Source organism: Dermacentor variabilis, chromosome 4, assembly GCF_050947875.1.
Source record: "Dermacentor variabilis isolate Ectoservices chromosome 4, ASM5094787v1, whole genome shotgun sequence".
NCBI classification, from domain to species: domain Eukaryota; kingdom Metazoa; phylum Arthropoda; class Arachnida; order Ixodida; family Ixodidae; genus Dermacentor; species Dermacentor variabilis.
In genome coordinates, this window is record NC_134571.1 from 33,843,541 (window position 1) to 33,966,326 (window position 122,786).

Consider the following 122,786-nt stretch of genomic DNA (forward strand, 5'->3'; position numbering starts at 1 on the left):
TGTCTACTCGGCAAGACAACTACTCTGCAAGACTACGGGTGCTCTACAAGATAGCTCTACATAAGCTAGCTCACTTGCATAGGCTGGCATGGAGCTTGTGTGCAGTAAGTTCAAGTGAAATGTGCCTATGAAGACAGCTACAGGTGTAGTATTAATGTACACAATCTTATGGCTGTTGTACAGTGTTGCTGAACTTCTACCGACATCAGCCACTTGGTAGGGTGTCCATTGTCCTTGTGGAAAGTAACAAAAACTGCTCACTGCCTTCGGGAATAGCCCTGTCCATGGCCTGCATCAACTCAAGCCCAACCAGAGGCAGTATTTTATGCTTATACCTGTCTAAAGAAAAAAATAATTGAAAATGCTTGTCAGATCTTTCCATGATCTGCACAGTGCCATTACACCAGCTTTCTATTCACTTCATTCACCGTGAGATCCAGAAGATATCACATACACTTTTTAGCAAGAACAAACATTTAGTTGAAGTAATGACACACACTCGACTGTCTCTTGCAAGCAATTTTATTGTTTCATAGAAAAACAGCAGTTATATATATATACACAATGCATTTGTCAACACTGTAGCAGCTGCATGGATACAGTGCAAGCATACAGCACCCAAGCTGAGACAAATGTTGTTCCCAGCTTCCACAACAAACCCTGCAACGTTAATGTACAAGCGAGCAATAACAGCAGTCGGCAATGACTGCTGCTTCGGGTTGTACTTGTGAGGAGACATTCACACCAGTCTTGATAGACGCGACATCTCTTGAACAGGGAAGTTACAACCTCTCCAGATTTTTTTCACTTAGGCGAAAAAAAGAGAAGTGGAAGCGTTTATGAAATAAAAAAAGGTCTTGCATGGGCCAGCTCTATAAATATATCACAGTAATATTGCTCTAAATGCAGAGAATCCCCCACCCCCTTCTCAGCACAGCCGAGCTCCGATGACCCACTAGTTTCCAGAGCCTCCAAAATCAAAACACAACGGAGTATCTCCACTTATAGGCAGCACTACTGCCTCGTACTGAAAAGTACTGAATGTTAGAGGCAATGGGGTTTAAAATGTGAGCAATAACATGCCAGAATGGATGGGCTTCTAAGAAATTATTTTGTTTTGCTTGTCCCGACTGTGCAACACAAGAAGCAGAAGACAAGATGACACAGTAAGCTGAACAAGAGGCCTGCAAGCACACTGCCAGGGCTTTGGTTTGGGGCACTGACAGGTGTGGCAGGAACAGCTCGGGGAAAGCTATTCGGTTAAGTCACAAGGTTATATATGGATAACTTGGCATCTGCAATATGTAGGTTTAGCCAAAACAATGCTCTGAAGTGCAACCGCATGTGCAAATGTTGCTCTGGAACCACAAAAACCTAACACCTTTTGCAGCAATCCCTTGGAGTTTTCTTTAAGATGAACGCTCCTCCATTATGTTGTTTGCTTATGGCGACAAACTTGTTGGCTCAGCCCTATGGCACCAGACTTGAAACTTATTCCAAGGAACCATAGCTGACCAAACAACGGTTTCTGGCTAAGGCCCGACTGAAGGAAATGTTGCTCTTTAATTGTAGTGCTGCCTTGCAGCTACTACACTCTTAAGCAAAATTACACCCTTTGAGTTGTACCTTGTCATACAACAATAATCTTCATCTGTCTTGTCTGCATTTCCTTTATTTAACTCTGCGAGCCCGGTACTTCCAAGTAACAAATGGCATGCGCATTATCAGCATGACAGCATTCTCAACAGGAAACTAGCGAGCACAGCGTTTTCAAGAAAGGAAACGCGAGCAAGACAGATGACGATTACTGTTGTGTGGCAAATATACATCCCAAAGGGTGTACATTTGTGTAGAAGTGCATTGTAGATGTTCTCCGGGGTCGCTGCCTCTTGGCATCTTGCAACACATTACAATACAAAGCTGTGCTGTAATTTTTCCCGATGGAACAAACAACTCAGACAAGTCATGGACAGTCGATAACACGGAACATCCCTCTACCGAAGGCAGCAGAGCACACAACGATGTGCTTTCCTCTTCGCTAAAAACCAGGAGTACACACAAGTGCTCACCAGAAAAATAATGAAAAAGAACCCATTCTAAAATGCAGATATGAAAAAATATAAGATGTGCAGGGGCACGGCTGCCTATGGCGTGGCATTTTCAGTAACAACCGTCACTCCAGTCGTCATCCGGCTCTGTAAACCTTGATGGCATTGCAGCATTCCTGCTGAAGGCAGGAATCCCAGACCTAAAGGTGAAGTGCAATCGTAAGAGACAATGGCCTTGATTTTCACCAAGTAAAGCAACAACTAATAAAGGCGTTGGCTGTGCTTTTAATGCACTGTGCCACTAATGTCACGCAAAAATGAATAAGCATATGTCATTTAATATTAACCCCTTGATAACCCTTTAATATTAACCCCTTGTACAAATTTTCCAGAACTGTATTCTGCCATATTTTTGCACATTACATGTGCAGTTTGCCTATAATTAACATTTCATGAAACAATTCCCTGAAAGAAGAAAAAAACAACAACAAATATATGTTTTTAAGATATGATTTGTCTTAGCAGTGAATAAAGCATCTGAGAAAGTTTATTACTCTGAAACTCATCCGAAGGACACGAAATAAGATTAGTATAGCTCAATTATGGCAAGCAAAGGAACAACAGTTACGCCACGGACAATTAAAACTAATCTTTGGCAAAAATTCATGTGAACTGCAAGGATGAGCAGAGCATGGACTCGGGAGCCAACAGGGTAAGGAGAACACCATCAGTTTCAGCTTTTACACTGTTAAACCAAACAAAAAAAGATATTAGGTACTTTTTGGTGCAATGGCCTTCAGAAAAACATAGCAAAACACACATTTGCACAGCAACTACCAGATTATCAACATGTTGCACCAGTTATTCTAAAGCTAGCACACTGAAACAAAAGTACAGTTATCTATATCCTGTCCTAGCTTGTGCTACATGGCTGCAGAGTTTAGTAACCAAGCCTAAACTTCATTTTACTTAACCCTTGATTCAGCGAAGCTAGATGAACATTAGAATAAGATAAATTATAACTGCACACTTAACCACTAGAAAATCCTAAAATAGTGTTTTTTTACTGTAATCTTCCCAAAATAAAGCAGCAAGCACATGGAATGCATTTTTGATGTATTTTTGCATGTGTCCACATTAATTTCAGGAAATAATTCAGCGATTGCAAATAGTGATCCAGCACTAATGCAGTCATTTTACACTGCACTGGGATGGTGCTGAAAATACAACTGAAATGCACTTTATGCTATATTTTATTAATGCGGATAACCCATGCCACCACACACTTTTGCTATGATAACAAAGCATTCTCGCATGAGTTAAAAACACATCACACCTCAAATTTGCCAGAAATGTGTTCGATTTAAGCTGCCACTTAAGGAATACAAACACCACATAAAAATGTTAAATGACAAATTTATATATCAAACAGACTTGAGCTTCCACCGACTATTTGGTTATGTCATCACAAGGTGCAGTATTGCGAGAGTATTTTGCCAATTTCCATCTCAATTTTTGGTAAATGCATTATCAAAAGCAAACATCTGCTGCCATCTTACAGGCAGCAGCAACTTACAACAAACCTCGTTCTCTTTACAGCGACACATTCCATGCATCTACATTCTGCATGAAAGAAAAATAAAGAGAAATGTTAATGTGACTGCAATCAAACAGCACATGCAGCTAATAAAGCACACATAAAAGAAATAATCAAGAAGCTACTTCATTGCAAGCTACACCAATGTAGCACTCCATGCAACCCCACCAGATTCAATACAAGTAACCAAGTACATAAAAAAAAAGATTACAGTAGTTTCAGAAACAACCAACAGAGCATATTATTTCAACATGCCTCAATCTAAAAGCTTCAGAAGAGCATACAACACCATCCCTAAATATTCTATGAAATTGCATGCCTCCCCCAAAGCACACTCTTACACGTGTTACTCAATAAACAAGCACCCATCACTGTTTCACCAGAAAAAACAAATGAGAATTTTTCTTAATGACTAGCAGCACACCCACAAAGCTAAATGTACTTTGCATTCGCAGTAACTTGTACAACATAAATATTTATAACCTTAATCTGGCACGGTGGGATCATCCACAATAGCTCAGACCAGCCTTTTAAGCGGCAGACGACTACAGAGGTAAACACACACTAACCAATTACATCTGTCAGGCAAGTTTGTTTAGAAAAACTTTTTGAAAGCACCCATTTGGCCTGTTTCACTCAATTAATTTAGCGAGAACAGTTGTTCCTGTTTAGCCCGTTACAAAAATTTGGTAACACCCACTATTCTGCTTTCCTGTTTGCAGCATGGACAGTTTAGCATGAACAGATAGTGGCTGAACAAACTCTGCACTTAAGACATAAAATTGTCCACTGTCTTGAGGAAATGGGCATTAACAAGCACTGGAATTGTAACGACACCCAAGTTTAACATGCCATATGCTTCACTACAAGAAGGAATAAGTTATTTCAGCAGGCATTTTTAGAGTGACGTTGAAAGCAATTCTATTAAGCCAAGCTAAAGTGAGAGATTAGCATTCCAGGGGTCCCAAGTGTCACTTTTCCAGAGAATAGAGCTTTTGCGAGCGGATGACAAAAACAGAAGACAGGGTATGCTGAAAATATGGTACCAACTACCACGATGTAACATGTGCCATTCATGCATTGAATAAATCCTAGTCAACCACTGACATAAAAAAAAAAAAACTGATTACATCGCATCCCAAAGAGAAAGAAAATGCAGATTGGTACCTTTTATTAAATTTCCCTGCTAAAGAACTCGCTGGCACTACCTCTATGTGCTGCTGCGTTGGTGCAGTTCGTTTTTTATAACAGTATGGTGCCCTCTCCGATAAGGCTTCTCGGCGCTCAGCAAAGCATGACCTACAAAATAGATGGAGCAGCTACAAAAGAAATCAGACCCCATTTGTCACGGGCAATATGAAATTGAGGAAAATTGTGCAGCCACTGCTTTGCAACTCCCTCCACAGGTAAACTGTTTTGGCAAAAACAGTAAAAATGTTGCTAGGTATGTAGAGGTGTTTAGCAGTCTAGATGTAAATATATTATGAGGCTTTAAACCGTTGGAATGTGGCTACTGCAACCAGGAATCAAACCTAAGACCTCATGCTCAAGAGCTGAATGCCATAGCCACTGAAGCAGGAAGCCCTTTAATGAAGTGCCAGATCGCATCCATTAAAAGCTGAGTGGCATTTTCTAGCTGTACTACTCGGTGCACTGCGTTGATATCAATGTACAAGTGCCAGCAGACAGAGCAGACCATATATATTAACATTATCTTGCATAATGCTCTATCTTGGCATTATCGCTACACATCAAGACTACTCTTGAAACTATTGCGAGGAATATTGCCATCTATACATGCTTGCCATCTTGTCAGGGCATGGTACAAAAAACAGCAAAAACTGTTTTTAGCAGCTAGGGAGACAAAACCATCCAAATAACCAAGAGCCTTGTTTGAATAAAGCAGCTTGAAAATGCACTGAAAACAAAGTGGTACGCCTATAATATGGAGATCTGTTTGAACTATCTGAAATTTAGGTCACAAATCGACTGTAATTTCATTGTTATGTGCAGTTTCGTTTTTGGACAGACTCTGCAAAATTTGAGAATACGTGCTAATAGAGTTGCTCATTTTTATATATTACAATACATTGTTATATGTGGGGTATCATACTGTTGTGCTTGGTATCAGAAGTGTACTTACTCATAAGTATGCTGCACAGCTACAATAGAGTCAAACTAAAGATGTTCAGATTGGGGATCTAGTTGGTACAGAATTACCTAAGTAAAGCATTAGTTAGCACATGGGAAATAACACAGGAAACAGTGCTACTAACAATTCAAACATACTGCACATGTATCAATGCAAAAATTATCATGGAATGGAGGAAGAAGAGTAACATAAAAAGCCCTACACCAAATTCCATCAAACCAGAGAGGGACAGAATTTCTTGTTAAAAAACATTACAGATAGGCAACTTCCAATTTTAGGACTTCTGTTAAGTTCTACTGCTTCAACAACCTTTTATTTGTTTGCAGAACAGCTCAAACAGCATTACAGCCACTCACCCGATCTACAGTGGTTATGTCCCTATGTATGCTAGGGAGCAACTTTCGGTCAAGGACAACAAGAATCACAAGAGGTTATCGAAGCCTTACAGGTTAACCGAAGTGATAAAAGTGCAAGTTGGCTGTCAGTCACTTTGTCAAAAACAAGAAATTATGTTCTTTCCTGGGTAGTGTAATGCAGTGTTGCACGTTTTCCCAAATAAGACCTTTTCATATGATCCAGAGTGGCATTCAGGATAAGTGGTTTATATGTCTACAGCACGAATGCCAAGAAACTCAGGTCCGCACAGAGGGATCATTGGTTTGGTTATGCTTCCTTAGGTCACATGGCGACATAGACCAAGTCTGGTTGTCTTAGTTGCAATATTTTTACCTGAATTCTTGCTTAACGCCAAGTCATTTGTAAGATGTCAACAAAAACGACTTGTTTACTTTTCAGCAGTGAAAAGTGAAGTCCTTGATTTAACTACGTTTCTCGCTTCAAGCACGATTTAGTTAAGCCAAGGTTCCACCGTATTCAGAGCAACTGCAACCTACGAAGAGTGGCATCCTGCAGGATGTTAATACTTGACAATAAACTGTATTAATATAAAAAAACTTACTTTATGCTAAAAATGTCACGTCCTGTGAGTCACGAGCCCAAGTAGAGAGCTCTTGAATAGGTACGCTGAATAATTTGTAAAATATAAAATACATTAAAAGCCCTGTAACACAGTAACCAGAAATCAATGCAGTAACGTCACTCAAACTTCAATGGAATCTCTCACAAGAAAGAAAAAAATTCATTGCATGTGTAAAACAATGGTTAAAAAATACTTTTATGTTGAATTACATCAGAACTAGAACAGATAATGCAGCAGGAAAATGCACATTCTGAAGTTGCAGGCAGATGCCTGCCTTATGTGCAAAAATGTGTGAATTTGCATAAATATACATATACGTCACAGTTGAGCAGTGCTTTTGAGCTCTAACAGATGACACTATATGACGTCTGCTGTGTACATATATAATTGGTGCCATACCGTTGGACGGTATCAGTGATGTTAGTTTAACAGCTGCCAAGGCTATGTATTTTACATTTTAAGTACAAGTAGTATTTGAAGGAGAAGGAAAACAAGAAAAAGAAACAGATTGCTAAATAATGCAATGCTTACAAAGTTTCACATCTACTAGCAAAACAGAAATATACAGGCGTAATAGTTTTCATTTTAGATATTCAAACAAGACAGAAGTTTGCAGAAAGGTGAGGTTTGAAGTGATGATCAACAGTGTTCGAATAAGTTGCTGGCGCCAATGTTATGACAGGAGTGCCTGTCTCGAACAATTCCCTTGTCGAAACGTTGGCTCTAGCGAAATTCCTTGTTCAGCAGCTGTCGAGCACTCATTTTAAATGCCTTTCCTGTTTACAATGCCTTTTCAGAGTCGTTGAACACCATGCAAAATTAAAATTAGAACCAACACCCATAAAACTGCACATTAATGACTTCACCGAACAAGTGTAGCTCTACCCGGAAACTTTCCACATGCAGGAGCACCAAAAACACAATGTCATGCATGTAAATAAAAAAAAAACACAAGGGAAGAAGCAAGCTTATTCCACGCTGCCGTAACAGAGAAGAGGTTAAAACAGTAGCAGAGTCATGATGCACACACACTGGCAGCACCGCACAGACCAGAGGCTGCCATATAACCACAGATTTTAACAAACACGACCCAAAGCAAATGTGGTGCTTCAACTTTCACCAGACAACAAAATGGCAAGAAGGAAAACCCCCTGGAAATTTACTGAGCATTAATTGCACAGATCCATGTGCCATTGATATTTCACCAATCTCACTGACCTGCAAATTACGTAGTGTCGTCGTTGACACCTCGTCACCAGGAACACACAGTCAGAAAAGTAACATTGGTTGACATATGCCAAGAGGAAACCGGTGGCAAAGAACCATGTTTTGCGACTAAAAGCACCCCTTGGTCCATGTCGAGCCAAGTTCTCGGAGAATTTCTTGCCTTCGCACCATTTTTGTTGCTAGCACCAGCAGTGGCTGTTGAGCACACATCAACACCAGCACCAAACATCTCCACAAGCGCAGGCGGGGAAAAGCAACAAGCCAGTCACATTCCTAGGCACAGTGGGGCAGTTCTTGCATGGCGCTCACCTCTTCTGCGAACGTGGTGGCGGGATCCGGGAGGGCCGTGGCAGCCCTGACCTCTGTGGAACAGAAGTGGTTGCCACGGCTGTTGGTGCTGGCGGTGCAGCTGGAGGAGGTGCAGGCATGTACCGCACTGGTGGTGGCATACGAGAAGGGGGTGATGCATGAGATGCCCTCTGTGGCACGCCTAGAGAGCGCCTGCTTGTTTGGGACATCCTGGCTGAGGAAGGCCCAGATGGGGCTGCCTGTGCACCTGCTGCCACAGAGGACGAGCGGGCACGTGCTGACATGGGCAATGCGGAGCGGCCTGTGATCTGCGAGTACAACGGGCCATTATGCTTTAACATATCTGCCATATAAAGGTGTTTATAATAACTGGTGCACCATGACGCTGGCCATTTATTGGTGGCCTTGTCGAACAGCGATGGGCCTGTATAGTTGGCCATTCCGTTTTCCTGGTGGCGTTCATCCGATCATCCCATCCTCACCGCCACTGAAGTGACCAGACGTCAGCACTGCTAATGCCAACAAGGAAAAAGCCAGCTTTTTTGTCTTTGGGCGTTGTTTTTATGCCCCCAGACCACAGGGTAAGGAGAAGGGAACACGGGGAAGGGGAAGTGGTAGCTGCCAGATACTCCGCCATAGCCGCCGCGCACTGTGTGCGCACCGATGTCAGAACACCAAAGGTGACACATGCCTATTTGATGACTAAAAACGAATCTTGAGAAAGTTATCTCCTCCATTTGTTCTCTTGGAAGCTGGTGCGTCTATGCAACAATCATGGTTCTCCTGCAGCAGAATCATTTGGAGGAGTCTCCACTTGCATTAGTCTTTCTCTCTGTAGGCTGCAACAACTGCTGTTACCTCTTATATTATGGAGGTATAGCATAGAAAACTTATATATATCCAGTAAGATCTATTGCTTGCCAAGTTGGTTCTCCCTTTTGTCAGTTACCGTGCTGCATTAACATAAATCTCTTATATGTACAGTATGTCAAATTATCTAAACAGTAACAGGTAGCATTTGACAACTTCAAACAGTGAATATTCAAACTAAATATGAACGAAATAGCAAACACTCTTAAATTTGTATTCGAAATTAAAAGATATTCGTTTAATTCAAAAAATAATAAATAACTACAACAGTTGTTTAAATTACTGCACACTATGGATGAGGTGATCTAAAACTTTCCCAGAGGAACACTGAACACCTAGTCAAAACTTAAAAAGTTAGATATTCAATTATTAATTGGCTAATAAGGCAGACCTGGAAAATGCTGGCAGTTCTCTACATGGCTGCAGACAAGATACATACAGTTCGTGTTATGCCCACAGAAAACAATTTTTTACTTTGCGGATGCTAGCAATAATCTCGAGTACCCCAGACATGCAGCACCAAGTGTTTGACAGATCTGCCTCATAATGACTGTACGAAGCAAGAAACTTAACAAACGACTCATTCCCTTATTCTCTCAATGACCATCAGACATACTTTGTCTATGTGTACTTCTGGCAAATCAGTTCTGCAGAATCCTGAAAGGTAGTTGAAGTGTTATGAAAGAGAAAATTGTAGCTTCGTGCTACATTTGTAGCTTTATGCTACCTTAGTAGCTTTGTGCTACATTCATGTGGATGACAATTTTCCCCTTTTATGTATACTTATGTGCCTGAAAGAGCTAACAGTGGTAAAACCAAGAATGTTGAAATGACAAAATCAGGGTGTCTACCAAGTTGAGATTCCCAAATTCCCTGAGTTTTCCAGGTTCTCCCTGAGTGCCTTTGCAATATTCCCTGAGTGACACATAACTGTTTTATGTCAACACTGGCTCTCTACATCATGTCGCCCAATGGCGTCACTCTCTAGTAAGCATGTTAGAAAATAAAAAACAACTTAATCCAATTTGAATAATAATGGGTATGTTTATTTTATTCAAAAAGAAAACAGAAGGGAGCAGCTAGTAAAATGCACAGCAATTAAATATCTCCGAAAGAAATAGTAAAACCAATTGAAAATTGAGTCAAACACACTCAAATACGAATAAAAAAGAGATGCATACAGAATATTTTCGAATATGAGCTATTTGTATCAACTGATAGCAAGCTAATTCATTTGAGGCCTGAACTTTATCACAAGTGAGATTCTCTCGTAACAGCTGGAAAGTCAACCTCAACTGTCCCGACATACTCTCAGCCTGCGTACAACGCCTCAGTGTTGCGTTTCACTGTTTTAAAGAGACTTTTTTGCTTGGATAAGGGACACCTGCATCTTGGTGCCAGCCAACACTTTGCTTTTAGAGTGCAAGCTCCTTCGAAAAAGCGGCGACATGCTTCCTTTCCTGTTCATTTCTGAATGCATAGGTCCTTGTCTTCTTCTTCTCCTTTGGCTGCACGTTTGCCACACGGACTATTTGAAGCATCCTCTTGGGCAGTTGTGCAGCTAGCGTTCGATTTTTCGGACTCCCTAGGAGCCACGAAAACATCAGAAAAAATGACTGCATGTCTTTTAGAGCCCTTAAGGGCTCAAATCGTGACAGGCACGCCCGAAAAAGCTCTGAAGGCCTGCCAGTACACTTATTAGGCATATTGGTGCTCTTACTATGACAGAAGATGGCGGGTGCACGCGTGTATAATTAAGGAATACATACTGTGTCCCGTGACAGTTGCCCTTTCCCACACTTGTTATGCTTCACAGCTTAACATTACTGTAATGACGTGAAGCTGACTTTTGGGAATCTGCAATATGCAACGAGTCATGCTTTCCGAACTTCGAAGTCAATTGCAATGACCACAAAGGCGGTGTCGGTGCCACTGCTGACAGCGGCGAATTCTTTCAATGAAAAACACGGTACAGAACACAAGAAGCTTGATGCCGAACCTCGAAGCAGCTAGGCCTAGCACTGCCACGGTGGTGGCTACGGCTGCCAGTGGATCTGCGTGCGAGTGTGCCGGTTCGAGGTGGCGAGGTTATCAAAATGGCGGCGGTTGTGGCTTTTATTAATGCTGTTTCAGACCTGCAGTCAGTGCAAACAAGTCCGGAAAATCGGACGGCAAAGGGTTCTTGCGTCCGAAAGTTCCGACATTCTTATACATTGACCCTATGGGGTACGTAGTGGTGCCGCGAAGCCATCCGAATTATTTGGCGTCCAGAAAATCGCTCGTTGACTGTACTCTGGCAACTCCTCCAGCTAACTATGCGGCGTCAAAGACAATTAGTTACAATTCCTCTCTGTTACTCGGGACAGCGTTACGGCGACTTTGGGTACCATTTCAATAAAATTACAGCTAATTTCCCTGATAGAAGCATAAATTCCCTCAGTTTTCCCTGAGTTTTTCCAGACTACTCAAAATCCCTGAGAATTCCCGGTTTTCCCGGTTGGTAGACACCCTGAAAATGTTGGCTGAGCAACATTCCTTGTCCTACCACTGTTCATCACCCTTTAAAGCCTGCATCTTTCAGTGAACTTTCATCTAGTTTTAGAGAGGAGAAGAAAAAACATTTATTGAAAAAAAAAATAGACAAGCAGGTGTCGTTTTGCTTGGCCCTTTTTTGGCTCTTGCTGTCTCCCGGGCCCGTTGCACAAGTCGCTGCTGGTCACAAGGGTTCGAGCTAGTCGGCACAGCCTCCCACTGCTCGGGTGTGGGGTTGGGTATTTGCAGGGCTGCCTTTACGTTGGGGCACGCCAATGTGGTGCGATATAGGCAGGCGTAGTCATTACAAACGGGACATTTGTACGAGTATAGTGTATGGTCTATTGCGTGCAGTCTGCTTAAATGGGGGTGTGTGTTTGTTTGTAATTGCCGCCATGCTACGGCATCTTTGCGCGAGAGAGTCTTGTGTGGAGGTGGGTATTGTCACCTGTTCAACCTGTGGTGTTGTAGTATGGTGTTGTATTGTAAAAGTACGGGCTCCATAGATGCGGCTGTATCCCTCTCTTGAGGTGCCCGGGAGACATGAGCTCGGGCTACAGCATGCGCATGCTGATTTCCAGCTAAGGCACACTTCTATATAGAAAAGTAAATTATGCAAGCAGATTTGTCACAAAGATCCTAAATGTGAGAATGTAAAAATAGAGATGGACTTCTGCTTTGCACAATGGCCTGTTGTCGTTTTTGACTCACCACTGCCTCAGCAACTGCTGTGTAGAATGGCTGGGCTGAGCATGTCAGTTTTCAGACATTATCTCTCACTCAGCAATGCCACACATAGCACTCACCTCGGGCTGAGGGAGCTGGCTAAGATTGTTTCGATGGCTTAGCGACGGTTGTTGTTGCTTGGACTGGTGGCCAGTTGCGCTGGGACTGCGAGTGCCCAGTCCATTTAGCACCCTGCTCAAGTTAGGCAGGCTCCTTCGCGTTGCACCTACAACACAAAGAGTTAAGGATGACTCAAAAATTATCTGCACCCTCGCTGTAGCATTATTTTAATCTTAAGAAAAAAAAATGATGTACCTGCTGTAAACAACTTAACAGCCCAGCTTTTTAACACACTTCGTCGGCCAACAAACAGAACTCAGCAGAATCATTTCACAAGCACATTCAATGTTATCAGTCGTGAATGCTTGGCTGGCACAAAATTTCAAATATATTCAAGGGGGCTTCTTAATGGAAAATGCCTACACCACTATGTCTAATGTCTTGAATAAATAGGGAGCTTTAGTTTTTTAACACCCAAAGGCAAGGGACTCAGACTGATGGGCATACAAAAGAGCGTAAAAAGGTATACAAATGCAAGTAGGGCATGGAGCTTTAGGCATGCAAAGATGCTTGGGTGTGCTATTTCTAAAACTGCCTAATATTTCGATCAGACATGATATCTAACAAAAATTACACGGTTCTTAAGATTTCTCTTAAGAGGTGAACGGCGAAAGCCTACTCTTTCTCCCCTTCTCTTTCTCTTTGCCTCTTCTCTTTGACTTCTTTCGTTTAGTCATTACTGCTCACAACTAAGAATTGTTAGTCATTTGTAATCAATTGTGGCCATTACAGGTTGTCATTAGACATGTTGGTCATATAATAGTCATTAGCAGTCATTACAAGTCATTTCAGTCATTACTGGTCATTACTAAGCATTGTTCGTCATTTCTAATGAATTGTAGTCATTACAAGTTGTTAGATATACTGGTCATGTTGTAGTCATTTCAGTCATTATTAGTCATTTGTAATCAATTGTGGTCATTACAAGCTGTTAGACATGTTGGTCATATAGTCATCAGTAGTCATTACAAGTCATTATTAGTCATTACTGGTCATTACTAAGCATTTTTAGTGATTTCTAATCAACTGTAGTCGTTACAATTCATCGTTAGACATATTGGTAATTTCAGTCACTATTAATCATTACTGCTCACTACTAAGTATTTTTAGTCATTTGCAATCAATAGTGGTCATTACAAGCTGTCGTTAGACATGGTCATATCATAGTCATTACAATTCATTTTAGTCATTACTACTCATTACTAGACATTTCTAGTCATTTCTAATCAATTGTGGTCGTTAGAAGCCATCGTTAGACATATTGGTCATTTTGGAGTCATTAGTAGTCATAGACACACACACAGACAATTACCGACCACTATCTCTTACATCTACATCATGCCAAATTTTAGAGCATATAATTCATAAACATATATTAGGTATCTTAGAAGAGCACAAGGTACTTACAGATATCCAACATGGTTTCAGGCATAGGTTTTTCTACGTGTACTCAATTAGTTGAGACTGTTCACGATCTCGCACAGGCAATTAATGAAGGGAAGCAAACAGATATTGAGTTCATGGATTTTCGTAAAGCATTTGACAAGGTATCACATAACAAATTATACCATAAATTAGGGTATTATATAAAAAATGAACAGATACTTACATGGATCGGAGCCTATCTTACTAACAGACACATATTTGTCACCTTAAACAATACTTCTTCTAACAATACAGAGGTTGCGTCTGGAGTCCCCCAGGGATCATTTTTGGGACCACTTTTATTTCTATTATTTATAAATGACATAGTCGCAGAACTTTCAGTTTCCGTGAAACTTTACGCAGATGACTGCATTTTGTATGAAAAGATATCTTCTGTTGATGATCAGGTGCGTCTAAATAATGACCTGGCGAAGGTCACTGCTTGGTGCGAACAATGGCAAAGGTCTATTAATTTTGAAAAAACTGTTTTTATGAGAATCACACATAAGAAAGAACCGCATCAATTTGCATATAATGTTGACAACGTATCTCTATCAGAGGTAAGAGAGTACAAATATTTGGGCCTATGGATAGTCAATGAGCTTTCCTGGACAAAGCACATAGATACTGTTGTTGCGAATTCTTTGCGTAAACTGTTTTTCTTGAGGCACTCACTGAAATCATCTACGTCTGGTGTTCGTTTACTGGCGTACAATTCCTACGTTCGTCTGTTGTTGGAATATGCCGTAATTATTTGGGACCCATTCACTTTAACCAATATTAAAAAACTGGAATGTGTACAACATAAGGTAGTTAGGTTTGCTTTTAATTCATACAGCCGCGCGTCTGTTGGTGAGCTCGTAAGGCACAGTGGATTACCCCCGGTGACTGTGCGCAACCGTATCTGTCGATTAAAGTTCCTCTTTCAACTTGTAAACGGCCATTATAAGGTTAACACTTCCAAGTTCTTTACCTACTCATCAGGTTATAACATGAGATGAAGGCATGCTTTATCGATAACCCTCATCAACGCATGGAACAACTGTTTCAAATATTCTTTTTTTCCTAGGACAATAACAGACTGGAATAATCTTAATTGATATTGTTACCCAGAATTCCTTATCAATGTTTGAAAAATGCTTGCAAATTCGTGTGCGTTATCTGCTTGTATGTTTTTTTTTCTTGTATGTTATGTATTCTTTACCAATGTCTGAAAATGCCTGCATATGTGATGAATTATGTATGTGTTTACATGCTTGTATATTTCTATGTACACCCACCCTGCTATGATCCGATTACAGATCGCAGTATCTATAAATAAATAAATAAATAAATAAATAAATAAATAAATAAATAAATTAACCTCTACCAATCTCTATTATAACGTTATCATTCACTAAACGTCACTATCAATCATTTTTCGTTCTTTAATCTGTCTTTAACCTGTCTCCATATGGCGCGATGATGCTTCGGCGGACACTCCGGCGGTCAGGTCTGCTGACACAAACTTCACCATGAGCCTAGAAAGGCTTTTGCCTTAAATGAAATTTTATTGCAGGCTGCTTTTCTATTAGGCAAGTAACAAGTGGGGCAGTCACTCTTTCTCACTGCAGCTCAACTGGGATAGGATGTCAATAACTGCATGGCTGGGATTAGAGATAGCAACTGCGTACCAAAAAAATTAAAAAATAAATAAAACCACTTTTAAGACAGTGTGACCAAAATTATGTTTAGAGCAACCTGAGCGTAGACAATTTTAGACTCCACTTTACATTTGTGACAGTAAAAGCAGCTGCACAGTCGAGTCTTTTACTCAAGCATAAGAGTGCAGATCACCTTGGCCTGACAGATCTTGATTATCAGGCTAGCATGCAGATGGCATGCTTAAGGCTGTTTTTTAAGTCAATATTTCCTGCGCACTGATAGGGAATAGACCCGACAGCACGGAGCCTTCGAAAGTTTCCATAGTTTTCCAGAGCATCTCTATGCAATAGCAGTTGGCTGTCCTGTAGACTGGAGTAAGAAATAAGAGAGGCGACTACTTTATGAATATCTGATCAAGTCCTGCCCTGTTCAACCTCAGCTACATGTAAAAGGACTTCAGGCCTTGTACCATTCTACAAGTTTTTATGCATAGAGAAGCAATATTTTACTATATTTTCTTGCTTCAATGGCTACAGGCACATCCTCCAAGGTAGCTTAAGCCAACATTAGTTAATTTAACTAGATTATTTGGTCAGATGAGTTCTGCCTAAGCACAGCAAAAACATAACCCTTTTTCATCACTTTATGTGTCTGGCAGGCATATTCCGTCGTGTGTTCCACCATGCAGCAGATAACCGAGTGGTCATTTACAGCTTGACTTCAGCGATAGGGATCATGTGTCTCAGAGGTCATGTTAAATACGAGCCTTTCTGTAATGTGCCACAAAACAGCACATACTTGGATTTTGCTGGGTAGGCACAACAGAAATGAACTGCACGCGATGCAGCAGTAAAGCAACTGACCCAGTATCTAGCAGTGCTGCATAAAGACTGCCTTGAAGCACACGTTTCTGGTTCCCATTACAACAGCAAATTTACAAGTTGCAATCAATGAACAAATAGATGTAGCACATCTCGCTGTCAAGGATCCATTAAAACCAGCAGGCGTGCAATTACACTGTTCATACCTTTGCTTGGAATTTGAGATATTTGATGAAGGGACGAGTTAGAGCCATATGGACTGCTTCCAGGCGATGGGCTCTGGCTCTCCTGAGTCCGTGCCAAGGTCAAAGGGGGTGTGCGAAGTCGCTGCCTCGCATCACCTGTGCATTGCAGTTTACCATGTTAACCAATCCCCAAGGCAATTATCACGAGTAAGATGGAACAGACCTTCCAAATTCTGTACTCTGCTTTGATGAACTTCGTGCTGGTCATCGGAGCAGGAATCTTCAGGCCTTGATTCATTGAGCCTAGCACTAACCACTGCATGGAAAATTTACATTGAAGAGAAGTCTAAAATAAGCTCCACTTTAAGGCATAATTTTTTTCAGTTTTATAGCTCCATACAAGCTGGCTGTATCTTTGTACACAAAAGGATTGCTGTGATACATAGTATATAGAAGCCTGTAGTTAAGGCACTAACACCAATGGAAGTAGGTCTATTAGATTCACCTCCATCACCTGAACCAGTTCACAAGGTGCTGCACACTACCATTCATTTCAGTGATGCAGCAATGGCACCTGCTTAACCGCACCATTCATTTAGAAAGGTGCAGACCTGGTTGATGATTTTGCTGCACTCTCTCCACTGTCACTGCCGACTTGGTGCAGGCGTACACGTGTGAAGCAGCAGCGCAGCACACAATGCAGCACATGAGCGCAAGCACCAATAAAACCCCACTTACACGCATCTGATGTGTCTACACAAGTGTGGAGTGAATTTACGCCTCAGAAGCCAATCATACCTGCAGTTCGAGACCGCTAAACTTACGCACACGATGCATGTTAGTCAGCTAAAACATTACGCCTGCACTGCGTCTGCATCTGGGCATTCGATTCAAGTGTCGTGTTGTGCCAGCACCATAGAAATCAAGCCGCACAATTTCCAAACTTCTCGTGAACTACTGTGAACAGGCAAATCGAACGGACCTAACATCACTGCATCATCATAGCATTACATTTTCTAACTTTTCTGCACAACGAACAAGTAACTGGTGAATTGTTAGCTAATAAGATTTAGTACAGAAGCGGAGCTATGCAACACATTTGTGCAGCAACAGTAGTACAGTTAAACATTGATATAATGAACTTCAATATAACGAAGTATTTAGCTTTTCACAACCTCCTTCCCATAGAACACCATGTAATTAAAACCTCAATATAACTAAGTGTGTTTGCATGCAATTTCAGTATAACGAAATTTCGCTTCTGCAGCAAAGGAATGCCGAGACAATAGACAGTTTTAGTTGACCATCTGCAGCAGCTCCGCATACGCAGAAAACCCGTAGAGACGACAGCACGCATGCACAGTACGCAGCAGCATGCACGGTTTCTTGTGTGCGGCCGCAGCTTCTCAAAAGCTGCGGGCTCTGCGGGACGTTCTCGCGTGTCCACAAGAGTGCATTTTTTAATATCGCTTTTGCCGAAGATATGACTCCGGCTTGCGGTTTGACTTCGTGGCAGCTGATATTGGCTACACAGTTTCAGAAGCTGGCATATGGCGGCACTAAGTAGCACACTACCGGCTCCTGCGTGTGCGAGTTGGCAATCCCATACTCAACTTTTGCAGTTTCTTGTACATGTGCTTCCCTCTGCGCGCTGCTTACATGGGTGATTGCAGATGCCCAACTAAAATTTGGACGACGCTTAAGCTCCACCTTTAAGAGTGGAATGTGATAGCATTCAAAGATCCCCGACTGCTTCTCACGCTTCCCGGCAAGTGGAGCTTATATATTTGTAATGTTTGCCGGGAAATGCTGGCGGCGAACGGTATGCACAAAGGCGGGCTTTCTGGTAGAAATGCGGCCTCTTGCATGGGCCATGAAGCGGCGGAGGCGAGTACCATCTGGAGGTGTTGCAATGAACTGGGCGTGCCGCTCCATGGCCTCCAAGATATCCGCGTGTGAGGACGAGCAAATGGCGGATGCTGTGGCCAGACTATGAATTATAGAAACGCTGCCAAGGGGTTTCCGAGTTTTTGCATAACAGAATTATGCTTTCACGTATATTCAAATTACAATCTGATGCTATGATGTCCACAGGTTGTGTGTAAGTCGTACTTTATGATTTTTCTATGTATTTTAGCTTGAGAAATTCAATTATTTCAATAACTTTCTCGCGCCACATGGGGGGCTTAATATAGGTGGTTTGAAAATTTTTGCTGAAACTATATCCGACACGGGGCACTTAACGCTATCGCGTTAAAACTGTGATAAATGGAGTGGCAAGGCATCATTGGCAAGTATTGGACAATGGTCGAGTGGGCCGAATGGTGCTCTCCCGCTGAGGCGCCGCGTGTGGAAGAATTGTGCGAGGGCGCTGCAAGCGAACTGGATGGGGGTGGAGACTCTCTTTGCAGCTTAGGGAAGAGATATTGCCTATGTACTCAGACTGAATCAGGGAGACCGAGGACTCTTTACCAATGTAATCTTAATCTCCCTGGCTTGTCTGGCGATCTCCTTCAACGTGCCAGCAGGCGAAATGAAGTAGAAAGATATAGCCTAAACGAATGGTATCTGCTGTTCAGATCGTATTCAACTTCAGAATACACTATTAAACATTATCAAATAGCTGCTTCTGTTTAAATATAATGCATAACAGCACATTTGAAGTCTCGAAGGTGAGGGGCCAACAAAAGCGAGTACTTTTATTCCCAATTATTGTGCTGCTGGAGAGTTGTGGCTGTTGCGCAGAGATGCATCAGTTCCAGAGAAAATTAATGCATGGGTGCTAATCAGTTCTTGTGAACAATTTCCTAGCTGTCATTCAATATAAACACACCATTTTGTGGCAGCCTGCACATTTGCTAACTTGATTTGGGCAAGTAAAGCATTTTCTTTTACAGTCACACCATGTTTGCAACCTATTTAATATGGGTGCCGAATGTGGTACAACACTTATCTTCTTTAATGAATACAGCAGATCTACAAATATCTCTACGTGCATGCGAGGCATGCTGTTCCTTCAATTACTTCATTATTGTCCTTATGATAGTGCACCAGACAATTTAAAGCAGCCATTTATATTACAGAAGCTGGTTAGTTAAGCGGACGTACAGTTGGAAACAGCACTACATTTAGGCATGAAATATAAGTGTAACACGTTTTTCTCAAAAATCAGACTCGAGAATAATTTCTTTCGTTTACGCCCCTAGAAAAAAGTCAAAGGACACCGCTACCTTCCTTTTTTTTTAATTTTCTAATTAAACAAATTTTAGTGTTTAATGTCTGGCAATATAATTATGAGGCACCCTGTTCAGTTCCCACCATCTGGGATTCTTTAAAGTGCACCTAAACAGAAGTACACGAGTGTTTTTTCATTTCGTTCCCATCGAATTCCGTGACCTGGTTTGAACCTGTGAGCTAGGGTTTAGCAGCGCAACGCCATATCCACTATGTAGCTATTAATTAATCTACCGTGCCACTTGCTTTTTCCTCTCTTTCTCTCTTAAGCACTGACTGGACAAAAAAATTCACACGGCTTACAGGCCAAACATTAGCATGTATATTGGCTACCTAACGCTGTTTTCAATGCCAGAGGTCCGGCCACAATAAAAGAACCTGTACCAATTACTCTACATTCTGTTACACAAGAAAGACAGAAACATGAGTGGAATGTTGCACTGTAGGTTTTTTTTATTATTTAAGAATGCTTCCCGTAAATCTGAGCAGAGGGCGCCGGATAGGGCAGATATATTATATTTGTTTGAAGCGGCAAGTAGGATGTTTACGTATGTTTTTCCGAATGCGTTTTGCAAGACCTACTGATGGGAAACTATGCGCGAAAATACACAGGAGAGATACATGCTGCTTGAAGAAAAAAAAAATGCTTGTTCTCCAAAGGGAACTGTTCAATAATATAGAAATGAAAGCCAACCCTGCGCCTGCAATGCACGTGCTATCACCGACCGATATTAAAAAAAATTAACAATAAAACGAAATAAAAGAAAGAAAGGCATCTATTCCTAAGGCATAAATACATCTCATATGCAATTATAAACACTGTTTGAGCAGTCTGAACGCATATAGGAGCCAGCCGGATGACCCTTTCAAGAAGTATCACCGGCAGTTTCCAAAGCGCAACCTCGATGTCACCCAATCGCCTTCGATTGCAGCGCTGCCACGGTATTTTTTGTCGTCATGCGCCTCATTGCAAAGCATGCGCTGCCCCAGCAGCTTGTCTAACTCAACCGTATTCTAGTACACTCTAGCATCATATAAGCTGTTTTTCCACGCATTTAGTATTGAACGTTGCATAATCTCAAGTTTAGGTGACCCGTTGGAGCGAGAGGCAGATGAAGCATTTGCTCCCCGCTGCCGGCACTTTTCATGATAGCGTCGTCCCAGTGCAGACGATGCTATCAGCCATGGGGGCGGAGTTCACGCAAAAGTGTGGCTGGCTTCGCTTAATTCATACCGCCTACATGAAGATATCATTGACATGGCAAGAAACCGCATTATTCGTCGCCAATTCTCAAATTCATCAGAATGAATTGTTTTCTCATTAAATTCTGCTTTTTTCGATTGCCAGATAATTAGAAAAATTCTGCGGCCCCTTTCCGTGCAAGAAAATTAGATCGGTGACCGTACTTATTTGCATAGAAGGTAGAATTTCAATACAACAAAATTTAAATGTGACAAAGCAAACTGCCATTTTACCTACTTCGTTATATAGAAGTTTAACTGCATTTAGCAAGTCCTTTGTGTTACAAAGAAATTTTGTTGAGCAACAGCTGAGTAACAGATTGTGGTGTTCAGAATGATCTTGCAGTAAGCAGAGCAGCAGTCTAAAAAAAAAAAAGTGCATTTAGAGGTTATGAAAACAGCAGAAAGAAAATGGCTGGATGAACAACTTCAGGTTTAACAATTCACATCTCCACAGCCCAAGAACTTTGGAGGCATCGAAAAAGTGCCAGGTACATTGTTCTGAAGGGTGGCATGGAATCTTCATGTATACAGTTGTAGATGCGCCCATTCTTTTAACGATAGCATTTTGGAGTAGAATACAGCTACCAAACACCATGCAGACAAGGAGGCCATGTATAATTGGCTCTTGTAGAAAGAGCACAGGCTCACTCCTGCTCAAAACTTTCACAAGTACGATTTTCAAGTTAATTTTGTGTTTCTACACAAGATTTGTTTTGTCCAGAATAAACCAGAAGTATTTTTCGCCTGCAGCTGGATGAAATGCTGGAGGAAAAAAATGCCCATAGACTCATCAAAGCAAACAGTAGCACCGTACCAGGAAAACGGCTTCATTCAATCTTTTCAGCAGTAAGTGTTTTGCCTTAATAACGCCACCATTCCTTTCACTGGCAAAATATATGCATTTGTCATACATGCTAATTCACTCAGGACGAAACAGGCAACCACTGCATCCAAGTGCAGTATTAAACAATACGCACTGGGATGTGCCATCTCTGTACAAAATCTAAGTGAATGAGGCTACAATTTGGCTAAAAGAACAACTTATAACTAACTCAGTGACAACATGTGGTGCACTGCATTGCTCAATTATATGGCCCACATGACAACAACAAACAAAATCAAATTGTTAAGCCCGAAATACATGGAGCGTACTTTCCTGGCGAACTTCGCCTGGCACAAATAGATGCAGCGGGACGACGCCAAGGGTTCGCTGGCACTGCTTACATTCAGGGAAAAGCAGCCGAACACCACCGCGCGCTCACCATGCATGTGTCAGTGTGGCCAGACTCTAAGAATATGTTTTTGGATAAGAAAAAAAATTAGTAAATACGCTTTTTATTGTATTTGTTATTAATGACTTTGTGTTAAAGCACATCGTGGTTATTCATGTTTGCTTCAGTTTCAGTTCCTGTTTTAAAGGCTCCTCCAACAACAAGCGTTTAGTACTGCAGCCGGAGAGGATAGAATTGTCAATATAGGGCATGAAATGGGCCTGCCAGCGGCTCTCATTCTCAATGCCCTAGGCATTCCACGTGCCGCCTGGGCCCACAAAGATGCAAACAGCCCAAAGACCAGGCATGGGCGGCTTCTAACTATAATATGTCATCGCTCTTTTCCCTCAAGGCACTCGAGCAGAAGGGACTTATGGTTGTAGTAGAACAGGGGCGATTTCTGTCCTAAGAAGCAGAAAACCAAACTTTGTGAGCACGCGTGCCGACAGCGAAAAAAAAAAAAAAAAAAGCTTCAGGTGCCGCAAACGAGAAACCATTTTGTCCCCCATACCCAAACCCATATAGGCAGCACCACACAGACGAAAAGGACAATAATAAGAAAAGCAATACAATGCACACACTATTTTGTGCCATGGAACCTTCGATCGGGTTGGTAAGAAAACTGCACCGCACTTATAATTATCTGTTTCGCGAGCAGCTCACTTAAGTTTGTAGACGAAAAATAAGTTTATACAAATTTGTACTCTTAAACATTCAATATCCGGCTGTAATGATCAATGGTGTCCCTTTCACATGCAGAGAGCCCGAAAGTGTGCGGCCATACTAGCCCAAACGCCCGCATTCTGTTGCTTCAGCGCGGCCGCGTGATAGATGCTCCGATGCAAAAGCAAAAATACACAAAAACCAACTTGATGCCAGAAGTCGGAGGGAGAACGATCGTCGCGATGCCTGATGAGAGCGCAAGGCGCTCCAACCACTTCCGACAGCGGTTTTCGCTGGGCGGCATTTCTCAAATCGGACCGGGTAGCCGGCGGGAGTAAAATTTTTGGACGCCGTGGGGCGAGCGTTCGCTGCCGGGCGTATTTCGTCGCCTGAATGCCGCTTTTCCGCTCCATGTATTCCGGGCTTTACCCTGTCATCCACTTATGCAACTTGTTCACTTACTGGATGTTCGCTTCGGAGAAGATATGGGAGAGCTCAGTCTTAAACCTGGAGCAAAGAAGAAGGGTTAAAAGGAAACATTAACTGCACGGCAGCATTTTTAACACATTGTCTTCACGACATGCATAACATGTAGAAAAGCACTTAATCGGCAGGTTAGCAAATTATTGACTAGAAGAATGCAGTAGGCAGTGCATTGCAACACAAAAAGTAGTTAGTTCAGAAAAGACTCTACCCTCTGTGATACAGCCTTAAGTAAACATTTTTCTCCTGCTGAGCAATATTGCAATGAGGCTGACAGATAACAGCTCTGATTAGTTACAAGTCCACACAGTGGACCCTTCAAAATAGGTCAAGAAAGTAAGGTCTAGATGCTGTGAAGTATTTTGATTAGCCTACAAGGCAAGCAAAATGAGGAGAGCAAGATAGGTTATTCCCTTTTCACAACTAGTAGTGTCAGGTTTTTCATCACTAGAGCTGCGAGATAAGAATGCCTCCAGACACGAAGGCAATGATAAGAAGTCTATATGCAGAACAAACGGCAACATGAGAACAGGTGCCCCAAAAAGAAGAAAAAAAGAAGGGTTTTGTAATGCAACATAAGTAGGGCTCCATGTTTTCAGATAAATAAACAAAAATCCAATAAACACTCACATGCGATAAAGGGCATGTTCTAAGCGGTCACTGATACATTGGCCGGTTTTGCCGATATAAACTTGACCTCACATAAACAGTATCTCATAGACCGCACCTATCGCACATTTAACAAAGGGCTTGTCGACCCCGGGAGCATGAGACATCTTGATATACGGTCCCCTGGCGGCACTAGAGCACCAGGGGACCGAATCGAGTGCGAAAAGCCTGCTGGCGGAAAGCATGGCATGCTCACATGATGTATTTATGTATTTATGTAGTGCATGAACAGATATTTTGGGCAAGCGAAATGGGAAGGAAACGAAACCCTTCCAGCGACTACATAAAGGAGTTTAGTGATGCTGAAGAGTCAACGTCATTTGAAGGAGTCATTGTTTGCAAGTTTTGTCGCGTGACAGCATTGCCAATGGCAAGGGCACCTTGAGAATTGCGGAGTACCTACAATCACAGTGCCACGTCCAGCAGAAAAAGCCATGCTTAGACACAGGATAGTCTTTCTTTTAACTGTTCGTGCTCTGAATTTAGGGCTGTGTAAGAGTATGTTGCATGCTTTGTGTTTCTCTGTTTATCATACACGCTTCCATCTGTGGCAGGTGTCCGAGCAGACTTCACCTAGTCGCAATCCAATTTGTTCAAATCGTCTTGCTACTCCTACCCTTAGGTAACTCATCGCAGCAAAGCTTGCTGGAAGGATGCATCACACAGGCCCAATCAAACAGACAAGATGTGGATGACATCCTGCACCAGTTTTGCCGTACGCTCTGTCATGCTGGGATTCCACTGCACCAGGCTGATGGACCTCTTGGTAGCCTCTTTGTAAGCAAGTGTCCGGCAGCACGCATGATGCCAGGTAGTGATCAACTGTATCGGAAATACCTACATGAGGTCAGTGTGACGTTAAGCTCTTCAATGGAAGACCACCCCATTTCCATCACCATCGACAAGTCACCAGAACTCCACAGACATCCGGCAGTGGCGGTGCTTGCATCATTCTATGACAACGAACTTCCTGGACATAGGACCCTCATGACAGACTTGCAAGTAGCTCAGCAGTTTAAGGCAGTATCAATTGGCATGTTCGCAGATCGCAGCAGACATAGATCGCAGCCGACATAGCTGTGTTGTGCTCCGTTTCAGCTTCCTACATGCAGAAGCTTCACAAGGACTTGCAACTCTCCAGCCCCAATTTCAAGGCACTTCACTTCAAAGATCTGTGCCACCTACCTAACAATATTCACCATATTGCTGTGCACTTTCCTGCCCTGTTGAAGTCGTTGCAGGAGCTGCGCCGGAACTTTGCTTTTGTGTGCGTGACCATGGACACGAACACCAAGTCGCCGAAGACTATGTCCGTTTAGGTGGTTTTCTTTTTATGAATCCCTAGAAAATGCTCTGGACTATTGGCGTGCCATTTTGTTTTTCTTGAGAAACGATGATGCCAAGGAAAAAAAGTGTGAGAAGCTCAAAAATCTTCTTTTATTGCCTGAAGTTGTACACGACTTGCCGATTAAGCTGAGGTTTCTTAGGACGAATTCGTGTGCTGTGCTCTCAATCATTAAGGAACTTGAGGCAGAGAGTACCCTGGTGCAGCAGGTTTACCCCATACTGGGGTATTGTTTACACGCAATCATCAGTCGATGGCATGACCCACCTGAGGTCTTCACATCAGATATTGCAAGTCTGTTAGATCTCCTTGACGAGAATGACCACTCAATGACTGTCACAGACCGTCATGAATACTATGCTATTGTCGCTTAAAACTGGAGGGAGACAGTTGAGAGGAACCTTTGCGATGCACTCCAGTGCACCAGTGAATCGTTTTGGTACAGTATTCAAATTGTGAATCCAAATGTGAAGCACGAATTACCCCGCAAGTTCTAAACCTATGCGCCAATTTCTAAGTTAGTGTTTCTTGAAACTGACAACATGAGCCGGCTCATGAGTGATTTTGTGAACTATCAGAGCTATGAAATCAGTAACATTGTTGAGCCCCTGTTGTTTTGGAGGCTTCACACTGTTCAGTGGCCAGTGCTTTCTTGCTGCATGCTGAGTCTTCTGGCTCTCCCCGTTTCTATAGCACAAATGTTCAAAGGGCATTTTCAAAGTTGAGAATCATCAATCGAAAGGAGTGCACTTCCATTAGTGTCAGCAACCTCATAAAGTATGCTTGGGTCTATTACAACAAGTTTTAAGGTTGTAATACACACAGACGTAGATGTGTACTCGAGTATCTGTGCTTATGTGTATATGTGTTTGTGCATTCAAACCTTCCAGACAACTAAAGTATGCTTCGTGTGTTCTAATGTTTTCGTCTTCAGATCTCATTTCGTCAAAGATGTTGGAGTATTTAGAATATTGCAAACTTAAACTCTGAATTTCAGAGAATTGGGGACTTAAGAGAAATCAACTCCAACAAACACCAAATTTCTGCCAGAAAATAAACTACGAAAAACACCCTCCAAATTTCAAGAAAAATAAACTCCGAAAACACGGAACCCTAAACATAAGTAAACCAAAAACCACAGATTCTCATGTGAATACAGCTGACTGTAGCTGGAAGACAGGGAAAAGGATGCTGAAGCAAAATTCATAAAGTGTATACCAGACAAGACCTAGATTAGCATAGCACTAGATTAGCAAGGCCCTAGAATAATCACAGCACCCCTATGATTCTAGCATGGAAGATACATACACGGGTCATTTTGCAAAGCAGACATTTCTTTGCAAGCCCTCCTGGAGTTTCCTGACTATGGCTGGGTGCTACTGTCTTGCCGAATGGCTCCCACTTAAATAAAAGATAGAATTGCATGCCTAATCATGGGACTGAACTTCAGCCCCCAGCGCAGCAGCCTGATGCTCTAACCATTAGGCCACAATCATACGTATAGTTCTATCGTGCCAACACTAACTAGTTGTTTGAGATGATCACCAAGTATGTCGCATTGCGTAGAACGAGCGCATGAGAGCATGTGCTTGCAGACCAGTTTCCTTTATGCCAAAGACATAGGAAAGAAATGGGAAAATTTATAGCATTTGATTAACCACTACATTGGTTCCAAGATATGCGCTGAATCTGCATAGTCTTTGTTTCTTTACTGGAATTGCTTCAGCCAATGAGGTGATCTTTATGTGCATTGAAATGCTGATTACTAGTTGCATCACTGGCAAAACTAATGGTCCTAGCACCACTATTACAATTTCCTTTAACAAACAAGTGCCCCATACAGATGTGTGTACAGACATTTCTACAACTTACAAATCCAGAGAGATCTTTTGACGAAAACAAGCATCCGTGTTCTGTATATAGTACTTTAGAACATGTTGGGTTAAGTGTAAGCCTGTACCGAGTGGAGCTTTAGCACGATCGACACTCACTCTCTTCCTGAAGCCGAGCAATCTCATGAACATTGACAGGTGCACGTAGTAACGTCTGTGTCGGTACTACTGGTGGCACGGGGCTACTTGGCGAGACTGCTTCCTTGCTGGGTGACATGACCCCTGGGCTAGTCGTTGGTAGCACAGCAGGCTGAACAGGCAACTCCCTTGCTGATCCTGTTTCCACAGCAGCAATTGTTGGCATTGCCTCCAGGTCGAGTGCTGGCCGCCTCCGCCGAGGACGCGTGAATGTGCGCGAATCGAACGTTCTGTTTGGCCCTGGAAAAAAATGTTGCAAGACATTGGTGTCAAAACTAAGTGGGTCCAAACAGTATTCGCTATTTTATGAAAACGAGAGGGGAGGGGAGGGCTACGAACTTAAGCATTGAGACCAAATGTGAAAGCAGGCCAAACAAATTTTCTTAAATAGCCACTAGTCGGTTTGTAATGCACTGGCTCACTAAACATGGCTGCTGTCATTCATGCTTCAGCTCGTATTCAGTGTACAACATAACTAAGATATTCACAGCACAATATGCATAAAAGCTTAGAAGACAAGAGTCAATTAAACATGTAACGATGGATGCAGGTAAGTTATAGCAGAGCAGTTATAGCATTTCACTATGGTCTTTATTTAACATGGTTAGAGCAACCATTAGTGTAGATAGTAGATTTCTCTGTAATATTTGAGTGCCGGGCACATAAAGTAAGGCCCCTATAACAGCATGAGCAAGGGGCTTCTGAACTGCCAAGGGGCAGTTCAGAAGACTTATTTCCGTTACAAACATGCAACTTCGAGACACAGCACAGATTTTCACAAGGCACAAATTACATTTTATTTTTTATTTAAAAATCGAAGTTTAAATTTTTTTTTCTGTACATGCAAGCTGGAATATGTAATAAACAATTTCCTAAATAAAACCTACATCATTACAATATGTGATAACCTGTTGTCACAAGCTTGCGATAATGGGTTTAACAGGCATTGTTAAGCCTACACCCAAGGGCACAGGATCATATCCCAGCCTCAACGGTCACATTTCGATGTGGGGCGAAATGCAAAATACCCGTGTACCGTGCATTGGGTGCACGTTTAAGAACCCCCAGGTGGTCAAAATTGATTGGGAGTTCATAATCATATTGTAGTCTTGGCACATAAAAACCTAGAGAGGTAGATCCTATCTTCATCTCAACTGTCATTAAGTGCTGTTGCCGGAGGAAGCTTGTCTCTGCTGTTGATTTCCTTTACGTTTGGTGGCAAAGTGTGCTTGCTTAAGTGCAGGACGCCGCAGTCCTGCGCTTAAGCACTCGCCACGGGTGACATGTGCAGCCCGGGTTGGCCGAAGCCAAGGTCCAGGCTCGAGCGTTGCTGATCGCTGATGCAGACATAAAAAACCTAGAAAAAAATTTTAAGATTGAATGAACAGACGCGGACACTCAATGACACAAAAGCTCTGTGGTCTTCAGACTGCTAACGTGTTTAAGCCAGAAAGAATATCACAGCCTTTCAAGGTATCTAAATATGAATAAGCATCCCGTTTCTTCAATAACGTGTGTACCTATCATAACATAGAACAATCGAGCTTATATTTGCCAAAATGAATTTACTGCCTCAAATAGTTCTTTAGGCCAGCATTTCTACTCAATCTATTATCAGAGTCTCCAAGATTTAAGTAAAAAGGACTATGGAAATTGGTGGAATACGAGTTATTAAGCCAGATAAGTTGTACAATAAACTTGAAACGCATGGACGTTTGTTCTTGTTGATATGACACACTTAGCAACAGTTAAGCACATAGATAATAGAAAGGATGTGATGGCTGGCTGGCTCTACATAGTAGCATGTGTTGAGTTCCACTGTTTCTAAAGTGTTTTATCATATCTCGACGTTGAGATGAACTTACTACGCTGATCATTAAAGCATCCAGAATAGCAAGCATGAACGATAAGTGCATAATCATGCCCTCACATTCTTCGAATAAAAAGAAAAGGAAGAAATATCTTTTTGTAATGTGATGTATTGCGCATATGACATCATTGTTTCCGCTTGAGTGTGATATGCATGCTTAGATATGTGATCCTGTTTTCAATAAAACATTTGTTGAAGTTAGTGCTTGTGTATGCATTCTTTCATGTCCTTGTCATCTATGCGCTTAACTGTTTCTAAGTATATACAATAAAGTTTAGCCAAGTTAATTCGAATTGCTTGGAACCACAGATTCACGTTTGTATTATCCAAAGACAGAAGAGCCCAAAATGAAAATTCAAGCTGACATGCAAATATAACTTCCTCATGATCTATCTTTCACTGTGTTGGGCTAAAAAAAATCAAGATGTTTTGTATAGCCAAGAGTATTCTTGAAATTAAGCAATTTTCAAGTGCAGCGAAAATGTAGCTGATTAACCAAAAGAAATTGTGATTTGTAACAATGAACGAAATTTTAAGTTATCCAAACACCAAATCACACATTGAGTGTATCGCCAGATGAAAGGCTATGTTTGTCTAATATTTTGATGTACTTTACTTTCCTGTGCAATTCCCTTCGCTTTATAAACTATGATGTCACACCTTGTATGATTTCCCGATTCATATGGGTGAACTTTGCTCTGCATAAAGGCAATGCTAAGAAGCTCATTTTGTTAAAGTGCTATACTGTTACAGTGCGCCCTGGTGGTGTTCACAGAGCCATAATATTAGTAAGCTTGCAAGTATTCAGCATGACACATCAACTACTCATCACTATTTTTTCGAACAATAAAACAAGGCTTTTCACGTTTAAGCCTTATCTGAGAAACATTGGGTACATAGTTTTAGAGAACTGCTATTACGACACTGCAATCCCAGTGCAATGTCAAAAAAAACACAAAGCTGATTGGCACTGGTTATATGGTGTTTGAAGCCTGTACCTATCTAACGTGGCAAAAGCTTCAGTTTTATACACAAGCTTCTAGCAAATTTTTGTACACGCAATAGTCTGAACCTTTCAAATTTGGTCTCATTATGCAACAGTTATCATATACAAAACTGTTCATCACTGCAACATTAACAGATTTGGAGGCATGCATAATGATGCATGTACTGCAAGCATGCTGAACCCTTGAAAAACATATTTGGCCAATGTAATGCAGTTCTAATTTGCAATGTTATGCTTAAGTTCACATAGTCAAGGACATAAAATTGTTGTAAACAGTGCTTGACATTTGCACATTCTTTACAATATAACAGCAAAATTGTTCGTTTCATCAAGCATCATTACAGCACTAGTAATAGAAAACAGCCAAGTTAGAGTAAGGAAGAAACAACAACTAAAATGTGTTAACTTTAATTTGAAAAATGAGGCTCCAAATAAATTAACAACAAAAATCTCTTCTGCGAGATACGAGTGCAGCACAGAACAGTACAGCCACTCAGGCTAGATCTCAACAAGCAAATTCAAGTATTCCATGCAACATCTTGCACACATGCATGTAATCAGTCCATGGTGCAAAACATGCAGTAATGAAAAAAATCAAAACGAACCAAACAGAGCAGGGCAAGATTACGTCAAAATTGATAGGAACAAACCTGAGTTGCTCTTAACACAAGAAAGCATCTGTCGCAGTTTTTGGGCAGTTGACGCCACTGAAAATGTAGCATTTTTTTGAGTCAGCGCACCGCCCCAAAAGAATGTTAAATCAACACAATATTTTTACTGACATAAAACAATTAACCCACTCTTAAAAATGCCACAGTGAGAAAATGTTTTAAGGTGCCCTGCCATGTCTCCCCATCGGCAGAAAACTAACACTTCTTTTTTTTTTAAGTGCAAATTATGTAATATAACTTAGTTCTGAAGCAGAATACCAGCACCACCTAGCACTAGATCCACTCATCAACTATAATTAGATGTCGCTATTATAACTTAGCCTCTCTTTTCAAAATTAAGCGCTGCAGTTCATTATGTACTAACATGCATCTTTTTCTATGCGTGAATTTTCCTTTCAAAAAGACGATTCAGTTCGCATGCTGGATGCTGCCAAATGAAACGCACTGTACCGCATCTGCTTGGGCCGCTACATTTGTTTGCACGCAACCGGTGTCGTGTCAGGCATCCGGACAACGCCTAAAACATTGCGTACACACCGAAAGCTGCGCCGAACAAAACCCACCAACGTCGGCACCGCGTCGAAGCACAGTCTCGGGGGCGTGACTCACATTGCGTGATTTCGTCCAGCTTGTCGGCTAGCGACAGACGAGCGCTGTTGACAGCGACGGGTTCCCTGGGACTGGGCTCGGCGGTCATCCGTTCGCGGGTGCTGGTCAGAGCCATCGCCTCGCCGGCTCCCGTCTCCGGCGGCTCGTACAGCCTGCGGAAGGCCGAAGAGAGAAGCGCACGCGTCCATCTGTCACAACACGCCGCCGCAGTAGTGGCGGGACGTAGCTGTGTATGTAGTGTGGAAGGGCGATCAGCATGCGGTCGGCGGCGGACCGTGACCAAAATCCACGGAGAGAGTTGAGGGGGCGTAGTATGGAGAACACAGCAGCGCGCGGCGGCGGATTTCTCGATTTAGAAAGCGCGCATAACAACGAACGCGGGGCACACTTGATTGTCGCGCATCAAAAGGGAGTTCCTAATTTGGACACCAAATTCGCGATGTGCTCCTCGAGCCAGCTTACCAGGTCTCGTCGTCGAGCTCTGACATAAACTCGACGTCGATGAGGCCGAGGTCCTCGAGCGAACTCTCCTTGGAGGACTTCTCGTTCCCTTCGTCCGACATGCTCATGTTGAGCGACTGCTTCAGCTCTTTGCTGTTCTTCTCGGAATCGGCAGTTTTGCACGGGGACAAGGACCTCTGGTGCTGTTGGCTCCGGCGGAGCTGCTTGTTTTGCAGCTCCAGCTGCCGGACCTTATCCTTGAGCAGCCGCATCTCTTCCTGGGGGTCGAGCGCGAACGTCGACGACACGTCTTCCATCACGCTGTTCATGGTGGCGTCGCGCTCACGCTAGACCGCACAGAGCACGGCGCCCGTCAACGCGGCCAGCAGCAACGCGGCGGCGGAAGAAAAAATCGGCAGGGCGGAGTTCGCAGCGCTTGCCACCATTCATCCAACTGGTCCGTCGGAACAGCCACAATCATTACGGCTGCTCTTTATTTGCATTATGGAATATGACGAAGACCCGAAACATACCGAAACGATTCAATCGCTTTACTTTACACGCTGAAAATCAAGAAAGCATATCTTCAATGAAAAATGTGTAAACACTGTGATAGTTATGATTTACTTTATCTTTGCAGTAATGCTGTCTTTATGCGCGGTCATTCTCGTTATTCGTTTGTTTATCTCGGCCATCTCGAAGGCCATGCAACGTAAAGCGTAGTTCACCGCATATCCGCCTCGGGAAAACAAAGTAGCGCCGAAGTTGCAGTAGTTTCGGTTCTGCCATGCTTGTCTACTACACAGCGCCTTTGGCAAGAATGCTCTAACGAGCGTGGCTCTGACCTTTTGGCATTCACGAAATTTAGTTTGTTTCGCGGTATTGATAAAAATAAAGTAGTTTCGCGGTCTTGTCGCAGTACAATTTCCTGAAGCAAAGCAGGTTAGCACGCGCTGCGAGCTCCATTGAATGCTTTGTAGTCGGATGCAGCCATCGCTCCCGACAGAGGCATACAGGGTTGTCACACACATTATTGAAGCGTAAGGTCATGTTTAGCCATGAAATGATCACGCATGTAGGATGCTTAAACGAGTCATGAAATATTTATAAAACTAATTTGACGCGTTCGAGCCAATCCATCACAAGTGTGCGTGTCGTCTGTGGCGACACGTACAGCTCAAAAATGCCAATTTCTCTGCAATGAAACGGTGGCGCCATCTGTGAGCGCGCTGAATGTCCGTAGCCGTAGCGGTGACAAATAGTGCCACCGTTCTAATACTGTGGCAATCTCACTTTGAACAATTTCAGACCATAAGACGTCCATTTAGTGCAAAATGAAAATAAAAAGGAGAGGGAACAAGGTGAGCACTATAACTTTCGACTATTTTAGCCTAGACTAGACCAATTGTTAAGACCTAAGCATCTCAGCGTAAAATGGAAACAAAGAAAAAAGAAAGGGGGGGGGGGAGCAAGGTGAGTCCTAACTTCGGACTGTTCATTTCTTTTGCCCAATTACCCTAAGCTAGTTGCTCAAATCACAGTCTGTGCACATGCTTGCAGGTTGTGCTTTGGGGCCATTTAAATATAAAAGTAGAAGCTTTACTCAAAACGTGCACTTTAATTAGACCTGTTTTAGATTCAGAACATTGACGGAATGCATTGCACTCTTATAGCAACCTACGAGTATTTTTTGCAATGTCTAATAAATTTTACACACTTTAATTGCATCAGGCAATTGCCTGATGCAAAGTGTAGAAAGGGTCAGGCATATTTCATAATCATATAGCGACATTGTGAGCTGCCTGTGACTAAAATCCCTGTATATGGCTTCTTTATCAAAAAAGTGGTGAAAGCAAGCATATTCCGGTACTTTACGGGTGACCATAGGCCTTAATTCATCCCTCAACATCGAGAAGCACTCTCAGGAAGTCTACCCAATAAGCTCGACAGCAAAGCAACAAGCTTTGCTGTTGAGTTGGGATAAGGCATAGCAGAAGTCCACAATCGCCATTCTTCTGTGAAGGGGGTGAACGTATTAGAAACGGGTACCCATTCAGCCTAAACGGGCAGGCCTAGGTAGGCCATATGCTGCCATATGCCAGGCATTGACATAAATTATGTTGCACCTGTGCAACTGAAGTCTGTGGGAGACTGACAAAAATCACTTCTTTGCATGGGCATGGTAAAACAAATACAAAAAAAGCTACCATGAGGAAACTTCCGAGAAGTCTGTGGAGAAAACAAAATGAAAGACAGAGTACACATACAGGAATACAGGAGGCTTTTTTTTCCGGCAGTTTCAGTCGCAAATGGCAAATGTGGCTGGCACAAGGAATGACGTTATGCTGAGTGACCCTCAGGAAACTCGATCCAGGATTTGGGGTGCCACACAAACTGGTTGATGCCTGCATGGGTCTAGCCAAGTGCCATATTTCCTTTCTGGTGCAGTTGGCATAAGATGAAGCTGTATGAAACTCGGCTTTGCATACTAATAATTTGTTTCTTCTTTGACCAGTTTCAATCCACATGGTGTGGTTTTATACAAAAGAAAACCCAAAAGCTGAGAAGTCCTAATTTGTGAAACCACCATCATATGAAGACCACATCTATTTAGCCATGGAGGGGGCAAAGTTTATTTCCTTTCTCCATGTGTTTATCTTAAAGCTTGTAGTCTCCAATACGTCTCGGAATCATAGTTAATTGTGTGAGGTTTATTAAACATCATGAAAGATACTCATAGGTTGCTATGAGCACATTCTGCCATTGTTCTGAATCTAAAACATATATTTGAAACATACATTTTTAGTAAAGCTTCACATTTTATATTTAAATGGCACTGCAGCACAATCTGCAAACATGTGCGCACGCTGTGATTTGAGCAGTACTTGCAATTCCAACACTACCTATATACAGGGTGTTTCAGTGAACACTTTCAAAAATCTTTAAAGGTTGCCCGTGGCAGATATCACAATTCTAGTTCATGAGCTGGTCTACTCGAAGTGGCGGACAATACATGCACAAAAAATTGAGATGCAAATTTGACTATTTAATAAAAATGCACTAATTAAGTTTTTAACTAATTACATTACGGCCCATATTGCAATTTACAAATTATAGCCGTGGAGTTCGCAAGGCGGATCCACTTGGGACGAATTTTCAAGATGACACCAGTTTCGAGATATAAATTACCGAACCTTGTGGAGAAATGCATTGGCGTTCCAGTTAAATTTGTAAACAAAATGTCGTTTCATGCACTGAAGCACACAACTGGAATGCCAGTGCGTTTCTCCGCAAAGTTCGAGAATTTATATCTCGAAACTGGTGTCCTGAGAATTTGTTCCAAGTGGATCCGCCTTGCCAAGTCCACTGCTAGAATTTGTGAATTGCAATATGGGTCATATAACTAGCTAAGAAAGTTAATTAGTGAATTCTTGTTAATTAGACAACTTTCCATTAAAATTTTTTTTGCAAGTACTGTCCGCCACTTTGAGTAGACCGGCTCATAAACTAGAATTGAGCTATCTGCCACAAGCAACCTTTAAAAAATTTTTGAAGTGTTCACTGAAACACCCTGTATGTCAGAAAGGATGTGAAACTTGTGGCAGTGCCACAGTAAAATTTCTGCAACAGCTTTATTGATGTCTTAGCTATGGCAGTACCCAGTCAAGGCATGTTGAGGCAAGAAATACTATATCACATACTTGCAATAAAAAATTAAAAGCGCAACCAAGAGACCTTTCTAGCCTTTTATTTCAGAGAAAAAGACGCCTTAAAAAATGCAACAGTCCGTGAGATTGCCACTACATCATGTGTGTTCATTTATTTTCTCCATTGACAAGCAATCACTGCTTGTCCAAAAAATTCAGAATGGGTTTTGCAGTTATTGTTGGTTCTGCATTGTTTTAGTGTTGCTCTTATATTCTTGTAGCGTTTGTCCCTTTAGACCTTCAAGGTAAATTCTGCTTGCAAGTAAGTGCTAATAAGGGAGATGCAAAACAGGACGAACATTCTGCTCTAAATAATGAATATGCATTTTTGCTTAGTGCAAGTATACCACATACCAAGGCAGCCAGACAACTTACTGTGGGTCTCTGAATAAATTGCATTCGCTGTCCTAAAGGCCTGTCTCGCTAAAGCTAAAGCTAAAGACAGTTGATTACAGCACGACCAATTGCCACTGACCTTGTCCTTTTGCGTTGGCAAAGATTTGTTGTTGGCCCTGTGTTGTGCCGACAGTATCGATCATTGTTCAGAGGCTGTTGCTCTAGTCAGTTGACGCGTGCAAACCTAATGAGCATGTTGGATTTCATGCAGCTCTATAGCTGTATCTGAACGTGGCAGCACGGTGAAGCTATGTCTGAAACTTGTGCATTGCATAGGTTACCTGACACAAGTTTCCTTTTTCATTTTCAGCAGGAATGACAAAAAACAAATAATGACATGGCAACACAATTGGAAAGAATGTTCAAATGTCAGCTGCGTGCATCACTACTAGAGGTTCTGGTTTCGCCTACCTGAAATGAATAAACATGGAAACTACAGTGCATTGCTGACTGGTGTTTCATGGCATCGCCTGGGTTTGCTGTTTTTCATGCTACAAGCAGTTATTAAAAAAATAATGTTGGGGAAGCACTTTAGAAGTATATGTCTGAAGCAATGCCATTTATACTGCACTTATTCATACAACTGTGATCAAAAGCAACTGCCTCACTAGGAAGCACTTCATTTCAGCAATTTATATAGGTCTCCCACCACAAGCGAAATATTTGATGTTCACTAACTTCTAATGCTCACGGGCGTATTACCAACATGCCTCTGTCCCAATTATCCACATTGAAAATTGAAATAATGGCACTGCCAGTTCTAAGATGACAGCAATACATATGCATTTACAAATGATGTAGCATTGCTGAGCCACAAGTATAGGCAATGCATAAATAAAAAGCTCCAGGAATGGTGGCCATGCTCGCCTTAAACTTATTTTTTCTTTTTGGTTTCATTTCAGCATGAAAAATATAACGTTCTAGTACAGTTCTGGTTCGATACCCTTGGTGGTGACAGCAGCCAGTAAATATCAACAGCAAGGACCCTTAGACATTGCATGATATTGTGACACGCAACAGACTGCACAGTTTGTAATGACAATAGTGCACTTAATGGCATGTATTCTGATAAAATTTCATGCAACTTTTAAAAAAGTTTATTGGACAAAATAAAGAGAATAATTATTATTCCAAGGAGCAATAGCAACAATTTATTTCCACAGCAAATATGCAGGCAAAGTTTTGGCAGTGTACTTTTATACAATAAATGCATCAGATTTCATAAATTTAACAACTGCAGTGATGAAAATGTACTCATAAATATTGGATAAGCATAAGCGCTACAGTCTGCAGCCTCCTTTGTCAGTTAAATCAGAGGCAGTATGGCTCGAGTATTTGCTACAAACAAAATACAAATGATAAGAGTGATTAATACACAAAATTAAGATCACTGACAGTTCAACCATGAATGATGACTTGTCTAAACAATGTCAAACAAAACAATTCAGACATCACTATAAATACTAATAATGTCTGGGTCACTCTAAACAGGACATTTTCTACATTTCCGCACAGATATTACAACATAATAAACAATGAGCTGCAAATCAGGCTTAGCTAATTATGATGTAAGCATAAGGGCATACTGCAACACTCATCAAAATTTCTTCATTGCTAGCTCTGAACACAAACCATACCAACAGAAAAGATTTTACAGCATTTATCACTTTGCAACGATGTTACCATGAAAGAAAACAATCTCCAAAGCAATTCTTTTTATCTTTCACAGAACTTCATTGAGAACTTTACCAATCTGGAAAACATAAAAGATCAGCACGTCTTTCCCAGAGTCTTTTTGTGAACTTTTCTTGAAGAAAGCTCTGTGAATGTTCAGTGAACATTTTTTGTAAAAAATTCTGCAAAGAGACAAAGTTTTTATCTCTAATTTTTACTAGGTATACTTCAGCAAAGATGTTTTGGCAGAAAGCTAATGTCAAAAGAATTTCGTTTTCACCAAGAAAACGAGTATAACAGTGATAAAATAGCGACGTTGGAGAAGGTGTGTCAAGAATCTTGCGTCAATTGTTGCAATCTTTGGTACCATTGTTAATCCACTCTCCTTAAAAGCAGGGACATTGAAAATTGTACTCCTCAATAAAAACGGGACGTTTTGCATGCTTAAAGCAATGCGTGTGGTGCCCGTTAGCCTGCCGCAAACCTTCCCCTCAACAAATGGTGGCCGATATTGTGACATACAGCACTTGTGCACACCACCTCTTACATTAGGTAATGCAAACTGCAAGATGAGTATGCAGCGAACAGTGCTATGAAATATGTCGCCAAGCACAGGTGTGCCTTCGGTATGCACAGTGGTTAACGAGTTTTCCCTCGCTGATAACATGAGGCTGAGCTACCAGTTTATAACTGCTCAGCATCAAATAGGTAACAAGGACTATACAAACTGACACAAACAGAAGGCAGTAAAGGCACTCATCGAGCTGTGTTTTTTGTGCATCAAGCTGCATTTTATGCACAAGACAAGCTTCATAGCTTAAATATTCTGCACAGCATCTGTGCATATTGCACTGTAGTTTGCATCCCTTATTCAGCATTAATGTGGTAATATGGGCGAGTTGGGTAATATTACAAAAAGAAGGCATGAAAATGGAAAGAAGGGTTGGCTTTTGGAAACGTTTGTCTGCGAGTCATCACCCTGTATTGCTCTGTTTTTCATCCTGCTTTATGCCATTTCCCCTCATTGCTGCTTACAGCTCCAAGCCAGCAGTGTATGGAAATCATAACTTGAAATAGTCTAATAGTATAAGTTTTTGTGACAAGTCGGAAATGCATAGCAGCTCCTACTAACATTCAAAGGTTCATCTAATGGCTTGCAGCTATCCGAAAGCAATGACCCAAGTGTGCTTGCATTTTTCTCCTTTTTTAGCCAGAGCTGCTCTTGCAGGAATTTGCAACGTGGACAAAATGCAGCTACATTTAGGACACACAGACATGTTCTTCCAAATTGTAATGCATTCCAAATGACATGACATTGCGGATAAAGGTGAGACGCCACAAAAGAGATGCAGAATTAAGCTTCGGAGCATTCTAGCACTTCATGAGGCAGGTAATCTGTGTCAGAACGCTGTTTAAGAATAGGCACACGATGTGCTCAGTGCTTCATCTTTTCTAAGATGGGCAGTATCATCTCAAAGGTAGGCCTCTTGCCCGGGTCCTCGTTCATGCAGATACGAATCAGCCGACTCATATGAGGCGAAATTCCTGGTGGAATGGTCACTCGCAGCTCTTCCAGGGCTACCTATGGGGAAACAAACCAACTTTGAGCACATCCATTTTCGAGGTTCATTCAATAAAAACTTTAACCTCAAGATACGAGACATTACAAACATAATAAAGCTGGGATCCAGGATGAAGTCTACGCATGAAAGGCCTCCTGCTTAAATTAAAGGGACAAAGAACAGGCATTTGCTTTTTCAGTGCAGATCTTGGCGCTGTCAAAAGGCTGATTATGCCCAACGATAAGTACTTTTGGCACAGTGTCGAACATACATCTATGCATACACGATATGGTCTTAATATTAACTGAAATAGTCAACATACATAGCAGAACCAGCTTTTTGTGTATCAATGCAGCATTTGGGATAAAAATTATGACTATTTTTTATTCTTAAACAGAATGCCTTTACCTGTGCACATATAGCGGTATGAAGGCACTTCTACCTTTTCGACTTGCAAAGGCGCTTGCATGTTAGCTGCACTTCAAAAAAGCAACACACACACACACACACACACACACACACACACACACACACACACACACACACACACACACACACACACACACACACACACACACACACACACACACACACACACACACACACACACAAACACACACACACATAAACACACATAAACACACACACACACACACACACACACACACACACACACACACACACACACACACACACACACACACACACACACACACACACACACACACATCACGTAACAAGGACACGTGAGGAAGACCACACCCTATAGATGAGCATGACTAAACAGAAGTTGCAGTGAAGTAATCCTAAAGTTTCTTTAAAGGGACACTAAACGCAAATACAGTTGAACATCGCAATAACAAAATGGGCGGGGAAAGCATCCCGGAACAATACTTTACTGTCAAAATTCCGTTAGCCTACTTTGGCAAGCTTTACTTGAGGATATAGAACCACATTGCCGACAGTACAAAGTGTGCCACATGCGTCCACCAGCAGTGGCAGTACCGCCAAAGTGCAGTATTCTCGGTCAATTGCTTTAGGAGATGCGATCATTTTTACGAGATTTTGCATAAATCGGCACCGGACGCAGATTAACAGCGCATGCAGCAGCAATTCTCCAGTGCATGCTGTTGCCTGTAGGCGCCGATGTTTCTGGTGCCAAGCGTGAAAGTGATTGTATCTCGTGCACCCGAAGGCGAACGATCGAGATAACGGCCCTTTCGTGCAAATCTACATCCGGCGCCGAATCCGCACGCTACGCCTGTAGAGTGGCACCAAAACCATCGTTCTTGAAGCAAGGGATGCATATTCCCGGACGATCGCTCAATCATGGTCCGATGCGTGATACTCCATATGCTGCGACTGCCATCTCAAGCACCCATGTCGGTGGGACGTGGATTTCCTTGTTTATGCTGCATTTTTCTCAGCGAGCACACATTACACAGTGCACTTCCACAATCAGTGATTGTTGTTCGAAACGTGCATTCAGTCTGCGTTCATTTTCATCTCACGCGATTGGCCTAGGCCTCGCCAAGTCGTCAGCCGTGGGGAATGCAAACTGAATGTGCGTTTCGAACAACGATCTACGATCTCGCCTAGTAGGCTTGCAAAAACTGTTGTCACATGTCGGTAGCAACATGCGTGCCGCTTCAAACGGCCGATCAATAAACAAGATGGCAGCCATGACATGTTTATAGCGCACTGATAGCTTCCTGCGCTAGGTTGTTTTTGTGAACAAAAAAAGCCTGCTAGCCTTACGCGAGTAGGTAATATGCGGAGTTACGTTCCGGCAAATTTCGTTGATGCGGGATTGGAGTACAGAGAATCAGTACAAGCACACCGCGAATGAAGTTCCAAAAGTGGGCGCTCGCCGGTGTTGCTGAGAGGTATGAAATGCAGTGAATCCTATGGGCGTTCGCTGGGGATACGAAAATGTTTCGTTGTCACGAGAATGTCGTTGTTGTGGGATTTTGTTATTGCGGGTTTTGACTGTATTATGTATAACAGACTGTTAAAATACCATTCCAACCCCACATCGCACGTCTTATGCTAAGAAAATGCTTAGATTAATAGAAAATTGCATCTAAAGGGTTCGCATTCTTCTATCACAATTGATATCACCCACCACGAGTGAGGAGATGTGACATTGCATACCACATAACTGTTTTCTTTCCAGGCGGCGCTGCAGTTTCTTGTGAAAAATGCAACAGTAGAACCAGAAACCGAGCGAATTATACACAACTGACAGCATCAAAACATCACATGGATGCGGTACTTTCTGTGGCTTGCATAAATTGCACTTCTTGCCCAGAAATTCGCACGGCAGCCTGCCCATTATTGCATGAATGAGCGTGGCCTGTTTTGATCCGAATTCGCTCTTGCAACTTGCTCGCCTCTGTGACGGCAAGAAATAAGTGTAAAATGAGCCTTCACTTCACTTCATCTCACACTAAGCACAATGTATCCGAGATAATGTGCACACAATCTCAGAGGCCATGGAGTTACGAGAGTGTTTTGACTTGACGCAACAGGATCTGTCTGTCCCATCGCTGTCGCTTGAATGTTGTATGACTCTGACGCTGACTCTTAGTTTGAGCTTCACGAGACAGCAAAACAAGCGCAGCACTACACGATACAGAGACTGTCTAAACATGAGTGTGGGTGGCACAGGGTCGAGTGAGAACTGAATCTTTTGACGTTGTTAAGGGTAATCTCGATGAGTTCTTTTTTATAGGAATCGAATATAACTGGACAAGCAGCATGTCTTCCCACCTTAAAATGCAATGCAATGATCTTTTTATCATCAGTGGTTGAGTACTAGTGACAGAATTATAATGAGTTGCTTTGTCATCGGTTTAGTACTAGAATTTCCTGGTAGAGTCTGAAGTGGTGTCCTGCATTTAGGTCAATTTCTCGCTTACTAAAGCTCTATTTACGATAATATTAATGCCATCAATGTTTTTAAGTATTGATGCAAACGCATGAATGGCCCACTGAGCAAAAAAGTCAGCGGCGGCAGCCTGTGGCAGTAAAACAGCAGGTAAATTCCTATTGGCTGCGATGCCTTGACATGTGCCTCGACGGAGCAGAGTGGGTGAAAGGAAACACCTGCTGCCGTGTTAGTGCATGAGGTGATACATGATGGAAGAGGGCATCGCCGCAACGTCACATCGCCCTTAATCTTGCTCTCAAAAGCCTGTGTTATCCGCGTGTTCCATGTCTGCACAAGCTCTCACCTGCGTTCTATCTGCGCATTGGTAAGGCCAAATCAAAATGTGTCGAGCGTCTCAATGCGTTCACTTGCCTGCGAGGAGTTCATAACTCAAAGGACTGCTCAGCAGTGTTCAATTGGTCATTAACGCTTTCGCATTTACAACTCATAAGAAGTTCCTTAGGTGTCCTCATGTATTTAATTTGTCACTTAAGCTTGACCTAATATGCGTTTAGTATTCCTTTATTTCTAATATGGAAAGCCTCTCCTGCATAGCTGTGCCTTGGGTAATGTGAAAGCTATTTAAATTACAACCACGGGATCTGCTCATTCAATTGTGCAGGGCTGCAAGGAAGGTCCCAATTAATAGCAAATTATTAGCCAGTGGTTGCTAACCTCCCTGTCTTTCCTTCTCTTTTCTTCTCCTCCTAACTGGCATTTGAGTATGTGTATTACAAGGCATATCACAGAGGCACCATCAACAACAGGTAAACAATGTTTGAGCAAACACTGTCCGAAGGTTCTTCTTGGTCCAACAGCCTACTTGAGTGAGTGCCATACCCCAGTAGTACAAGGAGTACAGAACCACAGGACAAAAAGCATGAACAAGACCACACATCAGCAGAATATTGGAACCTCAACCAGAGAGAAATGCAACAAAGGATCAAAAAGAGCAAATGGAGCACCAATGACATTGGCTATATCCATAGCTATGGTGCCTCGGTTATGATTATGATAGTGGGCATTACGCTTGATTTCAGTTTCACTGGTGAGGCACCTCTTGCGCTTTTTTGGGGCAGGCTAGGCTCAACTTTACGCTAACATGCCATTTTGGCATGTACGGCATAAAGGACTGCTCTTGGTGCAGTTTGCCACAATTGGCCCAGCTGTTTTACCACTGCACATAACTTACTTGCCAATCTTCATCTACCTTATTCCTGCTGTCACTAGCTTTAGCTTCCTCCCAAACACCAAATCTGGAACAGATTCCCTATCAAAAGAAAAAGGACATGTGCACTCATGTCGTCCTTGCTTTTTCCTTGTCTCTGTATTTTTGTGCTGCGAATTGCAATTCCATGTCCCAACTCAAATACATGTGAAGCGCTCAAGTGTTCTCGTTATAGGCAGGCCTATAACAAGAACAGCAAAAACACAGCACATTCAACAGCTACATGTGTCCCACGCTTTAGTTGTATGCTGCGAAGTAACTATGACCAGTTCTATCAAACCGCAGTTTCATTTCCCTTCTCATGCCCTTGGTGGGCTCTTTTCTGTTCCTGTGTTAGTACAGCAAGTCGTTTTCAGTATTAAACTTCCCGACATTTTCCTAAGGTACACTGTATGCAGCATGAGGCTTTTATTAACATGGTACTGACAACAACCTAATGTCTTGAATACATCGTAGCAAAAGTGCCTGCTCTACAGCATAGCTTTCTTATTGTCTTCTATTTAATTTTGTGCTCTTTCTCAGCGTGTATACATACCAACTAGCCAAGTTTTCCTTTCTATTATTAATAAGAGTCTCAACACTGAAGAAAAGTACAACAAGTACAACTTCCTCATCATTTCCAATTACATGACAGACTTATCCGCCAGCAAATATACCATACTTTCAATGCAAGCAAAAGTGACCCCATTGTTCTTGAGCTTTAAGAAACTGAGACCATGAACAGTGAACATGGTGGCTGTTGCTACATACCTTCATGCCGATTTCCATTGGAGACAGGTCAGCAAAAGGAACTTGGCGGGTCGCCAACTCCCACAGCAGTATGGCGAAGCTCCACATGTCAGCCGCCTTCCAGTTCATCTCGTCCTGTTTCTTCTGCAAGGCTGCGATGGTTTTGATACAGACATTAAAGTAGGCGACCGCAATATAAAATGCAAACACGAAAGCACAATGAGAGAATGTGGTGCTCTAAGGAAAAGGCAGAATTTTCACATGAAGACACGATGACAGGTGAAGCTAAAAGGAGAAAATTAGCAATGGCAAGATACAACACTTTTTTTTCATAGTCCAGCACCTACTAATGCAATGCAACTTGTAATGAAGTCGATATAATATGAAAACTTTTGTTGAGCACATGCAACTTAAAAAAAAGAAAGAAAAGAAAATCGCGCAAAGCTGTCCGAAACATTCACCGCTCTTTTTATCCATATCACATTGCACTGAGCAAGGTCTCTCAGTTCCTGGCACTAACAGTGCGCTAGCAATACTCGACCACTTATGTACTTATGACCACTTAGTTGGTGCAATGCTGCATAACAGCTAAATTATGACCTGCAAACGGAAATGAAAATAGTTGCACTAAAAGCTAGCTAAATGAAATGCTATGATATGTTAAAAAAATTATGGGGTTTTATGTGCCAAAACCACTACCCGATTATGAGGCATGCCATATTGGGGGACACCGGATTAATTTTGACCACCTGGGGTTCTTAAGCATGTACCTAAATCTAAGTACACGGGTGTTTTCACATTTCGATCCTGTCAAAATGCGGCCACCGTGGCTGGGATTTGATCCCACGACCTTATGCTTAGCAGCATAACACCAAAGCCACTACGCAACCACGGTGGGTGCTATGATGTCTTGGTTGCAGTTATTTATGTATGTAAGGAATGTAAAAGCAGTAAAATAACGAGGCTGCATCTATTCTGTTCACATCCCATTCATATTCTTTAAAAACAAGAAAAAAAAGTCTCTGCTAGCAAATTGAACATGTATGTTAAGAGCGACAAACAATTCTCTATGTGTTTCAATAGTAATACTACAGGCTTTCCACGTTCCATTTATGGAAACAATGTGCAATCAATATAGAATTCATGTCTCAATGATTACACATAACACGTTTGGAATTTTTGGAATGTGTACAGAACTGCTTCAACAAGGCCCAGCCCATAAAGAAGAGGCATGGGTCAGGCTCATAATGCTCCTATCACGACTGCATTCAGCTTTATGCAACTTCAACTCGCCCTTAAAATTAATTATCCATTTGCAGAGCTCACCTTCAGGTGAATACCAAGCAGGATGATACATCTTTCCCCGTTCTTGGAAGGAAAACTTGGTGTCGGCCATGTTTACGTAAGCTGTCATTTCCTCATCCACCTGTCAATAATAAGATAGACAAGAACGTCCTTCACGTTCGCTGACCAATGCACCATTAAATGTAGTGCACAAGCTTCTGCTAAGATGGCATGTGGGGCATCTACAAAAGACAAAGACAAGGCATTGTGCTCTGCAGCCCTTCTATACATCCTGCATGCCATCATGGCGCTATAATGCTGGAATAAAGTGCAAATGGAAAGGAACCTCCATTATGTGAAATCACAGCATGTGACAGCAGCGCAGCCGGGCGTTGTATATGCTGTCGCCCTGAAGCCAAGCACCCGACAGTCACTCATAGGTTCCATACACAGTTGCTAACTTGGAAATTGAAATATGCCTTCTTGCATTTGCATTCTGTTTTTGCATAATAATAAATAATGTAAGCATAGAAGGTAAAGCAGCCATCCCATGTGAGTTGTGAAACAAAGAGCAGCTACTGCAAGGTGAGAACTCGACTGGGCAAATGAAAGGAATCCTGCACAGGAAGTTAATAAAACTATATATACCATCCTAGCTTAACAACTCCAGTAAATGTACGAAGACTATGACAAGGACACAGACAGTGCAACATTTCTATCGCACTTCTCTTCCTTTTCACAGTTAGTGGTTCTACCAGCATGCTGCCTTTCTTATTACCAGGATCAACTGGTCTTGAGCGGTGGGTGATAAAAAAGGAATAGGATCAAGCAAAAACAATCCTTACAGTATACCTACCAAGCTGTAAGAACACAAAGTGTTTCAAGCAAAGCAGGCTTGGAGAATGACGATTAGGCAGCAGCTGCATGCTTAGTGCCTCCCATCCATCAATTTATTTTAAGAACCACTTTTCAAGCAAAAGGACATCTATATAGACTTGTTAGTATCACAGATACCTACCATCATGAAATTGTTCTGGATATACAATTACTAATTAAGTCAACTTACCACCTTCATGATCTGTTGGAGCTGATGTGCATAAATTGCTGCAAACTCAGATTAGTTAGCACAGTGGCAGACTGTAGGCGATCCTAATGCGCAGACTCTTGACTGTAACTTATTACGTAGGTGAGTACTTAGGAAGTAAAGTTTTACCAACACCTACTGTGATTAACACTCACCATGACATGCTTGCTGCTCAGCTGATAGTTTGGAATCATGGGCTCGAGGGTGTGCAGGAAGGCCATGCCGCGGGCAACGTCAATGGCAAACTTGAGTGCCTGCGCCTGGTCCACCACCATCCCTATGATGGACAAGGAAGACATCCTGCATAAACAACTACAGCAGACGCAGCGCTGCAGAAACATTCACTCCTGACATTCAAAATGATGCTGAGTAAACTTGCCCAGAATGTACAGAGAAGTATGCCTCCTATTTTTCTAAGCTTTTCAACGAGATCTCATTTTTCAGGAGAATCAACAAATAATACTTTAGACCTGTGGTAGACTTGCCTTCGTATGTACTAGTAATGTTCTCCATTCCTGTTCGAGCTACTGCTCAGCAAGTTTTTTTATTTGAAAAAATCATGCCAAATTAAGGAAACGGTATGATGACCCTTGCTCTTGAAAATATGGCAGTCCTTAGACAGTCACGCCAGTTGTAGCATTACTTTTCCGATGCACACAGTTTTCAGGCCTTAAAACGCAATTCGAATGAATAACTGGGAGGCCATTCTCTAAGTGTCCACCTAGTGGACGTGTCCACTTCGTCTGCTGCTGAAGTGTTGATTGGCTGAAGGCACCTGTCTCCTTCTGACGCCGTACCCTAGCCCAGCTAATAAGAACTTCAGCAACAGACGAAATAGACATGCCCACTAGGTGGATACTTACAGAATATCCCCCTGTGCTGTAGTGCAAGAAAATAACTAATTAATATTATACGTGCTTTCTTTAGTCAAGTTTTCAACCACTGACACTATATTATACAATCTAGTTTTACCAGTTGCCAACCAAGATTGAACATGCCGTGTTCTTTAATGAATTTGCATAACAAGCTGCCAGTGTTTTATCTTGTGACTTTCCTACACCTTTGTGTGTTGCAATTGATACAGTGGTGTCATGTGGCAAGACTTCACTGGCATAAGGCTTATTAACCTTATAATAGTACTTGTCAATTTTAATCATATTGTCAGCAAGAGGTGAAGCTAAAAATTTCATAGTTGCTCTTGGAACCTCTTATTTTATGATGACAAGAAAAATAACATTAAGAAATAGAGGATGAAAGACGATAACAGACAAATGATTATGAAATGCAACAAACACAAAACAAACTCATAAACACTGCACAAGCACCTGTAGCAGCAATTGGCAAATATGCATGTTTTCTAACTAACAACTGTGGTTACCCATGTGGTACACATGACAGATTATGCATTGTCCCATTGCCAAATATCACTCGTCAGTGTGCAAATGTCATTATGGCGTTCGTCCTATTTTGGCTAATACCAGTCATCATTCACACAGCGAAGGTGAGAAAACATGAGATATATTTTTTCAAGGCTAGAAGAGCCAGTGCTTGAAAAGAGGTTCAGGTGATGGTTCAATGGAATCCTGCTGCGAAGATTGCACAAAGGCGCATCCCAGGTATGTACAGTGCTCAGTGATTAAAATATGATAATCAGCTTGCATGGAGGCTGGCATGTTTTGCACCACGAGTGGTCTCTGGGACAGTGAGTTGGTACATTGAGGTGTAAGATAAAGGCAAGGGTCTTTTTGGTGCATTGTGACTGCATTTCGCCCCCCAGCAATCACCCAGTGTGTATCGCGTTTGAATTGCTGGACACTCTATTACCTAGCGGCCACAGTTTTGCACTGCTGAGCTCAAGGTTGCGGGTTCAATCCCAGCTGCGGTGGCCACATTTCGATAGGGGCAAAATGAGAGATGCTCAAGTACTTCTATTTTGGTGCACATTAAAGAACCCCATATGGTCAAAATAATTCTCATAATCTCATAACCTGATCAGTTATGGCAAGTAAAACGTTAAAATTTTTAGGTATATACCTGATGATCCATGCAGGATGTCGAAAAGGGAACCATGTGGCAGATACTGCTGCACAACGATCAAGTGTGGAGGGCGGTTGACGCAGCCAATGACTGGAAGGACATTAGGATGCGAGAAGATGCGCAGTCGTGGATACTGGTCGTTGAAGTCTCGCGAGATGCGTGGTGTCACTTCGCCCACCTTGAGAATCTTGGCTATGATGTCATTCCCCTGCCAGGAGCCCTTCCAAGTCTGCATAAGAAAGAATGGTGGAGCTTCAAGAGTGTTGGAACTGGCACTAGCAGAAATTAAATTACAGCAGATTTGTGATAATTCAAATGCTTTGGGTCCAGAGACTTCTGACTGAAATACCAGAAGTGTGAATTATCCAAATTTGAAAAAAAAATCAGAACAGAAAAAATTGTAAGTATACAAATGCAGAATGTGAGGAACATCATACACAGTATGGAGGTAAGCAACTCGTCAATGAACTGTTTCTTGGTGGAAATACGAGAGAGAATCTCTGTACAATGCAGGATATTAGACCTGTGGATGCACAAGTGGCTTAGTGGTGCCTACTTACAGTGATTTTTGTCAATAGATGCAGTAGCCTGAATATCAAATGCAGACACGCACCGACTATAATGCATTATGAATTTCTTATCCTTCATTTCTGGCAACACTGCTCAGCTCTGGGGAGTTAAAACGGTAATAAATTAAATAAGATTGTTTTATTTTTAACTAAAGGTGCTCAAAATGCCTAGAAAACACAGCCTGCTAATCACAAGTTTGAGATTTGTTTGAATTTGCCAGAATCTCGAATTATTCAAGTTTCAGTTATTATGTGCTAACAGTAAGCACAAAGTTCTAGTTATTACGAGCTAATGGTAAGTGCAGGTGCGCATGCCTTGTTAAAAAGTTCATTAACCCCACAGAAAAATTGCATCCCTGCCCAAATACCTCTAAGCTTTAAAAGCTTGCTTTCTCTGAACAAGAGAATCACTCTAATGGTTGATGATCACATTAATTCAAAGTTGAAAGTCACTCAGGCACATTTCCAAAGATGGGGGAGGAAAGCAAGAGCACTTGAGTATTGAAGTTGAAGTTTATTCATATGAAAAAACATAGGTACATAAATGTAATATACAGACGAGGGTCCCAAAGTAATGATACTGAAAACGGGACCCTCGGTTAGTAACTACAACAGAATTGTGACATAGTTGGCAGCATAACAGTGGATAGCATAATAATATATTAGTTGCAGGAAAATCAAATGATAACGAAAAGAAAAAAGAAGAAAAACCGAACAAACTATGCTCTAATCGATATAGTGTAACAGATATAACAACGGGAGTGACAAAATGGGGGTTCTGAGGTTCTCTAATGTGCACTGGGTGCACATTAGAGAACCCCAGGCAGTCTAAATATCTGAAGCCCCCCATGCTACAGTGTGCCTCATAATCAGATCATGGTTTTGCAAGTAAAACTCCAGATATTTATATTTATTATTATTATTTTGTCATCTCCAAGAGTGTTGGGTTATAAAATATACTGATGAGAAAAGAAGAGGAAAGATAAATGCTGCCTGGAAAAAGGTGACAGCATGACAAAAACATGTTCCTACTGTGTATCACCAAGTTCTTTTTAACCCTTTCGATGTCAGGTTTTTTAGGAAATGATGCAACCCCAGTGTCTTTTTTTTCATGGATACTATAAAACGAACAAAATGGTTTACTTTTGGCTATGCAGAAGGGAATAAATGACACAGATAATGGCAAATATGGCCTTGGTATGGTTCCCACAGTGCTATCTTCGTTTCTTATTCCTACCTAGTTTCGTTTTCATGTGCACGCAGAAAAATACCGGTACATTAGTGACACTGAAAGGGTTAAAGTAGTACTTGTTTACAAGGGGGTTAAGTGCCAAACAGTAAAAGTACCATACTTTCAGAATGAAACACGACAAGAAAACTTTTCACTCCATATCTGCAATTACTCGAGAGTGCCATATCATGTTGCTACAAATATGTTCACTGAAGTTTACATAAACTCAAGTTTACGAGCCGAAATTATAATGATGTCAAACAGAGTGCACGCCATTGGAAATGAAAGTATGCACATTCATCATCATCATCATCATCATCATCGGCCTCCATTTGTGTCCACTGCAGGACGAAGAACTCCCCCAGCGATCTCCAATTACCTCTATCTTGCGCTAGCTGATACACATTAGTCAGTCCTAAATTGACACCTTGCATGCAGTGAGTATAGTACATCACTGAATAAACATGAAGATATGAATTCATGTGGATTAGCTCACCTCTCCAGACGAGGTCGATGCAATCTGTTGGAAAAACTTGAGCTCGTCCATATTAATGCCCGAGTGCCTTGAAAGAGTGGCATCCCCTGAAACAAAGCAGTAATGCAATGTAAATTAAGAACAGATGCACTACCTAGTACACTGCCATGAGTTTTGCTTGCAATGCTTTTTGAGCTTCTGCTTTCGCAATGATATCAGTGTTGTAATGCCTCTGTAATATCCGTGCTGTCCTCCATTTCTGATTCGGCACCATCGGGTTTCTTTATAAGCGTGACTTGCACTCTCTGGGCAGAAGCGTTGAAATAGTTGTAGCAGCTTCTAGCACAATTCACCTGTAGCATGAGATTGTGCAGTGTTGCACCAGGGAGCTGGTGTTACAAATGCTGGTTTTTCCCGAATGTATGCCATTGATAAGAGCTAGATGTTTGTTGCAACAATACCTTAGTTTGGGTGAGTTGGCCAATCTTGACAGTTTTCATACAGACACGCTAAAGATGAAGACAAAAGGAACACACATGACATACGGCGCCTGTCCTGTTGTATGTGTTCCTTTCACCTTCGTACTTAGCGCATTTTTATGAAACCTAGATGTAAGTGGTGCCTGTAGGTTCGATAAATGCTGGTTGCGCAAGTTATCATATACTGGCTTCGCCGAATCATCCACTCAATTAGCGAGCACTAGCTTGCCTAAAAAACAGTTCACTTCTGACTTCACGTGTTTACACTACCAGCTAATCTGCCTGCCACTATCATGATTTGGCAATGTCATGTATGGCCCATTAGCATTAGATATTTGAATTTCGTTTAGTGTTTTAAAAAGAAAGAACAAGAAAATACAAACAATAAAGCGAATAAGAAAAGCCACACAGAAAGCACTGGCTAAGAGCTAAAATAAGTGAGGATTGCTTGCCGCATTTCTGTTTTCTGAGAAAGAGAGAGCTGCTGGACAGCATTTCACCATTGGCTTTTGCTTCTTGATGCACATTTTGCACTGTTTCCTTAAATTACACTTCTATGTATCTGCAATGTATGCCTGAAGCAAGCATACACACCTTCAAGTTCAAATTTAAATGTTTGCAAAGTTTGTGAAAAGGTTTCCAACACTCTTATCAGTTCCACTATGACCACACAAAGACAGCACACCGCAACATAGCAAAACATGTGACGCACTAGCAACACACCAGCAATCGGGAAACAGCTCCATTTAAGACTAACCATCAGAGCCACAAGAAACTAAAAAAGATGTACAACATGATGAATTGCACACGAGTTCTATTATAATTACAGCTTAAGGTAATTTTCCTTAAAGCGGTTAGCTCATTCTACCACCCATCTTCTTCCTTCTGTAAGCATTACTTGGAAATGCACAGTTTCAGATCTATTACCAAAGAAATCAAGTCAATAAACAAGCAATTAAATCAGGCAGAACAGAAAAATGGGCTAGTTGGTAAGGAATAGCTGCTGTGCCCTGAAGCAAGGGAAAAGAGAATGAGGCACAAGACAGAGAAATGATTTGGACCACAAGTGTGGAAACAAGTTGGCTATTTCTTACACGTCCCAGCAGAACTTTACCGAATGTTCCAAGCACCGTGGATAGGGGAAAAAATAGCGCACTCACTTGTCCTTGTTTTGGTGCCAAGCCAATTTTGGTCCTTGTAGTAAACTTTCTTCAAATCCTGGCCAGCCTGCTCAGCCACTTCTGGATCACAGGAACAACATTTGATAACTTTAGATACTTATGCACAGGCAGGCCATAATGAAACATGAAGAGAAAAGAAACAGACCAAACAGGTCATTTCCCTTTCCAAATTCAGCCACGTGCCTGTGAAACTGCAGTGATATGCTCACATACACCAAGTACTGAGGTTAGCGCACCTTTAGCTTTAGCTGCGCTGAGATTCCACATAACTATAAGTTAATTATGCATATGATGCACATTACTTTTTTTTCTTACTATTGGTGTTTCGTCCTGGCTCGCCTATATATAAAATATGCACTAACAGACAGCTGATGCACACAAGCTCACCTCTCAAGCGAATTCCCATGTGACCTTTGCATTTATCGAGCGGCGTTTCACCATACTTGTTTGCAATGGACACCAAGGCACCACTGGCAATCAAGTCCTACAGACACACAAACACAAGAAAACTGTAACAAGTCATGCTATACACACTTTCAGTCCAATGCAAGCCATAATGCATAATTCAAGGGAAGGAAAGCAATGGCAGAAATATGTATAAGGGATAAGCACAGATGGGCTCTACCAAAATTAATTCCAGAAAACTTGCCTCTGCTATCGCTTGGTATCCCCAGAAGCAAGCATAATGAAGTGGTGCATTTCCATGCTCATTGATGGCATTGACATCCATTTTGCGCTTGAGCAGCTGTGAAAGAATGAAAGAGCAATACTATAAGAAGATGAAGAACCATAACCAGGGTGTCTAACAAGTTGACATTTCCAAATTCCCTGAGTTTTCCAGGTTTTCCCTGAGTGCCTTTGCACATTTCCCTGAGTGATGCAGAACTATGTTTTGCCACTCGTTCTGCCACTCGTTCACCCCAAGGACCATTTGAAGCATCTTGGTCAGTTGCACAGTCCACGGCCGATTTTTAGAACTCCCTAGGGGTCGCGAAAATGTTCGAAAAATCGGCCAGTGGAAAAAATAAATAAATGCGTGTCATTTACTGCCCTTAGGGGCTCAAACCGCCACGGGCACGTTCGAAAACACTCTGAAGGCCTGTCGGTACACATATTAGGCATATCGTCGCACGTACTGCGACAGGAAATACCGGGTGCACGTGTGTACAATTAAGGAATACATACTGTTTTCCGTGGCAATAGCCCCTTCCCACGCTTGTTATGCTTCACTGCAATACTTTTGCGTATGTTTCACCGTGTAACATTTCTGTACAGAGGCGAAGCTAACTTTCGGGAACCGGCATTATGCAACGCGCCGTGTTTTCTAAGTTTCTACGCCAATCGCGAGGAACCCAAAGGCGGAGTCCGTGCCATTGCTGACAGCAGCTAATTCTTTTAATAAAAAACTCGGCGCCCAACGGCAAGAAGCTTCATAGCGAACGTCGAAGCAGCTAGGCCTAGCGTTGCCGCAGTGGTGGCAACGGCTGCCAGCGGATCCGCGTGCGAGAGTGCCGGTTCGAGGTGGCGAAGTAATCAAAACGGCGGCGGTGGTGCCTTTGATTATTGCCGTTTCGGACCTGCGGTCAAGGCAAACCGTCCGGAAAATCGGACGGCGAAGAGTTCTTGCGTCCGAAATTTCACACGTTCTGATACGTTGACTCTATGGGGTACGTGGCGGTGCCGCGAAGCCGTCCAAATAATCGGGAATCCGGAAAGTCGGTCGTTGAGTGCACACTGGCAACTCCTCCAGCCGACGACAGGGCGTCAAAGACGATTCATTACGATTCCTGCCTGTTGCTCGAGCCAGCATTACTGCGACTTTCGACCCTTAAAATAAAATTGCCGCTAATTTTCCCTGATAGAGGCCCGAATTCCCTGAGTTTTCCCTTTTTCCAGACTACTCAAAATCCCTGAGAATTCCCGGTTTTCCCGGTTGGTAGACACCCTGCATAACAACCATAGTCCCATTTGAGCTACAGAATGAGCAAGTAAGTTATAACCACATGCTCCAACACAGGTCACTTCTCTTATGACCTGTTCGCATTAGTAGAGGTCAAAGGGCCTACTTCAATCTTTCAAATGTAACCTTATTTTGAAAACTGTGCCCTACCAAAGGACACACTGGTGAACTTTAGAGTGCTCATTGAACTGTTTCTGTATACCTGTGCCACACCAAAGTATTAAAAAATTTTTAAAAATATATGAGCAGACTTTGGCGATTCCTGTGGCTCTCACCTCAGCACATTTACTGCAACAGAACTTCCTCCCTTGGCTACTCCCTAACTTCATGCAAAGCTCCTGCGATTAAGTGTCAGCTCCTACAATTAATGGCACATGATGACACAACAATGGTCCCATTACAACACATAGTGGTGTAATGGAATGGACAGAGCAAACCCTGTTTCATGTTGTTCCCAGGGTAAAAAGTTGCTTAAGGTATCTGTTTCCTGTGCTATAAACTTATGCACGGATTACGGGACAATGGTGCTCACCCCAGTGCAATGGCATGGACGGACAGACAGATAAAACCGTATTCTGAGCACTTTAGTGCTGTTACAATAACACATGTTAGTGCTGCTCTCTCCTGTCTACAGCTGTTTTGAGCCGATCATTTTTGGAGGTGTACCTTTTGATGCACACTAACTGGCTAAGCCAGCTGAAGCAAATGTTTTTTCAATGGTTTTATGTTCACAGCACACCAAATAGCTAATAGTTTAATTTCAATTCTGTGCCTATTTCTATGGTTCATTTCGTAATAAACACATCATTAAATGTGCCAGTTCTTGTATTACCTGTTTACATATATTGCACCTTGCAAAATCCCTGTAGTGATCCACACACACACACACACACACACACATACATACACACACACACACACACATGCACGCATGCACACAGACGCGCGCACACACACACGCACACACACACACACACACACACACACACACACACACACACACACACACACACACACACACACACACACACACACACACACACACACACACACACACACACACACACACGAAGTAATTCTTTTTTGGATTCAGCAATTATTAAGCTGGAAGAAGTGCAGGCACACACACAAAAACAAATATTTAATGCCACATTGAGGCCGGCCACCAGCCTTTATCAGAAGTCAAGGTCAGTCCTGGCCAAAATGTCGAAATAAATGTCCATTTGATTTTGTACATCGGTCTAGGCTTCTTACATGGCTTGTATATACTTATATATAATGTGAACAACAGAAACACTGGGATGTGAACAAATAATTATCGCTATTAGCTACTACATTGATGCATCATACTGTTCGTTGAGTTGCACAGAAGTGCAAATGTTGGCAGAAGTGATTGAACAAGTGTAGAGTCCAAGCTTTGCAATCTCGCCCACAAAACTGCTGCAAATGAGCCAAGGCAAATAATAATGAACTCTATAGCAACTCATGCAAAACAGCCATGGCCATACGTAGTGATGACAAAGATTTTGACACGCTTTGGCACATAATACAAAAAGGATTATCTGAAATAGTTGGTTATTTCTTTCCCCATTTTCCTTTACGCACCATCATAAAATATATAAGGTAAGAGTAAAAGAAATCATGGTCACTAATTAAACAAGTCGGATAAAAGTTTTCGTGTTATCAACCTCTGTTTCAAAGTAGAGGTTCCATTCCAAAGCATATGGCCGGTCACATGTGACTGGTCTGCGGACTTTTTGGGAAAGAGTGTGCATACGTCACTTACCATGTGCACAATGTCGCGATGCCCATGAGCAGCTGCCAGGTGAAGCGCTGTATCGTCTCCCATGTTGGTGGCATTCACTCGTGAACCCCGTACAATTAGCATGTCCACAATGTTTCCGTGACCCTCTTTGGCAGCCCAGTGAAGTGGACTGAAGCCATGGTCGTCTCTGTGACAGCAACATTTATGTGCCAACAGTGTAAACATACGCAGGTCTATGTAAACTGAAAAGCGCAAGTATAAACCACACATGTACTGTGGGAAAATTCTACTTACGAATGGACTGGGAAAAAGAAAGAGCAACTTTAAAGACGATTGGGCAAAAGTAGAGCAAATACTTATTTCTTTCTTTTGAGCTGTCAAAAGAAGAGACGCCATGCATACGTCTAAAGTAAACATCGTTTCTACCTAGACGTCGCCTATTTACCTGCACACATAGAGAGGCAGGTCAGTCAGTGCAGAGCTCGCTACATAGATCGGAGAGTGTAAAGGTGTCTTGCACAAATCTTTGGCGTAGGCGTATAACCGCTACACCTCCTAAAAAGGAACTGACCTCAAACTTTCCGTAGTAATATCATATTTGACTCCGCCATGTGCGGGAGAACACACATCGAAATAATATTGAATGACAGATGATTGAATCCTGTCTTTCGTAACGGCCACAATTAATTCTGCTTTGTGAACACTGCGTCTGGACGCGCGCAAGTTGACGTGCGGCTTCGACTCACCCCTGATTCATGTCATGTTCGGTGTCGTCGAGCCAGACGCGCACTTGGAATGCGTTCCCCTCGCGACACCAATGAAATATGTCCTCCATCGCTGCGGGCTTACTCGTTTACCTAGAAGTAAAACATTCGTGAGAACTGTTTGACAGATCAAAACTCCTAGAAGAGCACTATGCGAAAGTTAAGTTCTAGCTGCGAGGCCATGCAGCAGAGTCTAGAAAAGCAGACAACAATTCCATCGGAGCTGGCCAAGGAGAGAGGTGCTTTGAGATCTTCCGTCGCAACCGCTCAGCCGCTTGACGACAAGTTGTTGTATTATGATACCGAAGCAACGACAGAAAAAAGTTAACAGTGAACTCACCTGCGCTAAAGAAACTGTATCGTACACGCCCAGTCTCTGAGAAACATCCATTTACGGCACAGAGTCAACCGGAAGTGCAAAATACCATTACGGAAGTGTGAGTGAATTGTTTGTTATGGTTATGGAGTGTGAAGCTTGAGCAGATTACTTTATTTGCTAAAAATAGAAGAACTGAGCAGTTTAAGCCAATCGGTGAATGCGTTGCGATTACGAAGATAAGCTAATTGTATTGAGTCACACTTCAGCGGCTCCCTCTGGACGCAAACTGCAGAAAGTAGATCGCGCCAGTCAGTCCGCCCGCAGCATAGCGGCTCTTCCCACTTTTCTTGTCGTGGAGAGTTTGTTGCTGCGGCATAATAATTCCAAACCTGCGTTGCCTCTTCACCGCTGGCTGCCAACAACGATGTTTTCCATACTGTGAGAGGTGAGAAAGTCTCTCTGAGGTTGTGAAAAAGAACGACAAGTTTGTTGAGCGATCGCGCCGAACGCCGCGAATATTTGTCAACTCTGTCGACGTCTTGCGCGTCGCTACTTCTCTCACTTGTGTTTCAATATTTTGATCGTGTGGCAGCCGTCCGCATGGAAGGTACCCGCCTTATCCGTCACTGCTGCCGCTTCGCCTACAGGGAAATAAGAATCGCTGCTGTCGTGCGCTTCGAATGGTGACCTCTCTCCTTGCCTGTTGCGTATGTTTGTATTGGTCGGGTTCACGCTGCGCTCTCCATAAATGGAGCATAAGTTCGGCATCATCTTTGCGATAAGGTGTACAAAACAGCTGCGAATCCCGTTAAGGCTGCGCTGACTTGCCGTTTGTCGCTTTTCGCGAGTGCCTGCCGAGCGTCTTCGCGCACAGTCCAACTGTTTTTGTTACCGGAGCAACCCGTGTAGTTTATGACGTAAAAGAGAAAACCAGATGAGCTGATGCTTCGAGTTGCGCGACGTCTGCGATAAACGAAATATCGAAGCAATCTCGGTGCGACCGCGGTCGACCGAAAGGACGGGAATAACGCTCCTTGCATATTTGCTACTCCCTTTCGTGCAAGTTGCCGCGCGTTCGTCTTTTTTCCCACAGTTAGAGCTGCCGCAGATCGGTTTGTTATTGGGTCGCGCTGTTGTGTTGCCTTAGCAGATGGAGGGAGGGGCGCTGGAATACTCTGAGGAGGTTACAGCCATTCCTTATGTGCACAGGTCTCGCGTTCTGTCGCAAGCACACTTCGTAGTCGGCGTTGAATATGGGGGTTGAATGCAGCATTTTTTCAAGTAAGGTCGGACCGTGCTCTGCGGGTTGGAAGTAAAGAAGGTGACGTGTTTCCGTGTTCGCTTTGTATCGCAGCTGCTGCGCTGTAGAAATTTTGACACAACGCTTGCGTCCATGTCCAGATGATGACCGGACGAGGCGTCGTCGACGATGATGACGACGAGACTACAAGCTCGAGCGAAGGCAGCAGCTCCTCTTCGGACAGCGAGACCAGCGAGGCTCCTCCGAGCGCGCACAACGGCACGAAGGCGGTCGTTCCCCCCATCCGCAAGGATGGCATGGGTACGCTTACATTCTTTGTTTTCTATTTTACACGAGTATAGGTCATTGTCAATTCGCTGTGCCAGCCGTGACTGCGGGTTACCCTGCTGCCCAGTGGTGTCTGTAACAGAACACAGGTGACTCTGCCTTAGCATAACTGAAGCGACCCACAAATATGTACTACATGTCTTTTTTGCTAAGACACGTGCCAGGAGCATAGCTGTTTGTATCTGTAATCGGTTCGAAGCATATGCTATATGAAAAATTATCGTAGCTTTCTTTTTCCAGCATGCTACATGACTAGCAGCGAAACTTTTGTGATGTGACAGATATGTTATCTGTTTTGTGACCGCTATTATGCCTTTTTTGTAACCACTCATTTGCACACCCACTCTGCAAGATAAACAGTACAACCTCTTCACTCTGCTACTTATAGTTTTTAGTCCACATTGCTTCCAGTTGAGGAAGAGCAAACACATGTATCTACTTTGCAGTGCTTCCCTTGGTCTCCAAAAGTTCTGGTTTCTTTGATTTTCACACTTGCTGATTATATTGTTCATGTGCGCAGCATGAAGGTTAGAGTGATTACTTAGCTGTCTGAAGTGCCATAGTCTGCCCCCTTCCAAACTTGTGCATGTATAGGCAGAATTGGTGCACAGCTACTGTATTCATGCTCAATTTAACATTTTCCTTGCTTTAATACTTTGCAGCTGTCTGTGAGCGATGTGGAACCGTTGGTGTGAAACATGCATTTTACTCCAAGACGAAGCGTTACTGCAGTGTCCTCTGCTCTAGAGGGCTTGTCCGAGCCGGGGGTGGAAAGGTTAGCCATATAGCCTTCAATTCTCCTTGCTTTCTTCATTAAAGCCAAGCTGTACTACCATACACTAGAGTAAGGGGCAGCATACTGGGGTGTTGGATCATTGCATGCACGCACGGTTGGCCGCTGCCTATTACAGACACGTGAACCACGGAATAACTCGGGGTAACTGGTTGTAATGGCTAAGTAATGGAAAAAGGGCAGCCCTGTGTTGCATATAGCAAATGGATGAAGGCAGTGTACAGTGTGGTTCACAGCTAATGAAATAAGCCAGCAAGCAGCCTGCAGTTCGAAGGTAAACCATTCATGGTTGCCATCAAAAGTGGTGTTGATGCACTGTGTGTGAATGGTGCCACAAGTAGGGCCAAATACTCCAAGCTATGCGCAGCAAAGCTGGGCAGTTGTAGACTTGCTGCATTCCCTGCTCTTGTTTGCCCTGTAAACGGACCACAATGTAGGTAAACATAGGCGCAGGAGGCAACATAGTTTTGGCCCTACACTTGAGAGCAAGTTGTGGCTTGCCTCTTGTGACAGGATGTAAAACTCCCCTCATTGTTTGATCTTGTCTGCTTGTTCTTGAATACCTAGTTTCACAGGTTATTATTTTTTTTTTCAGCTAGCCAGGCTTCTACTCAGTCTACAAGTGCTAATATATGTACCTAGATAATTTCCATAGCTCGCGCAAGACACTTAGTGTGTTTTATGTTATTCTCTTCTATTTTTTCCTTTGTGTTGTCTAGACATCGTCTTCGCAGAACCTGACCAAGCGTCCTGTGTCACAAGCACAGCGAAATGCTCCACACATTTTAAAGCCCAAATATGGTGAGCCGAATATCACTGTCACTTTACTTTTTCTGAATTCTGATAGTATTGCCAATTCATGTATTAAAGCGATTAGTGAAACAAGATACCTCTTTATGTGGCAGTTCCTTGTGCTGCTCTTAAATACCTGTGCCTGCATTCACAAAAGTTGTCCAGTGTGAATGTTGTCCATGGTTGATTGAATGGTTTTGCTGTCATACTGATTGAAGCCAGCAAATGAGGAAATGTGCTTATGGAAGTCAAATTATGTAAATTCTGGGCCTTGTTTCTTAGGTGTGAAGTGAAGGCAAACGTCTGCTTACTTGTGCACAGGATACACTTGTGGTTTGTCTCTGAAAGCAAAGTGGGGAAAGCATGGTCATTTTCTCCAACAATACTACTATGAAATCCTCAAAACACTACAAACCAGCCTAATGCTGCTTCCTAAAGCAGTCTTGAATAAAAGAGTGCTACGAAGACGCGGACTAAAAGAGGAACATGTACGACGGACAAGGCGCCTCTTTTAGTCTGCGTCTTGGTAGCGCTCTTTTCTTCAAGTATGCAAAACCAACTCACCCACATCAAGCTTCTGCTGCTACAGCAGTGAGATGCCAATACATAGCAGGTTTTCCTCGTCAACCAGAACTTCTTCTTTCATATGTTCTTCTATATGATTTCCACGAAGTGCCAAAGTGGAAATCAAACAAGAACTTTAACATGATTTACACTCATAGAAATACCTAAGTTACAATGCACGCAGAGATGTTATTTTTCACAAAAATGTCCCAGAAACATTGTCTGAGAAGTTGTTGCAGGGCACAGAGATTAGACTTGTGAAGGAAACTTATGTTAAAACTAGGTGAATAAATGTTTAAATGATATTGTGCGACATAAAAACGACACGGACGTGAAAGAAGACGACACATCAACTCGCGTTTGATGTGTTGTCTTCTTTCACGTCCGTGTCGTTTTTATGTCGCGCAATATCATTTAAGCAATGGATTACCAACTTGCCCGGACTGCTGCTCTCATTGAATAAATGTGTTTTCTTTTGTGGTGAAATGCAGTTTAAACTTTATGTTCTTTTTATTATTGCTGCAAGATCAGCAATAACAAAAGAGTCGGACATATTTATTGGGAGAATAGAAAATATGTGTTGATGTAAAACTTTTAGAATGTAGACTGTTTCTGCGTTTTACAGGGAAACCAAAAAGAAACACTAAATTAGTAAGGACTCGTAAAATATTTTTGAGGAACTCTATTTTTGTTCATTTCACGGTAACAGGTAGATCAAAAGAAATAATGAAAGTAAAAGTTCCATTTTCCAAAATTTTGTGCCGAAACAACAGCACAGGTACGTCATTGTGATGTCGCGAATTTCGAAGCACCTTTTCATTTTAGAGTTGTGGCTCAGTAAAAGTTCTTGAAAGTTCTTGAGTTTAGTCTTTCACTCTCTTAGACAACAGTGAAGTCCATCTTTACCTATAAAGAAGCTGGAGCAGACACCTTCGAATTCATGACGTTGTGACAAGTTGGTATGTGAAATTCTAAGTCACAGCTGTCACTCGTTTTTCTTTTTTTTTTTTGTGCCTTTTCTGGCTTGCCAAGTGGCTTCTTGCGGCAAGAGTGGCTTTATTGGCATCGCAGAAGTGTAATTTACTGACACAGCTCCTTCGTGCCCTTTCTTAATGCCACTTTAATGCTGTGGCTATGCCTTCCATTTTCTGTGCTTTCAACATAACCAAGTGAAGGAATGTGTGTAGTACTTGCTGTGACAACCTTGTCTTCTGAATGTTTGTTTGGCCACACAGAAATGGTAACTTCCTTTGACTGGAAGCCCTACCTAATGAAGAGTGACTTTATGGCAGCACCCGTCTCCTGTTTTAAGCATGTGAGTACACACTGTCCTGAAGTCTGGAAGCCAAACATATTTCCTGGTACTTTAAACTGTGGTGACGCTTAGCGCTTAGGTTAGTGCCTCCTTTCCAGAGACCCTCCCTCCTGGCACATGGCCCTCAACTTGTATGGCACTTTCATCACGAGCAAGCGCAATCGAAGTAGTTATGCCTACAGAGGTTTGTGGTGTAGCCTGCCACCAATAATTTTATCACATTCATGACATATAATGCGTCATGTGCTTAATTATTTGCAAATGTAATTACACACTTCCTGATGTCTCGTGGTGCACAGATACTCTTATTGAGTGCAACATGGGTTGTTATCCAGTTACTCTAGTTGAGTAGTCATTTGCTGGTTGCATTATTTAGTGAACATGTTTTAGCAGTAATGTATGTTCTATAGCATGTTTCATGGTGGAAAACAATACTCAATGGTGGCATGCTTCCTTTGTCATAGCTGAAGCTCCCTGTATGAGGTGTTTAGACTTGTCGCTCAGCAGCCAGAAATGTTTCAAAGACTTACAAGGCCAGGACTCTGAGGACAACAGCATTCCAACGTGAAAATCGCATTAACAATAGCATGTCAAAACAGGGCCGATGAACTCATTCTCTGCGTATATAGTTGTGAAATTCGAACATGGTTCAACGAAAGTAATGCTAACATTGATATCTTGTTTTTCAATAATTGCTAAAATAATATTTGAGCTTGTAATCAGTGCAGTCAAATATATTCTTGAGCAAAGTACAATTACAGTTGCAGCCGGTTCTGTTTTGTTGTTTTTCTGTAATCTGCGTAAGACTAAATTTCACATAAAGTCTGTAAGGTGTGTAAAATCATGAGCATTGACTTCATTTGGGACATATTGCACCAGGACACCAGCGTCACTATGTCAATATGATGTCACGCATTAAAAAAAAAAAGAATATATATATATATACACACACATACATACATACATACATACATACATACATACATACATACATACATACATACATACATACATACATACATACATACATACATACATACATACATACATACATACATACATACATACATACATACATACATACATACATACATACATACATACATACATACATACATACATACATACATATATATATATATATATATATATTCGGCATATATATTATGGAACAGTGAAAGTTCTCAAAGCTTGCGAAGTTCGGTCTTTGGCTCCTTTAGAATACAATATAATGTAGGCAATTCTTACGGACAAAAAGAATTAACTAAGCCCCCAGCAGGTGCTGTGAGAATCCATGATTAATCAACATATTTTTCTCTTCACTGTGCTTTTAATGTGCTTTTTGGATATGTGGATTGTTTTACTCATACTCATGGGGGCACTATGACAAAAATGAATTGGCTTTCCCGCAGCAGCAATGCAGTCGTCAAATGGTTACTCACAAGCACTGAAGAGTGCAAGCGTCTCTCTTATTGTTGAAATTTCTCTCTGGCCTTTATGTTTAGGTTGCCTTTGCCGATTGTTGGGATAACGTGACTGTCGGCATGAAGGTGGAGGTTGAGAACAGGGACTGTGAGAGCTTCAAGCACATCTTCACAAGCTTCTACTGGATCGCTACTGTGGTCAAGATAGCTGGTGAGTTCGCAGCACAAGTCTGGGACTCCAACTCTTTGGTGGCTCAGTGACTGCTGTGCCATTCTGCTGCTAAGCACGAGGTCACACAGACGGGTACAGAATGAAAAAAGAATGCTCGTTTATTGAACTTTATCTGCATCTCTACAAACTGCAAGTAGTTGGAGCGAATCCAGAAACCTGTGCTAAAGGTGTCTCATAGCCACTGTGCTTTATTTAGAATATTGAAACCTACCGGTCAGTTAAACATCATCATAAGCTAATCTTTATGTCCACTGTAGGACAAAGGCCTCTCCCAGCGATCTGCAATTACCCCTGTCTTGTGCTAGCTGATTCCAGCTTGCGCATGCAAATTTGCTCATTTCATCACCCCACCTAATTTTCTGCCGTCCTCAATTGTGCTTCTCTTCCATAGGAACCCATTCTGTAACTCTAATGGTGTGTCGTTTGTCTGCCCTACCCATCACATGACCTGCCCAAATCCATTTTTTTTCTCTTATTGTCAACTAGAATATTGACTATCCCCGTTTGCTCTCTGATCTACACCACTCTTTTTCTGTCTCTTATTGCCACGCCTAAAATTTTTCGTTCCATCGCTCTTTGCGCTGTCCTGAACCTGTTCTTGAGCTTCTTTGTTAACCTGCCCCGTACGTTAGCACCGGTAGAATGCAATGATTGTACACCTGAGCGCACTGGCTCAGGTCGTCCTCTCTGTCTTTCCTGTCAATAAATTCTATTCTCTCTATATTCTTTTCTATGGCATTGGTAAGCTCCCAGTCAGGCTTTGGTGATGCCTGCCGTATGGGCTTCAATCCATTTTTATCCTTCTGTAAGTTTCCTTCGTATGATCAGGGCCCCCCTGTGAGTAATTGACCTACTGTAAAACCCCAAGAGATAGCCCACTTAAATCAAGAGAAAATCAAGTCAAAATATGAGGTGGGCTAACTTTTACTGCCGTGGGTAACTTTCAGGTTGGTAACTTTCAGTTCTTTTAAGCGGGTAGCTTAGTCAGGGGTGTATTATTTTTCGGGGGAAGGGCGTCTCTCAGGATTTTATGGTAGATAAATGTACTCTTGCACAGACTTTGCACAGACTTTGCACAGACTTGACTGGCGATCTTGATTTCTTGTTTCCTTGCCAGGCCGTTGAACATTACCTTTGTCTTCTGCATATTAATCTTTAACCCTACTCCTACACTTTCTCGGTTAAGGCCTTCAATGATTTTCTGCAATTCTTCCCCAATGTTGCTGAACAGGACATCACATGCAAACCAAAGGTTGTTGAGATATTTGTCATTGATCCTCGCTCTTAAGCTCCCCCAGTCTAATAGCTTGAATACCGTATTTACTCGCATAATGATCGCACTCGCGTAATGATCGCACCCGTGAATTTTGTCGTCAAAATTAGATTTTTTTATTTCCTCGAACTTGCCGCAGCGATATGTTGTGTGCCAAGTCTAGCTAATAATGATCGCGCTTACCATCTGTCGAATGCTACGCGAACGACTCTTCAAGACAAGCCAAGCGGTCTGCACGCACCAAACATTCTTAAGTAGATGCCTCATTTCACTACTTTCATCACTTTCCGCACTTCCATGACTAAAAAAGGCTGCAACCAAACTTGCCTTTATTATGTGTAGGCTTTATAATGGTTGTGGTCAACAACAACAAAAAAGGTACCTTTCGATTCTTTTCATCTGCACTCGTGGGCACGCAACAAATTGCGCGCGGCAATGATAGTAGCCACGTTTACACTGATACGTTAAAAGTGTACCCTATTCATATGCCGACGCTTGTAACACAGCTAAGATATTCGCCCACCCTTAGCAGAAACGTGCCGTATTAGGATAATATTGAAAACAGATGCCGCAGTTTCCGCAGTCCGCCGGCCATGCGTTTCTATGTCACTGGCAGCTAAGCGCGCCAATCTGTTTCTGCCCCCTCAAAGTGGACATGGCTACGTTATTGCCACAAATTTGCAGATATATGATATTATTCATTACTGATACAGAAGGAACTGTTTCAATGCACGTAATGTACTCACGAGAAGAAAAAAAAATCTCTTTCGGCACGTTCGGCTTGGTCTGCCGGCCGCCATTTTTGTTTTGATGTCCCGCACCCGCATCCCACAGCAAACGCGGGACGAAAAATTTTTTTTTCTTTTCGCGGGAAATTTAACTTGCGTAATGATTGCACCCCTGAATTTGCGCCAGTTTTTTCTGACAAGAAAGTGCGATCATTATGCGAGTAAATATAGTACTTCTTCCAAGAGTCCAATGAGTAGCATTGGAGAGATTGTGTCTCCTTCCCCGACTTCTTTATTGATAGGTAACTGCTTTTCTACTTTTCTTGTAGAGAAACGAGGTAGCTATACAATCATTGTGGATATTTCCCAAGATATTCACACATGCCTTCTGTTCTCTTTGATCATGCTATGCCTCCGTAATTACTGGTATCTTTACTTAATCAAATGCCTCTTTATAATCTATGAAAGCTGTGTAGAGAGGTTGAGTGTACTCCGCAACTTTCTCAATTACCTGATTGATGACATGGATGCGATTTATTGTAGAATATCTCTTCCTGAAGCCAGCCTGTTCTCTTGGTTGATTGAAGTCAAGTGTTACGCTTATTCTATCGGAAGTCATCTTTGTTAAATGTATCATACAGTACTGAAACCAAGCTAATGGGCCCATAATTATTGAATTCTTTGTCTCTAGTCTTATGGGTTAGTATAATGTTGGCATTCTTCCAGCTTTCTGGTATACTTAGGTCGTGAGGTATTGCATATAGTCAGTAATTGTGTATAATTATAGTTACATATATAAGTGTAAACGTCAACTAATAATGGGCACTTAAAGGGTCTGAAGAGTTGCATATTTAATTGACTTGCACACTGTGCCAATCCATACCAATGAATCTGAAATCACAGGTACTACCATGTGACACTTTCCACTGACCTGGCTGCCAATCATTATTTTAATGCCAACTTACGACCTATTCACTTGGGATTATGTTAACCATAACTTAGCTGTGACTGTGACTAACCGCAGCAGTGATAATGTGGGCAGGTAGCTGTCCTGGGTTTGATAGCCGGACCGCGACTTAATTTTTCTTCAGCGACAAAGCTTGCATTCTGAGAACACCGAAAGGGGTCCTTCAGTACGCTATGTTCCTGTCAAGTGAATGGCGGTCATGGGTTCAGTCATGTGGAACTTTCTTCACCTTGTGTATGTCTGCAAAAGTTATCTGATTACAGCAGAATAGATTTGTTGATGGTATATTTTTCCTATTGCTCGCAACACCAGGCTACATGGCCAAGCTTCGATACGAGGGATTTGGAATGGATGACAGCAAGGACTTCTGGGTCAACCTCTGTGTCGATGCAGTGTACCCAGTGGGCTGGTGTGCATCACAGGGAAAGCCTCTTATACCACCAAAGAGTGAGTATTGTGCTCAGAGTGCAGTGCATGGTATTGGCATGCTGTCCAGACTAGAAAGCATTTGGAACTTTCTGTGACTGTGCTTGTGGCACATCAAGCAACAGTTCCCATGTACACAAGTGTCATGAGTTGTACAACTCTCCTGCCTATTTTTCTCTTGAAAGGATGTTTGTTATGAATTGCATGACCCAAATGTGATATTCTCATGGTTATCCACAACAGGTATTTAAAAGGGCCTGAAACATGTTTCTTTGGAGCCTCAAAAACAGCTTGGAATGAGTATGGTACTTCCCAGGAATATAGAGAAAATAATTTTTTATTGTTTTCTATATTACTGAAATAAATACTTCGAGCTCGATATTTACCTTTCTCATTCACCCTCAATGTCCTCCATTCCAAAGGAGTGGAGGAGGACTGGTGGCAATAGTGACGATGCCCCACCTATGAGGGTACGGCGACAGGGCTTGTCACGAGCACCCCACAGAGGCCACGGTATTTACGCCATAGAACTGTTGGTGCACGGCGGGTCTGGAGCACACTAACTGCGTGCTCTAGCCTGGCCATGCTACGTCGTGTGGGCTGGCTTTGTCCTGCAGGAATATTAGGTAAATCCAGATTGCACACTTTGTAGCACTTAGTATAGAGCAAGTCTCACAAGCACTGTCCGAGAGTGAGTGCACACTGGCGCGCGTCACTTGTGGAAGCTGAGCGGCATTCATTGCGCTGTGCGGCAGGCATAGTGTACCTGTGGTCAGGGCTCCAGTTTCACTTAAATTGAAGCTAGTTGATCGTTCCAGACTAATTGAAAATGGCAAGACCCTGCAGCTGCAACGGCGATAAGCAGTGTGGGCAAGGTTTCATTCCAATGTGGGCACGTGCAGCCAAGCATGAGAAGACGATATTGCCTCATGCATCTTTACTAGATGTCATCTATTGGCCAATAGCAGCTGTGTATGGGAATCTGCAATATGAAAAAGTATGGCAGCTGCCAACAGCCCAGTTGTTACTTCAGTTGAAAAAGGCTTCAGTTGAAAAGAGTGTTTGAGAAAAAGGTGATTTCTTGCTCCGCCTGCGAGCGTCATGCTCTGCGCACAAGTGCAAAATTTGGCTGCGATGTTCACAGCAGCGTATGCTACCTGCGAAATGTTTTTTCACCAAGCTCGAGAGTGTTTCAGGAGCCCTTTAAGCCATGATGTTGTAGGAACTGGGAATGAATCACCGAGATTGATTTGAAGCATGCACATGTTCTAAAGAATGTGCCATGCTCTCAAGTCACAGTTATGTTTGAACTGTGGAAAGCTTTTAGTGACGCGGTGAAATAGTTCTTGATGCCTGAAGCTCGTTATATTTTTATTATGTTTCTTGCTATGCTGCTGTCCAGCTTTTGATATGAAATTCTGAACTTTGTCAAGTGTTTTGGCATATCATTGAATATTGCTAGATTTTAGTTGAAAGGTGCGGTACATCGTCTTCCCACTTCGAGTCACCTGGGTCTAGAACAATGGTGACTAACGGCCACATTCAAGTTTCAAAAGCTTGTTAAATTTAGCAGCACTTGAGCGTAACTCTGTGCTAGATAAATATTATATAGACGTGTGTGAGTATTTGAAAATTTCGAATATTATTGAATATTATATTTTTAGTATTTGTACAGTTAAAACTCTATGTAACGAAACCCGATTTTACGAAGTTCCCGATCTAACAAAGAAATTTACACTTTCCGGCAGGTACCCATAGGGTTCAATGTTATCATCAACCTGAATTAACGAAACAAACTTGGTCAAACTCGATTTAATGAAGTTTTTCCTGAAATAAACGACTAAAAGAAGCGATGATTTCTTTCCAATTTTGACACAGATGGGTTCTTCGAGTGCGCACTCTAAAGCTATAATGTTAAGATACCTGGGCGCCATGGTCACATCCCTAGCTTTATTTTGACGAGGCTGCATGTCGCGCCCATGCACAGAACAGCCAACTCAACACTGCCTCAGTAGGGCCGGCGGTGGTGGCCTTCGTTATTTCATGGTTTATGCGACAGATGGCCGGATTAGCGGCAAGTACAGTGCCGTGGTAGCCTTTGCATGTCACTATGTTACAGTTTTAGATTTCAAATGAAGGAAAAATTCCTCTCTCGATTATATGAACTTCCCGATTTAACGAAGTAATTTGAGTGTTGTCATCACTTCGTTAAATCAAATAGAGTTTCAACTGCATTGGATTTGAAAACTAGGTATTAAAAATTTTTCTAATATGTTATGGGATACGAGTATTCTAAACAAATCGAATATATTGCCGGCTGTGCAGGAGAAAACATGGTTATTAGCATTTATTTCTATCTAATCTAAAAAAGTGTCTGATTTTGTGCTGAATTTTGCGAAAATTTCATGCTGCTGGCGAAATTTCGCTTGTAAGACGTGCTTAGCCACTGGACATCTAAGCTTTGCAGAAAAGCCATCCTCTCATTAGCAAGGGGCACGGGTTTGCAAACAGTGAGGGTGCACTCTTTTGTAGTTTCCACCCCCAATCCTGAGCTTATTGCTTGAGAGAAAATGCGATGAGTGATGTCTGGTACAGGGTCAACTGCCTCTGACTTTGTGAAAAATTGATGTAGTATAATAAGGCACAGGTTGGTGAGAACAGACAACTAGCAGAAATTATTCAATTTTCCAAAGCTAACATGAGCCAAATACACAATCTTCTAGTATAACGGCTTACTAGGTTAATCTTTTTACCTATGACAATGTAATTGCAATGTTCCAACATGTTAAAATAAACCAGCTTGCTAATAAAGGCATATAATTATTCGATATTCAATTCGATGTTCGATGCTAAGTATTCGTATCCAAGCTGACAGTCACCTGGTGTTAGTGGGCACAGTTTGCAAATGCAGCATCCAGTAATGACAGAGAAAGGAGCTGAGAAGGAGACAGGATAGCATGAAGCAGCATTGATGCACATTTTGTTTTATGCCATTCATTGCTTTGTGCTATAGTTCAAAGCCACAAATTAGTTTAATGAGTCAGTTATTCGATGAATGTTTTTGGTGGTGTAAACAGAGATTTCAGCTTGTTAATTGCAATTATCTTCGCTTTTCAAGCTACTGTGAGATGTTAAAGGGGCCCTGAACCACTTCTCACAGAAGTCGAGAAATGCATTTTAAGTTAAATTAGACCATCTCAGAAATACTTTGCCGCAAAATGTTCTTCAATGGGTTCAGCAGAAGTAGATTTATTGGCAATCAAACACATCATTCCAGTGCTTCTGCTCCTTCAATGATTTGAACTGCAAAGGCTGCGATGGAGCGAGGTATGCCCACAACACTCTGCCTGCTGTTCAAATTTGATTTTGGATGTTTATGTAGATGCCACTGTTTCTGAATTTGGCACTTACGACACACCGAACGCAGTTTTCTTTAGCCAGCCACAGTGCACTCAGTCATTGGACTCATCACGGCACCCCATGGCATCCACAGTACTTACGCTATGTAGCAGACCACAGCTACATGCAACTGCAGCATTTGCTTAGTGCACGAACGGGCTGGAGTGTGCGTTCGTGCTCATGTTCTCCTGTGTGGCTGTGCTACGTGGTACGGACCCACTTTGTTTTGCACCAGCTTGACTGACGGATAGTAGCCACATCGAACTTGTGTATTTTGAAACTATCAATAGCTAATTACAAAGCAAAGTCTGCCAAGGCAGGAGTGGCCAAGAGTGAGTGTGCGCTGGCAAGGATGCATGTGGTCTGACCCTTAGTTTCGCTTGATTGAAGGCTAGTTGAGTATTCAAAACTAATCGAAATAGCAAGGCTTGATGGCTATGACACTGATAAGCAGTGTGGCCTATGTCGAATTCCTATGCAAGCAGCTGTGGCTGAGCATCAGCAGATGATAAACAGTTTCTCACGGAAGTACATAATTATTATCGAAATTTGAAAGCAGATTTTTGCTTACTTCAGCCTGTCTATTAAACTGTGTCAATAAATATAAACAGTAGGAACAGTAGGAAGAAGTGCACTGATCCAGGTACCCTTCTTGATTGATGTCAGCTATTGGCCAATAGCAGCCGTGTATGAGAATCTGCTATATCCCAAAATAAAGCGTCCAGAAAAAGTGAGAACCAAGTTTCTGTTGGAAAGGGAGCATTTGAGAAAAAGGTGACTTCGCGCTCTGCTTGCGAAATCCACGCACCGCGTACGACTGCAAAATTTAACCAAAATGTTCTCAGCAGCATATGCTATACGTGGACTGTGTTTTTTCATCATGCCCAAGGGGTGTTTCAGGGCCCCTTTAATGACACTTGCACTGTAATTATAGGCACTGTCTGGTTTTGGAGCTCTCAGCAAAACACCTCTGTGCATCTTTCTCCTCGTTGCAGCGATTGAGCACAAGCATGGCGACTGGAAGCAGTTTCTGGTCAAGCGGCTGACAGGTGCCCGTACTCTCCCAACAAACTTTCATGCCAAGGTACGGAGATGAGTCCATGATTTACTTCGAAGTGCAGTAGAACCTTGTTGATATGTTCCCGTTACGTACGTTTTCCTCACACCAGCATTACAAATCGAGAACACAAAAAGTGACCCGATAGCATTGCGAAAATTTTTTACTGGTTTATACATTCTCAGAAAACATGATTTTTTTGCACCAATGTTCAGTATGTCACCAAGCTGCGATCGTATGATCCGGCCGCTAGATCCCATGTAAACAAGAAAATGCGTGATGCGCACGCAATCGAGAACAGTTAAAGAATGGCACTGCTATAACAACTGCAAAGAGGAGTCACGTGTGGCAAGCAATGTGCGAGCACTGCCGAGGCATCGCTTTTGTGGGCCCCAAAGGGGCCTTTTAAAAATTGCGAGAAGGATGATGCAGCAGCCTGTCAGCTTGAGAAATCCAGAAGAAACGCTAAGGGGAGATCCAACAAGCATCTCGGGCAATGTACTTCTAACTGGCTTGCATGAGACTACCCTATGTCTGTCAGCCTTGCATGCTTTACGCGAAGCTTGCTGACATCCTTCTCCAAGGTATCCAGGTGCTCCACGTAGCGCAGCGAAAGGTTCCTTGCAAAAACGAAGCCCTGGAGGGACTGAATCATCTGCCGGGCCTCCTATGAGGACAACATTGAGGCAGCTTGCCCTACCGCGTCATCGCTGTCGTCGTCACCATCGCTGTCTGATGCAAGCACATTCACGGCGATCACCTCATCGATTAGAAACACTTAGTTTCCAAATCTATAGCCGTGCGCATTCTTTTCACTGGCAACACCATGCATTGCCGATAATCAGCAGGCGCATCAGCCATCTTCCATTTCGGCGGCGAGCCAAACCAACTGTTGGTCAAACGAGGCTGAGAAACCGCATGGCCAGGAATGATTTCTACGCAACCAACAAAGACGAATGCGACCGATTAAGCTGTTTGCATAATTACGCTGAATGAGGAGCCAGCGAGCAACATGCGAGCAGTTTGTGAGCAGCGCAGTTGGTGCAGTCCATTCATGTTTAAATGGTGGGGTGGCTTAGAGCAATGGGCGCAGCCTATTTGTGTTCAGCAGGGTGGAAAAGCGACGGAAAATAGGCGCACGGAGATGGCTGGAAAATGAGCGCACAGCGACTGTTGAAGCAGTGGCCCATCGTGCAGCGGCTTGAATTTCTCGTTTTCTTTTCTTTTCTATTTTTTTTAAGGATTTCGCATTTCACTATCTTTCGGCTCGGACACCCAGCAGCCAGACTTCATCGTTATAACCAATAATGCGGCATCGGGGAATTGTAGTAAGTGGGTTATTTCACCATGAAAAACATACAAAAGTTGAAGGTGCAGCAGCTTCTCATTGTTTTAACCGATATGTTGTTAAAACCGGTATCGTTATAAGTGTGTTCGACTGTATATGTTATGCTCAATGAGAGCAGCATTCCGGGCAAGTTGGTAATCCATTGCTTAAATGATATTGCGCGACATAAAAACGACACGGACGTGCGCATGCGCTTACAAGGAAATGAAGTGCGAAGTCATGTAACATGGTTACGTGTCATGTGACGCCGCGTCCAAGTAACGTAATTCTTTTTCTGTGAGAGCCAGAGACGGGAAGCTAACACACGCATCACCCAATTTCGCGATCATCTGCGCTTCAGTAATCTCACGGATGAGCTGCGTTCTGCCACGGGAAACAATCGTGCATTGATCCTCAAGAGGCTTGCACCCATGATCGCGACAGTGGATCGCCAAGAAACCACCTGAGCCGTTTTTTACATTGTTGCTGTGTTCGTGGAGCCGATCATTGAGGCAACGCCCAGTTTGTCCGATACTTGGCAAAAGCCGTTGGGGGTGTTTTTACAACAAAAGTGGGGCCTTCTGCCTGTCAGCGACCCTTTCCTCGTTAAGAGCTCAGATACTGTGATCGATTTTTTGAAGTCACATTCTGACCGTGGTCTTCAGGCGTTTTCTATTGGTGTAAAGGATCTTTATTATTCCTTGCCACATAGAAGCGTACTGTCCTGTGTCGAGCAATGTATTGATAAGTATGGTGCTGTTTCCTTCCAGAATGAGGCCGGCATGTCTTGCAGTCAATTTTTAGAACTTTTACAGATTTATCTTAATTCCACCTTTATCACTTGGGGTAACCAATGTTTTTTGCAGAAGAGCGGAGTTTGTATTGGCTCTTGCATTGCTCCCATTCTTAGTGACTTGTTTTTATCCTGTTTAGACCGTGACATTTCTTTACAAGTGCAAGGCACTGCAGTTTTTAAAACATTTAGATACGTTGATGACTTTTTAATTTTCATTGACTGGTCTTCTGATGCCTTCATTCTGGAAAGTAAGAAAGCGTTAGAAACGTTTCAGAAGTGCTTAGTCCCCCTTCAAACTACTCATGAGATGCCGGTAGATAGGTCTCTTCGTTTTCTTGATCTTCGCCTGAACTTTCAGGACAGCCACACGTGTTGGTCGTATGAGCCGCGAGCCAACAAACCACTTCTGCCGTATATGTCTGCACATTCTAAGCTTGTTAAGCGGGCCATTATCAGTTTGTGCTTCAAGAATGCCCTTAGCAAGTCTTGCTGTCATGTTGTGGACGCAAGCTTAGCAGCGCAAACTTTACGGTTGTCCCTGGCTGGATATCCTAGGGTGGTGCTAGTGTCTGTCGCGGAACGCATCTTAAGAGAAACGCGATCCAGCACGCAGAAGTCAGTTGCCGATGCCCCTCCTGGCATACGCCCTAAAGTAAGTGTCATACCATACATGCACGGGATATCCCACAACTTGAAAAAGATTGCCCAAAGGGCGAATGTAAGAGTTGTTTTTTCTGCTCCCGACAAGCTCGGCAAGCTTTGCAGGCTGACTGATCCAAATGCCGTCCCTTCCGATAAGTGCAGAAAGCATCACCGAAAAAAGTTTGTCAAGTGTGTGCACCGGGTGGTGTACAACCTCCCGCTTTCATGTGGGAAGAAATATATCGGACAAACTGGGCGTTGCCTCAATGATCGGCTCCGCGAACACAGCAACAATGTAAAAAACGGCTCAGGTGGTTTCTTGGCGATCCACTGTCGCGATCATGGGTGCAAGCCTCTTGAGGATCAATGCACGATTGTTTCCCGTGGCAGAACGCAGCTCATCCGTGAGATTACTGAAGCGCAGATGATCGCGAAATTGGGTGATGCGTGTGTTAGCTTCCCGTCTCTGGCTCTCACAGAAAAAGAATTACGTTACTTGGACGTGGCGTCACATGACACGTAACCATGTTACATGACTTCGCACTTCATTTCCTTGTAAGCGCATGCGCGATCTACGTTGCCTGCCATGTATAAAATGACGCAGTGGCACAATAAACTTAGTTGAAAGTTTGCGCTTGGTGTGTCGTCTTCTTTCACGTCCGTGTCGTTTTTATGTCGCGCAATATCATTTAAGCAATGTTATGCTCGTCCACAAATAAAGATCAGTTGGAAGTTAGTGCTCGTTACTCGTCCCTGCCCTCCCTTTCCTACTTTCGTGTGCTACGCAAACACTGCCGTTATGAACCACGACCAACTCGCCCAAGCCTCTACCCTAGTGTGTAGTAAGTCTTCTTTCTCGTGTAATTGTATTTAGGTGCACATTGAGAAAATGCAAGTGGCTGAAATTAATCCAGAAACTGCACTACAGTGTGTCTTGGCCTGTGGGTTTCTTTGGATTGTTAACCCTTTGCAGTCATATATTGGGCCCCTCCAGAGATATGAAAATATAGGTTCTGGCCAGATGTCAAAAAGCACCTGATGCAAGAGTTTGTTATGCAATGGTTCTTTCTTTCAGGAATTCATACGCACTTTTTGTAGTGTAAAACACTGAGAGGATGACAGTATTTTTTCTACATGCACTTATGGAAAGATGTGCAAGTTTAGGGAATCTGAAGATGATTTCAGTGCAGAGGTGGCAGAATATATATTCTGCCTTCAAATGACCAGCAAACGTCCTCAGAAGAAAGCAGTAAAGTGATGATGTCGGCCCTAGAGAAAATGATTCCTGTAGGGATAACCCACAACCTGATGCTGGCTGGTGACTGTTCCCTGTATGAGAGTCTCGGGAATAGGTGGTGGCTAAATCCATGCTGCAGTCGCAGTGGCAGTGTCTCTGGGTAACAAAACGGATCTCGAAGGCAATGCTCTTGCTGGCTGCATGAGTGGGGAACATGCCATAGCTGCCATGTTTTGGACACCACATATAAGGAAATTTTTCTGAAATAAATCACCTATTTCTTGTATGTTCACCTGAGTGCTCTTCTGGCGTGGTGTCCAAAATTGCACGAAATAGCTCCTGACCAGAGCTTTTTCAAATTAGGTAAATGTTCATCACTGCAAAGTGTTAAAGCTTACAATTTGATTTTTTGTCGCCATTTACCAAATGAAACGGGTAAGAAGAAAAGCTGTTTGTGGTTCGTGCAGGTGCGTGAGTGCATTCGTGGCCAGTTCCCAATCGGGCTGCGGCTGGAGGTAGTGGACAAGAAGCGCATCTCCTCAGTCAGGGTGGCTCGGGTGACCCACTGTGTAGGAGGCCGCATCCACATAGCATACGAGGGTCTTGAGGACGACGGCTTTTGGTGCCACGAGCGCTCGCCACTCATCCACCCCATCGGCTGGGCACAGGTCATCGGCCATGATCTCAGAGCATCTCCTGGTAAGTGCAACACATTGCAATGCTCCACACTAAGGCCCATTTCTCTATGGAAAGCGTCTCGTTCCAGACGCTCTTCATAGATGCTTCTTGGTCTCTTGTTGTAGCTTCAAGCATCGTTGTTCAATGCCGTACACATTTTGTGAATTGAGGTATAGGATATCAAAACACATCTGTCAGTTGGAATGCACATAAGACAGTTGCCGTTGTTTTTTGACTTATGTCTGATGGCACAAATTGTTCTAGTGCATTTGTATTTTTTTTGCCTTTCTTACACTTGGCTGCAGAGCTTTGTTCTTGCTAGCCTACAAAATTTCATGTAATTGTTTTCAATTGTTTCTTACCTACTGAAATAAAAGTCTGTTTGCAATATACACTACTGTGCATCGTATACCGTCTGTGGGAAGACATGCTCAATTGTTCTTGTGTCTTCTTTTGCTGTTGAGTAGTAATAACAAGTTGCACTAAATGGCCACTCATCAGTGCTGTACTGCTCCAAGTGTTCTAAAAGGCAAATTTTTCTGCTCTAAAAGTGCTCCAAAAGGCTGGTGTGGCAGCCCCAAAATTGTTCCAGAACTGCTTTTCTAGTGCTCCAAAAATTTCTCCAAATCCTAAACTGGATGGTCCACTAGTGCTATGGTGAAAAATCTTTATTACTGCCTGCAACTGTCTTGCATATTTACGCCTGATGTGCGTACTTACAGAGTATGCGAAGGCATCACTCGAAAAGGCACTCTTGAGGAAATGTGAGCCTGATGAAGCATCGTGGGACATGTTTCCGCCTGTGAGTACCTTATTTCACTGCACCGCTCCTAGTATTACGATTGCTGCTAAGCAGGCCTCCAGTTTCTCGCAGGCTTTCTTCTGTGTGTGCTAAAATCGACTGCATGTTGCCCCGATGAGCCACCTTTGCACTGCCCAGGATAACAACATAAGTCTTGTGAGACAAGTGATTTGCTTCTTCTCGGCAGGTGCATACACCACAATGCGAGCTGAAGTTCAAAGAAGGCATGAAGCTGGAGGCCATTGACCCCCTCAACCTGTCGACCATCTGCGTTGCCACGGTGACTAAAGTCTTGCGCAACAACTATCTCATGATTGGCATCGACGGCATGATGGCTGCCAACGGCTCCGACTGGTTCTGCTACCACGCCTCATCACCCTGTATATTTCCTGTTGGTTTCTGTGAACTCAATGGCATTGATCTGACACCACCAAGAGGTGGGTGCTAGGTCCTTAATTATAGCCCTTGTGATGCTGTAGACATGCCGCACTAGCTTAGTGGCTATGGAGTTGCATTGCTGAGCTTAATGGGAAGCTGAAACACTTTCCGGAAAAAATGAGTTCCCTGCGGCATTCTACAGTTTTTAGTCCATTGAACATGAATATCTAGTTTAAGAAGGGCGGAAACACACGCAAGCGACTGTTTATTGGAAGAAAACGTGCCCCTGCGCCTCAGGGCATCGCGCGAACGCCGCTGTTGCCCTTCATTGGTCGGGACCGGTGTGACGACATTCACGGGGATCACCGGTCAGCGCTGCCGTTTCAGAGCATAGCACGCTGTTCTGGTCTGGCTTCACAGATGAGTTGTAAGCATTATGGAACATTCTCACTGTCTTGGAAAGCTTGTACTTTCGCCTTACATGTTCGAACCGACAGCCGATACAGAAAACGATGGCGGCAACGACGATGTTGAGTGTGCCAACAGTGAGAACGATGTGTGCAGCTTCTCGCGCATTGGAAATATTAGCTGGTACGTATGTTTTTCATGTAGATGCACATTGCAATGACAGGAGAAAAAAACGCGCTAAAGTGTCACTGGGAACTTGCTGCTGGAAGAATGTCGAAGCACTAATTTCTCATTAGATTGTAAATACAGGTGCGATTCCACGATGTCAAGAACCTTGCTGCTGCTTGCCTAAAGTTCGGTGGTTTTTTGCGTGTTGATACACGATCGCGAACACAAGTATCGCGTTTCCAAGCGCGCACATACAGTGCTGCGAGGTACAGTCATGGAAGTTGCTTATCATACACATCCAGGTCAAGATGGCCAGGGGGATTATATGTGCAATATTCAGACTATGGTTCTACGAGTTTGCGATTGTGGCTCAATCAAGAATCGGTATGCGTGCTGCATGCTACTGTTGAAATACAGATATTAGGCAGTTTTAGCACTGCCGTGTGGTAAACACGGTAACTTTACGGCAACTGCAATCGTACGTCGAATATCGCTAGGTAAGCCTAGCAACGCTAGCAACAACGCCTTTCCGCATTGGTCGTAAGGCTATCCGGCTACGCTAAAACTGTGTTACCAGACGTTCATGGCTGCAAATGTTTGCATTTCTCGAGTGCATTAATGCGGCCAACAGAACACCGGAATTTGAATACCGATTGCCCGCATCGTTGTCAAGCTCCGATGATAATCACTGTCACGAAAATCGTCCAAGCACAGCACAGTTGATTTCGTCAGCACGAAATTCTCTCTCCTCACCGCACGGACCCGCTGCGCTGCAAGCTTTTTGTCCTTCGGGAACATGTGAAGCACCATATCATCTTGCCCGCCTGTGTTCGCACTGCTGAATGCTGCGCAGAACGAGGGCATGTTGGGCGCCCTTGGCTGTAGGCACTCACACAGCACAGAAAGGAAGCACAGTTCACGAAAATCGCTAAAGAAAGCAAACGTCAGCGGAGGCAGGTCTCTCATAGCGTCGTTTAGTAAAGCGCAGGACTGAAAGAACCATGCCAGCGCATGCCAGCACACCGGTCCGCCGGCACGTTCCCCGGGAATGACGTCACTATCGCCGGTTCTCTCCTCTGGCTGCCTCCTCACCCGGCATGCCAGGAAGTGATGGGGGCGTGTCCGCAGGGGGGATTTAGAAAGCAATTTCCGCCCCTTATATTAACAAAATGAAGAACAAAATTTCAGAACCGTAAATTAATAGGTCTGTTCTTCCCAACCCCAGCAATTCATGGAATTTGAAAACCGTTTCAGATTCCCCTTAAGGGCACAGGTTCGATACCTGTATGGTGGCTGCTTTAGATAGAGGCAAAATGCAAAATGCTTGTGTACTTAGATTTTGGCGCACATTAAAGAACCCCGCAGGGCAAAAATGAATCCGGAGTCCCCGACTATGGTGTGCCTCATGATCATGTTGTGGCTTTGGCACATTGAACCTCTCAATTTAATTCAAATGATTCGTTTTGTGTTGTTGTAGAGATTCTTATGAGAACAGATCTAAGCGTGCTGGCTAGAACCATCGTCAACTTGCCTGTCCAAGTCGGAAGTATCATTGGGATAATCATTCTTGAATGTTCTGATCATTAAGCAGTCACCACTGCTGAATTGGCTAACTTCGGTGACGTTAAAAAATTTTGCTTTTTTGTCTGGTGTGATTTATGTCATTCAGTGTAACATTGCATGAAAGCAGTTGCTTAGTTTGCACATGCATACCTGAACATACCTGCACGTATACATGCACCAACAAATGCTATTAATGAACCTGCGCCTTACATGGGCTCATATTGACTTTTTCTTGGAGAGTGAGAAAAGTTGTCTTTAGCTTTAGACAAAAGTGACTGTAACATTTAACCTCTGCAAGAAGCTTGAGAATGAGCAGACTTGTTGCCTCCAAAACGTCTCATTATTTGCAGCTATTTGAAATCTGCCATTTCGCTTTCCACAACTCTCAGGTCACAAAGGGGAGTTCCGCTGGTTTGACTACCTTCGGCAAACCAAGTCTGTCGCAGCGCCTGTGTCCCTTTTTAAAAAGGTAAGAGATGTTCAGTGAACCAGTGGAGTGTCGAGTGTGCGTAAATTGTCGGGAGAGAGGTGCACTGGTGGCTCATTTGCTAAAATCTGAATTATAAGTTTGTGCAATCATACAAATGCTATGAACTATCCAGAAGAAAGGGGGTTAACCGAGGGGCCCGATTATTACTAATCGTATCACGAGAAGCCAACAAAGACACCAAGGACAACATAGGGGAAATTAATTGTACTTACTAATTGTATTAAAGAAATGATAAATTAATGGTAATGAAAGTGGATGAAAAGGCAACCGGTTGCAGGTGACGAACGATCCCACATCTTCCCATTACGCGTGCGATGCTCTGTCTTTTTCATCCACTTTCATTGCCATTTATTTATAATTTCTTTAATTGAATTAGTAAATACAATTAATTTCCCCTATGTTGTCCTTGGTGTCTTTGTTTGTTGGCTTCAAGTGAACTATCCAAAATTTCGAATAAACCAGGATCAAACTATCAAGATGTTGCTGTTAGCCCTGGAATTCTCTGCTGCACAGTCAGTGGTTGCACGGAATGCATCTCGTGATGTCGACTCATTTTCTGTGTGTTGCCTTATAGATAAAGAGGTGACTGCCAGCACTGTCACCTGATTCACCAACCATCTGCTCATGCTGTCGGCATTGCTTCTATCACCATCTAGTTGTGGTTTCATTTGTGAGCAGAAATTTGCCTTATAGACCTTTCCAATAAGAGCTCCCTGGGGTCGCCAAAGTGCCCTCTGAACTGTTACAAACCCATGTGGCCTGCTCGAAAGCATTTCAGAGGCAACAGCATGTGCACTGTGTACTCGGGCACAATAGTGGATAGAGGAGCTGCTCTCTTTCTCCCAATGGAAAGTCTATAAGCTGTTCTCACCTGGAGTTCACCCTGCCCATCCTTGCCATTTGCTTACATGACTCCAGACACTTTAGAACAGTGAACATAAATATATGATACAAGACAGCATACCTTAGCAAATAAAATTGTCGGGCGAGATGGTACATGTTCATGAATACAAAAATGCAAGCACAAAGTAAAATAAAAATTTTGCAGTTTCGCCCGAAAGGTGATGTAATAATAGTGATAGCAAAGTATTAGACAACTACGCAAAGTAAGGTTCATAGTTTATCAGCGATATAAGTTGCAGCAAACATTCGCTTACTAATTAAATTACCATGTTTAGTCGCATAATGAATTCACTTCGCCGCATTAGTGTAGATAGGTGGTCGACGGCACGCATTGACATATACATGGCAGTGCTTTGTCATGAGCGATTGGGTCCAATCTTATGGTAATCAAACGTGATGACTACAGTGAACTGATTATGTTGCCCACCGGATGCTGCATTATTGCGCAAAATGCGCCAGAAGTTTCTTGTTTACTTCAAAGAATTGAAAAAAAATATGCACAAAACTTGGGGGGTGCGTTCATCATGCGGGGTAAAATTTGAAAGAGAGAGAGAGAGAGTGAGAGTGAACTTTATTGAGCACCAGCAGTTCAGTCGGCTGGGCCTAGACCTCCCACGATGGGACATCGAGGTCTTGCCTCTTCGCCGCTTCGTAGGCCTGCTGGGTCGCCCAGAGTTGGTCGTCGAGATGGGAGCTGCGCAGGGCGGCGTGCCATCTCGACGAGAGGGTCACGGGATTAAGGTCTGGGTGTTGACGTTTGCACTCCCATAGCATGTGGGGGAGTGTTGCTGATTCAGTTTTACAGACCTTGCACGTCTGGCTCGGGTAGATGTCAGGGTATATAGTGTGATAGCGTGTGAGGGAGGGGTATGTATTCGTCTGTAACAGGCGAAGGGTGGTTGCCTGTGCCCTATTTAACTTGCGGTGAGGGGTGGGGAAGGTTCTTCTTGCGAGGTAAAATGATTTCACAAGGTCGTTGTATCTTGTAAGGTGGTCGCGTCCTGCGGGTGCACCAGCACCCTCTCCGGCACGGTTGACTAGTCCTCGTGCTACGGAGTGTGTAACCTCGTTGAGGTTGGTGAGGTGCGGGTGGACAACGCCGGCGTGTGCTGGGATCCAGACGAGGGTGATTGGATTTTCAGGCGAATGCGGGGCTTGTCGTAAGATACGGAGTGATTGCTGAGAAATATGACCTTTGATGTAGTTGTTGATTGCTGCGCGAGAATCGCTCAGTATGGTGTGACAGGCTGGGTCAAGAGTGGCCAGTTGCGATGGCCACTTCCTCGGCCGTCTCGGCATTTTTGGTAACGATGCTGGCAGCATGTCGGAGCAAGCCGCCTACTGTGGTAACCGCCGCAAAGCGCCGTCCATCTTGGTACTCAGCTGCGTCGACGAAGGTGACGCCCGCGGTGTTGGCATAAGCTTTGATAAGGGAGGTAGCTCGTGCCTTCCTGCGTTCTTTGTTGTAGTCTGGGTGCATGTTTTTCAGAATAGGGTCGGCGTGTATCCATTGCTGAATGTCGTGTGGTATTGGGTGTTTGTTTCCAGGTTGACAGTGGTAGGTGATATTAAGCTTGTTTAGAATGCTGCGGCTCGTTTCCGTTAGGGTAAGCCGCTCTAGTTGGGATCGACGTTGGGCTTCGATTAACTCGTCTAGTGTGTTGTGGATACCTAATTGTAGTAGGAGTTCCGTGCTGGTGTGGTTGGGTAGTCCTAAGGCCTGCTTATAGGGTCCTCTGATGATAATGTCCAGTTTAGTCTTTTCAGCTTTGTACCAGTTGAGAAAGGGCGCAACGTAAGTAATGTGACAGACGACGAAAGATTGGACAAGGCGGATGAGGCTTTCTTCCTTCATACCCCCTCGCCGGTTGGTCACTCGTTTCAGCAGTCTGGATGTATTAGCGGTCTGTCGAAGGATCTTGGAGATAGCCGTAGAGTTAGCTCCGTTGGCTTCTATGGTCATACCAAGAACGCGGATGCTAGGGACCACGGGTATAGGTCTGCCATCCCTCAGGTTGAGCTCTATTTCCTCGTATTGGCATTTATTCGTGGAGCCCCGCGGGGGGGCGTCCACGGAGTGTGGGGCGGTATAGGAGAAGCTCCGACTTTTCAGGGGAACAGCAGAGTCCCGTGCCTTCAAGATAATTTTCTACGACGTCAATGGCGTCTTGTAGGGCAGTTTCGATTTGGCCATCACTGCCCTTCGCAGCCCATATTGTAATGTCGTCGGTGTATATCGTCGGCCACTTATAAAAAGTCTGCTTCACCCGAAGTGCGAACCATCGATTGTGATAGCAAATATGTAGGCAGCTACACAAAGTGATCATAGTAGTTTTATCGACTGTGTAAGCTTGCAAACGTTCGCTTCAACGCAAACTGAGCGGCAACAATGCAGCACGCACAAAGTATGAGCCGCCATCGACTCAGCCCCGACGCAGATCACTTTGAAGATAGGGCACACCACGGCTGCGCAATCCGCATTTGCTGCTGGAGTAATATGCCACGCCACCCCATCCCAGGTGCCATGCACGCAACGGAAGACAGCGTGTTTCCTTCCCGCTTTACTTCCTTGTACACAGGAGATTGAGGCGCGATCGTCAGTGCCCCTCGGGCGCAGTTGTACAGTATGCAGTTGCCAGAGTCAGTGCCACCGCCGCCCCTCCTCTCCGGGGCCTTTTGCACGACGAAAGATGGCATGCGAGATTGAGCCGCGATTGTCTGCTTCCCTTGCGCGCTTTCGCTCATACCTACATCATGCGGCATGCGGAAACAACGGCAAAAATGCACCTGGAACGTCCATATAATGGCTATTGCAATAAACGTAGGAGACGGTAGGATTCGGCGTTTCATGTGGTATCAGGCGCAATTACACCCGCCGGACGCAATATCAAATGCCGAAATTAGTGAGTGTCTCCTACTTCATGGCAGGAAGTTTAGGGTGCGATCATTATGGGAGAAAAAGAAGAGAAAAACACACTTTTTGATTGGAAAAGTGGGGATGCGTTCATTACGCGAGTGCATCTACTATGCGAGTAAATACGGTAACAAGTACGGTGTCAAGCATGCACAGGCAAACATAAACAGATCTTGCTCGTTGACCGCGAACACTTGCAGACATTGACAACACTGGCATGAAGAGCGCAGGCAGAGGGGAGCGAAAACATTGAGCCACCTCTCGCTTCAACATGCCTCCGAAACCTGAGATTGCACAATCTCCAGCGCTAGGCTAGCGGCAAGGCAGTGCACACGAAGCCACCAGCCATCTTGGATCCCGCTGCAGATTACACGGTCAGCCATGCATAGCTGCGGCCAGGTTAAAGGAGGAGACATGTGCTCATCTACTAATGAGTGCCCATTGGGACAGCGGGTGGAACAGCAGCAGTGATGTTACAGCCGAGAAAGCGGCAGAAGTGGTGACGGCAAGACCAGCCATAGAACAGCTAGCCGAGGCTCAGGCCTGAAAGTTTTCAAAGCTGTTTATTTACTCTAATGCATGTGTTTACTAAATGTGTTTGTGCAGTTCATTCTTTCTGCACTGCATTAAGTGTTTGAGTGTATTGTAGAAGCCGTGGGGACGCTGGAATCTCACGTGTTGCCGGATGTTTTCCCCGTGTGGCTTGCATCTCCTGGCATCCGGCTTGACCGGATAGCACACATGCAGCAGAGGAAGCCATAGTTGTGCAGTACTACAGGAGATCGTGCAGATGCCAACGCCACCTGACAGTGTGACTTCAGGTGTGACTTCAGGCATAAATCAGGCGTAACAAGAACTACCTTCCTCCTCTTCGGCTTGGGGATGGCATTGCATGTGGATCAATGCCCCATGATGCTGGGACAGAATGCTATTCGTCATGGGACCGTGCTAAAGGTGGCTGGACCATCGCCACATTAGTGTGGATAGGTGGTCGACGGCACGCATTGACATATACATGGCAGTGCTTTGTCATGAGTGATTTGGTCCAATCTTATGGTAATCAAACGTGGTGACTACAGTGAACCGATTATATTGCCCACCAGATGCTGCATTCTTGCGCAAAATATGCCAGGAGTTTCTTTTTTACTTCAAAGAATCGCAAATTGTCATTCAGTAGGGGGACTGGCATTCAGTGAAACAATGTATGTTTCGGCACTTCCTTGGGGATTTTTCTGCATGTTTTGATGAAGTTCCACCACCTTTGCTAAAATTGTTGTGAAACCTAATTATTAGCGCCTTCTCTGCAACTCTTGCACTGGTTACAAAATGTTAGCTTCTTTGTACAACAAAGTTGAAGTAGCAAGTCAAGGTGATGCGCATTTTAGGTAATCAATTTGTGTGCATACATGTTGGCTACTTTTCTTCCCTTCTTTTTTTTATTTCGCTGCAAAATGCTAACTGTTAATGAGTTCAATTAAACAAGCCAGGCCACTGTGAACGACATCAGTAGGATAGCCAGGTTGCTTCAGATGGAAATATTTTTATCTCAGTAACACTAAAAGCACGTAATTTAAGCACGAAGCTGTCTTGCAGGGTTGCACACAAAGTTGTAATTATTAGAGAGGCTAAAATCATTAGGTTGTTTTATTTCAGCTAATAATGGCTGCTGTTTTCCATCCAGCTAACAACTCCACACTGAAGAGCGAAAGAAAATTATAGTAACCATCTTTCAACTCGGCGAATATGACATTCTGCATCTAGAGAGAACTGTCACACACGATCCTCACCGATGCCCTATATTTTAGATTTCCTTTTGTAGCAGCGAATCAGAACACAAAAGCCCACAATTTACTTTTGAGGCAAAATAAACTCACCCTCATGGCATCAGAACCACATATTAATCCTTTAATGATGGGACATATAAGCATCCAGAGAAAGATGTTTATTTTCTATCTAAATATGCAAAACACATCAAGAATAAGCATAATCAATAACAAAAAATATTTTGCAAAACATTTTTCAGCAATAGGGGGAAAACCCCAGGCAGAAAGCTGGAAGTAGGCTTCACCCCAAGCCACCTAAGGCTTCGTTTTTAATTTGTATAGACAGCTCTCATCATAGGTGAACCATAGATGTACATTTCATTTGGTTTACGTCACATGCGTGACACCACTACAGCAGGATATGTTACGTTGGCCTGTGTCCTTTTCACAATACAGCGTCTCATGCCAAACTTCTTTCTCGTCCAGTGTTCTTGCTCTAAACCAAGAAATGATACTTGCTGCTTGTCATTCAGTGTTGGCTGAAGACATTTAGCCAGAAACTTCGTACTCAGTACTGAAGCTCGCAAGAAAGATTTTTTTTAATATATGTTGCCTGTAGTTAACACTCATCAATAAATGGTTATAGGAGTACGTCAGGCTTCTGCATAATCATTAAACGAGAGTTATGGAATTATTATGATGCTTTCATTGTAATATAAAAGGCGTGATGCAATAATGAGTGTTTGCTAACATTATTATTATTATTATTATTATTATTATTGTACTGCTGAGCGATATTCACACGACCTCGTTCATGTTGCATGGTATCAGAGGTTGTGCAGTGATCAACATGAAAACGTGAAAGCTGCTAAAGCGCGGCATTCACGTATTGCTGCCACAACTTGATTTCTTTAAAACGAGCAAAAATGCTTTCTGTGGTTTACTCAAAACACAAAGCAACAATAAAATTGGCATGATTTCGGCGAACTAAGGGTGCAATGGTCGCACATCGCTTGCTGGACATAGACAGTTACTGATTTTATGCTACATAAAGATGAAAGCGTAAGGGTAAATCTTTCTGTACACTGTCAAAAAATGCAGACCAGCATATATGGCTGTGCTACAACCGCAGAAGAACTGGTCATTAAAGATATGCACACCATTTGCGCACATGTAAACACGTAGGGCATAGCAGACGAAACGCAATGCTATCCACACTATCCATGGTTCAGCCAGTGCCGGCCAGGCGGCAACTCTGCTCGGTCTCGTGCCCAGTATTAAATCTGTCTAGCGTCAAAGTGACACTTCTCTCCTTGTGGCAGGACATACCCAAGCATGGCTTCCAGGAGGGCATGCATGCCGAGGTGGTGGACCTGATGGAGCCGCGCCTCATCTGCGTTGGTCGCGTGACCAAGGTGGTGGGCCGGCTGCTGCGGGTCCACTTTGACGGCTGGGAGGACAGCTACGACCAGTGGTGTGACTGTGAGAGCCCCGACCTGTTCCCTGTTGGCTGGTGCCAGATGGTCCAGTATCCCCTGGAACCACCCAGGCAGACCGGTACTGTGCTTGGGCCTGTTGCCAAGGCATTGCCCTACTTGCTTTGAGCTACTCGCAGTGGTAGCCCGGTGGTATGGCGAGGTAGCTGGCTTGATACGGATCGGGGGCAGCATTTCAATGGGGGTGAAATATGCAAGAACGCTCATGTACTTGGATTTAGGTGGACGTTAAAGAGGCCCAGCAGCTCAGTGTTAATCTCGAGTCCTCCAGTCTGGCGTGCCTCATAATCATGTGGTGGTTTTGACTCTGTAAACCCTTAAATTAAATTTAATTTAAAATACTTTATTTCGAGTTCTGCCATGGCCACTCTCACTCTGCCCTTTGTCCTCCTTCGACTATTAGCATAAGCAAGCAAGGGCCAAGCAAAAGCAGCTGAACCTTTGACAAATTATCGTGGTACCATAAAATGCTTAGAATTTTGAAGCACATGTATCAGCTGCCTGTCCAGTAAAAATAGGGTGAACTCACTTACAGTATAAACTCCTCTTCATTCCGACGCCAGATTACTTCTTGCTAAAACGCCTAGCTCACTGTCTCCTACTGCAAGGTGGCCTTGACGAATGTGCTACAACCTGCTAAGATTGCTAGGTACACAACAAATATCAAAAAAACACTGCTCAAGTTCATACACAGCACAGGCCTTACACCAGGCAATATGCCTTCATTCATGTCTTCATTGCAATAAAGAAAAGCAATAACATGGCATTCAGAGATAACTAAGTAAAGCTATGAAAGCACTAGAGAGCAATCAATATTTTAATTGCATATGACCATTAAGAAGAAACTTGTATCTGCTTTGTTTGAAAATAAAAAATTAAAATGGACCAGCTGTTCCTTTTTTTTTTTTTTAGACAAGTATATTCGTGTGTTGAACTTTCAGTTCTTTCATCGCCAAATTAAACAATGGTCAGGTGAGGTCAGGCTACACAACTAAATTTGCATTTATCTCATGTTGCAGATGATTCTTTATGTAAGTTTTAATTGAGGGTAGAGAATCACACACAAAAAAAAGAAAAATGTAAGTGAAAATTTTTTCAACACATGGCAAAATTTACAATCCTGCTGCATACTTGCTTAATCTAACATGTTGCTGGATTGGTATATACATAACCTGCAACAGTGGCTACAGTTTGTTCACAATTTCTTTTTATTTATTTTTTTTGCCACAAAGACTTGGTGCCTTTTAAGATTGTGGGTGTATTTGAATCTAATCAGTATGGCAAGTTGCTTCATGCAGTTCATAAACACATAAACTGTGTGGTTTATAAACTTATTGGTTAAAGCTGTTGGACATGAAGGTGTTCAAATTCAGCAACCTATAGGTTTTCTTGGCAATGGTTGCATCAATAAAAAATGACAAGGCAGTTATTTTACTGTGAATGATTCCAACTTTGTATCAGGCAGCATTTCTCATGCCATGCCTCATGTGATGTGTGTTTATCTTGTTCTATTTCTTCCCAGATACCAGCTTTCTCAAGAAGAAGAAAAAGTACCAGAGCTACAAGGGCCCTCGCAGAAGTGAGTTTCGAACTCAAGAACCGACCCAAAGTTAGTCAAGCAAGCATTTTCATCCATAACGCAGACTAACGACACCAACTACCATCATATGCACGGCATGTTCCTCCTTTTTGTTGTCTGTTCATTTCTCGGCTCTTGCTCCATTAATTTTTGCCTTACTTGGATTAACAGTTCTGCAGTCAAGCCTCATTACAACAGGTGTTTGCTATTACAACAGTTACCTCACTTTATCAGTCCCTTCACTAGACCGAACTTTGGTAGTATATATTTTTGTAACTCCGTATCGCCACACTCATCATTGCCCTTAAACCAGCTTTATAAGCACTAAGCCACTCAATCAAAACTTGCTTAAAAAAGAATATACAATTGCACCAGCGGGGCTAATTGTCTTTTTTTCATGCTGCTATGAGTGTTACTCTTGCAGCTACAGCATTCTTCCTCTTCAGACTTCGATATTTAATGCAGCCGAATACCCATCGCGGTAACTTGGTGGCCGTGGTGTTGCACTGCCGTGCACAAGGTCACAGCTACGATTTTTGGCGGCCGTAGTGGCATTCCAATGATGAAGGAAGTAAAAAACACCCTATTTCTTGGGTTTAGGTGCCGTGTTAAGAAACCTCAGCTAGTCAAAATAAATCTGGACCCCATTATGGCGCCTTTCATGGAAGGTGTGTTGTTTTGGAATGTTAAACCCCACAACTTGATTTTATTTGCTTAATTCGGTGTTGCACTGCTAAACATAGCTCTCAAGCTTGAGAACAAAATGCAAAAATGCTCGTGCGCTCAGATTTAACAGCCTACTGAAGAACTATGCCATTGGACCTTGTGATAATGAAGTTGTATCCGATGCGAAAATGCTTTCATTGTATCTGATATTCGTTAGAAACATACATTGGTGACATGCTAAAATATAGGCGAGAGACATTTTAGATATGCTTCAATGTAGCATTCGTGTTCGTTATATTGCAGTTCAGTTGTATATGGTAAGCTATGATGGAACTTGTTGTAATGGGCTTTCACTGTATTTCTTTCTTTTGCATGCTGTATGTGCAGCTGTTTTTTTTTTTTTTTTTTGAAATTGTGCAGCAAGAATGCCTTAAAAAGGCAAAACAAGAATTTGAATATGAAACTGTGATTCTAGAGAATAAGAGGAGTCTTCAAGTAAAAAAAATTATATAATGTGCATCTATAATTGCCACAATTTTCTTCAGCCAGACAATACTGTATTTGCACAAATGCGACACTTTTCTTTGTCTCTAATTTCTGGCCTAAACTTTCATGTTACACCTAAAGCTGTGCCACAAACATGGCCCCACTTTTTTTTTTCTTCATGTTGTTGTGTATGAGCCATGAAAGAAAGGCAGCTCTAGTAATAGCAGAATGCACAAGTTTTACGGATCTGTAACAAGGATACATGAGCATGAGATCGAACATGGACAAAAAAGCAGGCCGCTTGAGTGTTCACTTAAAGCTAGTTCATTTCTTTGTATGTGTGTGGGGGGGAGGGGGTCAGCACTTCATTATGCAGTTGAATTCCATTAACGTAACCTTGATAGGACCGACAGTATTGATTGAATAATATGGCGAGTCAAAGTAAAAGCAAAGGTAGAAAAAAACCTCCTAACGTGCTTCTGGCTTCATTTGTCAATATTTGCTGAATTCTAACATGGCACCGAGTTTTTATGGATCCAGAGCAGAAAGCAGTGGGCACTCAAATCGAATGCGTACCTGATTTTATAACACAAAACGTGTAGCATACCTCCAATTCTGGCAGTCAGAAATAAGATGTAGACTTTATCTTCACTTGCGGAATTTATTTACACTTAATCTTCATCATTGTTAATCTTGGACAGCTCTTTATTGCTGTCTATAGACCACTACATGCAGTCTTCATTGCGCTCAGTCGCATTTGATATTCCACATTCTGTAACCACTTCACTACAGTAGCAAACAGGATGGTGTCTCACACCTAGACTAGTGATTCTACCAGTTTGCCTTGCGATGCATGCAAGTCTTCAGATAGCCGAAAAAGTGTGCGACTCTGTTTCCAGTAGTTTTACAAATAAATAATGTATCTTTTGAGTGAGTTTTCATGAAGCATAAAAGTGGTACGTCGTTATCACCACCTTATGTAAAAGCTTTTATGGCCTCTTGTGATGATTGTGCTGATGACAGCGATGGTACCTTGTTGCTGGTGCTGTGAGCACTGTTTCTATTTCGTATCCAATCCTAATGAGCAGGCAATTTTCGAACCAGTGTCCTTGCAAAAATGGCTCCCTCTAATCACATAAATACTACAGTAATTCATTTTGAGCTGTTATTTTCACCTCGAAATCTGTCAATGACGGGCTGGAAATCTGTTTTCAGCAAGAGATAGTGTTTCTTCGACACATTTACTGTCTCCTAGCACTGCCAAGTAGATGCTGCAGTCGTTGGGCTCACAATTGGGGTCAGGCACTCAGGTGCTGACCAAGCCAAGTCCAAATTATCTGATGAGGGTGAAATTGAGTATCAAAATAAAGAAATCTTTCCCCATAGAAATGCATGTGCACCTACCGGGAGCATCAGTCCAAATTGAATTAACCGGAAATGTAATGAGTAAGAGTCAAATTAACGAAAGTCTGTGCATCACAAAGCCATTCAGACATGCAAGGAAGGGTACGGTCATCCCTTTATGATGTGCAACTTAACGAAACCTGCCAATCAATTGGCATTCCATCTTTGTGAACAGACTTTCGCTGGTATATCATGAACCATTTCATGAAACTTTAAATACTTCAAGAAGTTCATGTGCCACCATGTCCCTACTTCTCCAGAGCATTTTGATTTTGTTTACTCCTCCAATCAGTTCTGTTTTCATTGGTTAAATTTGCACTCAGTCTTCTTGTTATCAACGGCAGGCCTCATATGCCGTTATGTTGGCATATTTGCACATACAGTAGTAAATGCGGTGTTAAAATCCTTGGCTTCATCAAGTTGCACTGCTTATTACTTATTTGTTGGTACTGTAGCCAAGGGCCACTATAAGGGTTCATAAGGCTGTAACAGAATATACAACATAATGGCACGAAGGTTTATGCATAAGCTACAAAATGTGCATAAATACGAAACCAGTATTGGTTAAACAAAACATGTGAAAATATGCTGAAACTGCAAAACTATATTTCACTTATCAAGAAAAGATGAAAACACAGGTAATGAATCTACTAACACAACATTCTTGCTAAAATAATTCCAGTCCCTCACTGTTCACAGAAAAAAATACTTAACGCAGTAATTATAAGCGTAAAAAGGCATTATTATTATTATTTTTTTTTTATGAGCACCATGCAGACGTGTACTACCAAACCTTTTGTGTGCATTGTGCCTGTTCTTCTTAAGCATTTGGCTGTGGCTTATCCAATGCCGGGTCACATTTTAAACATCTCTCTAATTTTTGAGACCTTGAAAAACCAGTCCCTGTGTTATACTGGTGTTTGTGTTGTATCTCTGCAAATACAGTATTATCGCATAGCATTAAGAGTATTTTAAACTTGAATAGGTAGTAATTGCTGCTACTCTGCAATTGTGTCTTAGTTTTCAGAAATTAGTATTGTCCACCTTGAAACTGGTGTGCAAGTGAATTTAGCACAACGTTTGTTTCCAATAGCCACCATGACCTTGTCACCAGGACATACTGTTATGAAGATTAGTGACAACATGTGTTCCAAAATTAACTATTCATTAAAATTGTGTTTTACAGTGACTTCTATGTTTTTTTTTTTTAGTTAAAGGGTTAATGTTTTTCAAGTTAGTCAAATGTAGCACTGGGTGGATCTGACTGAGCGTGTTAAGCCAAGCAGGATTAGATATCTTGTGTAGTGAATTCTGTGGGGGGGGGTTGCACTGGGGGGGGGTAAAAATAAAGCAATCTGCACCGAGATCATCAACAGTTACAGAAACACGTGTGCACCTCATCTCTGGATATCCTTGGCATAAAATTTGCTGTGCCTTTGTATCACATTGAAGAGATTCTGTATTGGTAATCGTGGCAGCCGACCTTCATACTATGGGCCTAGACCTCTGCCACAGCTGCAAAGTATTTTTCCCCTGCCTCACTGCATATGGCCACTTGAACACATGATCCAATGGTTGAGTAACTGTAGACGTACATGTGAAACATTTCTTATTTTGTCATCAGGAAAAGTTGGCTGTATACAAGTGCAAACCGGTAGGACAAAAGGCATGCCAGGTTGAGTACTTACATAGCCTTGTTCCATTATTTATGCCTGGAAGCAGCTGTGTTTGAAAACAGCGACACTAAGTTTGAAATGTTATCTCTTCATGTTGATATGACCACCCCACACCATGCTTTTTCTTCATTTGCACAGTGAGTGGACATGGACAAAAATTGGAAGGCTGGCTGCACTGAGACATTTATGCATTGTGCGCAATTGCATCATTGCTATAAAACATTGGCGGGCTGCCGTTATGTGGCATGGCATGTAACTAGAGCTTTGTGCACTTTTATAACCGAGACGCTGTGCTTAGTGCACCAGGCACAAACTCTGCAGGAATTTACTCTGTCATCAAACTCACTTGGTGTAATTAAATATCTTTTTTTTTTCTAAATTTGGTGCTGTTAGCTTAACAGCTGTTTGCCTCGAAAAGCTGCGAGCACTGAAACGTAGTTGCACTTTTCCCTTGCGGCATGGTGTTCAGGCGGGAATGCATTCATGGTGTTGGTGCTTGTGCTTTCTCTTGCGTTTTGTGCTGTGGCAGGAGGTTGAACTGAATGCTTGTTTGCTGGGTGCACATTAGCAAGGCTGTATGACCAGTGTGTGCATGACTTGGAGGGCTTCTACTTGGAGGGCTTCTGCCTGCCCCGCATTGTGCAGCTTTCCTCCCCCCCAATCATGCACATTCGTTTGAGGAGCGCGGTTCACTTTTGCCCGCCACTTTGCTGACATCTGTGACAAACCGCCCCCATGCAGAAAAGAAGATGCGCTTCATGCCTGGAAGCCGCAAGAGTGGGGGAACCATCAAAGGTGGATCTCCCGGTGATGATCTCTATGGCGACGACGACGTCCACGTCAAAGCTGATATTGATGACATGGGTGAGATGATAGTGCAGTAGACAATCCTAATAGGGCATCTTCTGTGTCTTTCAGCTGCTCAGTTTTGTTTTCATATACAACTTTTATCAGTATGAAAGTGCCTGCTGAAAAAAGAGAGAAAAAGACACGAGTTCATAAATGGAGACAACATATTGGTTTTATGCAGACTGTTAATGCCAGTCTTGGTGTCATGTGCTGCAGAAAGAAATCATGTTTGCTGTGAGAACTGAAGTGGCTAAACAGAGCTGCATGAAATTCACAAAGAAGGTCCCTACTGAACACCACTTTGTATGTCTAACAAAAGCTGCAAGGTTTATCCTTCACTTGCTTTGGAAAGTGGCTTTATTATTCTGTATCGACAGGCGGCTAGCTGTCCATGAGCAGGCGCTGTTAAATTCCTGTGATATCAAAAGTGGCTGGCAGAGAAATTTCAAGGTAGTGTTGCCATCGGTCTTTACTTTCTTGCGCCACTTCTGGCTCATCAAGCGTCAAGCAAAACTGGTCATGCTCACAGTAAGACTGGCGTACCGTGTGCAACAGAAGCATAATCTGCCATTCTAGCTTGACTTCACACATCTGTTTATAGTGTTTCTTTAAGTTTGTTTTGGTGTTCTTTCAACAGCCTTGTCCTCTCCCTCAGTTAGTGGTTGTTAATGGAACTGTACATTAGGCCGTGTCAAGCAGTGCCATGTGTGTTTTGCAGTCACGTCGTCATCTGATGCAAGTGCCCTGAACCGCTCGGACACCAGTATCGGTGTCAGCCCACAGTCCGCTGCAGCCATGAGGTGAGCTGGCCCTGGGCAGCCCTGGGTGTATTGCGAGGCATCTGCAGCCATGTGGGACTCGGAAATGAGTAACCTTTCTATCCTTAACAGTGCGCTCCGAAGATGTTCCACAAAGGCAGCCATTAAAGAAATAAGAAAGTTGAGCAAACAGTTATGAAGCAAAACAGAAGGCTACAAGTCTTTCAAATGTCATTTAAAAATCTTATGCATTCTAATGCATATGTTGGAGAGTCTATAGCACTAGACAAGCAAGAACCCTCTTTTTAACCATGAAAGAGGTGGAAATGTCTGTGTATTTACATATTGTCTATATTCATATTTACACATGTTATGTTATGCGCATATTTATAGAAAAGAGGATGGATTGACAATTTGGTTTAGCCATCCACAGGCTGGAAGGTGCAATCTGAGAGTCTTACGGGCAGCTAAAAAACAGATAAAAGGGCATTTTATGTGGCAGCTGGTAGCAGGGCAAAGATGCAGCACTGCATCATAGCCTGGTATAACAGGGACTGTGTCTGGTTGCTGGTTTTCTGCACCATGCAGATATATGAGTATCGAAGGTGGTGCACGATAGAGAAGTCTCCAGTGTACTGTGCCTAGCTACTTGACGGTTCAGTGTGGCAAGTGTTGTGCATTGAGAAACATGCTACCATGTCAGTACTGCAGTGACCATAACAATGCAGAGGTTGTGTTCAATGCTACTTGAAAAGTTCACCAAATGCTCCCTTTCGCTATGTAACCATATACTATTAGCTTGATTATGCAGATGTGTACAGTAGAAGCTCACTTGTGCTTAGTGCTAGAGCATTTGCTGTGAAACAATTGAACAAACTATATAGTGTGTGCTAAGGAATACAGATGTTTAAAATTGATTTGGACAGGCAAAATACATTGAGCAACGAACCTTTCCTCCGTGATGTGCTCATCTCTACAGCTTATCTGTATTCTTCTTTTCCCCTCATGACAAGGACAGGGTCAGGCATGCATATTCACCGATTCGTATTCTTTTCGGGCAGGACCAGCTTTTGTCTATGGAGAGGCTTAAAATGTTTTTGTTTATAGACGAGACAAAAAAGACACAAGCCAGAAGGTGGAGATTGTGACCATACTTGTAGATTGTAAAAATGTTCACATTCAGTACTTGCATCATTCTTTGTTTTATGTGTAAACAGAAGCACAGGAAACCGGCCTACAGTGTGGATTTAGAATGTTGAACGTCATTATTAATAACAATAATATAATAGTAGTAGTAGTAGTAGTAGTAGTAGTAGTAGTAGTAGTAGTAGTAGTAGTAGTAGTAGTAGTAGCAGCAGCAGCAGTAGTAAATACTCAGCTATTTCAGATTGTGTTGCAGGACAAGGTGCTGGGGTGGAGTTTTTGATTTAGCGCTGTTGCTTTACTAAAGTGAACCTCGTTGGCATAGAAGCTTTTTGGATCTAGTGAACCACATCCAAAACTATCATGTCCAAAATTTCAGGCACTAACGGTCAGGACAGCACTGCAAATAAAAGAAATATGTAAGCATTGACTCGGCAGTATCTGCTCACCTCTGTTGTTTGACACTTTGCCAAGTAAAGGAAAAGAAAAAGCACCTTGCCAGAGCTTAGTTTTCTCTTAATTTGCTGCAGTGGCTAAGAAGCCACTCATTCTTCTTGTGAGGTCAAAATTGCACATTTGATTTTTGACCACTTTAACTACCGGAACTGAAGAAACAGCTGAACATGAAATATGGTGAATGCTAAGGAATACAAAGTGTTTAACAGTGTTTAAAATTACTTTAAAGAACGATGAAGAAAGATGGAGAAAAAAAAAAGCATTGAGCAACAAAGCGCTCCACCATGACGTGCTGATCTCTACAGCCCATCTGCGTTCTCCCTCTTTTTTTTTTTTTTTTCCCTCAGGACAAGGACAGGGTCAGACACACATCTTCACCAATTGATATTCTTTTTAATGCTTGGAACTACCGCTAGGAACACGTGGCGTGGTTCTTCCAGACCACAGGTGAAGGCAGTGCATGGGAGCGGTGTTTCTTAACCCTCTGCACAGGCCGTTGGAAGTAGGCGAGGAAGTGGAAGAGGAACGAGTGCAGACACGAGGCGGCCTTGGGCTGAGCGTGTCCCTGAGCAGCTTGCACCCCCGGCGTTGGGGTGTGGCACACGTGGCCCGCTTCCTGCGGCTCAATGACTGCGCTGCCTACTGCCAGGGCTTCTGTAGGCAGGTGCGGCCTCTGTCAACGGCAGCCCGCGCAAATAATGGGCTCCTTGGTGCTCTTGCGCTGCGCATAGCGAGACAGTTGTGAGGATTTGTGCTAGCCAGCAATTTTTGGTGTTTAGGAGTAGGCCGAAGGCAATTGGCATAGTACGGTATTTTGCCCCAACTGACTTATTGATTCTGCAAAGTATCTGATTGCTTCTCTCATTGATCGTCATGCGTATACTAGTGACGCAAAACTGTCAATAGTTGATTCACTATAAACTATCAATAGTACTATCGGCACTGCACTATCAATAAATTATGTATAATCACGTGACATACCGCACATAAACACTGCAATGTAAACTTGAAGGGGTTTCCCTATTCCCCATTACAGTAAAACCTTGTTAAACTGTACCCGCTTAAACAGTAGTTCTGTGTTAAAAGTAGTAAAGTCAAATCCCCAGCTCAGCGACCATTGAACATAATGCGTTTTGTATCCGCATAAACCGTACCAGCTTATTGCGCACGTGTTGGTTTACACGTAATGTTTGCAATCATATTGGTTGGTTGGCCAGGCAGAAGAACGAGCCTCAGATATCAGAACGGCCTCCAAGCACAAACGCAGAGGGTGCTTGGAAAAGTGAAGCCACATTAACATCTTTTCATTGCCGAGCCAGAGACTGTTGTGCCTGGCTAGTGGTGGCCTGTGTTGTGGCGACGTGCAAGCTAGGACAAAAACCTGGTGCTCAGGATAAAAGAAAAATTGGACATTGTTTGTGCTATCGAACGTGGCATGAAATCGGCACTGGCATGAGAGGGGAATCTACCGTTGACTATATGTGTGGCATTTGGAATGTGAAGGAGAAGATGTTCAGCAGTGCTGCTGTAACCATGAAAACATGTCGACTACGAGGTTCAACTTTTCGAGGTTCGACTTTTCGCAATTGTTGCCTCTGTTATTGCCGAAGTGTCGCCTAACAACAGTGATGAGGACGACACGAAAAGCGACAGCACGGGCGAGTCAGGCCCGACAGTGGCAGAACCTGCACGTTATGTCAGCCTCATGCGGGTGTTTGCTGAGAAGAGGGGGCTGGCGGAAAAGCTGACTCGCAGCCTAAGGGAGCTTGAGGCCACTGTTATCGATGCTAGGCCGCCATGGCATCAAACGAAAATAAGACTTTTTTCGTGCGAAATGAATAAATACTGCATGTTTTTTGCCCTTTCATCACACTCTCCACGAGTTCCGCTCCGCTTTAGACAGGTAAGTGGGTGATTTCACGCTATTTTGGTGGAGCAGTACTACCGTCTAGTACACACTTCTTCCAAGGTCCGAACAACTACAGTTTAATGAGGTTTCACTGTACATGAAATGAGTGTTACAGATGGTCAGTTATTGCAATATTGTTGGTAATATCACTAGCTAAGAATTACACAACTATCAATAGGATTGTCTATAGTTTCATATTAAAATATTGTGATACAGTTCATGCCTGTCTGTATTATTAATGTAATTAATTCCACTTTTGATGGACTCTACTATTGACAAACTATTGTCCACAACAGACAAAGTTTTGGGCAATTGTTTAGATGAGGCATATACAGCATACTTTGCTGCAGCAGCACGTGCATGCTGCAGTGCATCACGCGCAACTTTTTCTGGTCACATGCAGAATGGACATTGCGCCAAGCCGCTAATGCATTTGTACAATTACCGCGTAAATCGCTTTTTATTTATTTATTTATTTTACTTTAAAGTATTTCTTGCTTTTGCAACTGTCTTCCGATTCCAATAATGAAACACTTAACAGCGGTATGTGAAGGTTCGTCTTTTCAGAATGTGTCACAGACCTACTTTTAAATAGAATCGGCTATGGATATAGTGGAGATTTTTTGCTGCATTATAAGAGCTTATTTTAATGGAAAATCAGTTCTGCAGAAGCCTGCAAGGTCAAGGAAGGTTGAAGAAAGGGAAAAATTGTCATTCACCCAGATTGCCGTAGCAATCTACAAAGGAAACCCATATAGGTGTCTCGGGAAGCTTTGCAATTCAAGAACAAAATTGTCCTGCTCTGGGGATCAACGCCCGTTGGACACCTGCCGACTGAGTAGTGCTATCAAAAGTCAAAGTTTACACTATCATTAGTCAATTTACCAATAGTTTTGCATCACTTGAATATACACTTATAACGACAGTGAAAAGCACCGTCTGAGATTGCCGTCATCTTGAAGTGTTAACACAAAAATAGTGTGCCAGTGTTGTCAGTGTGTAGGTTAAAAAAAATTGACACAAAAGGCACATTTGGCATTCCAACAAGTGCATTAAATTGACATCGCTGTTCGCTGACATCCTGCTGACATCCTGTAAGTTGCGTGGCTGACACTGATATAGTACTATAGGTACGAAAAGAAAATGTAACTTCTTACCCTTGATGCTTGCTTGAAGTTAAGCACTAGCTAGTAGAAAAAGAAGTAGCAGTGCATGACTTCATCCTGTGTCTGTGTTAGTCCATAGATTAGTGTGTTTTGACTTCAAGTGCTGGAAAGCTTCATGGATAGGATCCTGCTGGTGGTTTTATAAAAAACTGCACATGTATATTTTTCGTTGTGATAAATTTGAATAGATAAACAAGAACTTAGAGCATTGTGTCCCAAGAAATTGACATTAAAGTCAGCACACAAATGTTTAATTTAGTGTATGAATAATTTCTAACATTTATTTATTTTTTTTCTTATTCAGAGTCTGCTCTCAGCACAGAAAGTGGTGTCATGCGCATACTCCAACACTGCTTCTCTCCCCACACACATGAAATACATTTCAGTATTTGGTTCTCTTTTTAACTGCTTTCTGCTTGTTAATTGCAATCTTTCTTTCTTTCTTTCTTTCTGTTACTGTCTTGCTAACTTGCTGCTAAAATTGTTTGGCTGAGGCTTTTACATTTTAACCTGTGCACTATGGTTAGACACTGCATGCTGATTTTTTTTTTTTTAGTATGTTACGTTTTATTATGACCTACAAGTACACAGGTGGGGTAATTGCTATAATAACTCAACATGTTCTCCAGTGACTAGGGTCAGAATGAAGGAAACACTTGTGTACCATGCTTTGGGTGCACATTACGTAACCCCGGGCTGTCGAACTTGATCTAGAACTCCACTACAGCATTCCTTATTTCTCGTAACTCACTGTCCTCGTAACTCACAATCAAAAGGCCCCTCACTGTGTTATCTATCTCATATTATTATCTGTGTTATCTATCTCATGATGTCCATTTCACAGGAATTTGACCCACCACAGTAGCTGAGTGACTATGGCATTGTGCTCCTGAGCTCAGGATCGCAGGTTCAATTTTGGCTGGGGCAGCTTCATTTCGACCAGGTCAAAATGCAAAAACACTCGCATACTTAAATTTAGGTGCAGGTTAAAGAACCCCAGGCGGTCAATATTATTCCAGAGTCCACTACATTGTGCCTCATAATCGTATCATGGTTTTGGCACGTAAAACCTTGGAATTTAATTAATTTTTTTTACAGGAATTTGAGGGAATGGTGGCTTCCATCTGTTATACAGTCAACGTCCAATTTTTCTGACTTCCTAGAGGCCGCGAAAACGTCCGGAGAATCAGGCAGTCCAGGAAAAAAACGAATGCATATCTTTTACAGCCCTCAAGGGCTCAGGTGACGGCATAGGTGACGGCGGGTACACGCGTGTATAATCAAGGAGTACATGCCGAGTCCCGAGACAATGACCCTTCCCACTCTTTGTATGCTTTCCTGCAATACTTCGTGTATGCTTCACTGCGTAACATTTCTGTATTGAGGTGAGGCTGACTTTCAGGAACGGGCACTTAACAACGCGTCATGCTTTATGAGATTCCAAGACATTGGCGAGGAATACAAAGGCGGAGTTGGCGCCATTGCTAACAACGGCAAATTGTTTCAATGAAAAATAAGGCATCGAACAGAAAGAAGCTTGGTAGAAAACGTCAAAGTAGCTAGGCCTAGCGTTGCAGCGGATCTGCGTGCGAGAGTGCCGATTCGAGGAAGCGAAATAATTAAATGCATACGGTGGTGGTTACGGTTAATGCCGTGTCGGACCTGCGGTCATGGCAAAAGGTCCGGAAAATCGAACAATGAAAGTTCTTTTACGTCCGAAATTTAAGGCGTTCTTAGTTTTCAGCATAGCCTTAGCTGCTTTTGTTCCATTAAGCCACATTTAACTAACTATATATTGACTCTATGGGGTTTGTGGTGGTGCTGCGAAGGTGTCCGAAAAATCTTGCGTCTGGAAAATTGGTCGTTCATTATTCCATTTATAAATTGCGTTGCTTCATTTTTATAGGTTTCCCCTGCTTTCTTTGCCCTACCAGCCACCTGCTCCTTCATCACAAGTTTCGTGAAGTCTTTGTCATTGTCTAAGATATTAGGGCAGTTTCTTTTCTCCTCGTCAAAAAAGCTTGTACTTTAGTGTTATGTGTCTAAAAAAGCGGTTTTAGTCTTTCTTCATGAACTTTACTGCAATGTACGCAACTTTCAATGACGCTCAAATGTAGCAGACTCTTTCCCTGTCACCTCCCACGACCATCTTGGCAACCTCATTTCAGTCATTTGCACTGTATAGATACCATACTTGTCTCTTGCGATTGCTTCAGCTCAGAAAATAAAGCAGCTACGATAAAAAGCCTTCAGTCACAGAAGCATAATAATATAGTGACTTAAGTTGCAGAAAGCATTCTTCGATGCCATGGCAGTTCTGCCTATACTGCCATTGCATTCAGCAACGAAAGTAACTTGAAGCTCATAGGAACAATGCCCAGACATAAATTTGTTTTGTCACGTCTTCTCCTGCTGGTTTCAGCCTCTTGGCGTGCTCTGAAATTGATGTCGCTGAAAGTGGTCTTGTCCAGTTATATGATGCTCCCTGTCTGCCACTGCCAGCTTTGAAATGTCGCTCTGAAGCGTGCCTACCATACTTTGCCTGTGAGACGCACGCTGCACTTGCTTGTGGACCCACTGCAGCACTGACGTGGTGTTAGCCGCACAGTAAAGCCCACTATTATTTTGAATTGTCACACCTTGCACCTTTTAGTAAATTTTGCTTGCACTGCACCGTCCTGTCAACCTACTTGCATACCTCAATTGTTTTGGTCCCTGCGCTGAATTGTGGAATACTTTTTTGGGACAGAGGCTCCCAATATGCTCATCGGGGCTGCTGTCAATTCCATTGCTGGCGCACACTGCTGCTTGCACAGCCACATGCATCTCTTTGCTGTGCTTAGTACAATCCTCTGCTGAACTTTGGTAGGAAATTTTCAAAGTGGCAAAGCGGAAGGTCACTGTTGCCTTTGAACGGGAAACATTTGTAACATATTTTTTACGCATGTTTCGCGCGTTGTTGCCTGGCATCAGCATGTTTATTTTGACTGTGCTATGATTTTGGCTGAAGTATGTCACACACAATTACTGGCATCATGGTCGAATTATGCTCATTTTGACTGTGATAATGCTGTCATTGCCTGATGTTAAATGAACACTCTGCAACATTAAGTGACAGATCTTGCCATGGCAAAAACGTATGTTGAAAATATGTTCTGTGTTGTTGCCACTTTAGGCCTTGTGAGCTACCATGTTGGCTTAGTGGGAATGGCATTCTGTTGCTAAGCGTGTCATAGGATGTGGGGGTTCCACTCTGCGTGCGGCTAGGGCTGAAGGCAAGCTCCGGATCTAGCCCCGCACAGTCGCTCCGTGGTACTCCCCAACCCGTAGTGCGGGTATCGTGGCTACGTCGGGTTCAAACGAATAGGGCAACCAGCGGCGTCAACTGTAACAACGTTTATTGCTACCAGCAATAGAGAAGACTGGCAGAGGGAAGTCCTCTCTGCTATAAGCAATAAATAGGCTTGTCGCATTGCCTGGAGTAGTCAGGCAAACGAGGTCACTCACGGGTTGCGGCAAGTGATCCAGTCCCGCAGCTTAGGTGTCTGGCGTCAGAGAGAGAGGGTCTCCTCTGGTGGCGCAGTTTTATGCTTTTGTACCTTTTGCGAGGGGAGGTCCCACTCGCCTGCTGGATATGTCTCCTTTTCCCGCGAGCCGGGTGGGGAAAAGGGGTACGCGCGTCACGAGAGCGACGGAGAACGGGAGGGCGCGTAGTGCTTCTCCCTTGTCTACGCTGGCTCGAGGCGTCTGCCACGTGTGAACGGAACGACGCGAGTATGCAGGAGGTAATGGGAGTGAGTGCCCCCCACAAGGTTCAGCTTCCAGCTGCGGTGACCACATTTCAATGGAGGGAATGTGAAAGTGCTCAAGTAATGGGATCTCAGTGCACATTAAGAACTCAAATGGCCATGTTAAATGTGGGACCTTCCCCACTGAGGCATCCTACATGGCCAAACTGTACTTCAAGTTGTTAGGCCCATTCAGTTATCATATTAGGCTGCATTTCATGCAGGAAAGTATGAAACAGGAACAGCTGAAGTTAGTGTTGTTACAATTTACTTTTGCATGCTAGTCTGCTCAATTTATTGCCAAATGCTAGACTACTTATGGGCATATACGAACATGCATTTGCCAGATACTGTGCGAACCACATTGCGATTTTCTGGACTGCTGGGACCATACCTTTGAGATAGAGATAGCGACACTTTTCAAAGGCGTCAAGCCTGCTCCTTAGCGTGCAGCTTTGCGTGGTTTAGTATAAAATGTTCCGGGCCTCGTCAAACATTTTGTCAGAACATGGTAGTTCATCTTCTGAAGGTGTTCTGCCTAAACGTTGTGCTATCTAATGGTGGCATTGACAAATACCGGATGCAAATTAGGTACTCCACAGTTTCCAGTGTAATCACTTCTACAGCGAAGCTCTTAACGGGCCCCTCACAAGGTCTGGCCATCTTGAGCTGACAAGCGCCATGCATGCAATGCGCACTAACTATTCCATCTTCTAAACTTTACATCACTATGCGCCGTGGAAAGAGCTTAAATTTCAAACCGAATGCCCTTTGCCCTTTTCCTAATGGGCACTGCGCTCCCAGCCGGAGAGTCGACGTATATCGCACAAGTGTGCCTACGTACATTACACTGGCGTGACATCGCTCGTAGTGACACGCGACTTCGAGAGTTATTAAAAGTAACATCTGTTATTTGTGTAATCCGTTGCTTCATCAGATGGATTAAAGTTTAGAGAAATAATAGAACACATAAACCAAATGTCTGCGTGTACTTGTTTTACTTCTCACCGCAGCAATATCGATGTACTTCCGTTTTTTTTGCTTCATCCCATGTCATGCAGTCGCGTGCACAGACAAAGTGTAATTTTCTAGCGTGTTCCAGCGTGTGATCATGCTCTATGAATCACTTGTATCTGCCTCAGTGTTCACGTAGCACTAACTCATAACGCTAGTCAGGTGTTCCTGTGCACAGCACGCAAAATTGTGTGCTGCATAAAAAACAAACACAATAGCTTGCGCACGACGCCATCGGCGAAAGTGCACTGCGCAAAAAAAAAGAGAGAGAAAAAAAGGCAGGGCCCATGATGTATGCGTCACGCGATCCTCGAGCTCCGGTATGGGAGAATGCAGGGATGAAATTTCGCTTGCGGAGGCTAGACGGGGCAAGTGGAGAGATTCACTCTTGGCAGTGGCTCTCACCTCCTGAAATCATGGGTTCACGGCAGTGAAATATTTCTATCTTGGCTACTAATGAACCAATTTGAAAAATTACTGTGGCAGAACACTCACTAGAGAGCACATACCAACTTCCAGCGTATAACTGATATTTGCTATGTGGCGTGGTGAGGGGCCCTTTAAGGGGAGTTCCAAGGGGTGGCGACATACTCAGTATCAAATGTTAGTCAACTAACAGCCAGAGTCAGAAATTCTTGCTTTGAAACATAATTATCAGTCATTACAAAATAAAAGTTGCCTTACAATACACCTCTTTCAAACGGATGACAACTTATTTGCATTGTGTTTCTTGCCAGTAATCCGTAATTTTTATTTCTCACATTGTGTTTTACTGGCTCCATGTTGAAGGTCAGCCAGGTGTTTGTACGGCTACAGCAGTGAAAGCTGATGGCACAGTAAGAAAAGCCAGCAGACAGAGCCCTAGTGCTTCCAAAAGGTGTGGGAATCCGCTCGTACAGCGTAGCTGTCTTTGATGTATCAGTTGCTCAGATTGCATACATCTGCAAAAAAAATTTTTTTTTGAGGGCCATCTCAGTGTGCATGACCCATAACACCTTGCCATGCCTGTGACCTCTTTGCCTGCAGAAGGTTGACGGAGCGCAACTCCTGGAGCTGACCAAAGAATCTGTCATGGCCCTGACCGACATGAAGGTGGGGCCTTCGCTCAAGATCTTCGACCTGATTCAGCAACTCAAGGCAGAGTTCAGGGGTAAAGACTGTCTCAATTGAAGCTTCCCGAAGGAGAGGCCTGCCACTTTCTTTAGCCCACAAGGGGGTTGCCGAACCGAGGTCAGAAGACAATCCCCACTCCCACTATACCTTTAAAACATAACTTTTTCCTATAATTTTGATTTTGCATCAAAGACGATTGGTTGCACATGTCATGTGCTGCCATTTACACCTGTGTTCTATAGATGAGTGCAATTCATAATGTGCAGAAAAATCATGCATCACTTCCCATCGTGTTTCTGTCATTTGCTGAATGCTACCAAGCAAGCAGCCTTTTTTCCCCCCTTCTTTTCTCTGCCTACCGTCTCCTCTGTGTGTACATTCATTAAGTGCAGTGTCACAGATGCACAGTGCTGGTTGTGAAGCTGTCCACGTCCAAGTTTCACAGAGGAAACCTATTTGCAAATAAAATGAGCCTTTTGAAACAAATGATGTTATGCTCCGTTTTCTTGCCAACATTGCATCGAAGAAAATAGCGGTAGAAACATAGACGAGAAAGGAAGAAGACAGGTCAAGTGCTGACTGCCATAAATTGGTTTTATTCTCATGCGCAAATATATACCTTGAATAGGGACCTTGTGCAAGTGCTGTTTGCATGTAAGAAAGCAATTAAGAGGGCTCGGAAGCGGAAAACATTTCCAATCTGTTAACGAGGCTCCTGTGAACATGAGATATTAGCTAAATGTTATTGCACTGCATGCAGCAGGGAATTTACAGTTGTGTGTCAAGAATAGTGAAATATTGCTTGCTCTCTCTTTTGCGATGCCATCATGCCACGTTGTTGGAGCAGCGGAGCCCACAACAGCTATTGGCTGATCTTGTGATCGTGAGAACATTCTCAGCAATACAATTATTGCTCATTTGAGTGAAATAAGTGAAAAATATGTATGCCTGTGGTCTCAAAAAGACAAAAACCATTTCATCTTTGCACTGCCAGTCTACACAAGACATTAGCACAAGCTCCTGGGCCAGTTTTCAAGTTATACACGACAGTTGCACATAGGCTTCAAGATGAAGAGTGTAGCCTAGATACCGCAGTCGCCATGGGGTGCTGGCACGAGCCGTCTCGCCGTAAATCTTGTTGCTGGGACGTTCAACCTTTGGGTGGGGTCAGTGAAGCATTGTTCCCTTGTGCCCCCTTGCTGCCTCCCCTGTGTAGCTTTCAGTGCACTAGTGGAAGTGAGAGAAAGCTGCTAGAAAGTCAAGCAACTATGTCTACACTTGCGTGTGCTTGAAAGATGCGAAAAATTTTTGCGGCAGGACATTCGTGAGGTGACAGTTTAATAGTGATGTCATTCTACGATTAGTTAGAAAAGTATTTTGGGGCCCTTTTAAGCTTCCACTGCGAGGTTGAGGAAGGTCACAGATTTCAGCTTCATAGGCTGAGTGTTCTTAATGCCCCTGCAGATTCCTCATCAGTAATGCAAACTAAATCTCTAAGAACTTGCACACACACACACACACAAAAAAAAGGGGATTGTAAGGTCTCATTTCGCCAAAAAGATGAGAGAGCTGTAGTCACAAGACTCACTTCATCAAAATGCAGCTTCTTCGACTCTGTTCATGTTACTCATCACATTCAATGTTTGAGTGCAGCTATAAGCATGGCAGCCAATGTAGGCTGAGGAGAATGGATAAAGAAAAGAATTTTGCAAAAGGTGGCCCTTGGTCGCAGTACCCAAAGGCAATAGCATGTGCCATTCCGTAGACTGAAAGTCGTTTGTAATGCAAAAAAGATGAGGTCATGTAATTCTTTAATAACATCTTTAGGTAAAACAAACTAGACAAAACAATGCACAAAATTTTAACAGAAAAATGTTTTTCTAAAGTTGTAAACATTTTGAAAACAACTTTATAGGTTCAGGTTGGTCATGCAAAGATCTACAAAGCTGAGTGCATGCATGCAATACATAAAAGCTAGCACTAAGTTGTTGCACATCTCTCAAAACTGACAAATGAGAAGCAGAAGTAGCACTCAAACAGCTTCTTAATAGTCACATTGCCAATACAAAATGAACTTCTTGACGTACTTCCAGAACTAAGGTTTCATCAGTCATCCCGCCATCTTGGTTAATTATCACGACTGCAGACTGAAAACAGTTGGACAGAGCACAATAATGTCCCAATCCGGCAACATCAACTGATGCTTGCCTTTCAACAATACGCTGATGTGTCGCATTGAGGTGACCTGGCATGGCGCTGCAGTGCTTTCAGCGGGCTTTTTCTCTACACTAAATGTGTGCATGCCTATTCAGTGTAGATTGAAAAATGGAGTTAATGTAGCGGCTATAGCTTTTTCTACAAGATATTGGTATAGCCGTACTGCATACTGAATAGTGATACATGCTATACGTGTCACTATTCTACTTTAAATGTGGTGAATAGCATGTGCTTGGTTAATGCTATGCCCAGGCTGCCTGCATAAAAATTCTACATTTAGTAGCAACAGTCGCGCAGTCAGGAACCACTCTTGACAGATGGGGTAAAGACTACAGGCTTTCTTGTGTTGTGACACCGGTTACGATAAGGTTCACAGTGGAAAAGAAGATCATCCCAAAAGTCCCCACGTGATCCTCTTTGTGCTTGCTTCAGAAAAGCTGTAACTACTGATGATGATGATGAAGCACCATCTGCCATTTCTTTCAGTGCAGTCCAGACTTCGGCAACACGCTTCCAGTCCCAGGCAATCGCAGGGCTGTTCCTGCAGAAAACAAACATTCATATCTGTAGCATCATGGAGTGTGCAAGGCTGGATAAATGCACCATTACGGCAAACAGCCATTAAAGGGTCTCTCAAGAGGAACACTTAATCAAGTTTATGCTGATAAAGTGTTGTTGAACATCATTTTGTTCATAAATTGATTGATTATATGGAGAGAAAACGAACGTCAGAGTTACCCTTTCTTTTTAAATACCAGTGCAGGTACATCAGTGTGACGTCGAAGTTTTTTAAGTATTCTCTTTATGGGTGCGCGAATATCGAATATCAATAAATCGGATAGTGAGCATTCAAATGATTTGATTTGCAATTCGAATATCTACTATTCGATTTCTCAAATGTTCAACATATGCACCGACATGCTCCATGTAAGCTTGCCATGACGCTGCAGATTGTAGAATCTTTGACATGTGGCAAATCATGCCAAACATGACAATGACACGGAGCGGATGGCACCTGCTCTTTACTGTCAGTGCTGGCAACGCAAGTCATATGATGCGCAGTCTTTTCGTCTGTCGCACAGATCGGCCTTGCTATACTCCACCTGCCGTAAAGTTGCAATAGCTCTTCTGCATTTTGGAGAAAAATTGGAAAGGAACACTCAATAAATAAGATAAATAAACTGAGAATTTCATTGGTATTCAGTACAACAGTGTCACTAATTCATTAGCTTAAGGGGGAAAAAAAAAGCACTTTATTCTATTGATAGAAAGAATATTTTACAGACCTTCACATACTAGAACCGAGCTGTAATCGATGCTGGCATACTAATTTTGTGTTCCCTTTAATAAGAGTAGACCGTGCTGTATGTCTCGATTTCAGTATGTTACTGATGGCTTGCTAAATTCTTGTTATGCAACACTAGGAGACTTCCGACTATGCGCAGCACGATATTTTCTTGGCCGAAATTTTCTTGTAAGCGTTAAATTTTGTGAAAAATTTTTTAATATTCGATCTGATATTTGAATTTTTTCTTTATTCAATTTCGATTCAAAACCTACTACGGTTAAACCTCGGTATAACAAAGTCAGTATCTACTACTACGTCAACTTGCATTGTTACTTCGAAATTTATTACTATCGAAATTCGACCTTTTATAAAAATAACTTGCCGATCTATTTTTCTTACACGGAAAGGGGCCGCAGAATTTTCCGAATTATCGGGCAATCGAAAAAAGCTAGTTTGAATGAGAAAATTAATTTTGACAAATTTGGGAGTTGGCGATGAGTAATGCAGTTTCTTGCCACGTACATCGATATCTTCTCGGCAGTACGAATTAAGCGAAGCCAGCCACACTTTCATGTGCACTTTGCCCCCGTGGCTGATAGGGACGGCGCTATCATGAAAAGCGCCGGCAGCGGGAAGCAAATGCTTCATCTGCCTCTCGCTCCAACGGGTCACCGAAATTCGAGATCACGCAACCTCCAATACTAAACACACGGTAAGACAGCTTACATGGTGTCACTCCGCCTCGGCACGCCCACTCTGCATGCATAGCAGATTACCTGTAAAGCAAGGTGCGTGGCTGCATATGCGCTTAGCCATGCTTACAGCCATGGCCGAGACGCACATCAGCTTACCCCCCCCCTCCCCCCACTCTGCACCCCGCACCCTCACACACGCTTGATTGCGCTACCGCGAGCTCGCTCTCCTCCCCCTCTTTGCCTTTGTTCGCGCTGGAAGGCGGCACTCATGCAGCCACCATCTTTCTTCTCTCATCCTCGCACACTTTCACTCGCACCTAAAGCACCCAATGCGATGGGCACTTGGACTTTATATGGAACATGATGCGACTCCACTTCAGCAGTCGCTCTTGTTGCGCAGCGCGTGATTTAAAAGGTGCGTTTGCAAACAGCCGTTTGAAATTCAATCATTTGGCCATCTGCGTCTGTGAATTTATTGTCTCGGCATTCCTTTGAGGCGGCAGTGAAATTTCGTTATATTGAAATGGCACACTGCTAAGCACGAGGTTGTGGGTTAAATTCCGGCCGTGGCGGCTGCATTTTGATGGGGCGAAATGCAAAAACGCCCATTTCTCGTGCATTGGGGGCACGTCAAAGATCCCCTGGTGGTCAAAATTAACCCACTACGGCGTGCCTCATAATCAAATCGTGGTTTTGGCACATAAAGCCCCAGAATTCAGAATTCGAGAGCGGCTGTTTTGAATTGTAGAAATGTAATTTGCTAAAGGAAATAATCAGAGGAATAAGAATGGGCTGGAGTGCGTTTGGCAGGCATTCCCAAATCATGAACAGCAGGTTGCCGTTATCCCTCAAGAGAAAAGTATACAATAGCTGTGTCTTACCAGTACTCACCTACGGGGCAGAAACCTGGAGGCTTACGAAAAGGGTTCTACTAAAATTGAGGACGACACAACGAGCTATGGAAAGAAGAATGATAGGTGTAACGTTAAGGGATAAGAAAAGAGCAGATTGGGTGAGGGAACAAACGCGAGTTAATGACATCTTAGTTGAAATCAAGAAAAAGAAATGGGCATGGGCAGGACATGTAATGAGGAGGGAAGATAACCGATGGTCATTAAGGGTTACGGACTGGATCCCAAGGGAAGGGAAGCGTATCAGGGGGCGGCAGAAAGTTAGGTGGGCGGATGAGATTAAGAAGTTTGCAGGGACGGCATGGCCACAATTAGTACATGACCGGGGTTGTTGGAGAAGTATGGGAGAGGCCTTTGCCCTGCAGTGGGCTTAACCAGGCTGATGATGATGATCCCGGCGGGGCCCCGCTCCCTAAGGTCCCTGAATATTCAGGGACCTTAACGCTCCCTCCCACCCTCGGCGCGCCCTCTGACGGTGAGCTCAGGAACTTTCTCTTCAGTGTCCCTCTAATGGTACATTTAGCACAAACTTTGTCAACTGTACTGACTGCCTGCAACACAAAACCCTCTGCCGCATTCCGTACCCTCATACCGGGAGAGGCAGCATGTCACAAAGCAACCCACCAGATGGCGCCACCATCATGCGTAGCAGTGGTAGAAAAGCAGAGCATAGACTACTGTTCCATTGTAAACTTCGTCACATTCCCACCACACTGTTTCACTGATCGAAGATGTCAACAACACAGCAATGCAACAACTTTGCCAAGTTTCTTATGACACTGCAGAACACTCATCAACACACAAGCATAAGTAAAGATCACCATGTACGTTCAGAAGTTTCGTCACCTGCATGTCATCACTACAACTGTAACAAAGATCAATTTGCTGTTTATGACGTCTAGCTACTGAACATACAATTCTGCCCATAATTTTTTGTATGCACTAGTGTCAAAATGTCTAGTGCCTTACCCTGCAAGCTGCCTAACCCGTCAAAGATGGGGGAAAAATATTGGAAACACTTTCAGAAATGACAAAATCTCTAGTTGTGTGAACGGTCCAGTTCATAAAGCAAAACCACATGTACAATTCACACGTACACAGCAAAGTAATAACTGTGTAAGCGTTGGTGTTTGTACAGAAATGTACACAAATGTTATCTATTGAATACAAGGCAACACCACAGTGGTGGTGCTAATCGTAACATAAGGTCACATGTAACATTTACATGAGAAAGGTAGCATTTATTAATAACTATAATCAAATTATAGAACAAGCATGGGATTCACCACACATATGCACATATGCAAACATGCACATGCCACTCGCATACTAGAGCTCCATGACAGGCTAAACCACCTTTGGTGGGTCCAAATAGCATAGCCATGTTCTTGTTTCTTCGAAGTCCACACATTTACTTGCATTACAGAGAGATATAGATAGCTTTTAGCGAAAAGGTTAGCCTCACCGCACACTTGAAATGCTACTCCAAATGTGTACACTGGAACGCGGAGTAAATATGCATGTACGTATAGGTACACAGACACGCAACAGGAGTATGAACACAGCACACATAAACTGAGGCCAGCGAATGTCAGCATCATTGTAATGCTGAAGAGCAGTGTGTAAATGTAGACATGCACCAAACGCATACCTGCCAACCCTTGTCAATTTTTCGTAAAGTTTGTGAACTTGGGCTTCTTTTACAATTTTACAAATGCTAGGTAAAGCTTTACAAAAAATTGATTGCAAAAAAGTTTTTCTATCAACCAAATACCATGCCCTTCAATATACTCTGATTGTGAAAGAACACCAGAGCAGTACTTGCTTCAAGCGAGTTTATTCAGGCAAAATCGGCAAAAGGAAAAATGCTGTAACAGTCACTGTGAACTGAAAACAGTCTGTTGCTTGTTGGTCTCTGCTGTTCCAGGTTTGCTACTGCTTGTGTGCTACACCTAAAAGCAAATAGTTGTTAATAAACAATGTATTTGTGAGATGTGATGATATCCTACAAAAGGTGTGTGCTCAGGGGCAAAATATCACCCACCCCTACCACCCCACCAGTCTTGCTTCATTTTCATGTCCATGGGAATTTTTTACAAATATTTGCCGAGTGTTTCCAGAAACTGAGACAAACAGGGAGCGCTGCAGAGCAGAACAGTGTGTCACGGTACTGAATCTAGACTCACCTCGTCAGGACCCATTCGTCTGCACCTGCAGTGAAACAGGGCTCCATGGTTTCAGCATGCTCCTGCAGCCTCTGTAACAGGCACTGCATGAGACTCGGACTTCGGCAGGCTGCCTTACACAGCAGCCCGTTCTCTTGCATCCACACGGATGCTGACACCGAGTTGTCACCAGCTGCAAGCCTTCGAGCAATCCACAGGCCAGTGCTACAGGACAGTGTGCGGTACCTATCATCCTCACAGCTGGCAAGCTTCAGCAACGTCTCCTGAGGAAAAGAGAACACTTTTCACAGCTACGACAACAGCTGCCTTGTATATAATAAAAATAGTTGGTTTCATTCCTCACTCCAAGAAAAAATGTGAACTTCACTGCACTGTTTGCTGTGCATAAATATAATTAAATTTAAGGCTGAAATAAATAATTAACAAATTAGCAGCCTTTTATGAAAACTGGAGAAGCCTTGTTCAGAGCATCCTAAACCACCTACTTGGTTTGACATTTTTTTAACATCTGCCGCCACTGAGCGCAATGACAGGAAACAAATTATTGTAGGTACTCGTATTAAACAAAGCTTTAAGTGCCTCCTCTTAAGGCATCACATTTAGGCCAAAAATAAAAGTCAATACTTTTCAAGAAAATTGCATTTGCTTTCATGCCTTTTCAATACACAGTACATCTGAAGTGTCATGTGGAAAGGTATTAATATATTAATAAGCCAGTGCTATATGCAATAACTAAAATAGCCACTCCGAAATTATTTGAACACAACAGCTAGCCACTTCAAGTGCACTTTGAATTTGTGCAAGTGTACAGAAGGCACACATCTGGGTCCTTTGTGGTACAGCTCGTGAGATGCTAAAGGGACACTAAAGTGAAAAATGATTTCTTCTGCACCAGTAAATTACCGTTCTACAACACCAAAAACACCACCCTTACAACGATAAGACGTTTGGTAAGCCATAAAAAGCGCAAGAACGAAATATGGGTGGCGACGCCTACTTAAGTTCCCGCACCTAGGGGCTGTGACGTCTTGGATTTTGATGGCATCTTCTAGGGCCTACTAATTATATATAGTGGTACAGATTGACTACATTGTGTTCTAAAGGAACCAAATATTAAACATGGCGATTTTCGGGAATCTTTATTCAGCCAACGCAGCCCAAATGCGAAAACATACTTTGGAATCCCTGACGTCACGCTGACGTATTGGCGCTGGGGTTTCAGCGCGAAATTCAAATACTGATACTTGGACCTTCATTTTCTCATCTAATAATCAAACTATCTTTTTTTAAATGACTGCCTGCAGGGTTCTCAAGCAATGCTTCATTAGTCTAAACTGATTTATTGTTTCGCTTTAGTGTTTCTTTAAACTAGTAAACAAGATGCAAGATGCACACTTTCTTTCTGCCTGCTACTCTTTGAAACGACAAGTGTAATCAGTCTCAATTGTGACACAAATTAGCCTTAACCATCATGCAAAATCATGCCAATAGGATGGGCCTACCTACAGGTGACTTTCTTGCCAACAGGTCTAAATGCATATCCAGTGCATTTCTGAAACGAAAATAGGAGTTATGCCTATGAACAGAGTCCCCCACATTACTCCTATGAAATGAAACTTGCTCATGTTCATAAGTTCTCATGAATCAAAGGTCTCAATTATTATTTGTGCCTAGTATTTCTCAATGCTTCGTTCATGAACTGTCAGCTCAGGCATTGAGACATGACCATAACACTTTTTGGAAGCGAGTTGTAAACATTAAGGGATAGGCAATGACGCTAGATACTGTGACACTTTTCCATCAACTCGCCATAGCAGCATTCCAGTTTAACCTGTCTGTCATTGGCGGACATGATATCATATTGCTGTCATCTTCAAATCTGAAATCATGAGTGCAGTATAAATTGCCGATGGTTTGAACACCTGCATGTAACTTCTTTCTAAGTCTTTGATCCTCAGCCCATTTTTGGCTTTTTCTCTCGAGCTTCTGCTCAGTAAAATGGTGCTGTAACACACATTTCAACCAAAAACACTGAAGAGACATTCCCGTTTATACAGCTGCAGCTGAGCTTTGAGATTTCAATTCAATTTTACCTTTCTTTACAAAACAGAAAGGAGCTGACCACTAAAAGCTACTCCGTTCAGCATAAACTTGACAATACGACTGTCCCAGTGACATGATATGCTATAGTGGTGTGCCTTAGATCAATTATGAACACCTGGGGTCCCTTAATGCACACTATCAACCTAATAACAAATTCTTATGTGTTCTTCCAACAGTCAAACGTGGCCTTGGTGGATAGGAATTGAACCTGCACCTTTCCGCTCAGCAGAACGCATTGCACCATGGAGGTTGACAACCCGCAGCTAGTTGCGCAACGAAATCTCCACTCAGTGCGTATGCTCACTGCTTACCCAGAAAGTCCAAACAGCTTTTCCGTAAGCATTTCAATCTCGCCACCACATTTAGGCTGGTTGTCCTCCTTTTCTTCAACTAAATCCTTCAGTATTGAGTTGATCACAAAAATCTCGCACATCACCTGAAATTCAATCACAGTTAAAATGAGCTCACCACACTTCAGAAGCCTATGGTTATAGAAACTTGACATTATCAAGCAAATAAAACAAAAGGAAGTTAAGCACATGACTCAACTGTTAAGCAGAAGGAAACAGGTGCAAGGGACACTAAAGAAAGAAATCTACTTTGTATAATATGAGCTATCATATCTGAGTAATGCACATTACACCATAAATAGTCTCAGTAGTAGCTGGTGTATTGCATCTCAAAGAACAGAAGAATAGATTTAATTGTTTATATGGCAATGCCGTATGCATGCAGCTGAATGCAGCAACCTTACTTTGTCACTACAGCAACTCTAAATGTTAGAAAATAGTTCCTACCTGCCTTCATAAATGTGAAAAACTTAATTTTAAGAGTTGCATAAGTGCAGTAACACATATATCACACAGTATTTAAAAAGCAATGTGACCTTCAGGAGATGAAAATGAGAAGTGTCAGCATGTTTGCAGCAATGGTAGGCACTTACATACATAATGAGAGCACCTATAACTCTGAATGCTTAAAGTAATAACTTATTTTATGTGACTGAAGATTGCAGCATAAGTCATATTAATGTAACATGTCCCAATGTTACCACACCTGGTGGGCCAATCTAAATTTGATGAATTTATCACTGAAGAGTTTTTGAGTTAATATGCTAACTACTGATGCATTACTTTCTAATCAGGTAGTACTGTCCCGTTGAATAAATTAACAAAAGTTCACAGCTATGCTCCTTTTCCAAACACTGTATCGATAAATGTGTAGACTTTTATTGACCAACTGCCTCAGAATCATGTGCATCTTCATATGCATTGTAGTGGCTTAACAGGGCCATCAGAAAGGCAATGCTTCTGAATGATTGGCTTTTCTTTTCCTATTCCAGGCAAGGAAAATGCATGTTGGTAGAAGATGCAGCAAAGGTGATCTGTGGCTGTTACCTGAATTTTGTCTAAGAATCCAATAGTTTACCCTGATATTTGTTTTGGTAACACTACATCTGCCTGACATCACCAGGCTAAATAGAAAAGAGAGAGAGAGAGAGAGAGAGAGAGAGAGAGAGAGAGAGAGAGATGTCATGTCACTAAGACTTTGTAAACGTAGTCAGGTATACGCTGCCTGTTTTCACCTCCAATGTGAAAATAATCAATTAGAATGCCTGGATTATTGCATGAATCTGAAGCGTAAGCCGTTAAAACCATTCTAAATCATCAATATAGTGGCTAGTACGTGCCACAAACTGAGAAATTGACAATCCAGTAAGCTTTAACTTTAGTTCTTTTTTATACTGTCTGCGGCACACCCTCTTATCTGTCAAATTGGTTCCGACTGCGTGGATAGAATCATGCAGTACAGTACCTCTAACCATGGTTCTTGTGCTAGCTCAGACTCCAGTATGGTCTGAACAGTTGCCTTTCTCAATAAAGGGCACTGAAGAAGTTCCTGTGGTTTAGAAAGAAGACAGTTTTACTATTCTCCACTTTCCAGTTGCCGCGGTCGAACGTCTCGAAACTTACCGCCACTAGCAATTGAGACGAAAGTTTCAGATCATCGAAACTCACGACTCTCCGATCGGGAGTCAGTCTACTCATGTCCTTGAGCAACATCTCCACGTAACTAGCGTAGCCTTTTGAAATGGCTTCGTGATGCACCTGGAAGCGGCGCGACATTCTGCAGTGCTCAAAAAACACAAGCGCTCGTTCTGTTGTACAGATAACGTCTATAATAAAAGTGCTACCTTCTCACAGTACTTGGCCCATTGAATGCTCCTCTCTAGCGAGTTTCGAGTCCAAAGAGGCTCGTCATGCGCCTTGACAAGTATAACGTGAAAAAACTGGTATATATTCCTGGCCACGGCTTCCATTGGGAACGCCGCTCAACGCGTGCCACGAAAACCTGCGTGCCGGTGCCGGATGTCGTGCAACACGACACACAAGGACACAGGAGCATAGAATAAAGAAAACTCCCTGATGCGTCCGATTTTACGCGCTCTTCTCTTCTCATCCTCAATCTCGATGATGTCGATGGCGACAACGAAAACGAACAAAAATTCATGAACATCTTAAATTAACTCGTATATATAATCTAGATCTCGTATATACTGCAGAAAACATTTAAAAATTAACATTTGACCTATACAAATGCAATTAAATTAAATTGTTGGTTTAGCCTTTTAGGCGCAGCGTTTAGTATCGTCTGCTAGCGGTTTGGAACACAGTCAAAAAGAGCGCTGTCGCACAACGTAACAAAACCACTTATTCGCTACAAATTTGATTACATGTATAACAAGAACACGTAATAACTGTAATAACTCACGACGGAGCATCGTAAAAACGTCGGGTGAGATGCGTCACTTCAGCTAAGCGCACAGAACGACGGTTTAATCGCGTTCTATCTGTGAGCACCGGGCAGCGTACGGTAAGTGCCATTTCTCTTCAACCTGTTTAGAACTTCGTTGCTTCATGACATATCGTGCTCAATATTTAGAGAAACGCGTTAGTTGTTAGCCAATTGCGTGAAGGGCCATATTCGTGAGTGCATGTATATTTGTTAGGCATGTAATTTGATTATAGTACGCCATAGCACACGGAGAAGATACGGTAATGGGAGTGCGCAAGCTTTGTTGTCAAAGATGCCATGTGTCTGGTATATTTAAGAGTAGACGACCATGCAGTCTTTTCTTCTTAGTATATTCATGCATGAAAAAAAAAAAAAAAAAGAACGCAGTTCCGCCCGAAAGGCGATGGAAGCACCGACTGCGATAGCGTTGATTAGTAGCTGTACGAAGTAAGGATAGTAGTCTTATCGCGCGTATAAACTTGTAAACATTCGCTTACTAACTAAATACTAACAATGATAGAATGTGTAAGCATGACTAAACGAGGACGTAGAAAGAAACAGACACACAGAGCTGCAGCGCTACATGTATTTGTGTGTCTGCTTCTTTCTACGTCCTTATTCAGTCGCGCTTATACATTCTATACTCAAACCAACTAGCCCGTCAACGTGTTTTAACTAAATTAACCAGCACGGTGTCACGCGCACACATGTAAATATGGACACATCTCGCTCGATGAGCGCGGAAACTCGCTGTGAAAATTCTGGAGTGAGGAATCGCGGCAGCAGCAAGCGAATTGACCTTCATGAATCTCTCGCTTCAGCGAGAACGAAACGTCTAAAGCACCCTTCCTCGCCTCACCCCCCTGCCTCGCGCGCCACAGGTGAGGGCATGCATCCGAGCCGCGTTCCTCGCTCGCGCACGCCAGATATTTGAACCGCGTTCGCCGGCTCACCCTCACGCTTTCACTCATACGGGACCTCACGGCGATGGCGACGGCAGAAATGCGCCTAGAGTGTCCATATAATTTCTATCGCAACAAAAAAAAAAAAAAAAAGGAAACACAACACATATAACTTTCAGTGATTTTCTTAGCCATGCAGAAGTGGCCGTGTAAAACTTCTATATTTCTGCAAGGTTTTAATTTCCTACACCATCTGAATTGCACAGTAGATTCTGGTTTTAACGCCGACACTGAATTCTGACACACATATGGCCATTAGTTACTTTAATTGCTGCGCTTTAAGTATCAAAAGCGAGTGCACTGCAAGTCTCCCCACCATCAAACCAGTTGGAACAAAGTGGATATTTCACATTGTGTTTTGGGACACCCATTGAAAAAATTGAACAGGTCAATTCAATTTTTTGAGCACTACAGGATGCAACTGGTCTAATTAATTGTACTCACAGGGACCAACATGATATCTTGCCTAAGCTTGATATACTTGGAACTCCTTTCAAGAAATTTACTCATGCATTAACACACCATGGCATTTCCCTTCAATGACATTTAAACAAAAAATAATTTTAAAAAAGCACCATTAACCGCATCACTATGCACCAGGTACATGTCAGGTGCTACAATATGTGAGCAAAATATGGTTGGCCAAGTGGTGCCAGTGGTTAATGAGAAATTAGTAAAGTTTCAAGGGAGATTTTTAACTTCACAGAAAGTTAAATGCTTCTGTAAATTGATCACACCACAAACACAAAGGTATTTTATGTATTTTATTTGAAAACACATTAAATTTATGATATTATTATTATAAACTATTTTGTTCTTTCACGAGATTACTCATCCAGCGACTTACAATTAGGACCATTTGGAATACCAAGCTCCAATGACGTCCAACTAGAACCGATTGGGCGCCTTTGAAAAATGAAACTGAACTCAATGTTTTTTTGTGTTTGTTTTACTGTGTTTTCTTTGTTTTGGTGAGGGCCCCTTCCTTGATGATACCATAGATCCGTCCACGTAAGCTTCGAGATGCGTCCATATCCTTTTTACTGCCACGTATAGCTGGAATATGGACTCATCCTCAGCTGTCCACATGCCTATGGACTACCAAAGAAGTACTGTACAAAAGATTCAGTGCTATTAATGCATGAGTATATAAATGGTGTTCCAACTATGATGCACCAAGATTTAAAAATATTCAAATGCTACATGGCTGCAAAGAACCAAGGTAATATTGTTTGCCATCATCGCTTCAATATACTCAGATTATTTTTTGCAATCTGCCTAATAACATAATTATAGTCCTAATTGATGAATAAACTTCTCAAATATAATAATTAGATGAAAAGTGTCAATGACAAAATTGTAGAGCAACATGAAAAAACTGATACAGCTTTTTGTTGCTCAATACCTGCTACATAAGTGTTTTTCCGAGTGTGAAAGAAGCCAGCGAATACATGCAAAATTGTTGTGCAACTGGCTGCTCGAGGCACTTTGCGTGTATTCATGGGTTTCTTTCACATTCGGAAAACACTCTTATGTAGCATGCATTGAGCAACACAAAGCTGTATCGGCAGTTCTTCACGTTGCTCAACAATTTTCATCTAATTATAGTATTTGAGAAGTTTATTATTTAACTAAGACTAATTATATAATTAGGTGGAATGCAAAAAATAATCTGAGCATCTCCAAGTGGCAGCAAACATTTCCTTGGTCCTACGTGGAATTTGCCAATTGCCTACGTGAATTTGCAGCTACGTGGAATTTGCCAATTTAAAATCTAGTCCATGATAGTTGGGACATCCTGTATATACTTCCATCTTCTGTGCTTCATTGATGTTAGCATAATCCAGTCCATGATAGTTGGGACATCCTGTATATGCTTCCATCTTCTGTGCTTCATTGATGTTAGCATAATCCAGTCCATGATAGTTGGGACATCCTGTATATGCTTCCATCTTCTGTGCTTTATTGACGTTAGCATAAATTGTTTCTGCCAGCCTCATTCTTACATTAGGGCTCCATATATTTCATTACACAAAATGTACAGGATCAGTATTTCTGTAGTAATTTCTTGCAAAAGAAAAAAAGAAAAGAGATCTGTGGAAAGATTTGAAACAACTGTCCTGTTGCAGAATTGACACTCCTTCTTTCTGACTTTGAAAGTTAATTATTTTTTGCAGAAGTGTTTGTTCATTCTAGAATTGATTCATCATTATTTCTGCTCTCTGCCAATAGAATACAAGAAGTACAGTATGTCTTAAATATCACTATGTAGATGTTGTGGCACGTTTCATTGCTTGCTCTTGCTTGCCAACTCCAAAAGCACATTTGTGACCCAGCAGCTTAGAAAGAAAAGCAGAAGAAATTTACACTAGGTCTATTTTTGTGGCTCCAACTTATCGCAGGTGCTCATCATGGATGTGTACGAAAGAGAGTATGGTGACCTCCTTTACCTGGGAAATAAGGCAACGGCCTATCAACAGTTTTACAACTCCAACATAAAAATGATGTTAACAAAGTACAACTTTCTCCCACTGGAGCTCATTAAATGCAGAATGCAAAGCTTTTGGAGGAAGCTTCTGGCAAGAAATCCTGCTTTAAGGTATGCAATTCATTGAGTTGTCCTATGCCTCCCCCCCCCCTTGCTTTTAAATTTAATTACTCTCTAGTTCTCATAACAAAAGATGCAAAGCTTAAAAAGCATAGTTAATCGCACTTCTACTTAACTGCCACTGCATGTCATACATTGAATGCTGACAATGAAAGTGGTAAATTGACATCTGTGAAAATGGAATACAGACATGGCAATTTGATTGTGGCTATTCATGCTTCTTCTCAACTTCAACCTAACCTCTTACAACCTTGAACTGTCCCAACATTTTTGTACTCATAAAATCACTACAGAATTTACCAGGCTTCAAGAACAGGCAAAGTGAGAATGTTGCTATGGGATTACATGCTGTGCAAAGTGTCTGGAGCACTGACAATAGGGACTGGCATTTTTAGTGTTGTTTAATCTTTTTTCATAGCAATCTCAGATTAAATCTACAAGTACAGTACATGTTCCTTACAAAGGCACTTTTAAAGGGGCCCTGCAACACCTCTTCTTCAAACCTGAGGGCACACATGAATAGGTGAATGCCTGTCAGTTACTATACACCCCAAAAAAGTTTTTGAAAAGGACTTGATAAAACATTGGAGACAATACAACGTCTCCTCTCAGCTGCGGAAACACTGATAGCAGTGCCCTGTCTGTTGCTCCTTTCTTTTTCTTTCCATGCTGCACTTGTGGTGCAACCCTTCAAGATTGGCATCTGACAAAGGTGCCCGAAAGCAACAAAGGAGTGGCGACAGAATGGGCAACACACATTAGCAACTGCCATGTTCCTGTTTGCTAAAAAATATTCAAGAGTGTGCATGCATGCATGAATTAAGAAGTAGCTCATGGTCATGAACAGTCAATCGCTCAAAGGCTGGCATCTACTGGCTGTCGTGTGGTTTATAATGTCGTAGACAACAGCAAAATAGAAGTTGCCTCAAATACTGCAGGAGGGAACAAGTGATCTTTTATGCAAGATTCCTGGCTCTCTGCTGCATGCAGCAGAATAATATTTGTGTCCTGTGTTCATAGCAGTATTGTCTACTCATCACAATAATTTTATTACCACATACAAGAAATGTTGCAGTACCCATTTAAGGTTCACAAAGCAAGAGCATGAAGTTGCGAAGATTGTTTAAAGCTTTTGCAAAGCCTAAATTTAAGTGTGTGCATTGCTCTGCATTCTGTCTCGGGGATTAACCTGCTGTGCATTTTTTTATGATTAGATATTGCATTTATATACAGAAATTTACATTCCAGGAGCAGGCACGAGAGTGACGTCAGAGCTGCAAAGCTCCTCTGTTCAAAGAAAAAACCAGTAAAGACCAGACAAAGGTAAATACAATACCAGTGC

At 42.7% G+C, this 122,786-nt stretch overlaps 4 protein-coding genes across 20 annotated transcripts; 1 reads left to right on the forward strand and 3 right to left on the reverse strand.

The window, feature by feature from the left end:
• Positions 1 to 504: 504 nt before the first annotated feature.
• LOC142578910 (uncharacterized) lies at positions 505 to 32,755 on the reverse strand. 9 transcript variants are annotated; one of them, XM_075688593.1, is made up of 12 exons: positions 32,194 to 32,751; positions 31,732 to 31,883; positions 31,102 to 31,158; positions 27,537 to 27,815; positions 23,511 to 23,555; positions 16,859 to 16,951; positions 16,657 to 16,791; positions 12,521 to 12,666; positions 8,313 to 8,620; positions 6,756 to 6,820; positions 3,625 to 3,671; positions 505 to 2,248 (listed from the first exon to the last, which is right to left on the reverse strand). In XM_075688593.1, exons 1-10 carry the CDS (start codon positions 32,499 to 32,501, stop codon positions 6,757 to 6,759), a joined length of 1,587 nt encoding a protein of 528 aa, XP_075544708.1. In that variant the 5' UTR covers positions 32,502 to 32,751; the 3' UTR covers positions 505 to 2,248; positions 3,625 to 3,671; position 6,756. The 9 variants fall into 9 exon arrangements, with proteins under 9 accessions (XP_075544708.1, XP_075544707.1, XP_075544712.1 ...); XM_075688592.1 differs by having other exon boundaries at positions 505 to 3,671; XM_075688597.1 differs by lacking the exon at positions 6,756 to 6,820 and having other exon boundaries at positions 32,194 to 32,750.
• Positions 32,756 to 37,410: 4,655 nt separating this feature from the next.
• Ilk (integrin linked kinase) lies at positions 37,411 to 57,703 on the reverse strand. Its single transcript, XM_075688608.1, has 12 exons — positions 57,570 to 57,703; positions 57,212 to 57,322; positions 56,487 to 56,652; positions 53,390 to 53,485; positions 53,128 to 53,224; positions 52,720 to 52,800; positions 51,102 to 51,187; positions 48,803 to 49,034; positions 46,924 to 47,045; positions 45,727 to 45,826; positions 44,422 to 44,552; positions 37,411 to 39,531 (listed from the first exon to the last, which is right to left on the reverse strand). The coding sequence occupies exons 2-12, from the start codon at positions 57,298 to 57,300 to the stop codon at positions 39,385 to 39,387; spliced, it is 1,347 nt and encodes a 448-aa protein (XP_075544723.1). The 5' UTR covers positions 57,301 to 57,322; positions 57,570 to 57,703; the 3' UTR covers positions 37,411 to 39,384.
• A 104-nt stretch (positions 57,704 to 57,807) lies between these two features.
• On the forward strand, positions 57,808 to 106,164 carry LOC142578913 (MBT domain-containing protein 1-like). Of its 6 annotated transcripts, none has more exons than XM_075688602.1 (19): positions 57,808 to 57,993; positions 58,950 to 59,109; positions 59,799 to 59,911; positions 60,649 to 60,730; positions 62,521 to 62,600; positions 64,106 to 64,235; positions 67,537 to 67,671; positions 72,045 to 72,133; positions 76,576 to 76,807; positions 77,509 to 77,588; positions 77,776 to 78,025; positions 80,495 to 80,574; positions 87,498 to 87,732; positions 89,194 to 89,250; positions 93,431 to 93,481; positions 94,224 to 94,346; positions 95,050 to 95,131; positions 97,181 to 97,352; positions 105,592 to 106,164. In XM_075688602.1, the coding sequence occupies exons 2-19, from the start codon at positions 58,950 to 58,952 to the stop codon at positions 105,733 to 105,735; spliced, it is 2,295 nt and encodes a 764-aa protein (XP_075544717.1). In that variant the 5' UTR covers positions 57,808 to 57,993; the 3' UTR covers positions 105,736 to 106,164. The 6 variants fall into 6 exon arrangements, with proteins under 6 accessions (XP_075544717.1, XP_075544719.1, XP_075544722.1 ...); XM_075688603.1 differs by lacking the exon at positions 57,808 to 57,993 and adding an exon at positions 58,505 to 58,869; XM_075688604.1 differs by lacking the exon at positions 93,431 to 93,481 and having other exon boundaries at positions 89,194 to 89,280.
• A 1,308-nt stretch (positions 106,165 to 107,472) lies between these two features.
• Positions 107,473 to 117,556, reverse strand: LOC142578915 (uncharacterized). 4 transcript variants are annotated; one of them, XM_075688612.1, is made up of 7 exons: positions 117,273 to 117,555; positions 117,052 to 117,186; positions 116,894 to 116,977; positions 115,390 to 115,514; positions 114,482 to 114,527; positions 112,976 to 113,046; positions 107,473 to 108,436 (listed from the first exon to the last, which is right to left on the reverse strand). In XM_075688612.1, exons 1-7 carry the CDS (start codon positions 117,396 to 117,398, stop codon positions 108,193 to 108,195), a joined length of 831 nt encoding a protein of 276 aa, XP_075544727.1. In that variant the 5' UTR covers positions 117,399 to 117,555; the 3' UTR covers positions 107,473 to 108,192. The 4 variants fall into 4 exon arrangements, with proteins under 4 accessions (XP_075544727.1, XP_075544724.1, XP_075544728.1 ...); XM_075688609.1 differs by having other exon boundaries at positions 112,976 to 113,238; XM_075688610.1 differs by lacking the exon at positions 107,473 to 108,436 and adding an exon at positions 112,542 to 112,741 and having other exon boundaries at positions 112,976 to 113,238; positions 117,273 to 117,556.
• Positions 117,557 to 122,786: the final 5,230 nt, after the last annotated feature.

Excerpts from the sequence above, each read along its gene's own strand:
- Ilk (XM_075688608.1), bottom strand. The coding sequence starts at position 57,300 with ATGGAGGACATATTTCATTGGTGTCGCGAGGGGAACGCATTCCAAGTG. Across the intron at positions 52,801-53,127 it reads CATGGGAATTCGCTTGAGAG|AAGTGGCTGAGCAGGCTGGC; the intron begins GTGAGCTTGTGT and ends CCTGTGATCCAG. Across the intron at positions 47,046-48,802 it reads CATCCTGCATGGATCATCAG|GGATGGTGGTGGACCAGGCG; the intron begins GTATATACCTAA and ends TGTCCATCATAG.
- LOC142578915 (XM_075688609.1), bottom strand. The coding sequence starts at position 117,398 with ATGGAAGCCGTGGCCAGGAATATATACCAGTTTTTTCACGTTATACTT. Across the intron at positions 113,239-114,481 it reads TGTTGGCAAGAAAGTCACCT|GAGACGTTGCTGAAGCTTGC; the intron begins GTAGGTAGGCCC and ends TCTTTTCCTCAG. Across the intron at positions 108,437-112,975 it reads GACGAATGGGTCCTGACGAG|GAACAGCCCTGCGATTGCCT; the intron begins GTGAGTCTAGAT and ends TGTTTTCTGCAG.
- LOC142578910 (XM_075688590.1), bottom strand. The coding sequence starts at position 32,501 with ATGAACAGCGTGATGGAAGACGTGTCGTCGACGTTCGCGCTCGACCCC. Across the intron at positions 16,792-16,858 it reads CAGAGTACAGAATTTGGAAG|GTGATGCGAGGCAGCGACTT; the intron begins GTCTGTTCCATC and ends TGCAATGCACAG. Across the intron at positions 2,249-8,312 it reads CCACCACGTTCGCAGAAGAG|GTCTGGGATTCCTGCCTTCA; the intron begins GTGAGCGCCATG and ends CTTCACCTTTAG.
- LOC142578913 (XM_075688602.1), top strand. The coding sequence starts at position 58,950 with ATGATGACCGGACGAGGCGTCGTCGACGATGATGACGACGAGACTACA. Across the intron at positions 60,731-62,520 it reads CATTTTAAAGCCCAAATATG|AAATGGTAACTTCCTTTGAC; the intron begins GTGAGCCGAATA and ends TTGGCCACACAG. Across the intron at positions 67,672-72,044 it reads GCCTCTTATACCACCAAAGA|CGATTGAGCACAAGCATGGC; the intron begins GTGAGTATTGTG and ends TCCTCGTTGCAG.